Source organism: Chiloscyllium plagiosum, unplaced genomic scaffold (genome assembly GCF_037043375.1).
Source record: "Chiloscyllium plagiosum isolate Xiang-an unplaced genomic scaffold, Cpla_swu_hap1 HiC_scaffold_40, whole genome shotgun sequence".
NCBI classification, from domain to species: Eukaryota; Metazoa; Chordata; class Chondrichthyes; order Orectolobiformes; family Hemiscylliidae; genus Chiloscyllium; species Chiloscyllium plagiosum.
This window is the reverse complement of record NW_028270178.1, coordinates 32,423,577-32,564,958: the sequence shown is the minus strand read 5'-3', so window position 1 is coordinate 32,564,958 and position 141,382 is coordinate 32,423,577. Positions and strand designations below refer to the sequence as shown.

The 141,382-nt window shown below is 53.0% G+C and overlaps 3 protein-coding genes across 10 annotated transcripts; all 3 read left to right on the top strand.

Moving 5' to 3' along the window:
- Positions 1 to 4,402: 4,402 nt before the first annotated feature.
- LOC122547403 (B-lymphocyte antigen CD20-like) lies at positions 4,403 to 23,100 on the top strand. Of its 2 annotated transcripts, none has more exons than XM_087981674.1 (7): positions 4,403 to 4,473; positions 10,734 to 10,811; positions 16,435 to 16,548; positions 17,172 to 17,228; positions 19,055 to 19,156; positions 19,941 to 20,033; positions 22,756 to 23,100. In XM_087981674.1, the coding sequence occupies exons 2-7, from the start codon at positions 10,737 to 10,739 to the stop codon at positions 22,756 to 22,758; spliced, it is 444 nt and encodes a 147-aa protein (XP_087837800.1). In that variant the 5' UTR covers positions 4,403 to 4,473; positions 10,734 to 10,736; the 3' UTR covers positions 22,759 to 23,100. The 2 variants fall into 2 exon arrangements, with proteins under 2 accessions (XP_087837800.1, XP_087837799.1); XM_087981673.1 differs by having other exon boundaries at positions 4,415 to 4,477.
- Positions 23,101 to 27,528: 4,428 nt separating this feature from the next.
- Positions 27,529 to 80,973, top strand: LOC122544064 (uncharacterized). 7 transcript variants are annotated; one of them, XM_087981503.1, is made up of 9 exons: positions 27,529 to 27,600; positions 45,986 to 46,062; positions 48,763 to 48,862; positions 52,367 to 52,459; positions 53,807 to 53,920; positions 54,863 to 54,919; positions 59,565 to 59,678; positions 69,416 to 69,508; positions 78,841 to 80,973. In XM_087981503.1, exons 5-9 carry the CDS (start codon positions 53,810 to 53,812, stop codon positions 78,874 to 78,876), a joined length of 411 nt encoding a protein of 136 aa, XP_087837629.1. In that variant the 5' UTR covers positions 27,529 to 27,600; positions 45,986 to 46,062; positions 48,763 to 48,862; positions 52,367 to 52,459; positions 53,807 to 53,809; the 3' UTR covers positions 78,877 to 80,973. The 7 variants fall into 7 exon arrangements, with proteins under 7 accessions (XP_087837629.1, XP_087837625.1, XP_087837624.1 ...); XM_087981499.1 differs by lacking the exon at positions 52,367 to 52,459 and having other exon boundaries at positions 48,766 to 48,862; XM_087981498.1 differs by lacking the exon at positions 52,367 to 52,459.
- Positions 80,974 to 86,847: 5,874 nt separating this feature from the next.
- On the top strand, positions 86,848 to 129,529 carry LOC148138444 (high affinity immunoglobulin epsilon receptor subunit beta-like). The gene is made up of 6 exons (XM_087981718.1): positions 86,848 to 86,967; positions 91,184 to 91,297; positions 102,513 to 102,569; positions 112,578 to 112,691; positions 127,065 to 127,190; positions 128,256 to 129,529. The coding sequence occupies exons 1-5, from the start codon at positions 86,848 to 86,850 to the stop codon at positions 127,170 to 127,172; spliced, it is 513 nt and encodes a 170-aa protein (XP_087837844.1). The 3' UTR covers positions 127,173 to 127,190; positions 128,256 to 129,529.
- The last annotated feature ends 11,853 nt before the right edge of the window (positions 129,530 to 141,382 follow it).

Below are 141,382 nucleotides of genomic sequence, written 5' to 3'. Positions count from 1 at the left end.
GGCGACTGACTGTGTGGAGTTTGCACGTTCTCCCCGTGTCTGAGTGGGTTTCCTCCGGGTGCTCCGGTTTCCTCCCACAGTCTAAAGATGTGCAGGTCAGGTGAATTGGCCATGCTAAATTGCCCGTAGTGTTAGGTAAGGGGTAAATATAGGGGTATGGGTGGGTTGTGCTTCGGCGGGTCGGTGTGGACTTGTTGGGCCGAAGGGCCTGTTTCCACACTGTAAATAATCTAAAAAAAAAATCTAAATCTAAAAAAACATCTAAAATCTGTAAGTAATCTAAAAATCTAAAGAGTTGGAAGAGATAGGAGAGGTCTTGAATGAGTACTTTTCTTCAGTATTTACAAATGAGAGGGACCGTATTGTTGAAGAGGAGAGTGTGAAACGGACTGGTAGGCTAGAAGAGATACTTGTTAGGAAGGAAGATGTGTTGGGCATTTTGAACAACTTGAGGATAGACAAGTCCCCCTAGGATTATGTGGGAAGCAAGAGAGGAAATTGCAGAGCCGTTGGCAATGATCTTTTCGTCTTCACTGTCAACGGGGGTGGTGCCAGGGGACTGGAGAGTGGCGAATGTTGTGCCCCTGTTCAAAAAAGGGACTGGGATAACCCTAGGAATTACAGGCCAGTTAGTCTTACTTCGGTGGTAGGCAATGTAATGGAAAGGGTACTGAGGGATAGGATTTATGAGTATCTGGAAAGACACTGCTTGATTAGGGACAGCCAGCACGGATTTGTGAAGGGTAGGTCTTGCCTTACAAGTCTTATTGAATTCTTTGAGGAGGTGACCAAGCATGTGGATGAGGGTAGAGCAGTGGATGTAGTGTACATGGATTTTAGTAAGGCATTTGATAAGGTTCCCCATGGTAGGCTTATGCGGAAAGTCAGGAGGCATGGGATAGAGGGAAATTTGGCCAGTTGGATAGAAAACTGGCTAACCGGTCGAAGTCAGAGAGTGGTGGTAGATGGTAAATATTCAGCCTGGAGCCCAGTTACAAGTGGAGTTCCGCAGGGATCAGTTCTGGGTCCTCTGCTGTTTGTAATTTTTATTAATGACTTGGAAGAGGGAGTCGAAGGGTGGGTCAGTAAATTTGCACATGATACGAAGATTGGTGGAGTTGTGGATAGTGAGGAGGGCTGTTGTCGGCTGCAAAAGGGCTTAGATATGACACAGAGCTGGGCTGAGGAGTGGCAGATGGAGTTCAACCCTGTCAAGTGTGAGATTGTCCATTTTGGAAAGACAAATAAGAATGCGGAATACAGGGTTAACGGTAGGGTTCTTAGTGAGGTGGAGAAGCAGAGGGATCTTGGGGTCTATGTTCATAGGTCTTTGAAAGTTGCCACTCAGGTGGATAGAGCTTGTAAGAAGGCCTATGGTGTATTAGTGTTCATTAGCAGAGGGATTGAATTCAAGAGTCGTGAAGTGATGTTGCGCTGTACAGGACCTTGGTTAGGCCACATTTGGAATACTGTGTGCAGTTCTGGTCGCCTCACTTTAGGAAAGATGTGGAAGCTTTGGAGAGGGTGCAGAGAAGATTTACCAGGATGTTGCCTGGAATGGAGAATAGGTCGTACGAGGATAGGTTGAGAGTGCTAGGCCTTTTCTCATTGGAACGGCAAAGGATGAGGGGGGACTTGATAGAGGTTTATAAGATGATCAGAGGAATAGATAGACAGTCAGAAACTTTTTCCCCGGGTAAAACAGAGTGTTACAAGGGGACATAAATTTAAGGTGAAGGGTGGAAGGTATAGGGGAGATGTCAGGGGTGGGTTCTTTACCCAGAGAGTGGTGGGGGCATGGAATGCGCTGCCTGTGGGAGTGGCAGAGTCAGAATCATTGGCGAACTTTAAGCGGCAATTGGATAGGTACATGGATGGGTGCTTAAGCTAGGACAAATGTTCGGCACAACATCGTGGGCCGAAGGGCCTGTTCTGTGCTGTATTGTTCTATGCTCTATGAGTGAGGGAGTGAGTGGGGGAGTGAATGAGAGTGTGTGTATGGGTGTTAATAGGGAATGAGTGAGGGCATGTGTGCGTGTTAATGGGGTGAGAGTGAGGGTATTAATGAGTGATGGAGTGAATGAGGGCATGTGTGTGGGTGTTAATGGGGAGGGAGTGAGGGTGTTAATGGGGAGGGAGTGAGGTGTTAATGAGGGACTGAGGGTGTTAATGAGGCAGTGAGCGAGGTAGGGAGTGAGAGTGTTAATGAGTGAGGAATTGAGTGAGTGAGGGTGTTAATGAGTGAGGAATTCAGTGAGTGAGGGTGTGAATGAGGGAGGATGTTAATGTTAATGAGGGAGGATGTTAATGAAACAGGAAGTTAATGAGGGAGGATGTTAATGAGGGTGTTAATGAGGGGGGATGTTAATGAGGGAGGATGTTAATGAGAGTGTTAATGAGGGAGGATGTTAATGATGGAAGATGTTAATGAGGGTGTTAATGAGGGAGGATGTTAATGAGGGAGGATGTTAATGAGGATGTTAATGAAGCAGGATGTTAATGAGGGAGGATGTTAATGAGGGTGTTAATGAGGGAGGATGTTAATGAGGATGTTAATGAGGGTGTTAATGAAGCAGGACGTTAATGAGGGAGGATGTTAATGAAGGAGGATGTTAATGAGCATGGTAATGAGGTAGGATGTTAATGAGCATGGTAATGAGGGACGATGTTAATGAGCATGGTAATGAGGGAGGATGTTAATGAAGGAGGATGTTAATGAGGGTGTTAATGAAGGAGGATGTTAATGAGCATGGTAATGAGGGACGATGTTAATGAGCATGGTAATGAGGGAGGATGTTAATGAGGGAGGATGTTAATGAAGGAGGATGTTAATGAGGATGTTAATGAAGGAGGATGTTAATGAGCATGGTAATGAGGGACCATGTTAATGAGCATGGTAATGAGGGAGGATGTTAATGAGGGAGGATGTTAATGAAGGAGGATGTTAATGAGGATGTTAATGAAGGAGGATGTTAATGAGCATGGTAATGAGGGACCATGTTAATGAGCATGGTAATGAGGGAGGATGTTAATGAGGGAGGATGTTAATGAAGGAGGATGTTAATGAGGATGTTAATGAAGCAGGATGTTAATGAAGGAGGATGTTAATGAGAATGGTAATGAGGGAGGATGTTAATGAGGGTGTTAATGAGGGAGGATGTTAATGAGGGAGGATGTTAATGAAGGTGGATGTTAATGAGCATGGTAATGAGGGAGGATGTTAATGAGGATGTTAATGAGGGAGGATGTTAATGAGGGAGGATGTTAATGAGGGTGTTAATGAGGGAGGATGTTAATGAAGGTGGATGTTAATGAGCATGGTAATGAGGGAGGATGTTAATGAGGGGGGATGTTAATGAGCATGGTAATGAGGGAGGATGTTAATGAGGGAGGATGTTAATCAGGATGTTAATGAGGGAGGATGTTAATGAGGATGTTAATGAGCATGGTAATGAGGGAGGATGTTAATCAGGATGTTAATGAGGGAGGATGTTAATGAGGATGTTAATGAGGGAGGATGTTAATGAGGGAGGATGTTAATCAGGATGTTAATGAGGGAGGATGTTAATGAGGGAGGATGTTAATGAGCATGGTAATGAGGGAGGATGTTAATGAGGGAGGATGTTAATGAGGATGTTAATGAGGGAGGATGTTAATGAGGGAGGATGTTAATGAGGATGTTAATGAGGGAGGATGTTAATGAGGGAGGATGTTAATGAGGGTGTTAATGAAGGAGGATGTTAATGAGGATATTAATGAAGCAGGATGTTAATGAGGGAGGATGTTAATGAGGATGTTAATGAGGGAGGATGTTAATGAGGGAGGATGTTAATGAGGGTGTTAATGAAGGAGGATGTTAATGAGGATGTTAATGAGGGGGGATGTTAATGAGGGAGGATGTTAATGAGGGAGGATGTTAATGAGGATGTTAATGAGGGGGGATGTTAATGAGGGGGGATGTTAATGAGGGAGGATGTTAATGAGCATGGTAATGAGGGAGGATGTTAATGAGGGAGGATGTTAATGAGGATGTTAATGAGGGAGGATGTTAATGAGGGAGGATGTTAATGAGGGTGTTAATGAAGGAGGATGTTAATGAGGATATTAATGAAGCAGGATGTTAATGAGGGAGGATGTTAATGAGGATGTTAATGAGGGAGGATGTTAATGAGGGAGGATGTTAATGAGGGTGTTAATGAAGGAGGATGTTAATGAGGATGTTAATGAGGGGGGATGTTAATGAGGGAGGATGTTAATGAGGGAGGATGTTAATGAGGGAGGATGTTAATGAGGGTGTTAATGAGGGAGTCAGTGACTGACGGAAGGTTCTCCCTGACGCTCTGCCTCGTGTTGATACTGCGCCTGCGCCGCGCGCCCACGAGCCTGAGGCGGTTTAGAATGTAAGGCGCGAGGCGCGTGTTTGAAAACGGAGCGAGCCCCGTGCAGCGGCAGCGGCGGAGAGACATCCGGGGGGTAGGTAAGGACACACACCCCGCCCCCATCTATAGACATTCATATATTCACAATGTCACACCGGCTGTGGGCAGCGGCTGGGCATCGACCGGGAAACGGAAAGGGCAGGGAGAGGTACGTCACTCACCATCTGGGGGGGCGGGGCTGGATTGGGACAGGGGGAGCTCACCGCTCCCTGGGGGCGGAGCTCACCGCTCCCTGGGGGCGGGGCTCATTCTTGTGATCGTCACCAAAGCCCCGCCCACAAAACCATTACTCGCAGCCCCTCCCGTCCCCCGACTGAAACCCCGCCCCTTCCCCATCACCACGCCCCCTACTGAAACCCCGCCCCTTCCCCATCACCACGCCCCCTACTGAAACCCCGCCCCTTCCCCATCATTCCGCCCCCTACTGAAACCCCGCCCCATTCACATCACCCCGCCCCCTACTGAAACCCCGCCCCATTCCCATCACCCCGCCCCCTACTGAAACCCCGCCCCATTCCCATCACCCCGCCCCCCACTGAAACCCCGCCCCATTCCCATCACCCCGCCCCCTACTGAAACCCCGCCCCATTCCCATCACCCCGCCCCCCACTGAATCCCCGCCCCTTTCCCATCACTCCGCCCCTACTGAAACCCCGCCCCTTTCCCATCACCCCGCCCCCTACTGAAACCCCGCCCCTTTCCCATCACCCCGCCCCTTTCCCATCACCCCGCCCCCACTGAATCCCCGCCCCTTTCCCATCACCCCGCCCCTTTCCCATCACCCCGCCCCCACTGAAACCCCGCCCCTTTCCCATCACCCCGCCCCCTACTGAAACCCCGCCCCCTACTGAAACCCCGCCCCCTACTGAAACCCCGCCCTTTCCCATCACCCCGCCCCCTGCTGAAACCCCGCCCCTTTCCCATCACCCCGCCCCTACTGAATCCCCGCCCCTTTCCCATCACCCCGCCCCCACTGAATCCCCGCCCCTTTCCCATCACCCCGCCCCCACTGAATCCCCGCCCCTTTCCCATCACCCCGCCCCCACTGAATCCCCGCCCCTTTCCCATCACCCCGCCCCCACTGAAACCCCGCCCCGTTCCCATCACCCCGCCCCTTTCCCATCACCCCGCCCCTTCCCATCACCCCGCCCCCACTGAAACACCCACGCCCCTTCACCTCACACTGACCTCCAGACCTGGCCCCGCCCCTTCACCTCACACTGACCTCCAGACCTGACCCATGTCCCTTCACCTCACACTGACCTCCAGACCTGGCCCCGCCCCTTCACCTCACACTGACCTCCAGACCTGACCCACGTCCCTTCACCTCACACTGACCTCCAGACCTGGCCCCGCCCCTTCACCTCACACTGACCTCCAGGCCTAACCCACGCCCCTTCACCTCACACTGACCTCCAGACCTGGCCCACGCCCCTTCACCTCACACTGACCTCCAGACCTGGCCCCACCCCTTCACCTCACACTGACCCCCAGACCTGGCCCCACCCCTTCACCTCACACTGACCCCCAGACCTGGCCCCACCCCTTCACCTCACACTGACCCCCAGGCATGGCCCCACCCCTTCACCTCACACTGACCCCCAGACCTGGCCCCACCCCTTCACCTCACACTGACCCCCAGACCTGGCCCCACCCCTTCACCTCACACTGACCTCCAGGCCTGACCCCCGCCCCTTCACCTCACACTGACCTCCAGGCCTGACCCCCGCCCCTTCACCTCACACTGACCTCCAGACCTGGCCCCACCCCTTCACCTCACACTGACCTCCAGACCTGGTCCCCTCCCTATCACCTCACACTGACCTCCAGACCTGGCCCCGCCCCTTCACCTCACACTGACCACCAGACCTGGCCCCGCCCTTTCACCTCACACTGACCTCCAGACCTGGTTCCCTTCCCCTCACCTCACACTGACTTTCAGACCTGGTCCCACCCCTTCACCTCACACTGACCTCCAGACCTGGTCACGGCCCTTCACCTCACACTGACCTCCAGACCTGGCCCCACCCCTTCACTTCATGCTGACCTCCAAGCCTGACCCTGCCCCTTCACCTCACACTGACCTCCAGACCTGACCCACACCCCCTCACCTCACACTGACCTCCAGAACTGGCCCCGCCCTTTCACCTCACACTGACCTCCAGACCTGGTTCCCTTCCCCTCACCTCACACTGACTTTCAGACCTGGTCCCACCCCTTCACCTCACACTGACCTCCAGACCTGGTCATGGCCCTTCACCTCACACTGACCTCCAGACCTGGCCCCGCCCCTTCACTTCATGCTGACCTCCAAGCCTGACCCTGCCCCTTCACCTCACACTGACCTCCAGACCTGACCCACACCCCCTCACCTCACACTGACCTCCAGAACTGGCCCCGCCCCTTCACCTCACTGACCTCCAGGCCTGACCCCCGCCCCTTCACCTCCTACTAACCTCCAGACCTGGCCCCGCCCCTTCACCTCACACTGACCTCCAGGCCTGACCCCCGCCCCTTCACCTCCTACTAACCTCCAGACCTGGCCCTGCCCCTTCACCTCACACTGACCTCCAGGCCTGACCCCCGCCCCTTCACCTCACACTGACCTCCAGACCTGGCCCTGCCCCTTCACCTCACACTGACCTCCAGGCCTGGTCCCGCCCCTTCACCTCACACTGACTTCCAGACCTGGCCCCCACCAGCCTGGTCTTGCCCCTTCACCTCACAACTGACTCCTGGACCTGGCCCTGCTCCTGCCCTGTACCTCACCTTGCCCTGCCCTTTGTCTGCCCCCTGCCCCTGGGATCCACCCATTCCCTCAGGATTCCCTCCCCCAATCCCAGAGATCAGAGAATACCTTCTGAGAAATCAGAGGGAAGGTGATTTGGGTTGGGAAGTGAGTTTCACACATCTGGGAGAGCTTGGTCAGAGAGATGGTATCAGAGGTCACGGATAGGATGTGAATGCTGAGAGGTCAAGGATAAGGTGTCATAGGTTAGAGATTGATGCTGTGTATCAGAGAGAGGGTGTGGGAGGTGAGAGGTCAGGGATAGGATGTCGGAGGGTCAGAGAGGGGGTGTGGGAGGTGAACGGTCAGGAATAGGATGTGGGAGGGTGTGGGAGGGGAGAGATCAGGGACAGGATGTCGGAGGGTCAGGGAGAGGGTGTGGGAGGTGAGAGGTCAGGGACAGGATGTCGGAGGGTCAGGGAGAGGGTGTGGGAGGTGAGAGGTCAGGGACAGGATGTCGGAGGGTCAGGGAGAGGGTGTGGGAGGTGAGAGGTCAGGGATAGGATGTCGGAGGGTCAGGGAGGGTGTGTGGGAGGTGAGAGGTCAGGGATAGGTGCCTGGGAAGTGGTGCGTGTGGAGTGGGCTTGGGTGAAATTTGTCAGCAAACAGGATGGTGGTGGGGATAGTATACTGGCCGGGCAGGTATGAACCAATGCATGGGGGTTGGGTCAGAGTCAGAGTCATGGAGTCATGTAGCACAAACGGGCCCTTCAGGCCAAGCTGTGTGTGCTGACCAGCTTTGTCAAACCACACTCGTCCCATTTGCCTACATGTGGCCCATAACCCTCTAAACCTTTGCCATTTACATACCTGTCCAAACTACCACTTCCTCTGGCAGTTTATTCCATGTATGCCCCACCCTGTGTGTGAAAAACAGTTGCCCCTTTTAAATCTTTCTCTTCTCAGCTTAAACTTATGCTCTCTAGCTTTGAACTTTCCTACCCTCGGGAAAAATACCTTGGCTGTTCACCTTAACTATGCCTCACAATTTTATAAACCTTGATAAGCTCACCCCTCAACCTCTTACACAGCAGGGGAAAAAAATCCCAGCCTATCCAGCTGTCTCTATAAGTCAAACCATCCAGGCCTGGTAACATCTTTGTAAATTTCTTTCTTTACCCTTTCCAATTGAATAAAATCCTTCCAAACGCAGGGCAACAAGAACTGAACACCGCAATCCACAAGTGGCCCCACCAACTGGGACACTGCCAATCCCACTGTTCAGGTGTGTCGTTGTTAAAGGGAATGGAAAGGAGTTGGCCCATGGGTAATTAGGTAGCTGGGAGATAAAACCACTCAGTTGGGTAGAAGAGCACTTCAGGATATGAGGGGAATAAAGTGTTGGTAGGACCACTTTGTCTTTGATAGGGAGGGGGTGTAGGGGCTGAAGGGGGTTACAGAGACAGGGAGGGGGTGTAGGGGCTGGAGGGGGTTACAGAGATAGGGAGGGGGTGTAGGGGCTGGAGGGGGTTACAGAGATAGGGAGGGGGTGTAGGGGCTGGAGGGGGTTACAGAGACAGGGAGGGCGTGTAGGGGATGGAGGGGGTTACAGAGATAGGGAGGGGGTGTAGGGACTGGAGGGGGGGTTACAGAGATAGGGAGGGGGTGTAGGGGCTGGAGGGGGTTATAGAGATAGGGAGGGGGTGTAGGGGATGGAGGGGGTTACAGAGATAGGGAGGGGGTGTAGGGGCTGGAGGGGGTTATAGAGATAGGGAGGGGGTGTAGGGGATGGAGGGGGTTACAGAGATAGGGAGGGGGTGTAGGAGCTGGAGGGGGTTACAGAGACAGGGAGGGCGTGTAGGGGATGGAGGGGGTTACAGAGATAGGGAGGGGGTGTAGGGACTGGAGGGGGGGTTACAGAGATAGGGAGGGGGTGTAGGGGCTGGAGGGGGTTACAGAGACAGGGAGGGCGTGTAGGGGATGGAGGGGGTTACAGAGATAGGGAGGGGGTGTAGGGACTGGAGGGCGGTTACAGAGATAGGGAGGGGGTGTAGGGGCTGGAGGGGGTTACAGAGATAGGGAGGGGGTGGAGGGGGTGTAGGGGCTGGAGGGCGGTTACAGAGACAGGGAGGGGGGTGTAGGGGCTGGAGGGGGTTACAGAGACAGGGAGGGGGCCGGAGGGGGTTACAGAGATAGGGAGGGGGTGTAGGGGCTGGAGGGGGTTACAGAGATAGGGAGGGGGTGTAGGGGCTGGAGGGGGCTACAGAGATAGGGAGGGGGTGTAGGGGCTGGAGGGGGTTACAGAGATAGGGAGGGTGTGTAGGGGATGGAGGGGGTTACAGAGATAGGGAGGAGGTGAAGGGGATGGAGGGGGTTACAGAGACAGGGAGGAGGTGAAGGGGATGGAGGGGGTTACAGAGACAGGGAGGAGGTGAAGGGGATGGAGGGGGTTACAGAGATAGGGAGGGGGTGTAGGGGCTGGAGGGGGTTACAGAGATAGGGAGGAGGTGAAGGGGATGGAGGGGGTTACAGAGATAGGGAGGAGGTGAAGGGGATGGAGGGGGTTACAGAGACAGGGAGGAGGTGAAGGGGATGGAGGGGGTTACAGAGACAGGGAGGAGGTGAAGGGGATGGAGGGGGTTACAGAGATAGGGAGGGGATGGAGGGGGTTACAGAGATAGGGAGGAGGTGAAGGGGATGGAGGGGGTTACAGAGACAGGGAGGGGGCCGGAGGGGATGGAGGGGGTTACAGAGACAGGGAGGGGGCCGGAGGGGATGGAGGGGGTTACAGAGACAGGGAGGGGGCCGGAGGTGATGGAGGGGGTTACAGAGACAGGGAGGGGGCCGGAGGGGATGGAGGGGGTTACAGAGACAGGGAGGGGGCCGGAGGGGATGGAGGGGGTTACAGAGACAGGGAGGGGGCCGGAGGGGATGGAGGGGGTTACAGAGACAGGGAGGAGGTGAAGGGGATGGAGGGGGTTACAGAGACGGGGAGGGGGCCGGAGGGGATGGAGGGGGTTACAGAGATAGGGAGGGGGCCGGAGGGGATGGAGGGGGTTACAGAGACAGGGAGGGGGCCGGAGGGGGTCACGGAGATAGGGAGGGGGCCGGAGGGGATGGAGGGGGTTACAGAGACAGGGAGGGGGCCGGAGGGGGTCACGGAGATAGGGAGGAGGCTGGAGGAAGTGGCAGAGTTCAGTGATTGTCAGCACTGTATCACAGCACAGGTGTGAAGTGTGCTGTGGGAACCTCAGGAAGCATTGCTTCTTCACCTGAATGTCAGGGACACATTCCTGCTTCGGATCTCCTTTGGAGCTTCAGCTATTATGAAAGGTAATGTCTGCTGACTCTCAGTGTCAGGGCCACGGATGCACAGACATCCGTGACTGCACATGCAACATGAGAGTAGTGAATGTCCTGTGGAACTGCTTGTCCCATTGAAATGTGTCTTGATACTGAAAAGGTTGGGATCTACTGATTGAGCTGACCTTGGTAACGTCCTTTTCTGCTGCCTGAGTACCAGGCAATGATGTACGTTGTCTAACTCGGTGTGCTTGTCCCAACAGGTGATGTCATCTGTACTTGATGCGTGCTCTCCTTCCAATTTACTGCGAAATGATCGACGACGCCTGAGACATTTTGGTGTAAGCCACTTCTCTCCCTGTTTGTGTTTCGTATACTTGCAGCTTTTAATGTACAATCCTGGAGTCAGTCTCCACTGATTGACGACAGGCATACCCAAGGAACCGAGCTCTCACTCAAAGGACTGAAGTCCCAGAATCCAGGCCGGCACTCCTGATGTCAGTCCAAGTGGAGCATTGCCACAATTCTAAAAGGCTTTAACAAAGTCAATGCTCAGAAGCTCTTTCCCGCTTGCTCCCCAAACACCACCTGGAGAGTTTGGAACAGGGTGACAGGGGTCACAGACTCATTGCCAAGGGGTCAGCCATTTTGGAGTGAGGTGAGGAGAAATGTCATCACACTGAGGGTTGTGAATCTCTGGAATTGTGAACCCCAGAGAGCTGTGGGTGCTCAGTCATTTGAGTATATTCAAGATTGAGATTGAGGGATCATTGATCTTGCAGGGAGTCAAAGGATCTGGGCCCAGTGGACATAGAAGATCGGTGATTGTCCTCAAGTAAAGTGACGAGTCTCCAGGGGAAGCCCTACCTTTTCCTCATATAGAGTAATCGAGATGTACAGCACGGAAACAGACCCTTCAGTCCAACTCCTCCATGCTGACCAGATATCCCGACCTAAACTAGTCCCATTTGCTAGCACTTGGCCCATATCCCTCCAAACATCTCCTATTCATATGCCCCTCCAGATACCACCTTAAATGTTGTATTTCTACCAGGCTCCACCACATCCTCTGGCAGCTCATTCCATACACGTACCACCCTCTGCATGAAAACGTTGTCCCTCAGGTCCCTTTTATATCTTTCCCCTCTCACCCTAAACCTATGCCCCTCTAGTTCTGCACTCCCCCACCCCAGGGGAAAAAACCTTGTCTGTTTATCCTAACCATGTCCCTCATGATTTTATAAACCTCTATAAGGTCACCCCTCAGCCTCCAGGGAAAACAGCTCCAGCCTGTTCAGCCTCTCCCTGTAGCTCGGATCCTCCAACCCTGGCAACATCCTTGTAAATCTTTTCTGAACCCTTTCAAGTTTCACAACATCTTTCCGATCGGAAGGAGACCAGAATTGCACACAATATTCCAACAGTGGCCTAACCAATGTCCTGTACAGCCGCAACATGACCTCCCAACTCCTGTACTCAATACTCTGACCAATAAAGGAAAGCATACCAAACGCTGCCTTCACTATCCTATCTACCTGCGACCCCACTTTCAAGGACCTATGAACCTGCACTCCAAGGTCTCTTTGTTCAGCAACACTCCCTCGGACCTTACCATTAAGTGTATAAGTCCTGCTAAGATTTGTTTTCCCAAAATGCAGCACCTCGCACTTATCTGAATTAAACTCCATCTGCCACTCTTCAGCCCATTGGCCCATCTGATCAAGATACCATTGTAATCTGAGGTATCCTTCTTTGCTGTCCACTACACCTCCAATTTTGGTGTCATCTACAAACTTACTAACTGTACCTCTTTTATATAAATGATTTGGATGTGAACAAATGACAAAAAGCAGCGGATCCAGCACCAGATGGCACTCCACTGGTCACAGGCCTCCAGTCTGAAAAGCAACCTTCTACCACCACCTTCTTCTACCTTTGAGCCAGTTCTGTATCCAAATGGCTAGTTCTCCCTGTATTCCGTGAGATCTAACCTTGCTAGCCAGTCTACCATAAGGAACTTTGTTGAACGCCTTACTAAAGTCCATATGGATCACATCTACCGCTCTGCCCTCATCAATCCTCTTCGTTACTTCATCAAAAAACTCAATCAAATTTGTGAGACATGATTTCCCATGCACAAAGCCATGTTGACTATCCCGAATCAGTCCTTGCCTTTCCAAATACATGTACATCCTGTCCCTCAGGATTCCCTCCAACAACTTGCCCACCACCGAGATCAGGCTCACTGGTCTATGGTTCCCTGGCTTGTCTTTACCGCCCTTCTTAAACAGTGGCACCACATTAGCCAACCTCCAGTCTTCCAGCATCTCACCATCAATGATACAAATATCTCAGCAAGGGGCACAGCAATCACTTTCCTGGTTTCCCACAGAGTTTTCGGGCACACCTGATCAGGTCCTGGGGATTTATTCACTTTTGTGTGTTTTAAGACATCCAGCGCTTCCTCCTCTGTAATATAGGCATTTTATTAAGCTGTCACCATCCATTTCTCCACATTCTGTATCTTCTATGTCTTTCTCCACAGTAAATAGTGATGCAAAATACTCGTTTCGTATCTCCCCACCTCCTACAGCTCCACATGTAGGCTGCCTTGCTGATCTTTGAGGGGCCCTATTCTCTTCATAGTTACCCCTTTGTCCTTGAATATATTTATATTTGGATTCTCCATAACTCTACTTGCCAAGGCTATCTCATGTCCTCCTTTTTGTCCTCCTAATTTACCTCTTTAGTATACTCCTACTGTCTTTCTACTCTTACAAACATCGATTCGATCGCTGCTGTCTGTGCCTGACATACGCTTCCTGACAAGTTCTGTAACAGAGAATGTCAGGTATACACATGATAATAGATCAGAACATTGATACCCAGGGAAAACTGCACTGTCAAAGCGGCAGTACTGAGGGAGTGCTGCAGTGTTCAAGGTTCAGCAATGAGGGAGTGTTGGCATTGCATCCCATTGTTTAAAGGTGAGTTTGAGTGAACACTACACTGTCAAAGGTCAGTGCTGAAGGAGCGTCGCACTATCAGAGGGTCAGTGCTGAGGGTCTGCCGCATGGTCGGAGTGTCAGTACAGAGGGGGCGTCGCACTGTCGGACGGTCAGTGCTGAAGGAGCGTTGCACTGTCGGAGGGTCAGTGCTGAGGTAGGGCTGCACTGTGGGATGGTCAGTGCTGAGGGAGGGCCGCACTGTCGGAGGGTCAGTGCTGAGGGAGCGCCGCACTGTGGGACGGTCAGTGCTGAGGGAGCGCCGCACTGTCGGAGGGTCAGTACTGAGGGAGCGCCACACTGTCGGAGGGTCAGTGCTGAGGGAGGGCCACACTGTCGGAGGGTCAGTAACAAGAGATCACCGCACTGTCGGAGGGTCAGTGCTGAGGGAGGGCTGCACTGTCAGAGGGTCGGTGCTGAGGGAGGGCTGCATTGTCAGAGGGTCGGTGCTGAGGGAGCGCCGCACTGTCGGAGGGTCAGTAACGAGAGATCACCGCACTGTCGGAGGGTCAGTGCTGAGGGAGAGCTGCACTGTCAGAGGGTCGGTGCTGAGGGAGCGCCGCACTGTCGGAGGGTCAGTAACGAGAGATAACCGCACTGTCGGAGGGTCAGTGCTGAGGGAGGGCTGCACTGTCGGAGGGTCGGTGCTGAGGAAGGGCCGCACTGTCGGAGGGTCAGTAACGAGAGATCACTGCAGTGTCGGAGGGTCAGTGCTGAGGGAGTGGGCACTGTCGGAGGGTCAGTGCTGAGGGAGTGGGCACTGTCGGAGGGTCAGTGCTGAGGGAGTGGGCACTATCGGAGGGTCAGTGCTGAGGGAGTGACCATTGTCACTGTCTTCATATTTTGCTCTGGCCATGCTTACCATCTACTCCACTTGCTCTTTCCTTTTTGTCACTAGCAAAAAAAAAGTTTCCATCTCTTGTCAGTTCTGAGGAGCAAGTATTGAAGTGTTAACTCTGTTTCTCTCTTACAGGTCTTGTCAGATTTACTGAGATTCTCCAGTACTTCTTATTTTTGTTTCAGACAATTTAGCGTTTGTGTGAGTCTGCCCTGCACACATTTACTGTTCCTTCTCCCTGCACCACTATCAAGAAAATATGTCACTGTGGCACAACCAGGGTGCTTTGATGTGTTGAAAGACCCAGCACAAATTGGTGCTGAACAAACTCAAAGGAATATTTCTTTCAAACTTCAGTTGCATAAATCTTGATCAGCTGGTTTTCTTTTGGAGAAATGAGAAGATCTATGTCATAGAACATAGATCAGTATAGGCCCTTTGGTCCTCAATGTTGTGCCAGTGTTTTATCTGACTCTAACCTACATACCCTTCATTGTACTATCTTCCATGTGCCTATCCAAGAGTCGTTTGAATGTCCCTAATGTACCGGACTCTGCTACGACTGCCAGCAATGCATTCCATGCATCCACCACTCTCTGTTTAAAGAACCTACCTCTGACATCTCCAGTAAACCTTCCTCCAATTACCTTCAAATTGTGCCCCCTCATGATAGACATTTCCCCCATGCGAAAAAGTCTCTGGCTATCCATTCCATTTATCCCTCTCATCATTTTGTACACCTCTATCAAGTCACCTCTCCTCCTTCTTCATTCCAATGAGAAAAGCCGTAGCTCCCCCAATCTTTTTTCACAAGACACGCCCTCGAGTCCAGGCAGCATCCTGGTAAATCTCCTGTGCACCCCTTCTAAAGCATTTTTCCTATAATGAGGTGACCAGAACTGAACACAATATTCCAAGTGTGGTCTAACCAGGGCTCTATCAAGCTGCAGCATAACCTCGCGGCTTTTAAACTCAATCCCCCTGCTAATGAAAGCCAACACAATGAGAGAGGTGGCACAGGACTCAGTGGATAGCACTGCTGCCTCTCAGCACCAAGACCTGGGTTCAGTTCCAGCCTTGGGCAACTGTCTGTGTGGAGTTTGCACCTTCTCCCCTTGTGTGCATGGGTTTTGCTCTAGGTGTTCCAGTTTCCTTCTATGTTCCAAAGATGTGTAGGTTAGGGTCATGGCCATGCAAAATTGTCCATAGTGTTCAGGGGTGTATAGTTAGGGGTAAATATTGGTTAGGAGGAATGGGTCTGGGTGGGTTACTCTTCGGAGGGTCGGTGTGGACCGGTTGAGCCAAAGGGCCTGTTTCCACACTGTAGGAAATCTATACGTCTTCTTAACAACCCTGTCAACTTAGGTGACAACTTTGAGGGATCTATGGATATGGATCCCAAAATCCCCCTGTTCCTCCACACTGCCAAGAATCCTGCCTTTAACCCTGTAATCTGCATTCAAATTCAACCTTCCAAAGTGAATGACTTCATACTTTTCCAAGTTGAACTCCATCTGCCACTTATCAGCCCATTTCTGCATCCTGTCAATGTCTCGGTGGAACCTACAACAGCCTTCCACACTATTCACAACTCCACCAACCTTCGGGTCATCGGTAAACTTACTAACCCACCCTTCCACTTCCTCATCCAAGCCATTTATAAAAATCAAAAAGGGCAGAGGTCCCAGAAGTGATCCTTGCAGAGCACCACTGCTCGTGGAGCTCCAGGTTGAATACTTTCCATCTACTATCACCCTCTGTTTTCTATGGGCCAGCCAATTCTGTGTCCAGACAACCGGATTTCCCTGTACCCCATGCCTCCTTATTTCCTGAATGAGCCTATCATGGGGAACCTTATCAAACGCCTTGCTAAAACACCACATCCACTGCTCTGCCTCCATCGATGTGTTTTGTCAGATCCTCAGAGAATTCAATCAGGTTTGTGAGGCATGACCTGCCCCTCACAAAGCCATGCTGATGATCTCTAATCAAACTATGGTTTTCCAAGTAATCATAAATCCTGTTTCTCAGAATCCTTGCCAATACTTCAGTCTTTCAAGATCAATTTGTCGTTTTACTCATTGCTTCTCTGGTCTAACTGCCTCTCTGCCTCATCCGCAGGTCGTACAGGTCATGGTGGGAATAATTAACTTGACGTTTGGTGTCCCGTTATACTTTGCGGCCCCATTTGTCATTGCCATTCAGCTGTGGGTCCCTTGGTGGACAGGAATTCTGGTTTGTTAACTTCTCAGTTTCATAGGCACAATAGATTGCTGAATATTCTTGTTCACTTCCTCTCATTAAGCTATGAAGAGCATCATTTTGCACGTTATTATATCCTTGCCACATGCACAACTGCCTTTCTCAGGTTTGTTAGTCGATGCAAAATCTGAGCCCCCCCCCCACCCCACTCAACCACTGGAACAATCACTGGAGATCGTTGCAGTCTGGGGATGAGGAGTCAGTTGGTCTGGACTGAGATGAGAATTGCTGATTTCCCCCTCTGCAAGAGCATTTTCTGTCCAGTGATTCCAACTGGCAATAAGTGGGGAATAATGGGCTGAGTAAATCTCCCCAAACAGCACATGGCCCAGGAGTTGCCAAATTAAAAATTACCATGGAAGGGTTTAATTTGCTCACATTCCATTTTCCCTTATTTAGGGGAAATGTCCAAATTGTTAGTCCAGTCCGTCTAAGTTGCTGGTAAAGCAATCTAACCAGCTTGTTACCAAGCAGTAGTGACTATCTTTCCAAAGTGGATTGTATATGGAATTGGATGGAGTGAAATCTGTCAATTGGCCAACAGCAGGAGCCAGAAACAGTCTGACCGTCTCTTTGTTGCTTTGTCCCTGTTACAGTTTGTGATTTCAGGAGCACTGACAATGCTCAATGTCGACTCACCAGAGCCACGTGTGGTAAGTACAGTAGCGAGCACCGGCATGAGGCACCAAGTGGACCCTCTGTTAAACCGCAGCTGTGGGTCAGTGTATAGTATTCAACCTCTCAAGGCCAGCAGAGCTTAAGTTTACACCCCCTTCGAATGGCACCATTAGGTGTCATTATTAATGGTGACGTTCACTCAGGGAGCATATTGCAGGAGCGCTTGAATGTCACAGGGTCAGTGCTGAGAGAGGGCCGCACTGTCGGAGGGTCAGTGCTGAGGGGGTTCTGACTGCTGGGATGTCATTACTGGGGGAGGGAGGTACTGTTAGAGGAGTCACTCCTGAGGGAGTACCACACTGTGGGAGGGTCAGTGCTGAGGGCGGGCCGCACTGTGGGAGGGTCAGTGCTGAGGGCGGGCCGCACTGTGGGAGGGTCAGTGCTGAGGGCGGGCCGCACTGTGGGAGGGTCAGTGCTGAGGGCGGGCCGCACTGTGGGAGGGTCAGTGCTGAGGGCGGGCCGCACTGTGGGAGGGTCAGTGCTGAGGGCGGGCCGCACTGTGGGAGGGTCAGTGCTGAGGGCGGGCCGCACTGTGGGAGGGTCAGTGCTGAGGGCGGGCCGCACTGTGGGAGGGTCAGTGCTGAGGGCGGGCCGCACTGTGGGAGGGTCAGTGCTGAGGGCGGGCCGCACTGTGGGAGGGTCAGTGCTGAGGGCGGGCCGCACTGTGGGAGGGTCAGTGCTGAGGGAGAGCCGCACTGTCGGAGGGTCAGTGCTGAGGGAGGGCCGCACTGTGGGAGGGTCAGTGCTGAGGGAGTGCCGCACTGTGGGAGGGTCAGTGCTGAGGGTGGACCGCACTGTGGGAGGGTCAGTGCTGAGGGAGTGCCGCACTGTGGGAGGGTCAGTGCTGAGGGAGCGCCGCACTGTCGGAGGGTCAGTGCTGAGGGCGGGCCGCACTGTCGGAGGGTCAGTGCTGAGGGAGAGCCGCACTGTCAGAGGGTCAGTGCTGAGGGAGGGCCGCACTGTGGGAGGGTCAGTGCTGAGGGAGTGCCGCACTGTGGGAGGGTCAGTGCTGAGGGAGCGCCGCACTGTGGGAGGGTCAGTGCTGAGGGAGGGCCGCACTGTCGGAGGGTCAGTGCTGAGGGAGTGCTGTGCTGTCTTGAAGGTTGATGCGAAAGTGTATTCTCATAGCTTTCAAAACGGTTTGCTCTCCATGGAACAAAACTGCATCCTGAAGAAGACTCATCAGATCAGATTTCCTTTTGCTCATTTCTTGCAAGGAAGACTACAGAAATGATTGCAGTCAGGCCCTCCCATTGGTGATGAGGTGGCAGGTAACTGCATAAGGCTAACCTTCTGGGAGGCTGGACTACCCCCATGTCATGGACCTAATGAACCCAGTAACTGGGGAAGGTGGTCCACCTTGCAAGCTGGTCCCCAACCCCTGCAACCTCCTGCTTCTTGAACATCCTGTTTTTCAATTACTGTACCTTCACCTGCCTGCTGTCCCTCAACCCTGGATTTCCCTCCCTCAATCTCTTTATCTCCTTCTCCTACTTGGATTTCACTCTTTGATCAGATTTTTTTTGTCACTTGTTGAAATATCACCTTTAGTAGTTCAGGGTCAAGTTTGTGTCTGGCGTACCCTTCTGTGAACCACCCCTTTACAAAGCAAAAGGAGCTGTATGAAGACCTGCTGTTTTGATTGCGTTAAAGGGGCTAAGTGCATCTGGATAGCTGGGTAGTCTTTGCTGTGTTGTAAGCTGCAGTCATGTGGATATTTTGTTTGTGTACTTGCTGATGTAAAATCTATGCGAGAGTGGCCGGATTCGAGTCCTTCACCAGTGCCTTTATTGATTTTCAGAAAAAGTTAGCGATGATCTTTAATTTTGTGAGTGCGATTGCAGCGGCCCTTGGAGCTGTGGCGTACATCCTATCAACCATGATATCTGGATACTACTTATGGGTAAGGGCTGCCTTTGCTTCAGATCTTGCACCACTTGTTAGTGTGTGTGTGTGTGAGAGAGAGCCCCCTAGCATCATTCTCGGCTTCTTGTTACCCTTGTGGCAACATTTCCCACACATGCACAAGCATGATACTGTGGAACCTCCCCCTGCATATCCCTTTCAGAGTCTCCAACACGTTTGGAAGGACTGAGGAAGAGCAAGGAATTCACCCACCCAACGGGTTAATTTGCTAATGGGCAAACCCCAGCACCAACCTGGGAGGCCAATGCCATCTGACTAGATTGCTGAGGTAGTGAGATTGCATCAAAAGGGGACCGAATGGCCTTCCCTTTCTGTTTCAGCAATCCCCCACTCCCTCCCACCCACCCACAAGCCCCATTGGGGTCATTTAGCTCAGTTGGCTAGATGGCTGATTTGTGACGCAGCATGATGCCAACAGCGTGGGTTCAATTCCCATCACCCGAGGCTGAGCTTTCCATGAAGGATCTCCTCGCCTGAGGAATGGTGGCCCTTGGCTTAAATCATCACCAATCATCTCTCTCTGTCTCTCTGTCTGAGGAGAGAGCAGCCCTATGGTCTGGTAAGACTATGGCGACTTGACAAGCCCTATGGCATCACCTGGTTCTGCTAGTATTCACAGGGTGGTGGTTTCTTAAAAATAACTTCCTATTTTCTGTTGTAACTTAATCTGATTTCCATTGTGTATCTCTAGCTAAAACAGAAAGTGGATTACTGTCAGTAGCTTGTGACTGACCAATGTTATTTTCCTTACCCCTCTACAGCGATCACCTATGCTGATATTGATTTTGCTTTTTATGTATTGTGTGGTGGAGCTGTTTATAGCTCTTCTCGTTGGCATCATCCTCTGTAAAAACGTAAGTAATTGATGCGTCTCGGTCACTTGAGCAAGAAGGGTGCACTGCAGCAATATGGAAGGACATTTCAACCTTGGAGGGAGAGCAGTTTATATTCCTCCCTACACTGAGGGTTCGATTACGAGGAGAGATCACACAACTTAGGGTTACATTTTAACGGATTGAGAAGTTTAAGGGATGTTTTGATTTAAGTTTAAAAGACATTAAGGTGAGCAGAGAGAGAAATTATTTCCACTGGTTTTGGTTGGGGGGGAGTTCTGCATATTGGAGCTTTCACTGTCAGAAATGAAATGAGGAAAGCCTTCAACACTCAGGGACAAAGAGGTTGGAAATTCCTCTTTCCCAAACGGCCATCAGTGCCGGAGCAATTGTTAATTTTAAATCTGTGAATGTTAACTTTAAAGAATGATGGGGAAAGTTAAGGAATACGGGGTAAAATCACAGATCAGCCAGGGTCTTGCCAGACAGGGGCTGAATGGCCTCCTCCAGTTCCTGTATCCAGTGGCAGGTCTTTCAGACGTACACAGATTGTAGTGGAAGTTTTGTCACCAGATGGAGCTGACAGAGGTGAATGTGGTTGCACAGACCAATCACCGGAAGGTGGGTGTCACTTATTCAGCACTGTCCATGACATCTGGGAGTGCTGTTCTTAGAAAGGACCTTACCTCCCTCTCTCAGGGGGCCATGAAAGATTCCATTGCACCATTAGAAGAACAGCAAATGGGATTTGGCCCATTATTCTGGGCCCAGTCTTTTCTCTCAGCACAAGGGCAGCACGGTGTCTCAGTGGTTAGCACTGCTGCCTCACGGCACCAGGGAGCTGGGTTCAGTTTCACCCTCGGGCGACTGTCTGTGTGGAGTTTGCACATTCTCCCCGTGTCTGCGTGGGTTTCCTCCGGGTGCTTCGGTTTCCTCCCACAGTCCAAAGATGTGCACATTAGGTGAATTGGCCATGCTAAATTGCCCCATAGGGTCCAAGGATGTGCAGGTTAGGTAGATTAGCCATGGGAAGCGCAGGGTTACAGGGATAGGGTGTTTGGGGGAGGGGGGGACGGGGAGGAGATGAGTCTGGGTGAGATGCTCTTCCGAGAGTCGGTGTGGACTGGTTTGGCCAAATGGCCTGTTTCCACACCAGTGATTCTATGACTAAACACAGACTGTTCAATCATTTTGGAGAAAGTGAGGACTGCTGATGCTGGAGATCAGAGCTTAAAAATGTGTTGCTGGAAAAGCGCAGCAGGTCAGGCAGCATCAAAGGAGCAGGAGAAGAAGGGCTCATGCCTGAAACGTCGATTCTCCTGCTCCTTTGATGCTGCCTGACCTGCTGCGCTTTTCCAGCAACACATTTTAAGTTCTGATCAGTCATTATTGGCTGCTAGTTTCTTCACATTGCAACATTTTATAGCGCTCATCATTGACTGTAACAGAACTTAGCAGTGCCTGGAGTTTGTGAAATGTGGTGTCTGAGAGGAAGTTATTTCCTTATTCATGGGTCAATGGTACAGTTCCGGATGGGAGGTGACAACAGACATTGACATGCAATAAGACTTAGTCCATCTTGTTTTTTTAACAGTTATCTGATGAAAGAGTATACAATGGGTTTAGGGTTAGTGTGGAAATCTTTTTGATTTTCTTAGGGCAAAGGGTAGCTGCATCCATTGGATGTAAAGTTTGCAACGTGTAGTTATACAGAACTGCAGTTAGTTCATTTAAAAAACCAGTTCCGATGCACAGAAATGAGCAGGCCACTGTGGTCGGGCAATTTGCTGTACATTTAATGGATGCCTAGGAACAGGAGCAAGTAGGATGCACCAAATTGTACTTATTCATGTTGCCAGTTTGCAATTCCGAGAGGGCATCCTTATCCTGTGGGGAGAAGACCGAAGACTGGATTGACAGAGGACGTTAAGGTTATGAAAGGATTCTGTATGTTCTGTGACCACATATTGCCCCAGCCCTCTGATTGACAACCAGGCCATTCGGCCCAGCTGCTCCCTGCTGGTGCTTGCACACAGATTCTTCTCCTCTTCAACTCGCCCCCACCATCATATCCTTCTGTTCCTTTCTCCCTTTACCCAGCCTTTCCCTTAAATAAATTGACGATATTCTCCTTGATCACCCTCTCTGGGTAGACACAGAGAAGCCGTTTCCTGTCTCGAGCGAGAGACCAGAACAAGGGGACCATGCATATAAGACAGTCACTAATAAATCCAGTTGGGAATTCAGGAGAAAAGTGGGCAGAACGTGGAACACGCCGCCAGAGAGAGTGATCAAAGAGAATATTGTCAATTTGTTTAAGGGAAAGGCTGGGTAAAGGGAGAAAGGAACAGAGGGATGTGATGGTGGGGGTGAGTTGAAGAGGAGAAGAATCTGTGTGCAAGCACCAGCAGGGAGCAGCTGGGCCGAATGGCCTGGTTGTGAATCCGAGGGCTGGGGCGATGTATGGTCACAGAACAGACAGAACCACACACTGATTGCTGAAGGCCATGCTCATCATTGGACAGTATTGGAGTAAAGAGGAACTGATCACATGGAGTGTATTACAGACACAATCCACATGACCTGTTTCTCCAAATTGTCACCACACCCCAGGTCTGTGCAATTAAAACCTAGACAGGGCCACTTTTCCCAACTGAGTTTGAATCGCAGGCTTGTTGTACTATTGAGGTGCTCTGGCTGTCGTGTTTCTGGTGCTAATTTACAGCTTGTACTTTCTGAACAGTAACAAAGAGGCCTGAGGGACAGAGTGATGCTCAGAGCTTTGAGTTCCAGGCCCCAGGACAAATGCAGAGTTGCTTCCCTCTGGGTGGGAGCTGGACCTTAAACACCCAGGAGCCTCGCTGTGGAGAAAAGCAATGTCCCTCTCAGACACCAAGAGCAGGTTCAACAGAAAATAGCCTTCACTGCAAAAATGGGTGACCTGCCTGCAGCCCTGCTGAGTGAGCAGATGCTCTGTATATATTTAAATATTAAAGTTACATGTATGGAGATATCACAATATGGCTAGTCTGATTGGCAACTGTTTATGAAAGAGCAGAGTTACTGGTCTATAATTATTAAAAGCACTAAGTGCCTGAAACCTTCTTTTATGTACTAAAGATCTGTTGAATTTATCCACATAGAATATATGGTACAGAAATAGTCCATTCTGCGCCTCCATCCCCCTTACTAACATATCCTCCCATTCCTTTCTCCCTCGTGTGTTTATCACTCAACACTCTTCCCCTTGGTCATGCCGTGTGAGAGCGAGTTCCACAATCTCCCATTTCTCTGAATTCTCAACTGGTTTTCTTTCTGAATGTCTAATATTGATAGCCCCCTCGTTCTGGGCTTGTCCGTAAGTAGAAATGGTTTCTCCGTGTCTATCCTATCAAACCCCTTCATAAATTTAAAGACATTCAAATGAAAAAAGGCAATTTGTATACAGTGAGTGGTTAGCATCTATAATGTACTGCCTGAGAGTGCAGGGTCAATCAAGATTTTCAAAAGGGAATTGGATCATTTATCTTCCGCGAAAAGTTTTGTAGGGCAGCAGGGAAAAAGTTACATACTGGGTGAGGTGAGTAATTCTTACAGAGAGCTAGTACAGAGCTGACAAGCTGAATGGCCTCCTGGGCTGAAAGTGTACCATGATTCTATCAGGACAATCCTCCATTTTATCCTGGAGGGATATGGAGAACATAAATATTCAGGGTACGTCAAGTGTGATATGGTGGCCAGAACTTTGCACGGTAACACCAAGTGTGCTAGAGTACTTACAACTTGGAAGGAGATCTATGGATCCACCAAGTCCATGCTGCTTCTCGAGATCAGCTCCTGTTCCCCTTCTGTCACTGTCGTTCTGAAAGTTTATTTCCTTCTGGTGACTGTCCAGTTTCCTTTTGACATAATTGACCGTTTCCAAATCTACCATATTGATAGGCTGTGAGTTCCAGCTGATTGCCATTCATCAGAAATAGCACTTAACTCTTCACAATAGGCTCACATACTCCTTCAAACTTGCTCTGCCATTCAATAAGATCATGGCTTATCTGACTAAAGTCTTAACTCCACCTTCCTGTCCGACCTCCTAACCCTGCACTCGTCAGTTGTTGCAACTGAGGTTGCAGGCCTGTGCTGCCTTTGTCTAGTGCTGCTGGTCATAACATATACTTCTAAAACATCTTTTACTCTGTTACTGTAATGGTCTATATACATATTCCATACTGGCCTATATATGTTCCGTGCTGATCTATCCGTTTCTGAATTAAAAGCAGCCACACAGGATTCTTTAATAATTGGCAAGACTATTATTTATTATAAAACAAGACTTAACAAAGAAGCAATGCTAATTAACAGCATACGGAATATGACAGTATAAAATATATGCTTCTAAGTAAACCTCAAACACAAACAGTCCAGTTAAAGAAACAAAAGGATAAAGCTTTATCTGCTGAGATCAGCTCTACACCTAAAAATACTTTGGCTAAATTGTTAATTTGTCAGAAGATAAAGGTAAGATGAATTTTCCAAATGACTTTTGGTCTCACGGCCTGACACATATAGATGAGTGACACGTGGTCATCACCGGCACCTTTCAGAAGCAGTTCATTCAGAAATCATCTGTTAGAATTCTTCCAGAAGCTGCTCAGAAAAATAGCTGCATGAATTTTCAGCACTGACACCGGATTCACTGAAATATTGTCAAAACTGATGGAAGAGCAGTTGTTGAGCTCAGCACCAAATGAATTCCAACAGTGTCAAATAGCCACAGCTCCTGACAGCCATGAATGTGGCCACATGATCTCCAATAAACAAACTAAAGCAGTTTGCTTAAGATCTGTAACTTCCAGTAAGTGTCTTTAAAAAAAATGTCCTTCTAGTGACCTTCTTAAAATATCACTGTCAATACCTTCTCAGTCTTTTAAGTGAACCAATTCTTTAAATAACATTGCTCAAAAAATAATATTAACAAAGGACATGTCTTCATTTTTACATGCTTTTAAAATATGTTTCTTTACAAAGTGTACAAAGAAAATTAAGACACATTTTCGTTCAGTCTTTATATATAGTAAATGCAATCCTGCCCGATATCATTTTGGTACTCAGATAATAAAAAAGTTGAAATAGATTCATAGAGTTCTACAGCATGGAGATAAGCCCTTTGGCCCAACTGGTCCATTGTTGACCAAAATATCTGTCCACGCTAACCCCATTTCCCCGCATTTGGCCCATAACCTTCTAAACCTTTCCTATCCATGTATTTGGCCAAATGCCTTTTAAATGTTGTCAATGTACCCGCCTCAACCACTTCTGCTGGCAGCTCATTTGATATGCGTATCACCCTCTGTGTAAAAAAAAAAGTTGCCCCTTGGGTTCACTTTTACTCTTTCCCCTCTAACCTTAAACTGATGCCCTCTGGTCCGCAATCATAGGAGCAAGACGGAGTGCATTCACCCTATCCATGCCTCTCATGATCTTAAACATTTCTAGAAGATGCCACCTCAGTCTCCTACGCTCTAAAGAAAAATGTCTTAGCTTGTTCAACTTCTTCCTATACCTCAGACCATTGAGTCCTGGCAACATCCTTGTAAATTTATTTTGCACTCTTTCCAGTTTGGACAAATCATCATCAATTGCATTGTTCTTCTCACAATGCAGATAATCTTTAAATGGAAGGGCTGTAATAGTAAATTCTATTGAAATGCTACAGCATTCTGGTTTTTGAATCATTCCACAGGTTGTGATCAGTATATACTGTATACATTTCTCCCTGTAGTCATGGTAGACATGCATTCCAAAACATTGAACAGCTAGCAGTCGTCCTAAACTTTCTTTTCCAAGCATACAGTATCTCTTTAGATCATTTTAGAAACATATCCCACTGGTTTCCCTATGCCAGCATCTTGTAATAAGACTATAGTACCCCCAGACCATTTGTGTCAATTGCTGCCTTTGTGCAGCCAACACTGGTTCACTCATCAAAATCGCTTTCAACCTCTTAGAAAAATGCTTGGTTTCCCTTGATCTCATTATCTTGGCTTTCATTTGTAGGAAATCAGCCAACAGAGCAGCTAGGAGCATTGAGGTTTGGTTTTGTCTGTGTGGAGTTTGCACATTCTCCCTGTGTCTACGTGGGTTTTCGCTGGGTCCTCCAGTATCCTCCGACAGTCCAAAGGTGTGCAGGCCAGGTGAATTGTCCCATAGTGTTAGGTGCATTAGTCAGAGGGAAATGGATCTGGGTGGGTTACTCTTCGGAGGGTTGGTGTGAACTGGTTGGGCCGAAGGGCCTGATTCCACACTGTAGGAAATCTGACCTAATCTAATCTAATCTAATCAAACTTGGTGTAGAAGCCACACTCCCCCAAATCTTTCCTTACAACCTCATGGTTTCTCATTAGATTTAGAGTCAGGGCACTCTACCAAATGCTTGTACTTCTGTTCTTACCTATTACCTGTCTTAGATAGATTACACGCACTTTTGCAAACAGATGGTGGGTTGTTTTAAAATCATAGAATCCCTACAGTGTGGAAGCAGGCTAGTCAGCCCATTGTATATATGCCAGCCCTCAGAAGAGCATCCCAACCTCTATCCCTGTATTTTCCCACAAATAATCCACCTAGCCTGGATACCATGGGGCAATTCAGTATGGCCAATCCACCTAACCTGCACATCTTTGGACTGCGGGAGGAAGCCAGAGCACCAGAGGGAAATCAAATCAGACACTGGGCAGAACATGCAAGCTCAACAGACAGTTTCCTGAGGATGGAATCGAACCCAGGTCCTAGAGCTGTATAGCAGCAGTGCTACCCACTGAGTCACTGTGCCATCCGAAAGAATCACTTTCCAGAAAGGCTGCCTTTTGATTAAATTACCTACCATATGGAAACAGGCCATTTGGCCCAACAAGTCCACTCTGGCCCATCCAGATCCATGCCCCTATTTACCCTTAATACACCGAATACTACGGGCAATTTAGCATGGCCAATTCGCCTTGCGTGCACATCTTTGGACTGCGGGAGGAAACCAGAGCACCCGGAGGAAACACACGCAGACACGGGGAGAACGTGCAAACTCCTGAGGTTGGAATCGAACCCAGGTCCCTAGCTCTGTGAGGCAGCAGTGCTGACCACTGAGACACTGTGCCTCCTTGGTGTGATGAGGCCAATATCTCTTAAAGTATGGCATTTCAAAGGAACCAGCCTCTGTACATTTAATAAATCTATTTTGAAAAGAATTGCGGCTCTGCCAATGCAGTCTTGGCAGTGAGGAGTTGTCAGGGAGGTTACCTCTGATGCTGCACTGACCACTCTGGAGTCTGTGCAATACACAGTGAGACTGAATGGTCTCTCTGCCTGCACTGCTGGGGTTCTACCATGCCCCTCCCTCCAGCTGGCAGAACAGTACAACGCATGCGCTGGCCGATGCCCCGGCAGCCGGCTGGAGAGGCAAGGCGCATGGCCGTGATGTCATCACGTCGAGGTGCGACGACGTCGGCGCATGCGGCCTGGCGGAGGGAGACGGTTTGGAGCGAGAGCGCACGAGGCGAAATTTTTAAAAAAAGAGGGAAAGAGGGAAAGAGGGAAGGTGAGACCCTGAGAGAGGAGAGAGAGAGGGGGGGGAATGTGGGGGGAGGGGGAGGGGAGAGGGAGGGAATGGGGGGGAGGGGGGGGGAATGTGGGGAGGGGGGAGAATGTGGGGGAGGGGGAATGTGGGGGAGGGGATTGGGAATGGGGGGGAGGGGAGGGGGTTGGGAATGGGGGGGAGGGGAGGGGGTTGGGAATGGGGAGGAGGGGGTTGGGAATGGGGAGGAGGGGGTTGGGAATGGGGAGGAGGGGGTTGGGAATGGGGAGGAGGGGGTTGGGAATGGGGGGGAGGGGAGGGGGTTGGGAATGGGGAGGAGGGGGTTGGGAATGGGGAGGAGGGGGTTGGGAATGGGGGGAGGGGAGGGGGGTTGGGAATGGGGGGAGGGGAGGGGGTTGGGAATGGGGAGGAGGGGGTTGGGAATGGGGGGGAGGGGATTGGGAATGGGGAGGAGGGGGTTGGGAATGGGGGGGAGGGGAGGGGGTTGGGAATGGGGAGGAGGGGGTTGGGAATGGGGAGGAGGGGGTTGGGAATGGGGAGGAGGGGGTTGGGAATGGGGAGGAGGGGGTTGGGAATGGGGGGGAGGGGATTGGGAATGGGGAGGAGGGGGTTGGGAATGGGGAGGAGGGGGTTGGGAATGGGGGGAGGGGAGGGGGTTGGGAATGGGGAGGAGGGGGTTGGGAATGGGGAGGAGGGGGTTGGGAATGGGGGGGAGGGGATTGGGAATGGGGAGGAGGGGGTTGGGAATGGGGAGGAGGGGGTTGGGAATGGGGAGGAGGGGGTTGGGAATGGGTTGGGAATGGGGAGGAGGGGGTTGGGAATGGGGAGGAGGGGGTTGGGAATGGGGGGGAGGGGATTGGGAATGGGGAGGAGGGGGTTGGGAATGGGGAGGAGGTTGGGAATGGGGAGGAGGGGGTTGGGAATGGGGTGGGAATGGGGAGGAGGGGGTTGGGAATGGGGGGGAGGGGAGGGGGTTGGGAATGGGGTGGGAATGGGGGGAGGGGAGGGGGGTGGGAATGGGGGGGAGGGGAGGGGGGTGGGAATGGGGGGGAGGGGAGGGGGTTGGGAATGGGGTGGGAATGGGGGGGAGGGGGAGGGAATGTGGGGAGGGGGGAGAATGTGGGGGAGGGGGAATGTGGGGGAGTGGGGGTGGGAATGGGGGGGAGGGGAGGTGGTTGGGAATGGGGTGGGAATGGGGGGGAGGGGATTGGGAATGGGGAGGAGGGGGTTGGGAATGGGGTGGGAATGGGGAGGAGGGGGTTGGGAATGGGGGGGAGGGGAGGGGGTTGGGAATGGGGGGGAGGGGAGGGGGTTGGGAATGGGGTGGGAATGGGGGGGAGGGGAGGGGGTTGGGAATGGGGTGGGAATGGGGAGGGAGGGGATTGGGAATGGGGAGGAGGGGGTTGGGAATGGGGAGGAGGGGGTTGGGAATGGGGAGGAGGGGGTTGGGAATGGGGGGGAGGGGAGGGGAGGGGGTTGGGAATGGGGGGGAGGGGATTGGGAATGGGGAGGAGGGGGTTGGGAATGGGGAGGAGGGGGTTGGGAATGGGGAGGAGGGGGTTGGGAATGGGGAGGAGGGGGTTGGGAATGGGGGGGAGGGGAGGGGGTTGGGAATGGGGAGGAGGGGGTTGGGAATGGGGGGGAGGGGAGGGGGTTGGGAATGGGGGGGGAGGGGAGGGGGTTGGGAATGGGGGGGGAGGGGAGGGGGTTGGGAATGGGGGGGAGGGGAGGGGGTTGGGAATGGGGGGGAGGGGAGGGAATGTGGGGAGGGGAGGGAATGTGGGGAGGGGGGAGAATGTGGGGGAGGGGGAATGTGGGGGAGTGGGGGTGGGAATGGGGGGGAGGGGAGGTGGTTGGGAATGGGGTGGGAATGGGGGGGAGGGGAGGTGGTTGGGAATGGGGTGGGAATGGGGGGGAGGGGATTGGGAATGGGGAGGAGGGGGTTGGGAATGGGGTGGGAATGGGGGGGAGGGGATTGGGAATGGGGAGGAGGGGGTTGGGAATGGGGGGGAGGGGAGGGGGTTGGGAATGGGGTGGGAATGGGGGGGAGGGGATTGGGAATGGGGGGGAGGGGATTGGGAATGGGGAGGAGGGGGTTGGGAATGGGGAGGAGGGGGTTGGGAATGGGGGGGAGGGGAGGGGGTTGGGAATGGGGGGGAGGGGAGGGGGTTGGGAATGGGGTGGAGGGGAGGGGGTTGGGAATGGGGGGGAGGGGAGGGGGTTGGGAATGGGGGGGAGGGGAGGGGGTTGGGAATGGGGGGGAAGGGGGTTGGGAATGGGGGGTGGGGGTGGGAATGGGGGGGTGGGGGTGGGGGTGAGGGGAGGGGGTTGGGAATGGGGAGGGGAGGGGGTTGGGAATGGGGGGGGGAGGGAGTTGGGAATGGGGGGGGAGGGGGTTGGGAATGGGGGGGGAGGGGGTTGGGAATGGGGGGGGAGGGGGTTGGGAATGGGGGGGGAGGGGGTTGGGAATGGGGGGGAGGGGGTTGGGAATGGGGGGGAGGGGGTTGGGAATGGGGGGGGAGGGGGTTGGGAATGGGGGGGGAGGGGGTTGGGAATGGGGGGGGAGGGGAGGGGGTGGGAATGGGGGGGGAGGGGAGGGGGTTGGGAATGGGGGGGGGGGGGGGAGGGGGTTGGGAATGGGGGGGAGGGGAGGGGGTTGGGAATGGGGGGGAGGGGAGGGGGTTGGGAATGGGGGGGAGGGGAGGGGGTTGGGAATGGGGGGGAGGGGAGGGGGTTGGGAATGGGGGGAGGGGAGGGGGTTGGGAATGGGGGGGAGGGGAGGGGGTTGGGAATGGGGGGAGGGGAGGGGGTTGGGAATGGGGGGGAGGGGAGGGGGTTGGGAATGGGGGGAGGGGAGGGGGTTGGGAATGGGGGGGAGGGGAGGGGGTTGGGAATGGGGGGAGGGGAGGGGGTTGGGAATGGGGGGGAGGGGAGGGGGTTGGGAATGGGGGGGGAAGGGGGTTGGGAATGGGGGGTGGGGGTGGGAATGGGGGGTGGGGGTGGGAATGGGGGGGAGGGGAGGGGGTTGGGAATGGGGGGGAGGGGGTTGGGAATGGGGGGGGAGGGGAGGGGGTTGGGAATGGGGGGGAGGGGAGGGGGTTGGGAATGGGGGGGAGGGGAGGGGGTTGGGAATGGGGGGAGGGGAGGGGGTTGGGAATGGGGGGAGGGGAGGGGGTTGGGAATGGGGGGGGAGGGGGTTGGGAATGGGGGAGGGGGTTGGGAATGGGGGGGGAGGGGAGGGGGTTGGGAATGGGGGGGAGGGGGTTGGGAATGGGGGGGGGAGGGGGTTGGGAATGGGGGGGAGGGGAGGGGGTTGGGAATGGGGGGGAGGGGAGGGGGTTGGGAATGGGGGGGGAGGGGAGGGGGTTGGGAATGGGGGGAGGGTAGGGGGTTGGGAATGGGGGGAGGGTAGGGGGTTGGGAATGGGGGGAGGGTAGGGGGTTGGGAATGGGGGGAGGGGAGGGGGTTGGGAATGGGGGGGAGGTGAGGGGGTTGGGAATGGGGGGAGGGGAGGGGGTTGGGAATGGGGGGGAGGGGAGGGGGTTGGGAATGGGGGGGAGGGGAGGGGGTTGGGAATGGGGGGGAGGGGAGGGGGTTGGGAATGGGGGGGAGGGGAGGGGGTTGGGAATGGGGGGGAGGGGAGGGGGTTGGGAATGGGGGGAGGGGAGGGGGTTGGGAATGGGGGTTGGGGGTGGGAATGGGGGGGGAGGGGTGGGGGTGGGAATGGGGGGTGGGAGTTGGGAATGGGGGTGGTAGTTGGGAATGGGGGGTAGGGGTGGGATTGGGGGGGAGGGGTGGGGGTGGGAATGGGGGGGAGGGGTGGGAATGGGGGGTTGGGAATGGGGGGGAGGGGAGGGGGTTGGGAATGGGGGGGAGGGGAGGGGGTTGGGAATGGGGGAGAGGGGAGGGGGTTGGGAATGGGGGGAGGGGAGGGGGTTGGGAATGGGGGGAGGGGAGGGGGTTGGGAATGGGGGGTGGGGGTGGGAATCGGGGGTGGGGGTGGGAATGGGAATGGGGGGTGGGGGTGGGAATGGGGGGTGGGGGTGGGAATGGGGGGTGGGGGTGGGAATGGGGGGGGAGGGGTGGGGGTGGGAATGGGGGGTGGGAGTTGGGAATGGGGGTGGGAGTTGGGAATGGGGGGGAGGGGTGGGAATGGGGGGGGAGGGGTGGGAATGGGGGGGAGGGGTGGGAATGGGGGGGAGGGGTGGGGGTGGGAATGGGGGGGAGGGGTGGGAATGGGGGGGAGGGGTGGGAATGGGGGGGAGGGGTGGGGGTGGGAATGGGGGGGAGGGGTGGGAATGGGGGGGAGGGGTGGGGGTGGGAATGGGGGGGAGGGGTGGGAATGGGGGTTTGGGAATGGGGGGAGGGGTGGGAATGGGGGGGAGGGGTGGGGGTTGGGAATGGGGGGGAGGGGGTTGGGAATGGGGGGGAGGGGGTTGGGAATGGGGGGGGAGGGGAGGGGGTTGGGAATGGGGGGGGAGGGGAGGGGGTTGGGAATGGGGGGGGAGGGGAGGGGGTTGGGAATGGGGGGGAGGGGAGGGGGTTGGGAATGGGGGGGAGGGGAGGGGGTTGGGAATGGGGGGGGAGGGGAGGGGGTTGGGAATGGGGGGGGAGGGGAGGGGGTTGGGAATGGGGGGGAGGGGAGGGGGTTGGGAATGGGGGGGAGGGGAGGGGGTTGGGAATGGGGGAGGGGAGGGGGTTGGGAATGGGGGGAGGGGAGGGGGTTGGGAATGGGGGGTGGGGGTGGGAATGGGGGGGGAGGGGTGGGGGTGGGAATGGGGGGTGGGAGTTGGGAATGGGGGTAGTAGTTGGGAATGGGGGGTAGGGGTGGGAATGGGGGGTAGGGGTGGGATTGGGGGGGAGGGGTGGGGGTGGGATTGGGGGGGAGGGGTGGGGGTGGGAATGGGGGGGAGGGGTGGGAATGGGGGGGTGGGAATGGGGGGGAGGGGAGGGGGTTGGGAATGGGGGGGAGGGGAGGGGGTTGGGAATGGGGGAGAGGGGAGGGGGTTGGGAATGGGGGGAGGGGAGGGGGTTGGGAATGGGGGGTGGGAATGGGGAATGGGGGATGGGAATGGGGGGTGGGGGGGGGGAATGGGGGGTGGGGGGGGGAATGGGGGGGGGGGGGGGAGTTGGGTATGGGGGGGAGGGGTGGGAATGGGGGGGAGGGGTGGGGGTGGGAATGGGGGGTTGGGAATGGGGGGAGGGGTGGGGGTTTGGAATGGGGGGAGGGAGAGGGGGTTGGGAATGGGGGGGAGGGGAGGGGGTTGGGAACGGGGGGAGGGTAGGGGGTTGGGAACGGGGGGAGGGTAGGGGGTTGGGAATGGGGGGGAGGGGAGGGGGTTGGGAACGGGGGGAGAGTAGTGGGTTGGGAACGGGGGGGAGGGGAGGGGGTTGGGAACGGGGGGGAGGGGAGGGGGTTGGGAACGGGGGGGAGGGGAGGGGGTTGGGAATGGTGGGTGGGGGTGGGAACGGGGGGGAGGGGAGGGGGTTGGGAACGGGGGGAAGGGGAGGGGGTTGGGAACGGGGGGGAGGGGAGGGCGTTGGGAACGGGGGAGGGAGGGGAGGGGGTTGTGAACGGGGGGGAGGGGAGGGGGTTGTGAACGGGGAGGGGAGGGGGTTGGGGGCGGAGGGGAGGGGTTTGGGAACGGGGGGGAGAGGAGGGGGTTGGGAATGGGGGGGTGAGGGGAGGGGGTTTGGAATGGGGGGGAGGGGGTTTGGAATGGGGGGGAAGGGGAGGGGGTTGGGAATGGGGGGGAAGGGGAGGGGGTTGTGAACGGGGGGGAGGGGAGGGGGTTGGGGGCGGAGGGGAGGGGTTTGGGAACGGGGGCGGAGGGGAGGGGTTTGGGAACGGGGGCGGAGGGGAGGGGATTGGGAACGGGGGAGGGGAGGGGGTTGGGAATGGGGGGGGAGGGGAGGGGGTTGGGAATGGGGGGGAGGGGGTTTGGAATGGGGGGGGAAGGGGAGGAAGTTGGGAACGGGGGGGAGGGGAGGGGGTTGGGAACGGGGGGAGGGGAGGGGGTTGGGAACGGGTTGTGGGGAGGGGAGGGGGTTGGGAACGGGAGGGGAGGGGGTTGGGAACGGGTGGGGGTGGGAATGGAGGGGGTGGGGGTGGGAATGGAGGGGGTGGGGGTGGGAATGGAGGGGAGGGGGGTGGAGGTGGGAATGGGAGGAGGGGGTGTGGGGGTGGGAATGGGTGGAGGGGTGCGGGTGGGATGGGGGGGAGGGGTGGGGAGGGGGGGTTGGGAAGGGAGGGGGTGGGAATGGAGGGGGAGGGGTGGGAATGGGGGGGAGGGGGTGGGGGTGGGAATGGGAGGGGGTGGGGGTGGGGGGGAATGGGGTGGGTGGGAATGGGGGGGAGGGCGATGGGGTGGGAATGTGGGGGGGGGGCGGTGGGGTTTGAATGTGGGGGGAGGGGGAGGAGGGTGGGAATGTTGGGGTGGGGGTAGGGGGTGGGAATGTGGGGGGAGGGGAGGGGGTTGGGAGTGGGGGTGGGAATGGGGGGGAGGGGAGGGGGTTGGGGATGGGGGTGGGAACGGGGGGGAGGGGAGGGGGTTGGGAATGGGGGGTGGGGGTGGGAACGGGGGGAGGGTAGGGGGTTGGGAATGGGGGGGAGGGGAGGTGGTTGGGAATGGGGGGGAGGGGAGGGGTTTGGGAACGGGGGGGAGGGGAGGGGGTTGGGAATGGTGGGTGGGGGTGGGAACGGGGGGGAGGGGAGGGGAGGGGGTTGGGAACGGGGGGGAGGGGAAGGGGTTGGGAACGGGGGGGGAGGGGAGGGGGTTGGGAACGGGGGAGGGAGGGGGTTGGGAACGGGGGGTAGGGGAGGGGGTTGGGGGCGGAGGGGAGGGGTTTGGGAACGGGGGCGGAGGGGAGGGGGTTGGGAATGGGGGGGAGGGGAGGGGGTTGGGAATGGGGGGGAGGGGGTTTGGAATGGGGGGGAAGGGGAGGGGGTTGGGAATGGGGGGGGAGGGGAGGGGGTTGGGAATGGGGGGGAGGGGAGGGGGTTGGGAATGGGGGGGAAGGGGAGGGGGTTGGGAATGGGGGGGGAGGGGAGGGGGTTGGGAATGGGGGGGGAGGGGAGGGGGTTGGGAATGGGGGGGGAGGGGAGGGGGTTGGGAATGGGGTGGGAGGGGAGGGGGTTGGGAATGGGGGGGGGAGGGGAGGGGGTTGGGAATGTGGGGGGAGGGGGTTGGGAATGGGGGGAAGGGGAGGGGGTTGGGAATGGGGGGTGGGAATGGGGGGGAGGGAGTGGGGGTGGGAATGGGGGGGGAGGGGGTGGGGGGGAATGGGGGGGAGGGCGGTGGGGTGGGAATGTGGGGGGGGGCGGTGGGGTTTGAATGTGGGGGGAGGGGGAGGAGGGTGGGAATGTTGGGGGTCGGGGTAGGGGGTGGGAATGTGGGGGGAGGGGAGGGGGTTGGGAATGGGGGGTGGGGGTGGGAATGGGGGGGAGGGGAGGGGGTTGGGAATGGTGGGTGGGGGTGGGAACGGGGGGGAGGGGAGGGGGTTGGGAATGGGGGGTGGGGGTGGGAACGGGGTGAGGGTAGGGGGTTGGGAATGGGGGGGGAGGGGAGGGGGTTGGGAATGGGGGGGGGAGGGGAGGGGGTTGGGAATGGGGGGGGGAGGGGAGGGGGTTGGGAACGGGGGGGGAGGGGAGGGGGTTGGGAATGGCGGGGAGGGGAGGGGGTTGGGAACGGGGGGGAGGGGAGGGGGTTGGGAATGGTGGGTGGGGGTGGGAACGGGGGGGAGGGGAGGGGGTTGGGAACGGGGGGGAGGGGAGGGGGTTGGGAACGGGGGAGGGAGGGGAGGGGGTTGTGAGGGGTGTTTGAGGGTAGGGGTGTGTGGGTGAGGGGTGTTTGAGGGGTCGAGGTGTGTGTGAGGGGTAGGATGTTGGGGTGGAGTCGTGTGAGGTCGGAGAGGTGTGGTGGGTGGGAGTGAGTTTGGGGTGGGGTGTGAGGTATGGGGATAAGGGTGTGAGGTTGGATGACTGTGTGGATGAGGGCTGTCGTGGGAGGGAGGGAGGAGAGGTGAGTGGGGAGCGGTGTTTGAGGGGTAGGTGGTGAGGGAGTGAGGTGGTGGGGGGGTGGGGTGTGAGGTTGAAGAGCTGTGTGGGTGAACGGTGTCATGGGAGGGGGTTGATGTGTGTGGGGAGCGGTGTTTGAGGGGTAGGGTGGTGAGGGAGTGAGGTGGTGGGGGGGTGGGGTGTGAGGTTGAAGGGCTGTGTGGGTGAACGGTGTCGTGGGAGGGAGGTGGTGTTTGTGTGGAGCGGTGTTTGAGGGGTAGGGGTGTGAGGTGATGGGGGGGGTAGAAGGGTACACAGATGGGGAGGGTTTTAGGTACTGAAGGAGTTTAGGGATGGAGAGATTTGTATGGTTGGAGTAGATTATATTGTTAAGAGATTTGGTCATAAAGTCAGGGATGCTGATTTCAAATTTTTTTGAACGGGGGGGAGGGGAGGGGGTTGGGGGCGGAGGGGAGGGGTTTGGGAACGGGGGCGGAGGGGAGGGGGTTGGGAACGGGGGGGAGGGGAGGGGGTTGGGAATGGGGGGGGAGGGGGTTGGGAATGGGGGGGAGGGGGTTTGGAATGGGGGGGAGGGGGTTTGGAATGGGGGGGAAGGGGAGGGGGATGGGGAAGGGGAGGGGGTTGGGAATGGGGGGAGGGGAGGGGGTTGGGAATGGGGGGGAGGGGGTTGGGAATGGGGTGGGAGGGGAGGGGGTTGGGAATGGGGGGGGAGGGGAGGGGGTTGGGAATGGGGGGGAAGGGGAGGGGGTTGGGAATGGGGGGTGGGAATGGGGGGGAGGGGAGGGGGTTGGGAATGGGGGGTGGGAATGGGGGGGAGGGGTGGGGGTTGGGAATGGGGGGGAGGGGAGGGGGTTGGGGGCGGAGGGGAGGGGAGGGGAGGGAGTTGGGAACGGGGGGTGGGGAGGGGAGGGGGTTGGGAACGGGTGGGGAGGGGAGGGGGTTGGGAACGGGGGGGAGGGTTGGGGGTTGGGAATGGTGGGTGGGGGTGGGAACGGGGGGGAGGGGAGGGGGTTGGGAACGGGGGAGGGAGGGGAGGGGGTTGTGAACGGGGGGAGGGGAGGGGGTTGGGGGCGGAGGGGAGGGGAGGGGAGGGGGTTGGGAACGGGGGGTGGGGAGGGGAGGGGTTGGGAACGGGTGGGGAGGGGAGGGGGTTGGGAACGGGGGGGAGGGTTGGGGGTGGGAATGGGGGGGTGGGGATGGGAATGGAGGGGAGGGGGGTGGAGGTGGGAATGGGAGGAGGGGGTGTGGGGGTGGGAATGGGTGGAGGGTTGCGGGTGGGATGGGGGGGAGGGGTGGGGTGGGGAGGGGGGGTTGGGAAGGGAGGGGGTGGGAATGGAGGGGGAGGGGGTGGGAATGGGGGGGGTGTGGGCGTGGGAATGGAGGGAGGGGGGTGTGGGAATGGGGGGAGGGGTGTGTGGGGGGGGAGGGGGTGGGGGTGGGATTGGGGGGGAGGGGGAGGGGGTGGGGGTGGGAATGGGGGGGGAGGGGTTGGGGGGGAGTAGGGTGGGTGGGAATGGGGGGGAGGGCAGTGGGGTGGGAATGTGGGGGGGGCGGTGGGGTTTGAATGTGGGGGGAGGGGGAGGAGGGTGGGAATGGTGGGGGTAGGGGGTGGGAATGTGGGGGGAGGGGAGGGGGTTGGGAATGGGGGGTGGGGGTGGGAATGGGGGGGAGGGGAGGGGGTTGGGAATGGGGGGTGGGGGTGGGAACGGGGGGGAGGGGAGGGGGTTGGGAATGGGGGGGAGGGGAGGGGGTTGGGAATGGGGGGGAGGGGGGTGGGAATGGGGGGTGGAGGTGGGAATGGGGGGGCGGGGAGGGGGTTGGGAACGGGGGGTGGGGGTGGGAACGGGGGGTGGGGGTGGGAATGGGGGGAGGGGAGGGGGTTGGGAATGGGGGGGTGGGGGTGGGAATGCGGGGAGGGGGTTGGGAACGGGGGGGAGGGGAGGGGGTTGGGAACGGGGGGGAGGGGAGGGGGTTGGGAACGGGGGGTGCGGAGGGGAGGGGGTTGCGAACGGGGGGGAGGGGTGGGGGTGGGGATGGGAATGGAGGGGAGGGGGGTGGAGGTGGGAATGGGAGGAGGGGGTGTGGGGGTGGGAATGGGTGGAGGGTTGCGGGTGGGATGGGGGGGAGGGGAGGGGTGGGGAGGGGGGGTTGGGAAGGGAGGGGGTGGGAATGGAGGGGGAGGGGATGGGAATGGGGGGGGGTGTGGGCGTGGGAATGGAGGGAGGGGGGTGTGGGCGTGGGAATGGGGGGAGGGGGTGGGGGTGGGAATGGGGGGGAGGGGGTGGGAATGGGGGGGGAGGGGGTGGGTGGGAATGGGGGGGAGGGCGGTGGGGTGGGAATGTGGGGGGGGGCGGTGGGGTTTGAATGTGGGGGGAGGGTGGGAATGGTGGGGGTAGCGGGTGGGAATGTGGGGGGAGGGGAGGGGGTTGGGAACGGGGGGGAGGGGAGGGGGTTGGGAACGGGGGGGAGGGGAGGGGGTTGGGAACGGGGGGGAGGGGAGGGGGTTGGGAATGGTGGGTGGGGGTGGGAACGGGGGGGAGGGGAGGGGGTTGGGAACGGGGGGAAGGGGAGGGGGTTGGGAACGGGGGGAAGGGGAGGGGGTTGGGAACGGTGGGGAGGGGAGGGCGTTGGGAACGCGGGAGGGAGGGGAGGGGGTTGTGAACGGTGGGGAGGGGAGGGGGTTGTGAACGGGGGGGGGAGGGGAGGGGGTTGGGGGCGGAGGGGAGGGGTTTGGGAACGGGGGGGAGAGGAGGGGGTTGGGAATGGGGGGGTGAGGGGAGGGGGTTGGGAATGGGGGGGAGGGGGTTTGGAATGGGGGGGAAGGGGAGGGGGTTGGGAATGGGGGGGAAGGGGAGGGGGTTGTGAACGGGGGGGAGGGGAGGGGGTTGGGGGCGGAGGGGAGGGGTTTGGGAACGGGGGCGGAGGGGAGGGGTTTGGGAACGGGGGCGGAGGGGAGGGGTTTGGGAACGGGGGAGGGGAGGGGGTTGGGAATGGGGGGGGGAGGGGAGGGGGTTGGGAATGGGGGGGAGGGGGTTTGGAATGGGGGGGAAGGGGAGGAGGTTGGGAACGGGGGGGAGGGGAGGGGGTTGGGAACGGGGGGGAGGGGAGGGGGTTGGGAACGGGGGGTGGGGAGGGGAGGGGGTTGGGAACGGGAGGGGAGGGGGTTGGGAACGGGTGGGGGTGGGAATGGAGGGGGTGGGGGTGGGAATGGGGGCGGTGGGGGTGGGAATGGAGGGGAGGGGGGTGGAGGTGGGAATGGGAGGAGGGGGTGTGGGGGTGGGAATGGGTGGAGGGGTGCGGGTGGGATGGGGGGGAGGGGTGGGGAGGGGGGGTTGGGAAGGGAGGGGGTGGGAATGGAGGGGGAGGGGTGGGAATGGGGGGGAGGGGGTGGGGGTGGGAATGGGAGGGGGTGGGGGTGGGGGGGAATGGGGGGGATGGCGATGGGGTGGGAATGTGGGGGGGGGCGGTGGGGTTTGAATGTGGGGGGAGGGGGAGGAGGGTGGGAATGTTGGGGTGGGGGTAGGGGGTGGGAATGTGGGGGGAGGGGAGGGGGTTGGGAGTGGGGCTGGGAATGGGGGGGAGGGGAGGGGGTTGGGGATGGGGGTGGGAACGGGGGGGAGGGGAGGGGGTTGGGAATGGGGGGTGGGGGTGGGAACGGGGGGAGGGTAGGGGGTTGGGAATGGGGGGGAGGGGAGGTGGTTGGGAATGGGGGGGAGGGGAGGGGTTTGGGAATGGGGGGGAGGGGAGGGGTTTGGGAACGGGGGGGAGGGGAGGGGGTTGGGAATGGTGGGTGGGGGTGGGAACGGGGGGGAGGGGAGGGGAGGGGGTTGGGAACGGGGGGGAGGGGAAGGGGTTGGGAACGGGGGGGGAGGGGAGGGGGTTGGGAACGGGGGAGGGAGGGGAGGGGGTTGGGAACGGGGGGTAGGGGAGGGGGTTGGGGGCGGAGGGGAGGGGTTTGGGAACGGGGGCGGAGGGGAGGGGGTTGGGAACGGGGGGGGAGGGGAGGGGGTTGGGAATGGGGGGGAGGGGGTTGGGAATGGGGGGGAAGGGGAGGGGGTTGGGAATGGGGGGGGAGGGGAGGGGGTTGGGAATGGGGGGGGAGGGGAGGGGGTTGGGAATGGGGGGGGAGGGGAGGGGGTTGGGAATGGGGGGGAAGGGGAGGGGGTTGGGAATGGGGGGGAAGGGGAGGGGGTTGGGAATGGGGGGGGAGGGGAGGGGGTTGGGAATGGGGGGGGAGGGGAGGGGGTTGGGATTGGGGGGGGAGGGGAGGGGGTTGGGAATGGGGGGGAGGGGTTTGGGAATGGGGGGAAGGGGAGGGGGTTGGGAATGGGGGGTGGGAATGGGGGGGAGGGGAGGGGGTTGGGAATGGGGGGGAGGGGGTTGGGAATGGGGGGAGGGGAGGGGGTTGGGAATGGGGGGGAGGGGAGGGGGTTGGGAACGGGGGGTGGGGGTGGGAATGGGGGGGTGGGGAGGGGGTTGGGAACGGGGGGTGGGGGTGGGAATGAGGGGGAGGGGAGCGGGTTGGGAATGGGGGGGTGGGGGTGGGAATGGGGGGAGGGGGTTGGGAACGGGGGGGAGGGGAGGGGGTTGGGAACGGGGGGGAGGGGAGGGGGTTGGGAACGGGGGGTGGGGAGGGGTGGGGGTTGGGAACGGGTGGGGAGGGGAGGGGGTTGGGAACGGGGGGGAGGGGTGGGGGTGGGAATGGGAGGAGGGGGTGTGGGGGTGGGAATGGGTGGAGGGGTGCGGGTGGGATGGGGAGGGGGGGTTGGGAAGGGAGGGGGTGGGAATGGAGGGGGTGGGAATGGGGGGGGGGTGTGGACGTGGGAATGGAGGGTGGGGGTGTGGGCGTGGGAATGGAGGGAGGGGGGTGTGGGGGTGGGAATGGGGGGAGGGGTGTGTGGGTGGGAATGGGGGGGTGGGAATGGGGGGGAGGGGGTGGGGGTGGGAATGGGGGGGAGGGGGTGGGAATGGGGGGAGGGGTGTGTGGGTGGGAATGGGGGGGTGGGGGTGGGAATGGGGGGGAGGGGGTGGGGGTGGGAATGGGGGGGAGGGAGTGGGGGTGGGAATGGGGGGGAGGGGGTGGGAATGGGGGGGGAGGGGCTGGGGGTGGGAATGGGGGGGGAGGGGGTGGGGGGGAATGGGGTGGGTGGGAATGGGGGGGAGGGCGGTGGGGTGGGAATGTGGGGGGGGGGGCGGTGGGGTTTGAATGTGGGGGGAGGGGGAGGAGGGTGGGAATGTTGGGGGTGGGGGTAGGGGGTGGGAATGTGGGGGGAGGGGAGGGGGTTGGGAATGGGGGGTGGGGGTGGGAATGGGGGGGAGGGGAGGGGGTTGGGAATGGTGGGTGGGGGTGGGAACGGGGGGGAGGGGAGGGGGTTGGGAATGGGGGATGGGGGTGGGAACGGGGTGAGGGTAGGGGGTTGGGAATGGGGGGGGAGGGGAGGGGGTTGGGAATGGGGGGGGAGGGGAGGGGGTTGGGAATGGGGGGGGAGGGGAGGGGGTTGGGAATGGGGGGGGAGGGGAGGGGGTTGGGAATGGCGGGGAGGGGAGGGGGTTGGGAACGGGGGGGAGGGGAGGGGGTTGGGAATGGTGGGTGGGGGTGGGAACGGGGGGGAGGGGAGGGGGTTGGGAACGGGGGGGAGGGGAGGGGGTTGGGAACGGGGGAGGGAGGGGAGGGGGTTGTGAGGGGTGTTTGAGGGTAGGGGTGTGTGGGTGAGGGGTGTTTGAGGGGTCGAGGTGTGTGTGAGGGGTAGGATGTTGGGGTGGAGTCGTGTGAGGTCGGAGAGGTGTGGTGGGTGGGAGTGAGTTTGGGGTGGGGTGTGAGGTATGGGGATAAGGGTGTGAGGTTGGATGACTGTGTGGATGAGGGCTGTCGTGGGAGGGAGGGAGGAGAGGTGAGTGGGGAGCGGTGTTTGAGGGGTAGGTGGTGAGGGAGTGAGGTGGTGGGGGGGTGGGGTGTGAGGTTGAAGAGCTGTGTGGGTGAACGGTGTCATGGGAGGGGGTTGATGTGTGTGGGGAGCGGTGTTTGAGGGGTAGGGTGGTGAGGGAGTGAGGTGGTGGGGGGGTGGGGTGTGAGGTTGAAGGGCTGTGTGGGTGAACGGTGTCGTGGGAGGGAGGTGGTGTTTGTGTGGAGCGGTGTTTGAGGGGTAGGGGTGTGAGGTGATGGGGGGGGTAGAAGGGTACACAGATGGGGAGGGTTTTAGGTACTGAAGGAGTTTAGGGATGGAGAGATTTGTATGGTTGGAGTAGATTATATTGTTAAGAGATTTGGTCATAAAGTCAGGGATGCTGATTTCAAATTTTTTTGAACGGGGGGGAGGGGAGGGGGTTGGGGGCGGAGGGGAGGGGTTTGGGAACGGGGGCGGAGGGGAGGGGGTTGGGAACGGGGGGGAGGGGAGGGGGTTGGGAATGGGGGGGAGGGGGTTGGGAATGGGGGGGAGGGGGTTTGGAATGGGGGGGAAGGGGAGGGGGATGGGGAAGGGGAGGGGGTTGGGAATGGGGGGAGGGGAGGGGGTTGGGAATGGGGGGGAGGGGGTTGGGAATGGGGGGGAGGGGAGGGGGTTGGGAATGGGGGGGAGGGGAGGGGGTTGGGAATGGGGGGGAGGGGAGGGGGTTGGGAATGGGGGGGGAGGGGAGGGGGTTGGGAATGGGGGGGAAGGGGAGGGGGTTGGGAATGGGGGGTGGGAATGGGGGGGAAGGGGAGGGGGTTGGGAATGGGGGGTGGGAATGGGGGGGAGGGGAGGGGAGGGTGTTGGGAATGGGGGGTGGGAATGGGGGGGAGGGGAGGGGGTTGGGAATGGGGGGGAGGGGAGGGGGTTGGGGGCGGAGGGGAGGGGAGGGGGTTGGGAACAGGGGGTGGGGAGGGGAGGGGGTTGGGAACGGGTGGGGAGGGGAGGGGGTTGGGAACGGGGGGGAGGGTTGGGGGTTGGGAATGGTGGGTGGGGGTGGGAACGGGGGGGAGGGGAGGGGGTTGGGAACGGGGGAGGGAGGGGAGGGGGTTGTGAACGGGGGGAGGGGAGGGGGTTGGGGGCGGAGGGGAGGGGAGGGGGTTGGGAACGGCGGGTGGGGAGGGGAGGGGGTTGGGAACGGGAGGGGAGGGGGTTGGGAACGGGGGGGAGGGTTGGGGGTGGGAATGGGGGGGTGGGGGTGGGAATGGGGGGGTGGGGGTGGGAATGGAGGGGAGGGGGGTGGAGGTGGGAATGGGAGGAGGGGGTGTGGGGGTGGGAATGGGTGGAGGGTTGCGGGTGGGATGGGGGGGAGGGGGGGGAGGGGTGGGGAGGGGGGGTTGGGAAGGGAGGGGGTGGGAATGGAGGGGGAGGGGGTGGGAATGGGGGGGGTGTGGGCGTGGGAATGGAGGGAGGGGGGTGTGGGAATGGGGGGAGGGGTGTGTGGGGGGGGAGGGGGTGGGGGTGGGATTGGGGGGGAGGGGGTGGGGGTGGGAATGGGGGGGGAGGGGGTGGGGGGGAATAGGGTGGGTGGGAATGGGGGGGAGGGCAGTGGGGTGGGAATGTGGGGGGGGCGGTGGGGTTTGAATGTGGGGGGAGGGGGAGGAGGGTGGGAATGGTGGGGGTAGGGGGTGGGAATGTGGGGGGAGGGGAGGGGGTTGGGAATGGGGGGTGGGGGTGGGAATGGGGGGGAGGGGAGGGGGTTGGGAATGGGGGGTGGGGGTGGGAACGGGGGGGAGGGGAGGGGGTTGGGAATGGGGGGGAGGGGGTTGGGAATGGGGGGGAGGGGGTTGGGAATGGGGGGAGGGGAGGGGGTTGGGAATGGGGGGGAGGGGGGTGGGAATGGGGGGGAGGGGGGTGGGGGTGGGAATGGGGGGGCGGGGAGGGGGTTGGGAACGGGGGGTGGGGGTGGGAACGGGGGGTGGGGGTGGGAATGGGGGGGAGGGGAGCGGGTTGGGAATGGGGGGGTGGGGGTGGGAATGGGGGGAGGGGGTTGGGAACGGGGGGGAGGGGAGGGGGTTGGGAACGGGGGGGAGGGGAGGGGGTTGGGAACGGGGGGGGAGGGGTGGGGAGGGGGTTGGGAACGGGGGGGAGGGGTGGGGGTGGGAATGGGGGTTGGGGATGGGAATGGAGGGGAGGGGGGTGGAGGTGGGAATGGGAGGAGGGGGTGTGGGGGTGGGAATGGGTGGAGGGTTGCGGGTGGAGGGTTTGAATGTGGGGGGAGGGGGGGTGGGAATGTTGGGAGTGGGGGGAGGGTGAGGGGGTGTGGGAATGTGGGGTGAGGGGGTGTGGGAATGTGGGAGGGAGGGTGTGGGAATGTGGGGGGAGGGGGGTGGGAATGTTGGGGGTGGGGGAGGAGGGTTGGGAATGTGGGGGCAAGGGGGGGTGGGAATGTGGGGGCAAGGGGGGGTGGGAATGTGGGGGCAAGGGGGGGTGGGAATGTGGGGGCAAGGGGGAGTGGGAATGTGGGGGGAAGGGGGGGTGGGAATGTGGGGGGAAGGGGGGGTGGGAATGTGGGGGGAAGGGGGGGTGGGAATGTAGGGGGAGGGGGATGGGAATGTAGGGGGAGGGGGATGGGAATGTGGGGGGTGGGGGTGTGAATGGGGGGGTGGGGGTGGGAATGGGTGGAGGGGGTGTGTGGGTGGGAATGGGGGGAGGGGGTGTGAATGGGGGGGAGTGGGTGTGGGGGGGGGAATGGGCGGAGGCTTGTGTGGGTGAGGGGTGTCACGGGATGGGCGAGCGGGTGAGGGGTGTCACGGGTGGGGGGTGTGGAGGGGCGAGCGGGTGAGGGGTGTCACGGGTGGGGGGTGTGGAGGGGCGAGCGGGTGAGGGGTGTCACGGGTGGGGGGTGTGGAGGGGCGAGCGGGTGAGGGGTGTCACGGGTGGGGGGTGTGGAGGGGCGAGCGGGTGAGGGGTGTCACGGGAGGGGGGTGTGGAGGGGCGAGCGGGTGAGGGGTGTCACGGGAGGGGGGTGTGGAGGGGCGAGCGGGTGAGGGGTGTCACGGGTGGGGGGTGTGGAGGGGCGAGCGGGTGAGGGGTGTCACGGGTGGGGGGTGTGGAGGGGCGGGCGGGTGAGGGGTGTCACGGGAGAAGGGGGAAGGGAGAGGCGAGTGGGTGAGCGGTGTCACGGGTGGGGAGGGAATGGGCGAGTGGGTGAGGGGTGTCATGCGGGGATGGGCGAGTGGGTGAGGGGTGTCACGAGAGGGGGAGGGGAGGGCGAGTGGGTGAGGGGTGCCACGGGAGGGGCGAGTGGGGGAGGGGTGTCACGGGAGGGGAGGGGTGTCACGGGAGGGGAGGGGCATGTAGGTGAGGGGTGTCACGGGAGGGGGGAGGTTCGTGTGGGTGAGGGGTATCATGGGAGGGGGGAGGGCCGTGTGGGTGAGGTGTGTTTGAGAGGTAGGGGTGAGGGGCGTTTGGGTGAGGGGTGTTTGAGGGTTAGTAGGGAGGGGTGTGTGGGTGAGGGGTGTTTGAGGGTAGGGGTGTGTGGGTGAGGGGTGTTTGAGGGGTCGAGGTGTGTGTGAGGGGTAGGATGTTGGGGTGGAGTCGTGTGAGGTCGGAGAGGTGTGGTGGGTGGGAGTGAGTTTGGGGTGGGGTGTGAGGTATGGGGATAAGGGTGTGAGGTTGGATGACTGTGTGGATGAGGGCTGTCGTGGGAGGGAGGGAGGAGAGGTGAGTGGGGAGCGGTGTTTGAGGGGTAGGTGGTGAGGGAGTGAGGTGGTGGGGGGGTGGGGTGTGAGGTTGAAGAGCTGTGTGGGTGAACGGTGTCATGGGAGGGGGTTGATGTGTGTGGGGAGCGGTGTTTGAGGGGTAGGGTGGTGAGGGAGTGAGGTGGGGGGGTGGGGTGTGAGGTTGAAGGGCTGTGTGGGTGAACGGTGTCGTGGGAGGGAGGTGGTGTTTGTGTGGAGCGGTGTTTGAGGGGTAGGGGTGTGAGGTGATGGGGGGGGTAGAAGGGTACACAGATGGGGAGGGTTTTAGGTACTGAAGGAGTTTAGGGATGGAGAGATTTGTATGGTTGGAGTAGATTATATTGTTAAGAGATTTGGTCATAAAGTCAGGGATGCTGATTTCAAATTTTTTTATATTGTAGCATTGGATGATAGATTGTGGAGGATCTTGCAGTGACCATTTTGGACTGATGAGAATTTTTTTTTCACTCTGGCTTGTGAATGTTTAATTTGACTTCTTTAATGGGATATGGGTGTCACTGTCCTGGCCAGCATTTTTGACCATTCATGAGTATCCCTTGAAGTGACCATTTCAGAGGGCAGTCAAGGGTCAACTCCCTTTCTGTGGGTCTGGAATGCCATGTAACCCAGGTTGGGTCGATAAGTTTCCTCCCCGAAGGGATTGTATTGAGTTAGGTGGGCTTTGACAAGGGTGTTGATGGAAAACAACACCGACCTTGCTGAGCTTTGCCTTTGTGTTTCAGGAATGGTTTGCAACTGTCAGCTCGTGACTGAGGTCCTGTCTCCTCTCTGATTACCACCTCTGACGTTTTTGTGATCGGTAAGGGCTTTTTACTCGACATCTCCTCCTCCTCCTCCTCCTCCTCCTCCTCCAGATGTATCACCATCCACCAAAACGCTGTTCATGACATTAATGTGGCTGTTATAGAGTCACATACATGGCGTGTATACCTGTGTGGGTCTTTGAACCACGTGTCAGATAACAGGTTTATTTAATTCATTCCCTTTTTGAAAGTTGTTACAATCAGTGTACCCAGACACGATGTGGGCCTATGTGTGCCATTCATCAGCCCCACCCCTGACCTCTGGTTTTGGAAGTTGCTGCCCAGCACAGACCTCAGAACTCCACATGGAAGGATAAAGAAAGAGGAAACGAAGGTATGATTCCTATGGGTACCTTCAAACTAAAAGTTTACCAAAAAAAGTAAAACTGTTGGATAAGATTTCACTTCCATACCTTTTGCACAAACGATCAAACCAGATCCAGTGTAAATATGAAATAATGTGTGATTTGATGCCAATATACAATGTTTTTGTACATTACACATTATGTATAGTAGAGAGAACACAGATCTTACAAGATTTAGTGAACAATCTATGTAGTGCATATATACCACTGAGAGACGCCAGCATCTGTGGGTCAAGAGTATGCCAATTGATTAAATATTCCAGTCGATTAAGAGGTCCACATAATCACCATAAGAACACATTCTAAGTAATGAAAACATAATGCAAGGGTATACACATCACTGTTATACTTTATTCACAACATAAATCATTTAAATAATAGTGTAACTTTGCCTTAACTTACTGACAGAGAGCCTTCTCACTTATACCCTCAGCGGAGATTGCAACAATACAGTAAACTTCTGGTATTTCAGGTATATAATTTTTGCCGAGTTTATCAAGAGTGCTGAATCATGAGGTGCCAGTTATAAAATATGCTGTATCTGTCTGTACTATCCTTTAAGGCAGGTCTCTCCCACTTTCTGATGCAAACAGTGTTCCTCAAATGTCAACCTTCGGCTGTTTACCTTAAATCTGCTCACTTCCTAGTTGCCCCCTTCCTGATTATTAACTCCTAGGTGAGGGGAAAAATGTCTCCTATGCTGCTTATGGCTTTGTATATAAATATGATCAGATAGCCATAGGGAGACCTGGCTGCAGGCTGACTAGGATTGAGTCTTGAACGTTGAGAAATGCATGACATTCAAGAATAGGAAGCCGGGTAAAGTGGAGGTGTTGTGCTGTTAATCAAGGTGACATTTGTTAGATATGATTTTAGTTCATGAGATCAGCATATAGATTCAGTTTAAGTGGAGATCAGGTATAGTAGGAGAAATAAGTCAATAGTGGGAGTAGTCCACAGGGCTCCAACAGTAAGTACAATGAGGTACAAGAAGAAATATTGTTTGCTTTTGATATCGAACAGCAATAGTGATGGGTGACTTTAATCTACACAGAAACTGGCAGTAGTAGCAAGGAAGAGGAATTCATAAAATCCTTTTGAGAGAGATTCTTAGAGCAGCTTGTTCTGGAATCACCGAGGGAGCAGGTTGTACTAAACTTGGTATTGCGTAACGTGATGGGATTAGTTAATACCTCCAGCAGCAACCACAAAAGTGATTCAGTTTTATATCCTGTTTAAAAGGGAGAAGAATGGGTGTAAAACAAACTATAAGCTTAAACATGGTGCAAAAACGTAGATATGAGAGCTGAGCTAGGTGAAATGAACTGAAATACTACTAGGCTTAGGGATACATCAAGTGAGATGCAGGGTAAAGTCTTATTTCAGAATAAATATATTCTTACTTTAAATAAAATACTCGGGGAGGACCATCACTAGTTAGTTAAAGAAACCCTTAAACTTTAGGGAAAATCATATAAACTTGCAAGGGTAAGTGACAGGTCACATAATTGGTCAGAATATAAAAAATGGCAGAATGAAAGAAAGGTTAATCAGGAGGATAAAATTAGAATATAAGAGGAAGCTAGCAAGAAATGTGAAAATGGATGATAAGCGTTTTGACAGGTATTTAAAAAGATAAAGAATAAAGTACATTGAGTGTTTATGCTTTGGAGAGTGAGAGTGGGTGTTAATAGACAATTATGTGGTGGATTAGATGAACAAAGGTTGTAGTTATAACAATATGTCAGGAGGTGAAAGGGAGAGATAAACTTTGTGAAGTTGCAATCACACAGATAGCAGACTGAGGGAGTTGCAGCCTACAAATTCATGGGTCCGGTTGGGTCCTAATTTGTGGATCCTAGAGTCTTAAAACAGGTTGCTAATGAGGTATTCAATCTGTTGGTGTTGATTTTCCAAAATTTCCATTGTTTTTATTCTGGAAAGGTTCTGTAGATTGAAAAATGACAAGCATAACCCATCTTTTGGGAAGAGAGGGTGGGTGGGATGCAGAAAACATGAAAGCAAAGTCCAGTTATTTTTTGTTGCACCTGAAACAGATTTTAAAGTTGATCAGTCATGGAATTATAGTTGCACACACAAAAATTAAATGTCTAGGACAATGGAATAGTCTCCAAATATTGGGGTGTTAATGTAAGACCAAGATGAAGAGGTGTTTCTTCTCCCTGAGAGTTGAGTGTCTTTGGCAGACAGCTGTGGGGATCATTTTCTAGGCATGCTCAAAATTGGTTAAGGGTCTTGCTTCAGTTGTAAAGATTGCGGGCTCCTGCTTGTATAAACAGCTGAGCAAATACCTCTTTCTCTCTGTTGCAGCAGAATGGCAACCACGGATAAAACACCCGGATGCTGCACGTTTCTGAAAGGCTGCGCCGCAGACGGTGGATGTCTCCAGGGACACGTGAAGTTTTTAGGTGTAAGGGCCTGCGCCACTTGGGCTGTCCATGAAGGCTATGGTACAGATGCCATGGTACAGACAGTGTTTGAGGGTTGAGGAGGTGGTGGTGCTATGTTACCAAGGAATTGCCACACTGTCGGAGGGTCAGCGCTGAGGGAGCGCCGCACTGTCGGGGGGTCACCGCTGAGGGAACGCCGCGCTGTCGGAGGGTCAGCGCTGAGGGAACGCCGCGCTGTCGGAGGGTCACCGCTGAGGGAGCGCCGCACTGTCGGGGGGTCACCGCTGAGGGAACGCCGCGCTGTCGGACGGTCAGCGCTGAGGGAGCGCCGCGCTGTCGGACGGTCAGCGCTGAGGGAGCGCCGCGCTGTCGGACGGTCAGCGCTGAGGGAGCGCCGCGCTGTCGGACGGTCAGCGCTGAGGGAGCGCCGCGCTGTCGGACGGTCAGCGCTGAGGGAGCGCCGCGCTGTCGGACGGTCAGCGCTGAGGGAGCGCCGCGCTGTCGGACGGTCAGCGCTGAGGGAGGGCCGCACTGTCGGAGGGTCAGCGCTGAGGGAAGGCCGCACTGTCGGAGGATCAGCGCTGAGGGAGGGCCGCACTGTCGGAGGGTCAGCGCTGAGGGAGGGCCGCACTGTCGGAGGGTCAGCGCTGAGGGAGGGCCGCACTGTCGGAGGGTCAGCGCTGAGGGAGGGCCGCACTGTCGGACGGTCAGCGCTGAGGGAGGGCCGCACTGTCGGAGGATCAGCGCTGAGGGAAGGCCGCACTGTCGGAGGATCAGCGCTGAGGGAGGGCCGCACTGGCGGACGATCAGCGCTGAGGGAGCGCCGCGCTGTCCGAGGGTCAGCGCTGAGGGAGGGCCGCACTGTCGGAGGGTCAGCGCTGAGGGAGGGCCGCACTGTCGGAGGGTCAGCGCTGAGGGAGGGCCGCACTGTCGGAGGGTCAGCGCTGAGGGAGGGCCGCACTGTCGGAGGGTCAGCGCTGAGGGAGGGCCGCACTGTCGGAGGGTCAGCGCTGAGGGAAGGCCGCGCTGTCGGAGGGTCAGCGCTGAGGGAGGGCCGCGCTGTCGGAGGATCAGCGCTGAGGGAGGGCCGCGCTGTCCGAGGGTCAGCGCTGAGGGAGGGCCGCACTGTCGGAGGGTCAGCGCTGAGGGAGGGCCGCACTGTCGGAGGGTCAGCGCTGAGGGCGGGCCGCACTGTCGGAGGGTCAGCGCTGAGGGCGGGCCGCACTGTCGGAGGGTCAGCGCTGAGGGCGGGCCGCACTGTCGGAGGGTCAGCGCTGAGGGCGGGCCGCACTGTCGGAGGGTCAGCGCTGAGGGAGGGCCGCACTGTCGGAGGGTCAGCGCTGAGGGCGGGCCGCACTGTCGGAGGGTCAGCGCTGAGCGAGCGCCGCACTGTCGGAGGGTCAGCGCTGAGGGAGCGCCGCACTGTCGGAGGGTCAGCGCTGAGGGAGCGCCGCGCTGTCGGAGGGTCAGCGCTGAGGGAACGCCGCGCTGTCGGAGGGTCAGCGCTGAGGGAAGGCCGCGCTGTCGGAGGGTCAGCGCTGAGGGAAGGCCGCACTGTCGGAGGGTCAGCGCTGAGGGAGCGCCGCACTGTCGGAGGGTCAGCGCTGAGGGAGCGCCGCACTGTCGGAGGGTCAGCGCTGAGGGAGGGCCGCACTGTCGGAGGGTCAGCGCTGAGGGAGGGCCGCACTGTCGGAGGGTCAGCGCTGAGGGAGGGCCGCACTGTCGGAGGGTCAGCGCTGAGGGAGGGCCGCACTGTCGGAGGGTCAGCGCTGAGGGAGGGCCGCACTGTCGGAGGGTCAGCGCTGAGGGAGGGCCGCACTGTCGGAGGGTCAGCGCTGAGGGAGGGCCGCACTGTCGGAGGGTCAGCGCTGAGGGAGGGCCGCACTGTCGGAGGGTCAGCGCTGAGGGAGGGCCGCACTGTCGGAGGGTCAGTGCTGAGGGAGTACTGCGCTGTTTTAGGCTGGCACTGTGGGAGAGTCAGTACTGAGGGTGGGCTATGCTGCTGGCATGTTAATGTTCATCTGTAATCCAATGTTACATCAGGCAAATCTGGAAGCTTGCAGCTATCTTCCTGAAAGCAGGTCAGTGTTTTAGTCCTGCACCCTTTCGTAGATAGGATCACAGATTGACTTTGAGATGGTCTGAAGGAGAAAGTGTGGGTGAAGTGTTGTACAAATCCCACTTCGACTCATCAGCAGACTTGCAGGACTATCTGTGACCTAACTGCTCTTCTTGACACACATGGTCTGCTTTTGCTGATACCCACAAATTCCCTTACAGTATAGAAGGCAGTCATTCAGCATATTGTTCTTGTAGCATCCTTTTGAAACTGTACTATGAATTGTCCCATACTTTTCCTATACTTTGCCAACATGATCTCTGCAAATTGTTTTTTCCCTTCAAGTATTTATCTAACTCCTCCACTGAAAGTCGCGATTGCCTCTGTTCTGTTTCCCTTTTGTCAACACCCTCCAGATGCAAACATTCTCTGCATGTGTCAACTATTCTAAATTAACATAATGCTGGAGCAACTCACAAGGTCCCTCAGTGTCTGTAGAGAGAGAAGCAGAATTAACATTTCAGGTCACGTATGACTGCTCTTCAGAAGTGAAGAGAGTGGAAAAGTGATGGACTTCTTACTGTAAACAGAAGCTTTACATATACCTTTTTATCTGTTCCTTCATCGCTCCCCAAAGCTCCAAATACTGCCCAATGAAACAGTGATTTCACAGTGCCGTCTCCTCAATAAAGTTAAAAATCACAAAACACCACATTGTAGTCCAACAGGTTTATTTGGAAGCACTAGCTTTCGGATTGCTGTTCCTTGGAATCACACTTACCCGATGAAGGAGCAGCGTGCTGAAAGCTAGTGCTTCCAAACTAACCTATTGGACTATAACCTGGCATTGTGTGATTTTTAGCTTTGTCCACCTCAGTCCACCACTGGCACCTCCACATCATCCTCTATAAAGGGCAGAGCAAACTCTAGACTGGGTGACAGTTTGTGGAACACCTCCTCTTTGTCCATAAGCACAATTTTGACCCTCCAGTCACTTATACAATGTTTCGGTAAACATGCTCACAGTTCTGTCGTAGGCTGCTGCAATGTTCCAGTGAAAATAATGCAGCTGCAGCAGCAGCACCTCCTTTGCCATGTCACCACCTGGATTCAGCGTTCAGTTCAACAACTTCAGGCCATCAACTCTGAATGTGTTTTGTTTCCTGCCTTACCACCACCAAGCAGTGTGTCTGATTTTCTTGGTTTTGGTTTCAGCCATTTCTGCCATTAACATTTACCATTAAAGTCCAACTCTTGACCCATCTCTCTTCTCTACAACCATTACTGCATCCTTTTCCATGACATCTGTAATCTCTGATCTCACTCATGCTTTAACTGTTCCTTGTGTCCTATTTGCTGATCCTCACCTTTCTTTACAATGTAAAACCCACCACTTTTCTGCCTCAGCTCTGAAGCATAATCAGATCAGATTCAAAACACACCGTCTATTTCTCTCTCTTCACAGATGCTGCCAGACCTGCTGAGTTTCCTCAACATAGTGTCATAGAGATGTACAGCATGGAAACACCCTTCAGTCCAACTCGTCCATGCTGACCAGGTATCCCAACCTAATCTAGTCCCATTTGCCAGCACTTAGCCCATATCCCTCTAAACCCTTCCTATTCATATACCCATCCAGATGCCTTTAAATGTAGTAATTGTACCAGCCTCCACCACTTCCTCTGGCAGATCATTTCATACATGCACCACCCTTTGCGTGAAAACGTTGCCCCTTAGGTACCTTTTATATCCTCTAGTTCTGGACTCCCCCACCCCAGGGAAAAGACTTTGTCTATTTATCCTATCCATGCCCCTCATGATTTTATAAACCTCTATAAGGTCACCCCTCAGCTTCCGATACTCCAGGGAAAACAGCCCCAGCCTGTTCAGCCTCTCCCTATAGCTTGAATTCTCCAACCCTGTCAACATCCTTGTAAATCTTTTCTGAATCCTTTCAAATTTCACAACATCCTTCCAATAGGAAGGAGACCAGAATTGCACAGAATAATCCAACAGTGGCCTAACCAATGTCCTGTACAGCCGCAACATGACCTCCCAACTCCTGTACTCAATACTCTGACCAATAAAGGAAAGCAAACCAAACGTTGCCTTCACTATCCTATCTACCTGCGACCCCACTTTCAAGGAGCTATGAACCTGCACTCCAAGGCCATGTTCTGTTTTTATGTTGGATTTGCAGTGCTTGTTGTTTTAGTGATTATTTTGAATCTTGTTTAGAAGAATCCTATTTCTGGAGATTTTCCTTCAGTACAGAAGAATACCAAATTCTAACGGTCACAACAATTTTTCGTCCAGGACAGAAGGAATGCTGATTGGTTAGTGAGTGGATGATAACAAAGGGGAATTGTAGACTTAGCCAGTTCCCAAGTAACAGACCTATACTTTTGTTTGCAGAAAATGGGCCCTGCATATTAATATATGTCACTCTCACAAGTGTAAATGAGCCACATTACAAACCCACGTGAATGCATTAACAACCAATTTAAGGCAGCTACTAATGCTGTCAAGATTCCTAAGTGCCATCCCATTGTGGGATCCCATCTAACAGCTGCCCTCTGGCTTTCTCCATGGAGGTGCCTTGACTGGTCAGACGTTGACGTGCCTATAAACAAATCTCTTTCTCCTTCAGTCGAAATGCTTGTGAGCATATATGTAATCATACATTCCTCTGTTTGTCCTGTTGTGTGCACAACAAAAGCTCCTCGACATGTCTCTCTTTCAGTAAGATTCAACCAACCAAGCACCTGCTTATTTGGAACGTGTTGTGCTTTGCTCACTGATTCATCAACCACCTTGGCTGTCCTCAAACTAGTTTGAATGATGTGGGTTCGAGACTGATTTCCTGCAGCCACTGATTTCAGTGTCAATTTTCTTCTCCTTGCAGGTGATGCAGGTCCTTCTGGGCGTGGTCCAGGTACTGGGAGGAATTGTCCTGGCTATCACGGTGCCCTACTCGCCTGCCGTCAAGATTGCCACCCCTTGGTGGTCAGGAGTTATGGTTTGTTCTTTCTACATGCTCGCGGTCTGGTACGATGTTCATTGGCAGTGCTTGGGGAACAGCAGAAGCTAGTCACTTTTCACCAACTGCTGGCAGCAGTAGCTTAGTGAGACAGATGCTGAACTCTGCTGGGACACCGACTCTGTAACCCAGGCTAACAGGATTCCTGGTTCTAGTACTAAGGGAATGCTGCATTAAAAGGTCAGTGCTAGAAGAGTGCAGTGTTATCTGAGGGTCTGTGCCAAATAAGACCTGCACTGTTAGAGGGTCAGTACTGTGGGAGTACTGCACCGTCAGAAGCAATACTGGAGGAGTACTGCTCTGAGGGTCAGGACTGTGAGTTTTGCATTGCCAGAGGGTCATTACTGGGACAGACCTGCACTGTTGCAGGGTTAGAACTGAGGGTGGTATGCAGTTAGGTGTTCAATAGTGAGTTGTGCAGTGTCAGAGGAGCAGTCCTGCATGGTGTACATAGGACTGGAGAAGGCTTCAGAGATAGGGAAGGATAGAGGGGCTGGAGGGAGTAGCGTTTACCGAAATTTTGCTCGGGGTTGGTGGAAGTTACAGAGGTAGAGAGGAGTGTAGAAGCTGTTGGCGATTACACAGGAAGTGTTGTGAGATCTGGAGAAGGTTAGAGATAAGGAGGATTGTCAAGACTGCAACCGGTTATAGAGATACGGTGGGTTGCATGGACTGGAGGAGTTTGAGAAGCGTATTGGTGAGTGATGGTGCCTGTGCAGATATTTGATCAAGTGGCTGACAGTTTGAACAATCTGGTGTTTCTTAGACAATATGGCACTGTAAGTTAGCAAGCTCAGCTTTTGTTTCCCAACATCATTGCTTCTCAAACTGCTCCCAAGTCACTTTGTCTCATTCCACAACTTGTTACCTGCCAAGTAATCATGTGTCTCCCGTGTCCTTTCCATCCCCAATTTTTTGCAGTCTATCATTTCCGGAGTAGTATGTATTCGCTGTGCTGGAGCACCCACTGAGGAGTTTGTAAGTATTGATGGAGTTTTTATATGCTTGGCTGTTTCTCTGGATATGATTGTACAGGCCCAGGCTCTCTACTCTAGGAGGAGAGAGGATGAAGTGGGTGGCTTGATGCAAGTATTTGAAGATAATGAAGGGTTTTTGACAGGGTGGCCTGTGCAAGAGGCAGCACCTTGAAGCAATGGAGACTCCTTGCAGAGGGACAGTGGCCTCAAGACTAGGGCGGGGTCTCAAGCCAGAATACGGCCCTGGAAATAGGTGTTATTGTTTGCTCCTGGAGTGGACTGGGAAAGCAGTTTAACAGAAAAGTACATTGATAAACAATGGCAGACTTACAAAAAAAAGTTCATGGCTCTCAACAAAAATAAGGAGGAAGAATTTTAGGAACCAACCATGGTTAACCAAGGAAATTAAGGATAGGGTCAAATTGGAAGAAAGAGAAACAAAACTATAATGTGGAAAGATTAATGGTCAACTCAAGGAATTGGCAAGTTTTAAAACCGACAAAAAGATGACCATAAATGTAATAAAGGAAAAAAAAGCTTTGAGAGTAAACTAGCAACTAATATAAAAATTGATAGTAAGAGCTTGTTAAGTATGTAAAAATGAAGAGAGTCCAAAGTGAACATAGACCCTTTCGAGAATGGGACTTGGGAAATAACGGGGATCCAGGAAGTGGCAGAATTGTTAAATAAATACCTTGACTGATAGAAGACATAGTTGGGATAAAGGACACATTTTGAGGCTGGTAACCTGCAAGGAGTGCCACAGCGATGAGTGCTAGTTCCGCAATTATTTAAAATACATTAATGACTTGGATGACAAAAGTGAATGTACTAAAGCCAAGTTTACAGGTGACATAAAAATAGGTGGGAAGGAAACTTGTGAAGATAGTCTACAGAGGGATATGGACAAGCTAACCGAGAGAGCAGAAACTCGGCAGATGGAAAGTAATGAGGGAAATTATTATTCCTGCCAAAATGCATAAACGCACAGAGGAGCTGAATATTATTCAAATTAGGAAAGGTTGCAGAAAACTGCCTGATAGAGATTTGGATGTCCTTAAGACATAAGAAATAGGAACAGGAAATAGTGGAAATAATAGTAGAAACAAAAGGAAATAATAGGCCAATTCAACAGAATCATGACCAATCTGACCTTCCTCACACCCTCTTTCCTGCCTTTTCCCTGAACGCCTACCGATCAAGAATTAATTTATCTCAGACTTAAATAATCGCAAGGAACCTACCCCAGCAGCTGTCTTTGGCAAGGAGTTCCAAACATACTCAATCCTCTGAGAGAAGAAATTCCTCCTCAGCTCCGTCTTGAATTGGCACCCCTTTAATCTGAGACAATGCCCTCTGGTCCTAAACTCTCCCATGAGGGGAAACATCCTCTCAGCATTTACCCTGTCAAGCTCCTTAAGAATCCTATCTATTTCAATGAGATCATCTCTCATTCTTTGAAACACCAGTGAGTAGAGTCCTAACCTGTTTAATCTTTGCCAATAAGACAATCCCTCCATACTGAGGATTATCCTCATGAGCCTTCTGTGAACTGCCTACAATGAAATAATATCTTTCCTTAAATAAAGGGGCCAAAATTGCTATCAGTACTCCAAGTGTGGTTTCACTAACAGCTTGCACAGTTGCAGTAAGGCTTCTCTACTCTTGTACTCCAACCCCCTGAAATAAGGGCCACATTCCATTAGTCTTCTTGATTACCTGCTGCTCTGTTTGCTGGATTTCGGTGTGTTGTTGACAAGTACACTCGATTCCCTTTGTGTTGCAGCTTTCTGCAGTTTGTCTACATTTAAATAATACGTGTCTATTTGTTTTCCCTTCCAAAATCAACAATTTCACATTTCCATGCATTATACTCTATTTCCCAACTCTTTGGCCACTTACTTAGCCTAACAATATCTCTCTGTAAACTATTTGTAGCCTCTCGCAACCTACCTTTCCACCTATTTTAGTGTCATCTGCACATTAGGCAACAATACATTCACTTCCTTCCTACAGTTCATTAATATATATTGTAAACGGTTGTGTTCTCAGCAACGATCTCTGTGGGACCCCCACTGGTCAAGATTGGCAACACGAGAAAGAACCCCTTATCCCCACTCGCTTTTTCCTGTCCCTAAACCAATTCTCTGTCTACACCAATGTACTGCCTCCACACTGTGGTCTTTTATGACCTAACCTTTTGTCAGGTACCTTTCAAACACCTTCTGGAATTCAAAATATAACACGTTACTGGTTCCACTCAGATTGAGATGACTTAATTAAATTAAACACAATTTCAGCTTCATTAGATTATGATTTTCCTTAATTGATTCTCATACATTCTATAACATTAAATGTTAATCTGTCTATAGTTACTTGCTTTTTGCCTCTCTCCCTTTTTGAGTAGGGGTTTCACATTGACAGTTCTTCAAACCTCTGGTATTCCTCTAGAATCCAGTGGTTAACAAAGTTAGATAATGTGAAATCCAGGGGAAGCCAGCTGATTGGATACAACATTGGCTCGATGTTCGGAGACAGAGAGTGGTGGTGAAGGGTTGTTTTTCAGACTGGAGGCTTGTGCTGCAATGTTTACTGCTCAGTCCACTACATTTTCTCTTTTATATATAAGTTTGATATGATTTGGATGTGAATATAGGAGATGTGATTAGTATGCTTGCAGATGACACCAAAATTTGTGGTGTAGTGGACAGCGAAGAAGGTTATCTCAGAATACAGTGAGCCAATGGGCTGAGGAGTGACGGATGGAGTTTAATTCAGATATATGTCGGGTGTTACACTCTGGTAAGGCAAGGTAGGGCAAAATTTATACAGTTAATGGTAAGACCCTGGGGAGTGTTGCTGAACAGAGGGATCCAGGGGGTGCAGGTTCATACTTCCTTGAAGGTGGAGTCTCAGGGTGGTGAAGATGTTTGGCACACTTGCCTTCATTGGTCAGCGTATTGACTATAGGAGTTGGGGTGTCATATTGTGGGTGTACAGGACATTGGTTAGGCCACTTTTAGTTTGTGTTCAATTCCGGTCTCCCTGCTATAGGAAAGATGTTGTGAAACTTGAGAGGATTTAGAAAAGATCTACAAGAATGTTGCCAGGACTGGAGGGTTTGAGCTACAGGGAGAGGCTGAATAGGCTGGAGCCTTTTCCTTTAGTGTGTCGGAGGCTGAGGAGTGGCATCATAGAGGATTATAAAATCATGAGGGACATGAATAGGGTAAGCAGACAAGGTCTCTTCCCCAGCATAGCACATTCCAAAACCAGAGGATACAGGTTTAAGGTGAGAGGGGAAAGATTTAAAAGGGACGCAAGAAGGAACTGTTACATGCAGAGGGTGGTGCATGTATGAAATGAGCTGCCAGGCTGGTACAATTATAACATTTAAAAGGCATCTGGATTGGTAGATGAATAGGAAAGGTTTCGAGGGCTATGGGTCAAATGCTGGCAATTGGGATGAGATCAGTTTTGGATACCTGGTCAGCATGGACGAGTTGGACCAAAGGGTCTGTTTCTGTGCTGTATGACTCTAAAAGAGGGCAAGGCAGTTAAATCCAGGTCTTTTTAAAAAAACATTTGGAAGGGCTATCACACAACCAAATGGCCTTTCCCACTATTAAATTACTTGTGATATTTTACATCAATTAATCACCACTATTAAACCATCTATGTTTCCAACTGTTCAAATTACATGCAGAGTCCATTAAAGGCAGTGCAGTAACACCAAAGATATAGTGTTTGATAAACCACCATCAAGTCAACCATGCCACTGGTCAAAATAGAGTTGCAACCCCCCACCCCCCCCTCACCCCCCCCCCCCCCCCCCCCCCTCAAAAAAACACACACACACTAACAATAACAAAGGGGAAGAGTAGGAAGTTTAGTCCTTGCAGTGTCCACTTTTCTCTCAAAGCTTCGAGGGTGATGGTGGATACAACATATTCCCTTCTCTAAGGAAATCTGGACACTCTCATGGCCATGGAAGAAAGGCAGGAAGCTGAACCCAGCTCTTTTTTTTTTGCTGACCTATTCAGATATGCTCTGACACAACTCTGAAGCAGATGGAAAAATAGACATTGCTGGAAAACGTTTGCAGAGTTGATGTTTCAGGTCAAGTGACCTTCCTTAGAGGAAGGTCACTCGAACCGAAATATTAACTCTTATTTCTCTTCACAGATGCTGCTAGACTTGCTGAGCTTTTCCAGCAATTTCTATTTTTGTCTCTGACATACAGCATTCGCAGTTCTTTCAGATCTTGTTCTGAAGCAGATGGGACTTGAACCTGACACAATATTCACTTTGTAGCTGTGTTTGACACGGGGTGTTGGGGCTGGGAGCTTCGTGGTGCAGCAGTACTACTTTATTTCTGAGCCACAAACCCAAGATTCAGGTCCCACCTCAGGTCCGTCTTTTTTTCTAGAGGTGTGTCATACGACATTTGAACAGGTTGATTAGAAAATGTTCTTTGTTCCTGTGTGACAATTAGAGACTGGCATTTTGAACAGGGACAGGCTGGGCCATGCATGCTTGGTTTGGACCTCCAGTCAGGGACAGGTCCCAATGTCAAAGTTAAATTGAGTTGTTGGTTGCTACTTTGACCCTGCTGCCTGCTTTTATCTGATGGCTTGCCTTTGCAGAAAAAGACCACACTCGTGATTAATGCCTTGCAAGTCACGTCCACATTGATCGCCATCTGCATGTATGGCATGTCGACAAGTCTCTCCTTGATGCTTGTCACTGACTTCCTTCCAGTAAGTGATGATCGTGATCGTGTTGGGGCGACGGTGACTTTCATTTCAGGCATGTCCTAACTGCCTGAGGGATTGATTCACATATTGATTATAGTCATGCTGTCAGTACAGCCCCTGCTGTAAGAATGCAGCATTCCTTCATACTCATTCTCCAATGGTTCAGTGCTTCCTCTGACAGTGTGATGCTCCCTCAGCACTGATGCTCCGACAGTGCGGCGCTCCCTCAGCACTGACGCTCCGACAGTGCGGCGCTCCCTCAGCACTGACGCTCCGACAGTGCGGCGCTCCCTCAGCACTGACGCTCCGACAGTGCGGCGCTCCCTCAGCACTGACGCTCCGACAGTGCGGCGCTCCCTCAGCACTGACGCTCCGACAGTGCGGCGCTCCCTCAGCACTGACGCTCCGACAGTGCGGCGCTCCCTCAGCACTGACGCTCCGACAGTGCGGCGCTCCCTCAGCACTGACGCTCCGACAGTGCGGCGTTCCCTCAGCACTGACGCTCCGACAGTGCGGCGCTCCCTCAGCACTGACCCTCCGACAGTGCGGCGCTCCCTCAGCACTGACCCTCCGACCGTGCGGCGCTCCCTCAGCACCGACCCTCCGACAGTGCGGCGCTCCCTCAGCACCGACCCTCCGACAGTGCGGCGCTCCCTCAGCACCGACCCTCCGACAGTGCGGCGCTCCCTCAGCACCGACCCTCCGACAGTGCGGCGCTCCCTCAGCACCGACCCTCCGACAGTGCGGCGCTCCCTCAGCACCGACCCTCCGACAGTGCGGCGCTCCCTCAGCACCGACCCTCCGACAGTGCGGCGCTCCCTCAGCACCGACCCTCCGACAGTGCGGCGCTCCCTCAGCACCGACCCTCCGACAGTGCGGCGCTCCCTCAGCACCGACCCTCCGACAGTGCGGCGCTCCCTCAGCACCGACCCTCCGACAGTGCGGCGCTCCCTCAGCACCGACCCTCCGACAGTGCGGCGCTCCCTCAGCACCGACCCTCCGACAGTGCGGCGCTCCCTCAGCACCGACCCTCCGACAGTGCGGCGCTCCCTCAGCACCGACCCTCCGACAGTGCGGCGCTCCCTCAGCACCGACCCTCCGACAGTGCGGCGCTCCCTCAGCACCGACCCTCCGACAGGGCGGCGCTCCCTCAGCACCGACCCTCCGACAGGGCGGCGCTCCCTCAGCACCGACCCTCCGACAGTGCGGCGCTCCCTCAGCACCGACCCTCCGACAGTGCGGCGCTCCCTCAGCACCGACCCTCCGACAGTGCGGCGCTCCCTCAGCACCGACCCTCCGACAGTGCGGCGCTCCCTCAGCACCGACCCTCCGACAGTGCGGCGCTCCCTCAGCACCGACCCTCCGACAGTGCGGCGCTCCCTCAGCACCGACCCTCCGACAGTGCGGCGCTCCCTCAGCACCGACCCTCCGACAGTGCGGCGCTCCCTCAGCACCGACCCTCCGACAGTGCGGCGCTCCCTCAGCACCGACCCTCCGACAGTGCGGCGCTCCCTCAGCACCGACCCTCCGACAGTGCGGCGCTCCCTCAGCACCGACCCTCCGACAGTGCGGCGCTCCCTCAGCACCGACCCTCCGACAGTGCGGCGCTCCCTCAGCACCGACCCTCCGACAGTGCGGCGCTCCCTCAGCACCGACCCTCCGACAGTGCGGCGCTCCCTCAGCACCGACCCTCCGACAGTGCGGCGCTCCCTCAGCACCGACCCTCCGACAGTGCGGCGCTCCCTCAGCACCGACCCTCCGACAGTGCGGCGCTCCCTCAGCACCGACCCTCCGACAGTGCGGCGCTCCCTCAGCACCGACCCTCCGACAGTGCGGCGCTCCCTCAGCACCGACCCTCCGACAGTGCGGCGCTCCCTCAGCACCGACCCTCCGACAGTGCGGCGCTCCCTCAGCACCGACCCTCCGACAGTGCGGCGCTCCCTCAGCACCGACCCTCCGACAGTGCGGCGCTCCCTCAGCACCGACCCTCCGACAGTGCGGCGCTCCCTCAGCACCGACCCTCCGACAGTGCGGCGCTCCCTCAGCACCGACCCTCCGACAGTGCGGCGCTCCCTCAGCACCGACCCTCCGACAGTGCGGCGCTCCCTCAGCACCGACCCTCCGACAGTGCGGCGCTCCCTCAGCACCGACCCTCCGACAGTGCGGCGCTCCCTCAGCACCGACCCTCCGACAGTGCGGCGCTCCCTCAGCACCGACCCTCCGACAGTGCGGCGCTCCCTCAGCACCGACCCTCCGACAGTGCGGCCCTCCCTCAGCACCGACCCTCCGACAGTGCGGCCCTCCCTCAGCACCGACCCTCCGACAGGGCGGCCCTCCCTCAGCACCGACCCTCCGACAGTGCGGCCCTCCCTCAGCACCGACCCTCCGACAGTGCGGCCCTCCCTCAGCACCGACCCTCCGACAGTGCGGCCCTCCCTCAGCACCGACCCTCCGACAGTGCGGCCCTCCCTCAGCACCGACGCTCCGACAGTGTGACACTCCCTTAGTACTGACCCTCTGTTACGACACAGAGTAAATCGCCTCTGCTAATTTAAACCAGCAACACAGAAATTATTTAACCCATCCTGTAATCAGTTACAATTCGAGAGGCCAAGAACTGTGTCACAGGTCACTAATTAAATTAAAACTTAACAACTTGTTTTTTAAAAGTTTAACAGAGAATAACTAATAATTATTTACAACTCCTTTCTCTAACCTATCTTTTACTTTCCCTTCTATAATACTGGTCCGATAAAACTCCGATTAATATTTACCAAAAAATTCAAATTTCAAAACCAGCCAGCTATCAGATCTTCTCTTTGTATCTTCTTCATTGTCTTCTTAGCGTTTCTGTTTCACAGGTCATTGATAGATAAAGGTACCTTTAAGAGAGCTATTTTGCAGGCATATGTTGGTGGCTTGGCAGTTCTCCTCCAACTGTTCAATTTGTTTAATATTTATACCCCAAAGCATTGGATTGTTTCATTGGTTTTAATATTGTCAGAATACCAAATTCAAACTTGATTGGAGTTTAGTATCCTGGGGCATAATTTAAACTGATTGTCCAAATTTGAATTTGTTTTTGTCTCACAGCCATCTACTGGACCATATGTTACATTGTAAACGTTCCAGTAATTTGTGTGCCTAAGTCCTTGCTAGCTTTCAACTCTCTTAAAAGAGTACCCCTTCCACCTTTATAACACCTCCCTCCTTAAGACAAAATGAACCATCATAATAAAAAGATGGCTTCATTTTGTTTTCTATTCTTTAAACACATTATCATAATATACAAATAACATTAATCTAGGTTCACTTTAACCTCTTCCAATATATATGAAACATTGGATAAATACAAATCTCATCTAAACGTTATCAGTGAAAATCTGCGACAACACATCTGCGATTACATTCTTCTGACCCGCAACATGTATAATTTTAAAATTAAAAGTCTGTAATGTAAGGCTCCAACGAAATAGTCTCATTCTTGTCTTTAAAGTGTTCTAAGAATTTGAGAGGATTGTGCACAACTTTCTCTGACAAATTGTTGTTAGTCCAGTGCCAACTCAGTTCTTTTCCAATCGTGGAGTATTTCCTCTGGTGTATCTTTGAAAAGTAACCAACTGGCAGTTCAATCCCATCCTCATCTTCCTGTAGCAGTGCAGCTCCAACTCCAATGTCACTAGCCTTGATGGTGACTTTAAAAGGTTTTGAACAGTTTGGTGTAGCTAAAACTGGTTTGGTGGTTAATATGGCTTTTAAATGGTTGAATGTCTCCTGGTGTTGTTCTGTCCACCAAAACTTTGTGTTGTTCTTCAGCAAATCGGTTAACAGTGCCATTACACTGCTGAGGTTTGGAACAAACTTCTGATAGAATCCGCTGAGTCCTAAGAATAGAAGCACCTCTTTCTTCAATGGTTGTGGAAATTCCTCGATGGCTTTCGTCTTTGCATTCCGTGGGGTCAATCTTCCAGGACCAACATTATGTCCCAAGCATGTCTCCTCTGCTTTTGCGAATTCAGTTTTGTTTAAGTTTAATATCAGTTTTCCTTCTCGTAGTCATTCAAAGAGCTCTGTCAACTGTACCGTGTGATCTTTCCAGGACTTACTAAAGATCACTATGTTGTCCAAATAGACTGCACAGTTTGTTAATGCAGCCACAACTCTGTTCATGAGTCTTTAGAATGTGGCACGTACGTTCTTCATTCCAAAGGGCATCACTTTAAACTGACATAGCCCATTTGGGGTGACAAATGCAGACATTTCTTTCTCTGTCTCTGATAAAAGTACTTGCTAGTAACCACGCATTAAGTTCAACCTGGTGTTGTAACTAGCTTGTCCAACTTTCTCAATACAGTCCCCCAGTCTAGGAATTGGATATGAGTCCAATTTTGTAACAGTGTTGACCTTCCGATAATCCACACAGAATCGTAGCGTCCTATCCAGTTTGGGAACTGAGACAATTGGCGAACTCCACTCCCTCTGGCTTCGTTCGATGATGTCCTTGGGGAAAAAGTGAGGACTGCAGATGCTGGAGGTCAGAGTCGAGAGTGTGGTGCAGGAAAAGCACAGCCGATCAGGCAGCATCTGAGAAGTAGGAGAATGTGATGAAGGGCTTATGCCTGAAATGTTGATTCTCCTACTCCTCCAATGCAAGCTGACCTGCTGTGCTTTTCCAGCACCACACTCTCGACTCGATGATATCCTTGTCCTCGATGATAGCCTCCACTTCCTTCTGGACCTGTCTGGCTTTGAAAGGATAGAGGTGTTGTTTTATCGGAGCAATATTGCCGATGTCTACTTCATGTACAATAGTATTAGTCCTCCCCAACTGATTCTTACATATGCCCTTATAAAGCAGTAACAACTTCAACTGCGATCTATGCTCATGACGCACATAGTTTCCTAACCTATCCCACTCCTCGAGGACTTCATTTTTTAATCTATTTTGAGGCTCATCAAAATCCACCTCATCTGGATTTGATTCCTCATTCTGTGGAGCAGTAACTAATACCTGTTTCTCCAGTCCTTTCTCTCTCCTAGTTCTCAGGAGGGGGCCTACACAATTAATTATAACCTGTGTGAAAGGTTCTTCAAATGTGGGAATTGGCAACAAAGCTGCTGGTTTTATTACTGCCTGTGGTTTACCTACCATTTGGCATGTATGACACACACAGCAAAAGTTAACCACATCATTGTGCATTACAGACCAATAAAAATGTTTTTGTACCTTAGCCTGAGTCTTTTGTACCCCTAGGTGACCACCTACAGGTAGTTCATGTACTACCCCACAATACCTCCTGTCTGTATGCTACCGGCAATGCAATCTGGTGCACTTTGGCTCATTTCTCCTCTGCACTAACCTGCCATGGTCTCCATTTCTGTCTTCGAATTTTATTTTTCAATTAATAGCCCTCTGGAATATTCTGCCTCCTTTTCGGAGTACGCGTCCGTGTGTATATTATATATATCTTTATCATCTTGTCTCGTTGCAAGTCCCTTAACCTTTCAGGACTAAACCCTTCTATCTGATCCTCTGCCTGTTCAGGTTTTTCCTGCACCATTACATCAAACAGTGTGTCTGCTAACTGAACCTCAACTCCTTATGGGGCGGAACAGTGGCCCAGTGGTTAGTACTGTTGCCTCATGGCGCCCGGGACCTGGGTTCAATTCCAGTCTCCGGCAACTCTGTGTGGAGATTGAAACATTCTCCCCGGGTCTGCGTGGGTTTCCTCTGGGTGTTCCAGTTTCCTCCCACGGTCCAAAGATGTGCAGGTTAGGTGAATTGGCCATGCTAAATTGTCCATTGTGTTCAGGGATGTGTAGGTTAGGTACATTAGTTAGGGGTAAACATAGAGTAATACGGTAGGGGAATGAGTCTGGGTGGGTTACTCTTCAGAGGGTGTGAACGTTTTGGGCCGAAGGGCCTGTTTCCACACTGTAGGGATTCTGTGATTCCTTCACCTTTGTCATTATTTTTCGCTTCATGCTGTGACTTATGATAGTGGGATCTGGTTACTACACGGTCTGGGAAAATAGGATATTTCTATTTTAGCCCCTCAGTTTCTTGGTCTTCCTTGAGCTTCTCCACAACAAGGGCTACCACTCCCACCTTGGATCCTGCCAAATCATTCCCAAGAACAAACTGAATTCCTGGAACTGACACTGTGTCAATCACTCCCACTGTAACTTCCCCAGTCTTGAGTTAGCACACAGTGGCTGGTTAGATCCTGTAACTCTCAAAATTTTAACTTCTTTTCCTTCTCCCCCTGTTCTTTCTGGGTAGACTTTACCCACAGAGGCAAATTCTTTGTAGTGGTCAGGTACTAATTCCATACCCAGCTCCTGCCTAGACTGTGCAGCTCCTCGGCTCTTCATGTGGTGTCTGTTATTATCTTCACTAATGCCACTGGCTTAGCTTTGTTTACCACATTGTTTCCCACAGTGCCTTTCTTTAACAACCAGCGCTGTGCCTTTACGTGTTCCACTTGCTGGCAGTGAAAACACCTTTTCCCAGTGTGCTGCTGAAATCACCGGCACTGTCATTTTGTGTCCATCTCCATTACAGTGAAAACACCTGAGGCTTTTCACCCCCTTTCCACCCTCTTGGGCTTCTTTTTTAATGCTGTGGTAAATTCTTAACTGGAGCTGTCTATTCTTGATTTAGTAGTATAGGATCTCCCTTTCTCTCAACTTCTATCCCTCACAGGACAAAATTCTGGCTGGAAGCTTGTCTTATGCACCAAAATGTATTCATCTGCTAACCTGCTCACTTCCTGAACTTTCTGTTCCTCCACGTGAATTCTTACTATCTCTGGAAGTGAGTTTTTAAACTCCTCCAGCAGAATAATCTCTTGTAGAACCTCAAAGGTGTTATCTATTTTTTAAAAGCACGTACCCATCTATCAAAATGGCTATGTTTCATTCTTTCGAACTCAACAGAAGTCTGACCTGGTTCCTCCTCTGTGTTTCTGAACCGCTGTCTATATGCTTCTGGTACCAATTCATAAGCACACAAAATCGCCTCTTCATAATCTCTTGACCCTTCATTTGACAGTGTTGCAAATTTAGTATGAACTAGTTTAGTATGAACTAGCACTACCCATAAATCCTTGAACCACTTCATCTGCCCAGCCAATTTTTCAAATGAAATAAAGAAGGCTTCAACATCTTTCTCGTCAAAATGTGGCAGAGTTTTGACATATTTGTATATATCGCTACTGTCACAAAGATGGTCCCCTTTTTCTAAAAGCTGTTCCTTTTCTCAAGGTTACTCTGCCCTTGATTTTTTTCAGAATGGTCATAAACTCTCCTGGCTCTGAGGTGGCTAGTTTGGTACAGAGATCAAAAAGGATTTTGAGAGGCCTTTTGCTAATATGTAAAATATGAGACTTCAGGCCAACGTGGTCATGTTTTAGAAGTGAGCTGTATAATGAAAGGGGAGTGGACAGCTCTATAGCTGAGTAGTTCAGTCCAGAACTAGTTAGGAGTTCAGCTGTGGAAATAGGCTGCTAAACTCACTCTTTCCTTCTGCCCTTCTGACTTCAACCTGTAAGCATTTGTTCTATTTTTACTGTTTTTAAGGGCGTTTGCTTACTGGGACTGCTGTGTATATTTGGAACAGCATAATTAAGTCTAGTTTGGATAGACTGAGGTCTGTGGGCGTTAGTTATTCTGTTCTTTGTGTTTCATTGTGTAATTTTGTGAATAAAGTTTTGCCTGTTTTAATATCTGACAGTCAACCTAGCTAACTTACTCTGGGTAATATTCACTGTACGCTTACCGAAACAAATTGCAAAGTTATGGTTTGGCCTAGTCCATAACACTACCTTCTCTTTTTAATCTCCATCCTGTCAACTTGACTTTGACTAAGTCGCAACTTCTCAGGTTCAAGTTCTCTCTTTTCTTTTGCTTGGTTAAAGACTTTCTCTCTTTCTTTTCTCTCTCTCTCTCTCTCTCTCTGTCTCCCTTTCTTCTCTCTCTCTTTGCTCAGCAGAGAACCTTCTCTCTCTCTCTCTCTCTCTTTCTCTCTCTCTCTCTCTCTCCCCCCCCTCTGTTTATCTTCTAACTCCATTTTCCTCACTTGCATTTTAAGTTTATCTACCTTTACTGCACTTGTCTGTTTCTCTGACACACCTAAGTGAGTAACTCCCTGACAATTTCAGCTTTACTTTTGTCCTTGGTTAAACCCAAATCTAACTTACTTGCTAATTCTAAAAGTATGGCCTTTTTCTTTCCTTCTAAGCTTTCTTGACAAATTTGAGGATCATCTTCAAATCCCAGAACTTCTTTAGCAATTTTAAGAGCCATTTCTGTCACCTTAAATTTAATCAACCACGAAATTAAGCAAATTGTTTCACCTACGTTTTATTTAAACATCTAGTACACTAGAAACCCTGCGAGTGTTTAAATCTTCGTATCCCCAAATCTATTCAAACCTGTCTAAGTTCAAATCTCAGATGAAAGCCCCAAATTGTTACAGCATAGATTAAATCCCCGTGCTAATTTAAACCAGCAACACAGAAATTATTTAACCCGTTCTGTAATCTGTTACAATTTGAGAGACCAAGAACTATCCCAAAGGTCACTATTTAAATTAAAACTTAACAAATCTCTTTTTTTAAAATGTCTAACAGAGAATAATTAACTGACAACTATTTACAACTCCTTTCTCTAACCTATCTTTTACTTTTCCCTCTATAATATTGGTGCGATAAAACCCCCAATTAAGATTTACCAAAAAGTTCAAATCTCAAAACCAGCAACTGTCAAATCTTCTTTGTATCTTCTTTTGACCTCAGGGTTTCTGTTTCACAATTTATTGATTGATAAAGTTACCTTTTAAGAGAGCTATTCTGTGGGCTGTCTGCATATGTTAGTGGCTTGGCAATTCTCCTCCACCTGTTCAATTTGTTTAATATTTGTACCCCAAAGCATTGGATCATTTCATCGGTTTTAATATTATAAAAATACCAAATTCAAACTTGATTGGAGTTTAGTATCTTGGGGCATAATTTAAACTGTTTGGCCAAATTTGAATTTGTTTTTGTCTCAGAGCAACCCAGGTACAGCTAGCTGCTGGACCATATGTTACATTGGAAATTTTCCAGGACTGTGTGCCTCTCTAAGTCCTTGCTAACTTTCAACTCTCTTAAAAGGTATAGTATCTCTCTACACCTTCATAACACCTTCTGGCAGTGTGGTGCTCCCTCAGCGCTGGACCCTCCGACAGTGCGGCGCCCCCTCAGCACTGACCCTCCAACAGTGCGGCGTTCCCTCAGTACTGACACTCCGACAGTGCGGCGTTCCCTCAGTACTGACCCTCCGACAGTGAGGCGTTCCCTCAGCACTGACCCTCCGACAGTGAGGCGTTCCCTCAGCACTGACCCTCCGACAGTGAGGCGTTCCCTCAGCACTGACCCTCCGACAGTGCGGCGCTCCCTCAGCACTGACCCTCCGACAGTGCGGCGCTCCCTCAGCACTGACCCTCCGACAGTGCAGCACTCCCTCAGTACTGGCCCTCCGACAGTGTGGCACTCCCTCAGCGCTGCACTGAATTAGCAGCCTAGATTTTTCATCTCAAGTCTGGGAATGAGTTTTAAAACTGTCAGCTTTGACTCTCGAGTCTCCGTGTAATTGATTCACAGTTTACAAAATGATTTCTTCAGAAACATACAACTCTTGTTCACATGATATCACTGTTGAATTTAGTACTGACTTGAGCTTTGATTTTTTTTTCCCAGTTAATACCATGGACGTTAACATGCGTACTTATCGGATTCAGTGTGTGGGATTTAGTTGTCACAATCCCAGTTTGTGTGGCATACTACAAGCATGTGAGTCAGTCTGCCTTCTGCAAAGCACAGTTAGCACTTCATGATTAGGGCAGGAATGTGCATTCATAAACAAGAAACAATTCTCAAATTACAACTTTCTTAGTTTATTGACAGGATTAATAATCCAGGGTAACAGTAGGGTTATGTTAATGAACTAATAATCCAAGGTATGGCAGTGTAGAGTTGTTACTTGGTTAATAACCCAGAGTACAGTATTGTAGGGTTGTGTTGGATTAGATTAGATTCCCTACAGATTAGATTCCCGACAGTGTGGAAACAGGCCCTTTGGCCCAACGGGTCCACACTGACCCACCAAAACGTAACCCACCCAGACCCATTCCCTGACTAACGCACCTAACACTACGGGCAATTTAGCATGGCCAATTCACCTGACCTGCACATCTTTGAATTGTGGGAGGAAACCAGAGCACCTGGAGGAAACTCACGCAGACACGGGGAGAACGTGCAAACTCCACACAGTCAGTCGCCTGAGGCGGGAATTGAACCTGGGTCTCTGGCGCTGTGAGGCAGCAGTGCTAATCACTGAGCCACCATGCTGCCTGTTACTGGATTAATAATCCAGGGTACAGCACTGTAGGGTTATGTTACTGGATTAATAATCCAGGGTGCAGCACTGTAGGGTTATGTTACTGGATTAATAATCCAGGGTGCAGCACTGTAGGGTTATGTTACTGGATTAATAATCCAGGGTGCAGCACTGTAGGGTTGTGTTACTGGGTTAATAATCCAGGGTACAGCAGTGTAGGATTATGTTACTGGATTAATAATCTGGGATAAGCAATGTATGGTTATGTTAATAATCGTGTGTACAGCATTACAGTGCAGTACAGGCCCTTTGGCCCTCGATGTTGCGCCGACCTGTGAAACCAATCTGAAGCCCATCTGACATATACCAGCATCATCCATTGACCAATTAAATGCCCTTGGTAAGTCTACTCCTATTGCATGCCACAAGTTCCACACCTTTAATACTGAGTTAAGAACCTACCTCTGTCCTTTATCTATCACCTCTCAATTTAAAGCTATGTCCCCTTATGTTAACCATCACCATCCGAGAAAAAAGCCTCTCACTGTCCATCCTATCCAATCCTCTGATCATCTTATATGTTTCTATTAAGTCACCTCTCAACCTCCTTTTCTGTAGCGAAAACAGCCTCCACTCCCTCAGCCTTTCCTCATAAAACCTCCATACCAGGCAACATCCTGGTAAATCTCTACTGCTCCCTTTCCAGTGCTTCCACATCCTTCCTATAATGCGGCAACCAGAACTGTACACAATACCCCAAGTGTGGTTACACCAGAGTTTTGTACAGCTGCAGCATGACCTCATGGCTCCGCAACTCAAGCTCTCTACCAATAAAAGCTAACACCGTATGCCTTCTTAACAACCCTATCAACCTGGGTGGCAACTTTCAGAGATATATGTGCATGAACACAGAGATTTCTCTGTTCACTCACACTACCACCAATCTTAGCATTAGCCCAATAGTCTGTATTCCTGTTACTCCTTCCGAAGTGAATCAGCCCACACTTTTCTGCATTAAACTCAATTTGCCACCTCTCAGTCCAGCAGTGCAGCTTATCTATGACCCTCTGTAATGTGCAACATCATCCCACACTGTCCACAGCTCCTTAGTGTCATCCACAAATTTACTAACGCATCCTTCTATGCCCTCATTCAGGTCATTTACAAAAATGACAAACAGCAGTTGCCCCAAAGCCGATCCTTGCGGTGCACCACCAGTAACCGAGCTCCAGGATGGATATTTCCCATCAGCCACCATCCTCTGTCTTCTTTCAGCTAGCCACTGTCTGATCCAAAACGCTAAAACACCCTCAACCCCCTGCTTTTGTATTTTCTACAATAGTCTACTGTGGGGAACTTTATCAAACACTTTACTGAAATCCATTTATTACACCTCAGCCATTTTACCCTCATCCACCGGTTCTCAAAGAACTCAAGGTTTGTGAGGCATGACCTACCCTTCACAAAAACTGTGTTGACTATCCTTTTTCAAATGATTCCTTTCTAAAGGAACATAAATCCTATGTGTTATAATCCTTTTCAACACTTTACCCACAACCAAAGTAAGGCTGACTGGTCTATAATCATCAGGGTTGTGTTTCTGCCTCTTCTTAAACAAGGGAACAACATTTGCTATCCTCCAGTCTTCTGGCACTATTCCTGTAGACAATGATGACATAACCCTTGAATAAATCCCATCCAGCCCAGGGGACTTATCTATTTCACATTTTCCAGAATTGCTAACACTTCCTCCTCATGATCCTCAATCTAGTCTAATAGCTTATATCTCAATATTCTCCTCGACAACATTATCTTTTTCCTGTGTGAATACCGTGTAGGGTTATGTTACTGGGTGTGGAAGAAGGGAAAACCATTTTTCATACAGACCACTTACTTACAGAAACCATGTGTGTCCCTAGCTAAAAGAGGGCCTACCCACAATGCCATTGATGCCTCAAATTAGCTACAAACTAACAGTAAACGAGCCATTAGCTCATCGGAGGACCATGTTATCTAAACAACCTGCTAATGGGATTCCCTAACTCATAATGACACTGCACCTCCAGAAGCCCCGAAGACAGTCTCTGCCTCCCCAGATCCAGCCAACACTATGCCCCCGGCAGACTAGATGTCACCAAGATACTCAATATGGATGCCCACAGCCCCATAGGACTATTGTGGACAGGATACTCCCGATTACTTTGTCAGTGGCTTTAGATTAGCTAACATCCTGTTGCCATTGTTTAACTGAGCGACCCACGCCATTGTTTTGCCCGTTTCAATAATGTCAAACTGTCAACTGTAATCAAAACTGTATCATCTTGCAATTAACATTGGTCTCTTGTAGCCCGATTAAAAATGGAGATACAGGGGCAGCACGGTGGCTCAGTGATTAGCATTGCTGCCTCAAAGCACCAGGGTCCCAGGTTCAATTCCTGCCTTGGGCAATTGTCTGTGTGGAGTTTGCACTTTTTACCCATATCTGCGTGGGTTTCCTCCGGGTGCTCCGGTTTCCTCCCCCAGTCTAAAGATGTGCAGGCCAGGTGAATTTGCCATGCTAAATTGCCCCATTGTGTTAGGTGCATTAGTCAGAGGGAAATGGGTCTTGATGAGTTACTCTTTAGAAGGTCGGTGTGGACTTGTGGGCCGAAGGGCCTGTTTCCACACTGTAGGGAATCTAATCTAATCTAAAAGAAAACTCTGCGCCTGTGCTTCTGGGAAGAGGCTGAGTGACCATTCTGTATGCATGCGGTCAATTTCTCTTCCCACAATATCGTGAAATAAACCAGTGTACATCGATCCTAAGATCTGGGTACAAGCTTTATTCATAATTGGACAATTCTCCAACACTGGATTAATAATCCAGGGTACAGCAGTGTGGGGTTATGTTACTGGATTAATAACCCAGGGGACAGCAGTGTAGGGTTATGTTACTGGGTTAATAATCCAGGGGACAGCAGTGTGGGGTTATGTTACTGGGTTAATAATCCAGGGTACAGCAGTGTAGGGTTATGTTACTGGGTTAATAATCCAGGGGACAGCAGTGTGGGGTTATGTTACTGCGTTAATAATCCAGGGTACAGCAGTGTAGGGTTATGTTACTGGGTTAATAACCCAGGGGACAGCAGTGTGGGGTTATGTTACTGGGTTAATAATCCGGGGTACAGCAGTGTAGGGTTATGTTACTGGGTTAATAACCCAGGGGACAGCAGTGTGGGGTTATGTTACTGGGTTAATAACCCAGGGGACAGCAGTGTGGGGTTATGTTACTGGGTTAATAACCCAGGGGACAGCAGTGTGGGGTTATGTTACTGGGTTAATAACCCAGGGGACAGCAGTGTAGGGTTATGTTACTGGGTTAATAATCCAGGGGACAGCAGTGTGGGGTTATGTTACTGGATTAATAATCCAGGGTACTCAGTGTGGGGTTATGTTACTGGGTTAATAATCCAGGGTACAGCAGTGTAGGGTTATGTTACTGGGTTAATAACCCAGGGGACAGCAGTGTGAGGTTATGTTATTGGGTTAATAATCCAGGGGACAGCAGTGTGGGGTTATATTACTGGGTTAATAATCCAGGGTGCAGCAGTGTGGGGTTATGTTACTGGGTTAATAACCCAGGGTACAGCAGTGTGGGGTTATGTTACTGGATTAATAATCCAGGGTACTCAGTGTAGGGTTATATTACTGGGTTAATAATCCAGGGTGCAGCAGTGTGGGGTTATGTTACTGGGTTAATAACCCAGGGGACAGCAGTGTAGGGTTATGTTACTGGGTTAATAACCCAGGGGACAGCAGTCTGGGGTTATGTTACTGGGTTAATAACCCAGGGGACAGCAGTCTGGGGTTATGTTACTGGGTTAATAACCCAGGGTACAGCAGTGTGGGGTTATGTTACTGGGTTAATAATCCAGGGTGCAGTAGTGTAGGGTTATTTTACTGCGTTAATAATCCAGGGTGCAGTAGTGTAGGGTTATTTTACTGGGTTATTAATCCAGGGTGCAGTAGTGTAGGGTTATGTTACTGCGTTAATAATCCAGGGTGCAGTAGTGTAGTGTTATATTACTGGGTTAATAATCCAGGGTGCAGTAGTGTAGGGTTATGTTACTGCGTTAATAATCCAGGGTGCAGTAGTGTAGTGTTATATTACTGGGTTATTAATCCAGGGTGCAGTAGTGTAGGGTTATGTTACTGCGTTAATAATCCAGGGTGCAGTAGTGTAGGGTTATTTTACTGCGTTAATAATCCAGGGTACAGTAGTGTAGGGTTATGTTACTGGGTTAATAACCCAGGGGACAGCAGTGTGGGGTTATGTTACTGGGTTAATAATCCAGGGTACAGTAGTGTAAGGTGATTGTTATGTGTGTAGCTAGAGGTGCTGTCCGTTTGAGAGCTGGACATAGTGACCCAGTTGTGGACCTGTGAACATCATCAATAAAGTGGGCCTGTTCAGATTTACCATTCATCTTCCTGCTTCCAAAGGAAGCACCAATATTACAACTGGTGGTGAGAATGGAATTCGGCCCATGAACCGTGTGTCCGGAGGAGATGTCAATCTGTACTTCAGAAAAGTCATAAAGAGGTACGGTTGAGGGAAGCGAAAGGACTCTGGGCCGCAGTGGATGCCAGGAAAGGAAGTGCTCACTCAGGAGGTGGGGCTGACAGCAGCAGTTGGTCCAACGGCTGAAGAAGAGAATACACACCCAGGAACTACTGAAGTCATCAAGCTGTGAGTGAAGTCAGCGAGGACCAATATGCTAACACAGCCGGTGAGCTAGCGGCTGATGCCAGATTATCCAGTACAGAGACTCTGGCTGCAAACAGTTACTAAACCCGAGTGGCATGAAAACAAAATGGTGGACCAGTTTGTGGAGATGGGACCATTTGAAGGGTCAGAAAATGGGACTTCATACCCAGAACGCTTTAATTTGTTATTAAAGGCATAGTTGCTGAGAACATCATGGTACCAGTTTTTAAGTACTATTGGGAGCAAGACGTTTGCAATTCTAAAGAGTCTGGTACAATGAGAGAACCTTGCGGATAAGACATTCCAAGAGCTATGCCAGATCTTCGGAAATTATTACGCACACGAGCCACTGATAATTGCAGGACATTGCCGTTTTTTACACACAGGTACAGCACAAAGGAGAATCCATCACCAAACTTGTGGTTGGTTTAGAGGTTAGTGGAACGTTGTGAATTTGGAAAGTTCTTCTAAGTTGATTTGTGGGACCGTTTGGTTTGTGGCCTCTGACATGAAGCCATCCGACAGAAACTATTACAAAGGAGTGACCTGGATTTAAAGGCATCTCAGTGGAGCAACCCAATCGGCTGATGACACTCAGTGTATCAAGTAGTGGAAACTTGGCAGAGTGCTGGACCAACCCTAGAATGCTGCCGATGTGGTAAGAATGGCCACATGGAGTCAACATGTTGGACTGGGCGTGCAGTGCCGCAGGTGTTAGCGACTGGGTCATACTGCCTGAAAGTGCCGGGTACGACCCAAATGAGGGAAGGGGAGTCAGAAAGAAACAATCCTGAGGACAAGGCATAAGGTTCACGCCGTCAGTGAGGGAGTAAACTGGGAGTCACCTGGATATGTGGGAGAAGAAGAAGGCCCAGAGTCAGGAGAGTTTCGGTTAAACATCCTGTTGGTTCGGGGTGAAACTGAGCATGTCTGGGTTCTTCCCAAAAGTAGAAGGGAAGACAGTAAAAATGGAAATGGATATGGCTGCAGCAGTGTCCCAAATGAGTCAATGAGGATGAGGTAAGGGCCCTATCATTGAAGCCTGCCAAGGTTATACTGTGGACATACACGGATGAAGTGATGCCACTCAGGAGCTATGTGCTTCTCCGATGAAGTACAGTTAAGGGACAGCCTGCAGTATGGCCACTTTATGTAAATTAAGATGGAATTGTGGCGCAGTTAGTAGGCTGGGTGATTCAAACATCAGTTTGCAAAAGATCCTGGACAAGTGCCAACATGTCTTCAAAGGAATCTTGTGGGAAGCAAAAGGAGTTGAAATTAAATTACAGCTGAAACAGAGGCTCGTCCTGGGAGTCTGAAGGTGGGTCCGGTACAGTATGCCATCTGCCTAAACTGGAAATTGACCAGCTGTTCCACTTCTATGTGAGAGCATTGGACCCATCAGTGAATGGGCCACTTCCAAAAATAAAAATGCTGGCTCAGTGAGGATTTGTTATGATTTTAAGGTCACAGTTAACCCCACCCCAGAATACAGACCTAATACCCTTCCACTCACAGAAAACTTATTCAGTGGACTGACAGAGGAAACGCATTTTCAAAACTGGGTCTGTCGCATGCCTGCCTACAAATGGAGGTCATGGAGTCTCAGCCACCCCTGAGCATAATGATACATGCGACTTCTCCATTAGGAGGAGTCGTGTTATCTGGGTGATATTTGGATTACTGGCTTTGAAAAACTTCGGAACTCTAAATAGATTGCAGGCACACGGCCTACAAGTGAAAAGGGAGAAACGCTAGTTTTTTTCTCATAAAAGACTCGGGCCATGTACTCTATGGCGAGGGACTACACAAGGCACCCAGGAAGATGGAGGCTGTCATGAAGGCACCTTGATCATATAAATGATCTCAACTGTGATCATGCTTGAGACTTGTCAATTATTATGGCAAGTTCATGTCTGATCTGGCAACTGTGCTAAAACCTGTATCGGTTGCTGGGAAAAGGGTGGTCATAGAACTGGACCCAGGAATGTGAGGAGACTTATTCAGAAGTGAAGCAAGCCTTAAAAAGGTCAGACGTGTTCACATATTTCAACCCAAAATTACCACTTCAGTTCGCGTGTGACACCTCGCCTTCTGGGGTTGGTCCTGTACTGTGATTAGATGATTAGATTACTTACCGTGTGGAAACAGGCCCTTCGGCCCCAACAAGTCCGCACCAAACCTCGGAAGAGCAACCCACTCAGACCCATTCCCCTACATTTACCCCTTCACCTAACACTATGGGCAATTTAGCATGGCCAATTCACCTGACCATCACCTGACCAGCACATCTTTGGACTGTGGGAGGAAACCGGAGCACCCAAAGAAAACCCACGCTGACACGGGGAGAATGTGCAAACTCCACACAGACAGTCACCCGAGGCAGTAATTGAACCCGGGTCTCTGGCGCTGTGAGGCAGCAGTGCTAACCGCTGTGCCACCTCTTAGCTGAATGGAGAGGAAAGGCTCATTGTGTTTGCATCGAGGTCATTGTCTAGATAGGGGAGAATTATGCTGAAGTTGAGAAAGAATGATTGAGCACTGTGTTCAGTGTTGAGAAGTTTACCCATTTCCTTTTCAGCAGGTACTTGGAGCCACTGACCAACCACCAACATGTAGCCTCTATTTATGGCCCATGTACAGGGATCCCGTTAATGGCAGCAGCACGTCTGCATAGTTGGCCACTGGCTCTGTCAGCCTACTCCATCTGAAATCAGGCACCGGCAGGTGGAGGAGCATCACGGTGCAGATACCCTGTCAGGGCTGCCAGTACCAGGGAATGAAGATGTTCCCGACTGGAACCTAGAAATAATTACCTTTTCCTATAGTGATAAGGTGTTGGTCTCAGTGAATCAGGTGTGAAACCTACTTGGAAATGACCTGGTTTTGAGCTGAGAGGGGTGGACCAGCTGTGGAAACAGCCCAAAATTACACCATGACTTGTCCAGGAGGTGGGAGATGTCCATATTGGACAGGTGTTTAATGGGGGAGGGTGAAAGGTGCTGGAACAAATGCACCAAGGGCACCACAGCACAGTGCGAATGAAGGAGATAGCTAGGAGCTACTTTTGGTAACCAAATGTGGACTTCCAGATTGAGAAGAAAGTGGAATTTCTGTGCATTAATAAAGGCACTGCTGTTATTACCCCTTCATCCATGGGAATGGTCTCAAACAAATTCCTCCACAGCTACAGGAACATACCACACAGAACAACCTAGTGCTTGCTGGTATACTTCATGTTCAACAGCCAGCTGAGAACCAGACTTGACTTACTGCAGCTGGAAGAGACCAACGAGGTAGTAGAGTGAAATCAAGCAGTACAGATGGCCAGAGGAGGGGGAACCTCAAGGTTAAGGCTGTTCCAAACAGGAGAGACCATGTTGGCCCAGAACTATACATCTGGGGAAAGAAGGATCCCAGCTATAGCTCCAACAGTCATATTTGGTAAAGACTAGGGATGAAGTGCTCTGGAAGGATCAGCTGGTCCTTGCACTGTACCAATGCAGGGGAATTCTCTGATAACACTGAGCCAGCTCAGTGTCAACTGAGCTCTGTATATCCGGGCCAGGGCTGGCCATACCCAGAGAGAGGAGACAGCAACAGGAGCTGCTGTAAGCAAACCCTGGAAAAGGTTCCTGAGATGAAGAGACAGTCTTCTAGGAACTGCCAATCCCCTGAGTATTGTAGGGGTCATGTCACTGGACTGATAATCCAGAGCACAGGATTGGAGGAACAATTGGATTCCTCAGAACACTCGACCCAAAACATTAACTCTATTTCTCTCCACAGATGCTGCCAGACCTGCTGAGCTTTTCAAGCAATTTCTGTTTTTGTTTCTGATTTACGACAGTGGGTTTTTTTTATTTTTATACAGCATTGTAAACTAATCTATGGTGCTGTACTGGATGGGCTGATAATGCAGACTAGATTAATTTTCAGTCATGTAAGCAGACTAATAATGTTAGTACATTACCGTTTTACTGTGTGTTCTTGTGCTCATGCTTCTGTGACAGCTGACATGTGTCTGTTTGTTTACAGCACCCCAGAGTGAGGAGATACCACCATACCCATTAGCAGCCGCAGTTAAGGAGAGGTTCTCTTTCATCGTGCTGAGTAGCCTGGCCTGCTGTTCTTGGATAATTGGGAGAGGAAGAGAATTGATACATAACGCCCTCGTTCCTGATGTGCCTTTAGTGCAGTAGTAAACACTTCGATGTTGGCCTTGTTCATTTTCTATACCCCTGCTCAGAAATCTTTCCAATCATTTCATCGCTGTTGAACAATAGGTGATGTTACACAGCCCTAATCTCTGCACAGAATTATGTTGGCAGTGTGAGATGGCAGCGCATAAGTGTAATCACCATCCCTCTTGCTTCTTGCTCAAATGCTCTGGATGTGATTTGCATCCTCTTAGCCACAGTAAATTGATATCATCCCTCATTCTGTCCCTCCGTGCTTGCTTACAGCTATGCCCTGGATCTCACTTCCTGCTTCCCTCTACCCTGGAATGTCAGCTCACCCTGCTTGGTCACATTGAGCTGGTGAGGGTGATGTGATTGGGAGCTCAAGGCAGTTTGTTCCACACCATGCTTAGGAATTCATTTCTGGTATTCACTGTCTTTTCATTTCTTATGCCAACCCCCACCTTGATGTCTATGTCTATGTCTCTGTCACTCACTCTGCCTTTTCTATCCACCACCCACCTCCATCTCCCTTTTTGCCTTTGTATCTGCCATGATGTCTCATTCTCTCCTTGCCACTCTTCAAAAGAAAAATATCCACATTGTGTAATCGGACAGATTTCACCTTCAGTGTGAGGCTGCACTGCTGGCACTGCAGGCCCATCGACTCTTAAATAACCACTGCCCAGCACAAAACATCCAATACTCTCCCAGACCTTTTCAATTGGGACAAGATTAGCCCAAAAACAATGACTGCCACAATCTAACATCCAACCAGCAGTGGGCAGGATGTGTGTGAGGAATGTCTAGTTGGCAGAGGGGAGACTGCATACTCAACCCAGTAAGAGAGGTTGGGACTCTGCAGTGACCTCAGTCAGACCAGTGGCAGGGAGAAGAGAACTAAGAAGATAATGCTCCTGTCTCAGAACCTTCCACCCAACTGGGGAGCTCTGAAGAAGTATAGAAGCCTCAACCCCTTGTCTAGGTACCTAGTGTGTGGGGAAAACAAACATTTCAAACACACAACCTCTGAACTCATTCAACACAGGGTCAACCAAGTCACGTTTTTCAAAACTGTTATTTGACAAATTAAGCTAGCACCAATCTCAGTCTCTTGTCAAAGTTGCTTTGAGAGATGTGACTGTGCTTTCCATGGTCTGAACAATTTAAACAATCTGTAACTTATAGACAATAGATATAATTAAAACTGTTCAATATGCTCTCCAACTGAACAATTTGTCAAGAGCTTTTTTTTAAATTAAACAGAACAAAACTTTTCACTGCAGAACAGGGATTAAAGATTTAACCCCAACACATCAGCAGAACCCCCCAGAGACTGCTTGTAAATTCAGATCTATTTCTTGGAACCACCCTGTAAAGTTTAACACATGCCCTAGGGACTCCTCTGTAAATACAGACAGACTCACTCGGGACCCCTGTAAATACAGACAGACTGGGGCTTCGGTGTAATTACAGACTCATGGGAGCCACCAGTAAACACTCTCACACTCATTGGGAACCCCCTATAGATGAGGACACAGGCACTAGGAGGTCTACACATTAGATTTAGATTTTGTACTCAAGTTTGGGGTACAAAAGTACAATGAGAAGTGTACTATAACGCTATCTTATGTACAAAATCTTAGTTATAGAAATACAAAAATAAAGAAGTTCAGCACTTGTGTTCTTAGCCATCCCTTGCCATTGTCTCTGACCACCACCATGCTTGACCACTTCACTACTATCCAGATTTGCGCTGGCCCTAGCAGTAATCAAGTTCTCTCCATGGCCTCCAAAAGCTACGAGAAACACAAAAACTAAACGAACACTGAGAAAAGAAGGAAAGCGGGCGGAATGAATGAAATCCAGGCTAAAGAGTTTGGCCTGTCGCTGTTTACTCCAACGTAATCGTCTTAACGGATGCACTCACTAGATTCTGTAAATACAGTCACAGAACACCCTGTACATTTGGACATATTCTCTGGGACTCCACTGCTCTATATCTTGTGAAGGATACTGAAATAAACCATGTCTATTGGCTCTCCCTTGTCTAACTTGCTCGTTACTTCTAGGAATCCTAACAGATTTATCAGGCATGACTTACCCTTGACGAAGCCGTGCTGACTCAGCCATATTTTAACATGCGCTTCCAGATACTCCACAATCTCATCCTTAATAATGGATTCTCAAATCTTACCAACAACTGACGTCAGGCTAACAGGCCTATAGATGCCTGTCTTCTTACTTCCTCCCTCCCTTCTTAAATAGGGGTGTTACATGATCCATTATCCTACTGGATTCCAGTGATTCCTGAAAGATCACCACCAATGCTTCTACAATCTCTTCAGATATTTCCTTCAGAACCTTGGGGTGTGGTTCACCGGTCTGCATGATATATCCACAGCACTCATCTCTGCCCCTGACTCCCTTGAAGTTCCGGTATGCTGCTGCTCCTGTCTTTCACTGTGAAAACTGATATAAGGTACCTATTCAGTTCCTCTGCCATTTATTTAATCCCCATTACTACTTCAGTCTCATTTTCCTGCGGTCCAATGTCCACTCACTCCTCTTAGCTTTGGATATCTAAAAAAAAACTCTCCTGCCATCTCACAATCTAGTCTACTACATTTGCTGCTCACAATGTAGTCTCCTCTACATCGGGCAAACAAAGCATAGACTGGATGACCGCTTCACAGAACACTGTTCTACCACAAGAAAGACCCTGAACTTCCAGTTACCTGCCACCTCAACACACCACCCTGTTCCCAGTCAAAATATCTCTTAAGCTTGCTGCACTTCTCCATCAAAGCTCAGCACAAACTGGAAGAACACCACCTCATCTTTCACTTGGGGACCCTGCAACCCTCCGGACTCAATATTGAGTTCAATAACTTTACAGCTTGAGCTCTCCTACAACCTTACCCCTACACCACATACCAGGCCTTGTTATCACATAGTCTGCTATTACACACTACCTTTTGTTAGCCACTGAAAGCCTCCATTAACATCTATTCACTCTCCTGGACAGATTGTTATCCAAGGAGCAGGAGAGCCGACATTTCGAGCATAAGCTCTTCATCAGCAATGACATCAGAAACGTCAACCCTCCTGCTCCTCAGATGTTACCTGACCTGCTGTGCTTTTCCAGCAGCATACTTTTTGACTCTGATCTCCAGCATCTTCAGTCCTCACTTCCTCCCAGATTGCTATCCACTCCTTTGTCTGTCTAACTCTTCTTCTGTCTCTTTGGGCTTTATCCCCACCTATCGTTTACTCCTGACTGCCTCACCCCCACCCTATCTTCTGCATATAAACAGACTTATTCCTGGCTACCATCAATTCTGAGGAAGGGTCACTCAAACAAAAACGTTAACTCTGATTCCTCTCCACAAATGCTGACAGATTTGCTGAGATTTTCCAGCAATTTCTGTTTTGTCTCCAACACTTTGGGTTAGAGATCTGTTTAGTGCTAAGGTCAAAGAAGGTGTCGTGACCTGCCTAGTATTAAGGCCAAAGAAGCTGAGAGGCAGAGGCATGGTATACGAATACATATGTTTTAAGGCAAGAGAATGGCATTGATGGTTGCATTCTGAATACTGTAGATGCTTAATTTTGTGCTTAGTGACAGTGGATCTATCACATGTCTGAAAGAAAGGCATGTATTAGTGCGAATTGTTTGTATTAAGGTATTGCAAAAGGTTAGGGTGCACTGTTAGGCTGAAGGACTGTATTAGAGGAATTCAAGCTGCTGGAGAGGCCTATCTGGGAAACTTCTTATTGACCAAAAAAAACTCTTCAATGCCATCCTCTCCTCGCGCCATTTTGATAAGGTCCGGGCATTTCTCCACCGCCTCGCGCCATTTTGATAAGGTCCGGGCATTTCTCCACCGCCTCGCGCCATTTTGATAAGGTCCGGGCATTTCTCCACCGCCTCGCGCCATTTTGATAAGGTCCGGGCATTTCTCCCGCCTCGCGCCATTTTGATAAGGTCCGGGCATTTCTCCACCGCCTCGCGCCATCTTGATAAGGTCCAGCGGTTATCACCTCTCCATTCCCCGCGTCATTTTGATAAGGTCCCAGCGCTCCAAGCCCGCGCCATTTTGACAAAGGTGCGGTGCGCTACCGCGCCGGCAGCACCTCCCACCTCCAAAAACAAAAACCCCGCTTGTGCGCACGCGCAGCGGCTGCGGAGGCGAGCCCCGCCGTTTTTGAAATTCGAATTTCTCCCTCGAGCGCGCTCCAACCGTCGCTGCGGCCCCACCCATCGTCCCAGGGGGAGGTTGGACACGTGCGGCGGTTGGATGGCGGGGGGGGAGGGGGGGCGGGGTTTGTGGATGGGGAGGTAGTGGGCAGGTGGACCTCTGACCCCCGCCCTTCATAGTTGCCAATTGGCCGCATGGATGGGTGGGTTGGTTGGGTTGGATGGATGGGTGGGTTGGATGGATGGTTGGGTTGGATGGGTGGTTGGATGGATGGGTGGGTTGGATGGGTGGGTTGGATGGGTGGGTGGGTTGGATGGGTGGGTGGGATGGATGGGTGGGTTGGATGGATGGGTGGGTTGGATGGGTGGGTTGGATGGGTGGGTGGGTTGGATGGGTGGGTGGGATGGATGGGTGGTTGGATGGATGGGTGGGTTGGATGGGTGGGTTGGATGGGTGGGTGGGTTGGATGGGTGGGTGGGATGGATGGGTGGGTTGGATGGATGGGTGGGTTGGATGGGTGGGTGGGATGGATGGGTGGTTGGATGGATGGGTGGGTTGGATGGGTGGGTTGGATGGGTGGGTGGGTTGGATGGGTGGGTGGGATGGATGGGTGGGTTGGATGGATGGGTGGGTTGGATGGGTGGGTTGGATGGATGGGTGGGTTGGTTGGATGGGTGGGTTGGATGGGTGGGTGGGATGGATGGGTGGTTGGATGGATGGGTGGGTTGGTTGGATGGGTGGGTTGGATGGGTGGGTTGGATGGATGGGTGGGTTGGATGGATGGGAGGGTTGGATGGGTTGGATGGGTGGGTGGGTTGGATGGATGGGTGGGTTGGATGGGTGGGTTGGATGGGTGGGTGGGTTGGATGGGTGGGTTGGATGGATGGGTGGGTTGGATGGGTGGGTGGGATGGATGGGTGGGTTGGATGGATGGTTGGGTTGGATGGGTGGTTGGATGGATGGGTGGGTTGGATGGGTGGGTGGGATGGATGGGTGGGTGGGTTGGATGGGTGGGTTGGATGGGTGGGTTGGATGGGTGGGTTGGATGGATGGGTGGGTTGGATGGGTGGGTTGGATGGGTGGGTTGGATGGATGGGTGGGTTGGATGGGTGGGTTGGATGGATGGGTGGGTTGGATGGGTGGGTTGGATGGATGGGTGGGTTGGATGGGTGGTTGGGTTGGATGGGTGGAAACAAGTCCAAGAGTCACACGTCACCCCCGTTAGGGTTTCAGCTACCACCCCTGTCCCACCCTGTGGTCAAAATCCCCCCCTCCCCCACACCTCTTTCCCTCTCTGGTACCCGCTGAGAGGTCATGGGTGATATTGAAGGTAGCTTACGTCAACGCAATGGCACAGTGGACACTCCCTCCTAGATCCGCGCCCCCTCCCCACCCCCCCCCAACCCAACCCAACTCGCCCTCCTCCTCAAACAAATCTTAGCAGGACTTACCCATTAAAGTGTATAAGGTCCAAGGGAGTGTTGCTGAACAAAGAGACCTTGGACTGCAGGGTCATAGCTCCTCGAAAGTGGACTCGCAGGTAGATAGGATAGTGAAGGCAGCGTTTGGTATGCTTTCCTTTATTGGTCAGAGTATTGAGTACAGGAGTTGGGAGGTCATGTTGCGGCTGTACATGACATTGGTTAGGCCACTGTTGGAATATTGCGTGTAATTCTGGTCTCCTTCCGATCGGAAAGATGTTGTGGAAACTTGAAAGGGTTCAGAAAAGATTTACAAGGATGTTGCCAGGGTTGGAGGGTCTGAGCTACAGGGAGGGGCTGAACAGGCTGGGACTGTTTTCCCTGGAGCGTCGGGGGCTGAGGGGTGACCTTATAGAGGTTTATAAAATCATTAGGGGCATGGATAGGGTAAGTATGCAAAGTCTTTTCCCTGGGGTGGGGAGTGCAGAACTAGAGGGGCATAGGTTTAGGGTGAGAGGGGAAAGATATAAAAGGGACCTAAGGGGCAACTTTTTCACACAGAGGGTGGTACGTGTTTGGAATGAGCTGTCAGAGGATGTGGTGGGGGCTGGTACAATTACAACATTGAAAAGGCATCTGGATGGGTATATGGATAGGAAAGGTTTGGAGGGATATGGGCCAGGTGCTGGCAGGTAGGATTAGATTGGGTTGGGCGGCATGGACAGGTTGGACCGGAGGATCTGTTTCCATGCTGTACATCTCTATGATTCTATCACTCCCTTCCACTGTGGCTAAGTGTGAATGATCCCCACCCAAGAGGCCAACGAGGTCAAAGTGTGACAAACCGCTCCCTCACTTACCCCAACCCTTGACCCCAAACTGCCACTGTCTTGAGATCATGGGCATTAACCAATCAACCCAACTACATCCAGTCTACCCCTCACCCATTGCAAAGTTGTCAAGTGTGAATGTATTTGCCCCCAACCCCCTTCCCTTTAGAGGACAACAGATCCAAGTCTGTCCCTAACCAGGTTCAAATCACAGACCACGGTGAGGACTGCCTTTGATCAGCCCGTATTATTGGAAGCCATTTTGTTTGCCCCAATCTCTTATTTCTATCAAAGTAGGAATGACCTCCAACCAAAGAGGTCGAACAGGCCAAAGATGATAGCTTGTTCCTTCGCTGTCATCAACTCCCAAGCCAACTGGCAAAACCTCTGGTTGCAGATAACCATCAAAGGGTCTTGTTGGTCAATCAGACATCTTAGCAGCCATTTTGACAGTAGTCCTCAAGACTTCCAGAGTCAACATCTTCTGTGTAGGTCAGCAGATTTACAGGTTCCTGAGTAAAGGAATGGAAGGATCGCTTGTGAAAAAAGATTTGGGAGTACAAAGCTAAAGCAAGAATATTGGAAGAAGGATGGATAGAAAAAAGAAGATAAAGAAAATTGGAGAGAAGACATCACTGAGGATGGAAGGATCAGGAGGAGAAATTAAGCAGGGAAAGAAGGAAGCAGAGAAGGATGGGAGGATCAGGAAAACAAGTCCTAGGGACATAGAACAATATAGCGCAGAACAGGCCCTTCAGCCCTCAATGTTGCCCCAAAATAATCTAAGTGTATCACCCTACACTGTCCCATCATCATCCATGTGTTTATCCAAGGATTGTTTAAATCTCCCTAACGTGGCTGAGTTAACTACATTGACAGGCAGGGCATACCACGCCCTTACCACTCTCTGAGTAGAGAACCTGCCTCTGACATCTGTCTTAAATCTATCACCCCTCAACTTGCAGCTATGCCCCCTCGTACAAGCTGATGCCATCATCGAAGGAAAAAAACTCTCACTGTCCACCCTATCTAATCCTCTGATCATCTTGTATGTCTCTTTTAAATCCACTCTTAGCCTTTTCTCCAATGAGAACAGACCCAAGCCCCTCAACCTTCCCTCCAGACCAGGCAACATCCTGGTAAATCTCCTCTGCACCTTTTCCAATCCTTCCACATCCTACCTGTAATGGGGTGACCAGAACTGCACACAACATTCCAAGGGCGGCCGCACTAGCGTTTTGTACAGTTGCATCATGACATTACGGCTCTGGAATTCAATCGCTCCACCAATAAGGAGGAAGAAGGAGATGTGATAAGGGTTGGTGGGAAGACTGGTTGCTGATAGGCTGAAAGCATACCTTATAAAAATCCAGAATTTTTCTTTTTCTGTTTTTTTTTGCAGTAATAGCAGATGGAGCAGTTACCATCCAAAAAGTCGGTTAGCGTACGATCCCAGCCGTCGAAGACTCTCATCTATTTGGCCGAGAATCCGTTTGAGGCCTTCATAGTTAATGAATTGCAAGCCCTTGGTGTAAGAAATGTACATCTTAAGAAGTGTCTGTCCCCTTTTCAGGGTCTGTGCTTGTTTAATACCACAAAGAATATGTTTTCGTTATATGAGAAAGGAAGGGGAGCAAGGGATAGTGGATGTCCCTCAGACTTCACTGGCCCTCCAATCACCCTCATTGCTCACCGACAGGATGTTTAATGCTGACTACATGGAAATCATTGGCAACTTCTTGTGTCTTCAAAGTGTCGTGCGATGTTACGCACAGTAACTGTCGATACAACACATATACTGGGTGGCATGTGGTGTAAGAATAGGAAGCAACCCATTCAGCCTGTTCTCCCACCTGTCCTCCCAGAACAGAAAGAGGCCATTCAGCCCCTTCTCCAGCCTGTCCCACAGGAACAGGAAGAAGCTATTCAGCCCCTTCCCCAGCCTGTCCCACAGGAACAGGAAGAGGCTATTTAGCCCCTTCCCCAGCCTATTCCAACGGAACAGGAGGAGGGCCATCAGCCCCTTCCCCAGCCTGTCCCACAGGGAACAAGAGGAAGGCAATTCAACCCCTTCCCCAGCCTGTCCCACAGGAACAGGAGGAGGGCCATTCAGCCCCTTCTCCAGCCTATTCCACAGAAACAGAAGGAGGGCCATCAGTCCCTTCCCCAGACTGTCCCGCAGGAACAGGAGGAGGGCCATTCAGCCCCTTCTCCAGCCTGTCCCACAGGAACAGGAGGAGGGCCATTCAGCCCCTTCCCCGGCCTGTCCCACAGGAACAGGAGGAGGGCCATTCAGCCCCTTCTCCAGCCTGTCCCACAGGAACAGGAGGAGGGCCATTCAGCCCCTTCCCCGGCCTGTCCCACAGGAACAGGAGGAAGGCAATTCAGCCCCTTTCCCAGCCTGTCCCACAGGTACAAGAGGAGGGCCATTCAGCCCCTTCTCCAGCCTGTCCTACAGGAACAGGAGGAAGCCATTCAGCCCCTTCTCCAGCCTGCCCCACAGGAACAGAAGAAAGCCATTTAGCCCTTCTCCAGTATGTCCCACACGAAGAGCAGAAGGCTGCTCAGACCCTTCTCCAGCCTGTCCCAAAGGAACAGAAGGAGGTCGCTCAGCCCCTTCTCCAGCCTGTCCCAAAGGAACAGAAGGAGGTCGCTCAGCCCCTTCTCCAGCCTGTCCCAAAGGAACAGAAGGAGGTCGCTCAGCCCCTTCTCCAGCCTGTCCCTCAGGATTAGGTCCATTCAGCCCCTTCAAGATGTTCGATTCAGGGATGGAGAGAGGCTCTGTTGAGGCTTTCAAAGGGATGACGATCTGGAAAGCAAACATGAGTTGTTCTGTGTGGAAAAGATAGGGCCACTGACACTTAGTGAATTGCGTCTTCAGACAGCTGCCAGGGATTCACTGGACTGAACGATTGCATTCTGGGATCGGAAGGTTCCAGCTTTTCCATGATGTCGTACAATCTGCTTGGAATGAAGCTTGACAGTTGAATCCTGTCTACTCCTGTCTTGGGAATGCATCTATCTGTCAGCAGTGATAATCATAAATACTGCAGTTCAGATAAGTGCAGTACTCCCCTTGACGATGATTACCAACAGGAACATTCATCAAGCCTGTATTTAACCCTTTAAGCCAGAGGATCTTGAATTTGGAATACCATTACCATGTGGAATTCAAAATCTGCACAAACTATTTCAGTGTCAGTGCTGAGGGATTCCGCACTGTCGGAGAGTCAGTGCTGAGGGAGTGCCGCACTGTCGGAGGGTCAGTGCTGAGAGAGCGCCGCACTGTCAGAGGGTCAGTGCTGAGGGAGGGCCGCACTGTCGGAGGGTCAGTGCTGAGGGAGGGCCGCACTGTCGGAGGGTCAGTGCTGAGGGAGGGCCGCACTGTCAGAAGGTCAGTGCTGAGGGAGCCCCGCACTGTCGGAGGGTCAGTGCTGAGGGAGCACCGCACTGTCGCAGGGTCAGTGCTGAGGGAGGGCCGCACTGTGGGAGGGTCAGTACTGAGGGAGGGCCGCACGGTCAGAGGGTCAGTGCTGAGAGAGCGCCGCACTGTCGGAGGGTCAGCGCTGAGAGAGCGCCGCACTTTCGGAGGGTCAGTGCTGAGGGAGGGCCGCACTGTCGGAGGGTCAGTGCTGAGGGAGGGCCGCACTGTCGGAGGGTCAGTGCTGAGGGAGGGCCGCACTGTCGGAGGGTCAGTGCTGAAGGAGCGCCGCACTGTCGGAGGGTCAGTGCTGAGGGAGGGCCGCACTGTCGGAGGGTCAGTGCTGAGGGAGGGCCACACTGTCGGAGGGTCAGTGCTGAAGGAGCGCCGCACTGTCGGAGGGTCAGTGCTGAGGGAGGGCCGCACTGTCGGAGGGTCAGTGCTGAGGGAGGGCCACACTGTCAGAGGGTGAGTACGGGGGGAGAGCCGCGCTGTCGGAGGGTCAGTACTGAGGGAGTGCCGCACTGTCGGATGAGGTTGTTGGAGACGGTACTTTCTGGATCAGATGTTAAAACCTAATTCTATTCAGCAGTTGCAAACAACCCACTGCTTACACTTCAGCAGGACTGGAGGGTGGTATCCCATTTCTGGTGCAGTATTCAGTCCTCAACCAACTGAATCAAAATAAAATCCCCTGGTTGCTTTCACATGGCTGAGAGCTGGAGTTGGTTATGTTCAAATTAGCTCCTGTTGTACTCACATTCAAACAGTGACTCAGCTTCGGATGCCTGAAAGATGGTCATAAACGCGTTCCAGAATTCTGGAAAAGCTTCTTCCCCAGAGATTTGGAGAATATAGAGTCCATCATCGAGTGTAGTTGTGGGAATTGTGTCAATGTGTTTAAGGCTGCAGCTGGATAACTGAGAAACTGAAAGGGACAGAAGTCTGTTTCAGAGGGAATTGAGATGAAGATTATGTGATGGAAACACAGGGATGGAACAGATGGGCTGAACAGCCTCGTTCTCTGCTGTAGAATCCGTATGACTGTGGCTGTGAAGTCTTTTGCTACATTCTGAGATATTACTGTACTGTGTGTAAAATGCAGTTCAGAAAGTCAGGTTTGTTTTAAAGCTGACGTAAGCTTACTTCTCAATGCCTCACTTTCTCCCATCCCCAACCCACAGACTTTAACCTCTGTCAAAGGTGTAAAATTCTGCACTCTCTTTGCAAAGGTGAGAGTGAGGAACTGCAGATGCTGGAGATCAGAGTCGAGAGTGGGGTGCTGGAAAAGCACAGCAGGTCAGGTCGCATCCAAGGAGCAGGAGAATCGACGTTTCAGGCACAAGCCCTTTATCAGGAGCCATTCCAGATGAAGGGCTTATGGCTGAAATGTTGGTTTTCCTGCTCCTTGGATGCTGCCACACCTGTGCTTTTCCAGCACCACATTCTCAACTCTGTTTGCAAACGCAGGTAATTGGGACTAGTTTTAGTTTGGTAAACTTGGTTGGTGTAGGTGCATTGGAGTGAAGTGTCTGTTTCAGTGCTGCATGCTCTATGTCTATGTCTTTGCTTCTCTCATTCTGGCCTCTCAGTATTCCTGTGCATTGAATTTCTCCACCATTGGTGGCCATGCCTTCAGCTCTGGAATTCACTCCCTAAACTTCCCCACCTCTCGCTTCCTGTAAGACACTCCTTAAAACCTCGCTGTTTGACCAAGTCTTTAGTTCTCTGCCCCGAATATCTTGTTTTGTGGTGAAAGTGAGGAACTGCAGATGCTGGAGATCAGAGTCAAGAATTAGATTAGATTAGATTAGATTACTTACAGTGTGAAAACAAGCCCTTCGGCCCAACAAGTCCACACCGCCCCGCCGAAGCGCAACCCACCCATACCCCTACATTTACTCCTTACCTAACACTACGGGCAATTTAGCATGGCCAATTCACCTGACCTGCACATCTTTGGACTGTGGGAGGAAACCCACGCAGACACGGGGAGAACGTGCAAACTCCACACAGTCAGTCGCCTGAGGCGGGAATTGAACCCGGATCTCTGGCGCTGTGAGGCAGCAGTGCTAACCACCGTGCCGCCCACGGTGCACGGTGGCACAGTGGCTGGAAAAGCACAGCAGGTCAGGCAGCATCCGAGGAGCAGAAGAATCGATGTTTCAGGCAAAAGCCCTTCATCAGGAATCTTGGCATGTGGCTCGGGTGTAAAATGACATGTTTGACAATCAAATTTTGTCCGGCTTAAAGGTTTTTTTTCAGAAGGCAAGTTGTTTTTGTTGTTGTTGCTATCACAACCTCTGCTCTTCTGCCCAACTTACAGGCGACACAGATCGTGAGTGGAATGGTCCAGTTGACATTTGGCATCCCATTGATTTACCCCTCGATATTCTCGGTGGCAGGATCTTTTGGAACAATGTGGTGGAGTGGAGCAATGGTCTGTCTTGCAAGAATTTGGATTTACTGCACCTTTACGGTTTGGCAACTTTCTGTTCCTACCCTCAGGCTCTTTACTCCGAACGGAGATTTGGTCTCCACGTAATCCCTCGGACAGCCACCTTGAGGCTGCCCTCTGGGCCATTCCCCATGCTGGATGAGCTTCAGACCTGTCTTTAACCAAGGGACCTATTTGCCTGTCCATGACAAACATCAAATGCCCCATTTCCCACATTCAGACTCCTGACATTCTAACACTTTCCCAACCAAAAGCTCACCATTTGGGGTTTGACACCTTGAATTTACCAGGACTCTCCGTGGGCAAACCTATTGGTGCCTGGGTCCTTCACTGATTGTACACCAAACACTTTACTAGTACAATTCTCATCGTCATGCTCAGTTCCCTCCATTGCCTTGTGCCACCTCTCCTCCTAAACTTTGTAACATCCTTCTCCAGCAACTTACACCCCCTCCCTATCTCTGTAAAGCCCCTCCAGCACCGACACCCCCTCCCTATCTCTGTAACCCCCTCCAGCCCCTACACCACCTCCCTATCTCTGTAACCTCCTCCTGCACCGACACCCCCTCCCTATCTCTGTAACCCCCTCCAGCCCCTACACCACCTCCCTATCTCTGTAACCTCCTCCTGCACCGACACCCCCTCCCTATCTCTGTAACCTCCTCCAGCCCGTACAACCCCTCCCTATCTCTGTAACGTTCTTCAGCCCCTACACCCCCTCCCTATCTCTGTAACCCCCTCCAGCCCCTACACCCTCTCCCTATCTCTGTAACCCCCTCCATCCACTCCCTATCTCTGTAACCCCCTACAGACCCTCCCTACCTCTGTAACCCCCTACAGACCCTCCCTATCTCTCTAACATCCTCCAGCCCCAACACACACTCCATATCTCTGTAACCCCCTACAGACCCTCCCTATCTCTCTAACATCCTCCAGCCCCTACACACCCTCCCTATCTCTGTAACCCCCTACAGACCTTCCCTATCTCTGTAACCCCCCCTCCAGCCCCTACACACTCTCCCTATCTTTGTAACCCCCTCCTGCCCCTACACACCCTATCTCTGTAACCCCCTCCATCCCCTACACCCCCTCCCTATCTCTGTAACCTCCTCCAGCCCCGACACTCCCTCTCTATCTCGGTAAGCCCGTACAATTCCTCCCTATCTCTGTGACCCACTCCAGCCCCTAAATCCCCTCCCTATCTCTGTAACCCCTCCATCCCCATCACCCCCTCCCTATCTCTGTAACTCCCTCCAGTCCCATCCCCCCTCCCTATCTCTGTAACGTCCTCCAGCCCCGACACCCCCTCTCTATCTCGGTAAGCCCGTACACTGCCTCCCTATCTCTGTAACCCCTCCATCCCCATCACCCCCTCCCTATCTCTGTAAGCCCCTACCCCCTCACTATCTCTGTAACTCCCTCCATCCCCTACACCCCTCTCTATCTCTGTAACCCCCTCCAGCCCCTACACTCCCTCCCTATCTCTGTAACCCCCTCCAGCCCCCTCCCTATCTCTGTAACTCCCTCCAGTCCCATCCCCCCTCCCTATCTCTGTAACCCCCTCCAGCCCCTACACCCCCTCCCTATCTCTGTAACCCCCTCCAGCCCCTACACCACCTCCCTATCTCTGTAACCTCCTACACCCCCTCCCTATCTCTTTAACCCCCTCCACCCCATACCCCCCTCTCCCTATCTCTGTAACCCCCCTCCAGCCCCGACACTCCCTCCCTATCTCTGTAACCCCCTCCAGCCCCTACACCCCCTCCCTATCTCTGTAACCCCCTCCAGCCCCTACACCCCCTCCCTATCTCTGTAACCCCCTCCAGCCCCTACACCCCCTCCCTATCTCTGTAACCCCCTCCAGCCCCTACACCCCCTCCCTAACTCTGTAACCTCCTCCAGCCCCTACACCCCCTCCCTAACTCTGTAACTCCCTCCAGCCCCTACACCCCTTCCTTATGTGTGGGCGGCACGGTGGCACAGTGGTTAGCACTATTGCCTCACAGCGCCAGAGACCCGGGTTCAATTCCCGACTCAGGCGACTGACTGTGTGGAGTTTGCATGTTCTCCCCGTGTCTGTGTGGGTTTCCTCCGGGTGCTCCGGTTTCCTCCCACAGTCCAAAGATGTGCAGGGTCAGGTGAATTGGCCATGCTAAATTGCCCGTAGTGTTAGGTAAGGGGTAACTGTAGGGGTATGGGTGGGTTGCGCTTCGGCGGGTCGGTGTGGACTTGTTGGGCCGAAGGGCCTGTTTCCACATTGTAATGTAATCTAATCTAATTATCTCTGTAACCCCCTCCAGCCCGTACAACCCCTCCCTATCTCTGTAACCACCTCAATCCCCTCCCAATCTCTGTAACCCCCTCCAGCCCCTACACACCCTCCCTATCTCTGTAACCCCCTACAGACCCTCCCTATCTCTCTAACATCCTCCAGCCCCTACACACCCTCCCTATCTCTGTAACCCCCTCCAGCCCCTACACACCCTCCCTATCTCTGTAACCCCCTACAGACCTTCCCTATCTCTGTAACCCCCTCCATCCCCTACATCCCCTCCCTATCTCTGTAACCTCCTCCAGCCCCGACACTCCCTCTCTATCTCGGTAAGCCCGTACAATTCCTCCCTATCTCTGTGACCCCCTCCAGCCCCTAAATCCCCTCCCTATCTCTGTAACCCCTCCATCCCCATCACCCCCTCCCTATCTCTGTAACACCCTCCAGCCCCTACACCCCCCTCACTATCTCTGTAACCCCCTCCAGCTCCTACACCCCCTCCCTATCTCTGTAACCCCCTACACCCCCTCCCTATCTCTGTAACTCCCTCCAGTCCCATCCCCCCTCCCTATCTCTGTAACGTCCTCCAGCCCCGACACACCCTCCCTATCTCTGTAACCTCCTCCAGCCCCGACACCCTTCTCTCTATCTCGGTAAGCCCGTACACTCCCTCCCTATCTCTGTAACCCCTCCATCCCCATCACCCCCTCCCTATCCCTGTAAGCCCCTCCAACCCCTACACACTCTCCCTATCTCTGTAACCCCCTCCATCCCCTACACCCCCTCCCTATCTCTGTAACCTCCTCCAGCCCCGACACCCCCTCTCTATCTCGGTAGGCCCGTACACTTCCTCCCTATCTCTTTAACCCCTCCATCCCCATCACCCCCTCCCTATCTCTGTAACACCCTTCAGCCCCTACACCCCCCTCCCTATCTCTGTAACCCCCGACACCCTCTCCCTATCTCTGTAACCCCCTCCAGCCCCTACACCCCCTCCCTATCTCTGTAAGCCCCTACCCCCTCACTATCTCTGCAACTCCCTCCATCCCCTACACCCCTCTCTATCTCTGTAACCCCCTCCAGCCCCTACACTCCCTCCCTATCTCTGTAACCCCCTACACCCCCTCCCTATCTCTGTAACTCCCTCCAGTCCCATCCCCTCTCCCTATCTCTGTAACCCCCTCCAGCCCCTACACCCCCTCCCTATCTCTGTAACCCCCTCCAGCCCCTACACCCCCTCCCTATCTCTGTAACCCCCTCCAGCCCCTACACCACCTCCCTACCTCTGTAACCTCCTACACCCCCTCCCTATCTCTGTAACCCCCTACACCCCCTCCCTATCTCTTTAACCCCCTCCACCCCATACCCCCCTCTCCCTATCTCTGTAACCCCCATCCAGACCCGACACCCCCTCCCTATCTCTGTAACCCCCTCCAGACCCTACACTCCCTCCCTATCTCTGTAACCCCCTCCAGCCGCTACACCCCCTCCCTATCTCTATAACCCCCTCCAGCCCCTACACCCCCTCCCCATCTCTGTAACCCCCTCCAGCCCCTACACCCCCTCCCTAACTCTGTAACCCCTCCAGCCCCTACACCCCCTCCCTAACTCTGTAACCCCCTCCAGCCCCTACACCCCTTCCTTATCTCTGTAACCCCCTCCAGCCCGTACAACCCCTCCCTATCTCTGTAACCACCTCAATCCCCTCCCAATCTCTGTAACCCCCTCCAGCCCCTACACACCCTCCCTATCTCTGTAACCCCCTACAGACCCTCCCTATCTCTCTAACATCCTCCAGCCCCTACACACCCTCCCTATCTCTGTAACCCCCTACAGACCTTCCCTATTTCTGTAACCCCCTCCAGCCCCTACACACTCTCCCTATCTTTGTAACCCCCTCCTAGCCCTACACACCCTATCTCTGTAACCCAATCCATCCCCTACACCCCCTCCCTATCTCTGTAACCTCCTCCAGCCCCGACACTCCCTCTCTATCTCGGTAAGCCCGTACAATTCCTCCCTATCTCTGTGACCCCCTCCAGCCCCTAAATCCCCTCCCTATCTCTGTAACACCCTCCATTCCCATCACCCCCTCCCTATCTCTGCAACACCCTCCAGCCCCTACACCCCCCTCACTATCTCTGTAACCCCCTCCAGCTCCTACACCCCCTCCCTATCTCTGTAACCCCCTCCAGCCCCTACACCACCTCCCAATCTCTGTAACTCCCTCCAGCCCCTACACCCCCTCCCTATCTCTGTAACTCCCTCCAGTCCCATCCCCCCTCCCTATCTCTGTAACCTCCTCCAGCCCCGACACCCCCTCCCTATCTCGGTAAGCCCGTACACTCCCTCCCTATCTCTGTAACCCCTCCATCCCCATCACCCCCTCCCTATCCCTGTAAGCCCCTCCAACCCCTAAACACTCTCCCTATCTCTGTAACCCCCTCCATCCCCTGCACCCCCTCCCTATCTCTGTAACCTCCTCCAGCCCCGACACCCCCTCTCTATCTCGGTAGGCCCGTACACTTCCTCCCTATCTCTGTAACCCCTCCATCCCCATCACCCCCTCCCTATCTCTGTGACACCCTTCAGCCCCTACACCCCCTCCCTATCTCTGTAACCCCCTACACCGTCTCCCTATCTCTGTAACCCCCTCCAGCCCCTACACCCCCTCCCTATCTCTGTAAGCCCCTTCCCCCTCACTATCTCTGTAACTCCCTCCATCCCCTACACCCCTCTCTATCTCTGTAACCCCCTACACCCCCTCCCTATCTCTGTAACTCCCTCCAGTCCCATCCCCCCTCCCTATCTCTGTAACCCCCCTCCAGCCCCTACACCCCCTCCCTATCTCTGTACCCCCCTCCAGCCCCTACACCACCTCCCTATCTCTGTAACCCCCTACACCCCCTCCCTATCTCTTTAACCCCCTACACCCCATACCCCCCTCTCCCTATCTCTGTAACCCCCCTCCAGCCCCGACACCCCCTCCCTATCTCTGTAACCCCCTCCAGCCCCTACATTCCCTCCCTATCTCTGTAACCCCCTCCAGCCCCTACACCCCCTCCCTATCTCTGTAACCCCCTCCAGCCCCTACACCCCCTCCCTATCTCTGTAACCCCCTCCAGCCCCTACACCCCCTCCCTAACTCTGTAACCCCCTCCAGCCCCTACACCCCCTCCCTAACTCTGTAACCCCCTCCAGCCCCTACACCCCTTCCTTATCTCTGTAACCCCCTCCAGCCCGTACAACCCCTCCCTATCTCTGTAACCACCTCAATCCCCTCCCAATCTCTGTAACCCCCTCCAGCCCCTACACACCCTCCCTATCTCTGTAACCCCCTACAGACCCTCCCTATCTCTCTAACATCCTCCAGCCCCTACACCCCCTCCCTATCTCTGTAACCCCCTACAGACCTTCCCTATTTCTGTAACCCCCTCCAGCCCCTACACACTCTCCCTATCTTTGTAACCCCCTCCTAGCCCTACACACCCTATCTCTGTAACCCCCTCCATCCCCTACACCCCCTCCCTATCTCTGTAACCTCCTCCAGCCCTGACACTCCCTCTCTATCTCGGTAAGCCCGTACAATTCCTCCCTATCTCTGTGATCCCCTCCAGCCCCTAAATCCCCTCCCTATCTCTGTAACACCCTCCATTCCCATCACCCCCTCCCTATCTCTGCAACACCCTCCAGCCCCTACACCCCCCTCACTATCTCTGTAACCCCCTCCAGCTCCTACACCCCCTCCCTATCTCTGTAACCCCCTCCAGCCCCTACACCCCCTCCCTATCTCTGTAACCCCCCTACACCCACTCCCTATCTCTGTAACCCCCCTCCAGCCCCGACACTCCCTCCCTACCTCTGTAACCCCCTCCAGCCCCGACACTCCCTCCCTATCTCTGTAACCCCCTCCAGTCCCTACCCCCACTCCCTATCTCTGTAACCCCCCTCCAGTCCCTACACCCACTCCCTATCTCTGTAACCCCCCTCCAGCCCCTACACCCCCTCCCTATCTCTGTAACCCCCCTACACTCCCTCCCTATCTCTGTAACCCCCCTCCAGCCCCGACACTCCCTCCCTATCTCTTAACCCCCCTACACCCCCTCCCTATCTCTGTAACCCCCTCCAGGCCCTACACTCCCTCCCTATCTCTGTAACCCTCTCCAGCCCCTCCCTATCTCTGTAACCCCCTACACCCCCTCCCTATCTCTGTAACCCCCTCCAGTCCCTACACCCTCACTGTACCCTTGTCCATTCCCGACAACTCTTCACTTGCATTGGCCCTGAAACCTTGGACTTTCCTCCCGGAACCTCGCCAGCACACGTTTTGTTTGTTTCTCTGTCTCTGTCTGTCTGGCTTTCCTTTTTCCTGTATGCTCCTTCTGAAAACCTCCCTCTCTCACTCAGCCTTTTGACGCTGCTGCTGATGTATCCTCCTGTGGCTGAGCCGAATGTTTTGGACGTAGGTTGTGCAGAGCACCTTTCTTTGTGCAGTTTAGGCCAATATTTGAAAAGAGTGCTTATTTTGAGCTCTGTCTACCCGACTGCAAGCCTTGATTTACCCTTCCCGACAGTGCCATGTCTTTCCCAATGCTGCTCACTTTCAGCGGACAGATGATATGTTCTTCCAAGAAAATTAATCGGGATAATAGTGGGTTGTAAATTTGCAGCTTAACATTGGAATTATCTGTTTTTTATGTTAATTGTAGTTACTATTACATAAATTAATATGGACAGATTAGGTCAGTCCTGGTTATTGCAACTGATCAAAGATGTGCCGCAGGGTTCAGCAGTCAGTGAATCTGTGAGTACAGTTTTCCTTTAAAACCATTTTTAAAGTCCTGAGCTCGGATTTTCCCCTTCACTTTGTCCAGGTCACAGTGTCATAAAGCACAAAAACATATCCTCTGGTCTAACTCGTGCACACTGACCAGATATCCTCAACTGACATGGTGCAGCATTTGGCCCATATCCCTTTAAACCCATCCAAATGCCTCTTAAATGTTGTAATTGTACCAGCCTCCACCACTTCATCTGGCAGCTCATTCCACACACGTACCTACCCTCTGTGTGAAAAGATTGCCGCTTAGGTCTCTTTTAAATCTCTCACCCTAAACCTATGCCCTCTAGTTCTGCACTCCCCGACCGCAGGGAAAAGACCTTGTCTATTTATTCTATCCATGCCCCTCATGATTTTATAAACCTCTATAATGTCACCCCTCAGCCTCCTACCTTCCAGGGAAAATATCCCCAGCCTCTCTCTGTAGCTCAAACCCTCCAAACCTGGATATTTGTAAATATTTTATGAACCCTTTCAAGTTTAACAACATCTTTCCTGTAGCAGGGAGACAGGAACTGGGTTGTGAAGGGTGTCTTGAAAGCGAGACGCATTTCCCCGACCTTACCCATTCCGCCTGTGCCACCACCTGCTGAACCCGTCACATCAAGTGCCAATCAGACACAGACATGGTTACCTAGCAGGGCTCCCGGCCAATCCGGTCCCGGGAACATGCAGTTGTGTGTTGCACTCCACCAGCAAAACCCTCTCCCACCCTCTGCACCCAATTCCTACCCCGGTCCGCCCCTCGTCGAATGGTGCCAGCCTCTCAGAAGCTGGCAGCTACTGTGCCATTGTGCAGTCCCAGAATGCTCCCTTCTCTGCAGCAGTGAAGGTCCACGGCATTGTGAAAGGGGTGAGGGTCTGTGGAATTGGGAAAGGGGTGAGGGACAGTGGAATTGGGAAAGGGGTGAGGGAGCGTGGAATTGGGAAAGGGGTGAGGGAGCGTGGAATTGGGAAAGGGGTGAGAGACCGTGGAATTGAGAAAGGGGTGAGGGAGCGTGGAACTGGGAAAGGGGTGAGAGACCGTGGAATTGGGAAAGGAGTGAGGGTCTGTGGAATTGGGAAAGGAGTGAGGGACAGTGGAATTGGGAAAGGGGTGAGCGTCCATAGAATTGGGAAAGGGATGAGGAACTGTGGAATTTGGAAAGGGGTGAGGGACTGTGGAATTGGGAAAGGGGTGAATGACCCTGGAATTGGGAAAGGGGTGAGGGTCCATGGAATTGGGAAAGGGGTGAGAGACCGTGGAATTGAGAAAGGGGTGAGGGAGCGTGGAACTGGGAAAGGGATGAGAGACCGTGGAATTGGGAAAGGGGTGAGGGTCCATGGAATTGGGAAAGGGGTGAGAGACAGTGGAATTGGGAAAGGGGTGAGAGACCGTGGAATTGAGAAAGGGGTGAGGGAGCGTGGAATTGGGAAAGGGGTGAGAGACCGTGGAATTGGGAAAGGGGTGAGAGACCGTGGAATTGGGAAAGGGGTGAGGGTCCATGGAATTGGGAAAGGGGTGAGAGACCGTGGAATTGGGAAAGGGGTGAGAGACCGTGGAATTGGGAAAGGGGTGAGGGTCCATGGAATTGGGAAAGGGGTGAGAGACCGTGGAATTGGGAAAGGGGTGAGGGAGCGTGGAATTGGGAAAGGGGTGAATGACCGTGGAATTGGGAAAGGGGTGAGGGTCCATGGAATAGGGAAAGGGGTGAGAGACCGTGGAATTGGAAAAGGGGTGAGGGTCTGTGGAACTGGGAAAGGAGTGAGGGACAGTGGAATTGGGAAAGGGGTGAGCGTCCATAGAATTAGGAAAGGGATGAGGAATTGTGGAATTTGGAAAGGGGTGAGGGACTGTGGAATTGGGAAAGGGGTGAATGACCGTGGAATTGGGAAAGGGATGAGGGTCCATGGAATTGGGAAAGGGGTGAGAGACTGTGGAATTGGGAAAGGGGTGAATGACCGTGGAATTGGGAAAGGGGTGAGAGACTGTGGAATTGGGAAAGGGGTGAATGACCGTGGAATTGGGAAAGGGGTGAATGACCGTGGAATTGGGAAAGGGGTTAGGGACAGTGGAATTGGGAAAGGGGTGAGGGACAGTGGAATTGGGAAAGGAGTGAGGGACAGTGGAATTGGGAAAGGGGTGAGGGTCCATGGAATTGGGAAAGGGGTGAGGGACCGCAGAATTGGAAAAGGGTTGAGGGATCATGGAATTGGGAAAGGGATGAGAGACCGTGAAATTGGGAAAGGGGTGAGGGACTGTGAAATTGGGAAGTTGGGGGAAGTCCGGAGTTTGATCAATGGCTAAGGCAGGGCTGTGACTTCCAGTGGCCACCCCTTCATCAGGACTCCAGTCACTCGTGATTGGGGCAAATCCAGCCTTTCTCCCACAATTCCACACCCCAGCCCAGCAGGCGCGCCACCCATTTGTAGCATTTGACAAGGCTGCCATGTTTCCTGGACGCCAGGAAACGTAGAAACATCGAAAATAGTGGTCGCAATAGGCCATTCAGCCCTTCGAGCCAGCTCCCCAATGCAGTATCATCATGGCTGGTTCTCCAACTCAGTCTCCTGATCCCATTATCTCCCCCATACCCTTTGATCCCTTTAGCTTTAAGAACTACATCAAACTCTTTCTTGAAAATATTCAATGATTTGGCTTCAACTGCTCCACAGGCTCCCCACTCTCTGGGTGAAGACATTCTCTTCACTTCAGTCCGGAATCGCCCACCCTGCAATCTTTACTCTGAGACCCCTGGTTCTGGACTCCCCCCAGTCATCGGATACATCCTTCCTGTGTTTATCCTGTTTAGTCCTGTGAGAATGTTATAGATTTATATGAAACTACCCCTCGCCGCCTCAAAACTGCAGTGAATACAGTCCGAAATAATCAGGCCTTCATAGGTCAGTCTGCCATCCCAGGAATCAGTCTGAACAGAGTTAATCAGGTCAGTGCATGATGAGGCTCTGAAGTCATATCCGCCTGCCAGCCAGAGCTTAACTCCTGAAGTGGCGTAATTTTTTTTTATTATTAGAGTCATAGAGATGTACAGCATGGAAACAGACCCTTCGATCCAACTCATCCATGCCAACCAGATATCCCAACCCAATCTAGTCCCACCTGCCAGCAGCTGGCCCATATCCCTCCAAACCCTTCCTATTCATATACCCATCCAAATGCCTCTTAAATGTTGTAATTGTACCAGCCCCCACCACATCCTCTGGCAGCTCATTCCATACACGCACCACCCTCTGTGTGAAAAAGTTGCCCCTTAGGTCCCTTTTATATCTTTCCCCTCTCACCCTAAACCTATGCCCCTCAAGTTCTGGACTCTCCAACCCCAGGGAAAAGACTTTGTCTATTTACCCTATCCATGCCCCTCATGATTTTATAAACCTCTGTAAGGTCACCCCTCAGCCTCCGACGCTCCAGGGAAAACAGCCCCAGCCTGTTCAGCCTCTCCCTGTAGCTCAAACCCTCCAAACCTGGCAACCTCCTTGTAAATCTTTTCTGAACCCTTTCAAGTTTCACCACATCTTTCCGATCGGAAGGAGACCAGAATTACACGCAATATTCCAACAGTGGCCTAACAATGTCCTGTACAACCGCAACATGACCTCCCAACTCCTGTACTCAATACTCTGAGTAATAAAGGAAAGCATACCAAACGTTGTCTTCACTATCCTATCTACCTGCGACTCCACTTTCAAGGAGCTATGAACCTGCACTCCAAGGTCTCTTTGTTCAGCAACACAGTGTGAATGTGCCTGATTATTTGCCTTTCCTGCCATCTTTTCCAGAGCAGGGAAATTCAGTCAGCTGTGGCGTCAGCCTGGTCTTCAGCTGCAGAAAGTTCAGTCTGATGTGCAACTCCATTGGGGCCCTGGACTGCCCAGCTGCTTCCCTCTGTGCCCCCCTCCCCTCCAAGACCAAGCAGCGCCCTGCCCTATGCAATGTAATGACCCCACCAACTACATTCCTGAGGCACCAGGACGCGTTGCAGATGACGAAGTTTCTTCTGTGCTTTCATTTCAGACATAACTTGATGGCGTTCTGATGTGACTTTCACCCCTAATGAATATTTCTCCTTTTGATGATTTGACAGTGCTTTCTGACCGGAATAATGAACGTGCTCCTTCACAACATGTCAAGTCGAAACTTTGTAAGCATTCGGAAGCTGACAGCCGAGGCATTCAGGTTCAAGTTGGAGTTGACAGATATTTGTTTTAACGTCAGTCCATTTACATCTGCACTGTTAAGAACCGAGACAGTAGGTCCCTCCCGCCCACTGGTAGGAGACACACACAGTGTGATGAGAGAATGGCGAAGGTATACTAGATTGAATCTTGGATAAGTGAGATCTCCTCAGAGGGGAGACTGAGTGGACAAGGTGTATACTCCTTGAAGTTGGGAAGAATGAGAGGTATTCGGTCAGCAATATAGAGAAATTTTAAGAGATTGACAGGATGTTTGCTGAGAGGATGCTTTGCTGTAACTGGACAACCTCAAACCAGGATCACACTGGAGGGTCAGTATTGAGTGAGAGCCGCACTGTCGGAGGGTCAGTGCTGAGGGAGGGCCGCACTGTCGGAGGGTCAGTATTGAGGGAGTGCCGCACTGTCGGAGGGTCAGTGCTGAGGGAGGGCCGCACTGTCGGAGGGTCAGTATTGAGGGAGTGCCGCACTGTCGGAGGGTCAGTGCTGAGGGAGGGCCGCACTGTCGGAGGGTCAGTGCTGAGGGAGGGCCGCACTGTCGGAGGGTCAGTATTGAGGGAGTGCCGCACTGTCGGAGGGTCAGTGCTGAGGGAGTGCCGCACTGTCAGAGGGTCAGTATTGAGGGAGTGCCGCACTGTCGGAGGGTCAGTGATGAGGGAGTGCCGCACTGTCGGAGGGTCAGTGATGAGGGAGTGCCGCACTGTCGGAGGGTCAGTATTGAGGGAGTGCCGCACTGTCGGAGGGTCAGTGCTGAGGGAGGGCCGCACTGTCGGAGGGTCAGTATTGAGGGAGTGCCGCACTGTCGGAGGGTCAGTGCTGAGGGAGGGCCGCACTGTCGGAGGGTCAGTGCTGAGGGAGGGCCGCACTGTCGGAGGGTCAGTATTGAGGGAGTGCCGCACTGTCGGAGGGTCAGTGCTGAGGGAGTGCCGCACTGTCAGAGGTTCAGTATTGAGGGAGTGCCGCACTGTCGGAGGGTCAGTGATGAGGGAGTGCCGCACTGTCGGAGGGTCAGTGATGAGGGAGTGCCGCACTGTCGGAGGGTCAGTATTGAGGGAGTGCCGCACTGTCGGAGGGTCAGTGATGAGGGAGTGCCGCACTGTCGGAGGGTCAGTATTGAGGGAGTGCCGCACTGTCGGAGGGTCAGTATTGAGGGAGTGCCGCACTGTCGGAGGGTCAGTGATGAGGGAGGGCCGCACTGTCGGAGGGTCAGTGATGAGGGAGTGCCGCACTGTCGGAGGGTCAGTGCTGAGGGAGGGCTGCACTGTCGGAGGATCAGTGATGAGGGAGTGCCGCACTGTCGGAGGGTCAGTGCTGAGGTAGGGCTGCACTGTCGGAGGGTCAGTGATGAGGGAGTGCCGCACTGTCGGAGGGTCAGTATTGAGGGAGGGCCGCACTGTCGGAGGGTCAGTATTGAGGGAGTGCCGCACTGTCGGAGGGTCAGTGATGAGGGAGTGCCGCACTGTCGGTGGGTCAGTGATGAGGGAGCGCCGCACTGTCGGAGGGTCAGTGCTGAGGGAGCCCCACGCTGTCGGAGGGTCAGTGCTGAGGGTGGGCCGCACTGTCAGAGAGTCAGTGCTGAGGGAGCCCCACACTGTCGGAGGGTCAGTGCTGAGGGAGCCCCATGCTGTCGGAGGGTCAGTGCTGAGGGAGGGCCGCACTGTTGGAGGGTCAGTGCTTAGGGAGTGCCGCACTGTCGGAGGGTCAGTGCTGAGGGAGAGCCGCACTGTCGGAGGGTCAGTATTGAGGGAGTGCCGCACTGTCGGAGGGTCAGTGCTGAGGGAGTGCCGCACTGTCGGAGGGTCAGTGATGAGGGAGTGCCGCACTGTCGGAGGGTCAGTGATGAGGGAGTGCCGCACTGTCGGAGGGTCAGTATTGAGGGAGTTTCGCACTGTCGGAGGGTCAGTGATGAGGGAGTGCCGCACTGTCGGAGGGTCAGTATTGAGGGAGTGCCGCACTGTCGGAGGGTCAGTATTGAGGGAGTGCCGCACTGTCGGAGGGTCAGTGATGAGGGAGTGCCGCACTGTCGGAGGGTCAGTGATGAGGGAGTGCCGCACTGTCGGAGGGTCAGTGCTGAGGGAGGGCTGCACTGTCGGAGGGTCAGTGATGAGGGAGTGCCGCACTGTCGGAGGGTCAGTGATGAGGGAGTGCCGCACTGTCGGAGGGTCAGTATTGAGGGAGGGCCGCACTGTCGGAGGGTCAGTATTGAGGGAGTGCCGCACTGTCGGAGGGTCAGTGATGAGGGAGTGCCGCACTGTCGGAGGGTCAGTGATGAGGGAGTGCCGCACTGTCAGAGAGTCAGTGCTGAGGGAGACCCACACTGTCGGAGGGTCAGTGCTGAGGGAGCCCCACGCTGTCGGAGGGTCAGTGCTGAGGGAGCACCGCACTGTCGGAGGGTCAGTGCTGAGGGAGTGCTGCACTGTCGGAGGGTCAGTGCTGAGGAAGGGCCGCACTGTCGGAGGGTCAGTGCTGAGGGAGAGCCGCACTGTCGGAGGGTCAGTATTGAGGGAGTGCCGCACTGTCGGAGGGTCAGTGCTGAGGGAGTGCCGCACTGTCGGAGGGTCAGTATTGAGGGAGTGCCGCACTGTCGGAGGGTCAGTGATGAGGGAGTGCCGCACTGTCGGAGGGTCAGTGATGAGGGAGTGCCGCACTGTCGGAGGGTCAGTATTGAGGGAGTGCCGCACTGTCGGAGGGTCAGTGATGAGGGAGTGCCGCACTGTCGGAGGGTCAGTATTGAGGGAGTGCCGCACTGTCGGAGGGTCAGTATTGAGGGAGTGCCGCACTGTCGGAGGGTCAGTGATGAGGGAGTGCCGCACTGTCAGAGGGTCAGTGATGAGGGAGTGCCGCACTGTTGGAGGGTCAGTGCTGAGGGAGGGCTGCACTGTCGGAGGGTCAGTAATGAGGGAGTGCCGCACTGTCGGAGGGTCAGTGATGAGGGAGTGCCGCACTGTCGGAGGGTCAGTATTGAGGGAGGGCCACACTGTCGGAGGGTCAGTATTGAGGGAGTGCCGCACTGTCGGAGGGTCAGTGATGAGGGAGTGCCGCACTGTCGGAGGGTCAGTGATGAGGGAGTGCCGCACTGTCAGAGAGTCAGTGCTGAGGGAGCCCCACACTGTCGGAGGGTCAGTGCTGAGGGAGCCCCACGCTGTCGGAGGGTCAGTGCTGAGGGAGGGCCGCACTGTCGGAGGGTCAGTGCTGAGGGAGTGCCGCTCTGTCGGAGGGTCAGTGCTGAGGAAGGGCCGCACTGTCGGAGGATCAGTGATGAGGGAGTGCCGCACTGTCGGAGGGTCAGTGATGAGGGTGTGCCGCACTGTCGCAGGGTCAGTACTGACGGAGGGGCGCAATGTCGCAGGGGCCGTGCTGACGGAGTGCCGCACTGTCGGAGGGTCAGTGCTGAGGGAGTGCCGCACTGTCGGAGGGTCAGTGCTGAGGAAGGGCCGCACTGTCGGAGGAGCAGTGATGAGGGAGTGCCGCACTGTCGGAGGGTCAGTGATGAGGGTGTGCCACACTGTTGGAGGGTCAGTGCTGACGGAGGGGCGCAATGTCGCAGGGGCCGTGCTGAGGGAGGGCCGCACTGTCGGAAGGTCAATGCTGAGGGGGTACCGCACTGTCGGAGGGTCAGTGCTGAGGTAGGGGCGCACTGTCGGAGGGTCAGTGCTGAGGGAGGGCCGCACTGTCGGAGGGCCAGTACTGAGGGAGTTCCGTACTGTCGGAGGGTCAGTGCTGATGGAGCGCCGCATTGTCAGAGGGTCAGTGCTCAGGGAGTGCCGCACTGTCGGAGGGTCAGTGCTGAGGGAGCGTCGCACTGTCGAAGGGTCAGTGCTGAGGCGTGTCTCAATGTCGGAGGGTCAGTGCTGAGGGAGCGCCGCACTGTCAGAGGGTCAGTGCTGAGGGAGGGCCGCACTGTCGGAGGGTCAGTGCTGATGCAATGTCGCACTGCCGGAGGGTCAGTACTGAGGGAGCGCCGCACAGTCGGAGGGTCAGTACTGAGGGAGCGCCGAACTGTCGGAGGGTCAGTGCTGAGGGAGCGCTGCACTGTTGGAGGGTCAGTGCTGAGGGAGTGCCGCACTGTCGAAGGGTCAGTGCTGAGGGAGTGCCGCACTGTCGGAGGGTCAGTGCTGAGGGGGTGCCGCATTGTCGGAGGGTCAGCACTGAGGGAATGCCACACTGTCGGAGGGTCAGTGCTGAAGGAGGGCCGCACTGTTGGAGGGTCAGTGCTGAGGGAGTGCCGCATTGTCGAGGGTCAGTGCTGACGGAGAGCCACACTGTCGGAGGGTCAGTGCTGAGGGAGAACCGTACTGTCGGAGGGTCAGTGCTGAGGGAGTGCTGCACTGTCGGAGGGTCAGTGCTGAGGGAGGGCCGCACTGTCGAAGGGTCAGTGCTGAGGGAGGGCCGCACTGTCAGAGGGTCAGTGCTGAGGGAGCGCCGCACTGTCGGAGGGTCAGGGCTGAGGGAGGGCCGCACTGTCGAAGGGTCAGTGCTGAGGCGTGTCGCAATGTCGGAGGGTCAGTGCTGAGGGAGGGCCGCACTGTCGAAGGGTCAGTGCTGAGGGAGGGTCGCACTGTCGGAGGGTCAGTGCTGAGGGAGTACCGCACTGTCGGAGGGTCAGTGCTGAGGGAGCGCCGCACTGTCGAAGGGTCAGTGCTGAGGCGTGTCGCACTGTTGGAGGGTCAGTGCTGAGGGAGCGCCGCACTGTCAGAGGGTCAGTGCTGAGGGAGGGCCGCACTGTGGGAGGGTCAGTACTGAGGGAGCGCCGCATTGTCGGAAGTTCAGTACTGAGGGAGCGCCGCACTGTCGGAGAGTCAGTGCTGAGGGAGAGCTGCACTGTCGGAGGGTCAGTGCTGAGGGAGGGCCGCACTGTCGGAGGGTCAGTACTGAGGGAGCGCCGCATTGTCGGAAGTTCAGTACTGAGGGAGCGCCGCACTGTCGGAGAGTCAGTGCTGAGGGAGAGCTGCACTGTCGGAGGGTCAGTGCTGAGGGAGGGCCGCACTGTCGGAGGGTCAGTGCTGAGGGAGGGCCGCACTGTCGGAGGGTCAGTGCTGAGCGAGCGCTGCACTGTTGGAGGGTCAGTATTGAGGGAGCGTCACACCGTCGGAGGGTCAGTACTGAGGGAGAGCCGCACTGTCGGAGGGGCAGTACTGAGAGAGCGCCACACTGTCGGAAGGTCAGTGCTGAGTGAGGGCCGCACTGTTGGAGGGTCAGTACTGAGGGAGCGCCGCATTGTCGGAAGTTCAGTACTGAGGGAGCGCCGCACTGTCGGAGAGTCAGTGCTGAGGGAGAGCTGCACTGTCGGAGGGTCAGTGCTGAGGGAGGGCCGCACTGTCGGAGGGTCAGTGCTGAGGGAGGGCCGCACTGTCGGAGGGTCAGTGCTGAGCGAGCGCTGCACTGTTGGAGGGTCAGTATTGAGGGAGCGTCACACCGTCGGAGGGTCAGTACTGAGGGAGAGCCGCACTGTCGGAGGGGCAGTACTGAGAGAGCGCCACACTGTCGGAAGGTCAGTGCTGAGTGAGGGCCGCACTGTTGGAGGGTCAGTGCTGAGGAAGCACCGCACTGTCGGAGGGTCAGTGCTGAGGGAGAGCCACACTGTTGGAGGGTCAGTGCTGAGGGTGTGCCGCACTGTCGGAGAGTCAGTGCTGAGGGAGGGCCGCACTGTTGGAGGGTTAGTGCTGAGGGAGTGCCGCACTGTCAGAGGGTCAGTGCTGAGGGAGCGCTGCACTGTCGGAAGGTCAGTGCTGTGGGTGTGCCATACTGTCGGAGGGTCAATGCTGAGGGAGTGCTGCACTGTCGGAGGGTCAGTGCTGAGGGAGTGCCGCACTGTCGGAGGGTCAGTGCTGAGGGAGTGCCGTAGTGTTGGAGGGTCAGTACTGAGGAAGTGTGGCACTGTCGGAGGGTCAGTACTGAGGGAGTGCCGCACTGTCGGAGGGTCAATGCTGAGGGAGTGCTGCACTGTCGGAGGGTCAGTGCTGAGGGAGGGCCGCACTGTCGGAGGGTCAGTGCTGGGGGAGTGCCGCACTATCGGAGGGTCAGTGCTGAGTGAGTCCGCACTGTCGGAGGGTCAGTGCTGAAGGAGTGCCGCACTGTCGGAGGGTCAGTGCTGAGGGAGTGCCGTAGTGTTGGAGGGTCAGTACTGAGGAAGTGTGGCACTGTCGGAGGGTCAATACTGAGGGAGTGCCGCACTGTCGGAGGGTCAATGCTGAGGGAGTGCTGCACTGTCGGAGGGTCAGTGCTGAGGGAGGGCCGCACTGTCGGAGGGTCAGTGCTGGGGGAGTGCCGCACTATCGGAGGGTCAGTGCTGAGTGAGTCCGCACTGTCGGAGGGTCAGTACTCAGGGAGTGTGGCACTGTTGGAGGGGCAGTACTGGGTGAGCGCCGCACTGTCGGAGGGTCAGTGCTGAGGGTGTGCCGCACTGTCCGAGGGTCAATGCTGAAGGATGGCCGCACTGTCAGAGGGTCAGTGCTGAGGGAGTGCTGCACTGTCGGAGGGTCAGTAATGAGGGAGTGCAGCACTGTCGGAGGGTCAGTGCTGAGGGATTGCCGCACTGTCAGTGGGTCAGTGCTGAGGGAGTGCTGCACTGTCAGAGGGTCAGTAATGAGGGACTCAGCACTGTCGGAGGGTCAGTGCTGACGGAGTGCCGCACTGTCGGAGGGTCAGTGCTGAGGGAGTGCTGCACTGTCAGAGGGTCAGTACTGAGGGAGGGCCGCAATATCGGAGGGTCAGTGCTGAGGGAGAGCCGCACTGTCGGAGGGTCAGTGCTGAGGGAGCGCCGCACGGTCAGAGGGTCAGTGCTGAGGGAGTGCCGCACTGTCGGAGGGTCAACACTGAGAGAGCGGTGCACTGTTGGAGGGTCAGTACTGAGGGAGTGCCGCACTGTCGGAAGGTCAGTGCTGAGGGTGTGCCGTACTGTTGGAGGGTCAATGCTGAGGGTGTGCCATACTGTCGGAGGGTCAGTGCTGAGGGAGTGCCGCACTGTCGGAGGGTCAGTGCTGAGGGAGTGCCGCACTGTCGGAGGGTCAGTGCTGAGGGAGGGCCGCACTGTCGGAGTGTCAGTGCTGAGTGAGTACCACACTGTCGGAGGGTCAGTGCTGAGGGAGGGCCGCACTGTCGGAGGGTCAGTGCTGAGGGAGAGCCGCACTGTCGGGGGTCAGTGCTGAGGGAGTGCCGCACTGTCGGAGGGTCAGTGCTGGGGGAAAGCCGCAGTGTCGGAGGGTCAGTACTGAGGTAGTGTGGCACTGTCGGAGGGTCAGTACTGAGGGAGGGCCGCACATTCGGAGGGTCAGTGCTGAGTGAGTGCCGCACTGTCGGAGAGTCAGTGCTAAGTGAGTCCACACTGTCGGAGGGTCAGTACTGAGGGAGTGTGGCACTGTTGGAGGGGCAGTGCTGAGGGAGTGCCGCACTGTCAGAGGGTCAGTGCTGAGGGAGTACCGCACTGTCGGAGGGTCAGTGCTGAGGGAGTGCTGCACTGTCAGAGGGTCAGTAATGAGGGAGAGCCGCACTGTCGGAGGGTCAGTGTTGAAAGAGGGCCGTACTGTCGGAGGGTCAGTGCTGAGGGAGGGCCGCACTGTCGGAGGGTCAGTGCTGAGGGAGTGCTGCAGTGTCGAAGGGTCAGTGATGAGGGAGGGCCGCACTGTCAGAGGGTCAGTGCTGAGGGAGTGTGGCACTGTCGGAGGGTCAGTACTAAGGGAGTGCCGCACTGTCGGAGGGTCAGTACTGAGGGAGTACCGCACTGTCGGAGGGTCAACACTGAGAGCGCGGTGCACTGTTGGAGGGTCAGTACTGAGGGAGTGCCGCACTTTCAGAGGGTCAGTGCTGAGGGAGCGCCGCACTGTCGGAAGGTCAGTGCTGAGGGTGTGCCGTACTGTTGGAGGGTCAATGCTTAGGGTGTGCCATACTGTCGGAGGGTCAGTGCTGAGGGAGTGCCGCACTGTCGGAGGGTCAGTGCTGAGGGAGTGCCGCACTGTCGGAGGGTCAGTGCTGAGGGAGGGCAACACTGTCGGAGGGTCAGTGCTGAGTGAGTGCCGCACTGTCGGAGGGTCAGTGCTGAGGGAGGGCCGCACTGTCGGAGGGTCAGTGCTGAGGGAGAGCCGCACTGACGGAGGGTCAGTGCTGAGGGAGCGCCGCACTGTCGGAGGGTCAGTGCTGAGGGAGTGCCGCACTGTCGGAGGGTCAGTGCTGGGGGAGTGCCGCACTGTCGGAGGGTCAGTGCTGAGTGAGTCCGCACTGTCGGAGGGTCAGTACTGAGGGAGTGCGGCACTGTTGGAGGGGCAGTGCTGAGGGAGTGCCGCACTGTCGGAGGGTCAGTGCTGAGGGAGTACCGCACTGTCGGAGCGTCAGTGTTGAGGGAGTGCCGCACAGTCGGAGGGTCAGTGCTGAGGGAGGGCCGCACTGTCGGAGCGTCAGTGTTGAAGGAGGGCCGTACTGTCGGACGGTCAGTGCTGAGGGAGGGCCGCACTGTCGGAGGGTCAGTGCTGAGGGAGTGCTGCAGTGTCGAAGGGTCAGTGATGAGGGAGTGCTGCACTGTCAGAGGGTCAGTGCTGAGGGAGTGTGGCACTGTTGGAGGGTCAGTGATGAGGGAGTGCCGCACTGTCGGATGGTCAGTACTGAGGGAGTGCCGCACTGTCGGAGGGTCAGTGCTGAGGGAGTGCCGCACTGTCGGATGGTCAGTACTGAGGGAGTGCCGCACTGTTGGAGGGTCAGTGATGAGGGAGTGCCGCACTGTCGGAGGGTCAGTGATGAGGGAGCCACGCCCTGTCGGAGGGTCAGTGATGAGGGAGCCCCGCCCTGTCGGAGGGTCAGTGATGAGGGAGCCCCGCCCTGTCGGAGGGTCAGTGATGAGGGAGCCCCGCCCTGTCGGAGGGTCAGTGCTGAGGGAGGGCCGCACTGTCGGAGGGTCAGTGATGAGGGAGCCCCGCCCTGTCGGAGGGTCAGTGATGAGGGAGCCCCGCCCTGTCGGAGGGTCAGTGATGAGGGAGCGCCGCACTGTCGGAGGGTCAGTGCTGAGGGAGGGCCGCACTGTCGGAGGGTCAGTGATGAGGGAGCGCCGCACTGTCGGAGGGTCAGTGCTGAGGGAGCACTGCCCTGTCGGAGGGTCAGTGCTGAGGGAGTACCGCACTGTCGGAGGGTCAGTGCTGAGGGAGTGCTGCACTGTCAGAGGGTCAGTAATGAGGGAGTGCAGCACTGTCGGAGGATCAGTGCTGAGGGAGTGCCGCACTGTCGGAGCGTCAGTGTTGAAGGAGGGCCGTACTGTCGGAGGGTCAGTGCTGAGGAAGGGCCGCACTGTCGGAGGGTCAGTGCTGAGGGAGGGCTGCCCTGTCGGAGGGTCAGTGATGAGGGAGCCCCGCCCTGTCGGAGGGTCAGTGATGAGGGAGCGCCGCCCTGTCGGAGGGTCCGTGATGAGGCAGTGCTGTAATGTTGGAGAGTTCCTACTGAGAGCTCTGGCCCACTAAGAGTCAGAGATTGGAGGAGGTTTTGGAGAGAGCAAGGCGTGTAGGGAGTGGTGTAGATTACAGACGTGGGAATGGTTGTAGGTGTTTGAGGTTGTGATCGGGAGACTTCATTGATACATACAATCAGAAGATACCCGTCAACTCCCCCATGTTATGTTTCACACGCTCATCCAAGTGCCTTCTAAAGGTTGTGAGGTTTGCTTTGTGAGGAATTTAGATATGGGGCCTGGTGGAGGTGACAGAAATGATTAAGTTTGATGGGGCTGGTGAGGTTCCGAAGGCTGTGGAGGGATAGTAAAACCCAAATGTGGAATTTAATGTCCAGATGCTGCTGAATTTGGAACCAGATTGATCACTGAACATGCAGCAGATGTTAGAATGAACAGCAATTGATGGCAACTACACATCTGGGCGATGTGGCCCATTATTAGGGTTGCTTGTCCACTTTTTGTACACCTTTTTTGGTTGTTCTCTCTTTTTGTTGTGAGCAGTGTGTTCTGTGTTCCATTCTCTCAGGTTCGGGTGACCCTGCTGGTGAACTGCCTGAATAGTTTTGTTTCCGGAGGGGGCATTGTGCTTTACCTGATATCAGTCATTTTCTCACCCACTGATGAAACAGTCTACCAGACGGTAAGTTACCTCGAAAGGTCAGAGCTCCGAAAATACACCCTATCTCTGAAAGCTCCATCCCCGACAAACATCCTCCTCCATCCCTAACAAATCTCCCTATCTCTGTAACCCCCTCCAGCCCCTACATCGCCCCCTCATCTCTGTAACCCCCTCCAGCTCCTACGCCACCTCCCTATCTCTGTAACCCCCTCCAGCCCCTACATCGCCCCCTTATCTCTATAACCCCCTCCAGCCCCTCCCTATCTCTGTTACCTCCTCCAACCCCTGCACCCCCTCCCTATCTCTGTAACCCGCTCCAGCTCCCTCTCCCTATCACTGTAACCCCGTCCAGCCCCGACACACCATTCTTATTTCTGTAACCCCCTCCAGCCCAAACACCCCCTCCCTATCACTGTAAACCCCTCCAGCCACTACACCTCCTCCCTATCTCTGTAACCCCCTGCAGCCATTACATCCCATCCCTATCTCTGTAACCTCCTCCAGCCCCTACACCCCCGCCCTATCTCTGTAACCCCCTCCAGCCCCTACACCCCCTCCCTATCTCTGTAACCTCCTCCAGCCCCTACACCCCCTCCCTATCTCTGTAACCCCCTCCAGCCCCTACCCCTCTTTATCTCTGTAACTCCCTCGCTATCTCTGTAATTCCTTACAGCCCCCACACCCTGTCCCTATCTCTGTGACTCCGTCCAGCCCCTACACCCCCTCCCTATCTCTGTAACCCCCTCCAACCCATACACCCCCTCCCTATCACTGTAAACCCTCCAACTCCTACACCCCCTCCCTATATCTGTAAACCCCTCCAACCCTAACAAATCTCTCTATCTCTGTAACGTCCTTCAGCCCCTACACCCTCTCCCAATCTCTGTAACCCCCTCCCTATCTCTGTAACCACCTCCAGCCCCTACGCACCCTCCCTATCTCTGTAACCCCCCACAGCCACTACACCCCCTCCCTATCTCTGTAACCCCCTCCAACCCTAACAAATCTCTATCTCTGTAATCTCCTTCGGCCCCTACACCCCCTCCCAATCTCTGCAATCCCCTCCCTATCTTTGTAACCCCCTCCAGCACCTATACCCCCTCCCTATCTCTGTAACCCCCTCCAGCCCGTACACCCCCTCCCTATCTCTGTAACCCCCTACAGCCCCTACACCCCTCCCAATCTCTGCAACCCCCTCTCTATCTCTGTAACCCCCTCCAACCCTACACCCCCTCCTGATCTGTGTAACTCCCTCCAACCCCTAAACCCCCTCTCTATCTCTGTAACCCCCTCCAACCCCTACACCCCCTCCCTATCTCTGTAACCCCTTCCAGCCCCTACAGCCCTCAATATCTCTGTAACCCCCTCGTACCCTTACACCCCCTCCCTATCTCTGTAACCTCCTCCAACCCCTACACCCCCTCTCTATCTCTGTAACCCCCTCCCTATCTCTGTAACCCCCATTCAGCCCCTACACCCCCTCCCTATCTCTGTAACCCCCTCCAGCCTCTACACCTCCTCCCTATCTCTGTAACCCCCTCCTGTCCATTGAGTCCACCTGACCCTCCAAGGACTCACCACTGTATCCTGTAACTCTGCATTTTCCGTGGCTAGTCCACCTAACCTGCACGGCTGATGCCCCTAACATGCACTTCTCTGGCCTCTGGGACAAAACCGGAGCACCCAGAGGATACCCAGAGAATATGCAAAATCCTAGTGTGGAATCGAACCTAGGTCCCTGGCTCTGTGAGGCAGCAGCACTAACTACTGAGCCAGCGTACTGTCCAGATAAAGATCTCTTCATAGCCAACTGCTGCCACGACATTAACCGCCTCAACCTGTCCACCCCTCTCACCCACTCCACCCCTCTCACCCACTCCAACCTCTCACCCTCGAAACGTGCAGCCCTCCACTCCCTCCTCTCCAACCCCAACCTCACCATCAAACCTCACCACCATCAGACAAGGGAGGCGCAGTAGTAGTTTGGCGCACCGATCTTTACACCGCTGAAGCTAGACGCCAACTCGCGGACACCTCCTCCTACTGCCCCCTTGACCATGACCCCACCCCCCACCACCAAACCATCATCTCCCAGACCATCCAGAGCCTCATCACCTCAGGGGATCTCCCATCCACCGCCTCCAACCTCATAGTCCCACAACCCCGCACCGCCCGTTTCTACCTCCTGCCCAAAATCCACAAACCTGACTGCCCCGGCCGACCCATTGTCTCCGCCTGCTCCTGCCCAACCGAACTCATCTCCGCCTACCTCGACACGGTCCGGTCCCCCTTAGTCCAAGAACTCCCCACCTACGTTCGGGGCACCACCCACGCCCTCCACCTGCTCCATGATTTTCGCTTCCCCGGTCCCTAACGCCTTATCTTTACCATGGACATCCAGTCCCCTGTACACCTCCATCCCCCATCACGAAGGACTCAAAGCCCTCCGCTTCTTCCTTTCCCGCCGACCCAACCAGTACCCTTCCACTGACACCCTCCTTCGACTGAATGAACTGGTCCTCACTCTGAACAACTTCTCTTTCCAATCCTCCCACTTCCTCCAAACCAAAGGAGTAGCCATGGGCACCCGCATGGGCCCCAGCTATGCCTGCCTCTTCGTCGGATATGTGGAACAGTCCATCTTCTGCAGCTACACTGGCACCACCCCCCACTTTTTCCTCCGCTACATCGATGACTGTATCGGTGCCGCCTCATGCTCCCACGAGGAGGTTGAACAGTTCATCCACTTTACCAACACCTTCCACCCCGACCTCAAATTTACCTGGACCATCTCAGACTCCTCCCTCCCCTTCCTAGACCTCTCCATTTCTATCTCGGGTGACCGACTCAACACGGACATTTACTATAAACCGACCGACTCTCACAACTATCTAGACTACACCTCCTCCCACCCTGCCCCCTGTAAAAACGCCATCCTATATTCCCAATTCCTTTGCTTCCGCCGCATCTGCTCCCAGGAGGACCAATTCCAATACCGAACAACCCAGATGGCCTCCTTCTTCAAAGACCTCAATTTCCCCTCAGACGTGGTTGACAATGCTCTCCACTGCATCTCCTCCACTTCCCGGTCCTCCGCCCTTGAACCCACCCCTCCAATCGCCACCAGGACAGAACCCCACTGGTCCTCACCTACCACCCCACCAACCTCCTGATACATCATATCATTCTTCATCATTTCTGCCACCTCCAAACAGACCTCACCATCAAGGATATATTTCCCTCCCCTCCCCTATCAGCGTTCCGGAAAGACCACTCCCTCCGCGACTCCCTCGTCAGGTCCACACCCCCCACCAACCCAACCTCCACTCCCGGCACCTTCCCCTGCAACCACAGGAAATGCAAAACTGCGCCCACACCTCTCCCCTTACTTCCCTCCAAGGCTCCAAGGGATCCTTCCATATCCGTCACAAATTCACCTACACCTCCACACACATCATTACTGCATCCGCTGCACCCGATGTGGCCTCCTCTACATTGGGGAGACAGGCCACCAACTTGCGGAACCTTTCAGAGAACACCTCTGGGACACCCGGACCAACCAACCCAACCACCCTGTGGCTCAACACTTCAACTCCCCCTCCCACTCCACCAAGGACATACAGGTCCTTGGCCTCCTCCATCGCCAGACCATAGCAACACGCCGCCTGGAGGAAGAGCGCCTCATCTTCCGCCTAGGAACTCTCCAACCACAAGGGATGAATGCAGATTTCTCCAGCTTCCTCATTTCCCCTCCCCCCACCTTATCTCAGTCCCAGCCCTGGAACTCAGCACCACCTTCCTAACCTGCAATCTTCTTCCTGACCTCTCCGCCCCCACCCCCTCTCCAGCCTATCACCATCACCTTCACCTCCTTCCACCTATCGTATTCCCAACACCCCTCCCCCAAGTCCCTCCTCCCTACCTTTTATCTTAGCCTGCTGGACACACCTTCCTTATTCCTGAAGAAGGGCTTATGCCCGAAACGTCGATTCTCCTGTTCCCTGGAAGCTGCCTGACCTGCTGTGCTGTTCCAGCAACACATTTTCAGCTCTGATCTCCAGCATCTGCAGACCTCACTTTCTCCCTGCTGTCCAGATAAAGCCTAGTCTCAGTCATGGCAGCCATGAGAACCATTGCTGGTTATTGTAACAACCCATTTGGTTCACTTAAAGTCCTTGAAGGAAGGAAAACGTAACTGGCCCACGTGGGACTCAAGTTCCTCAGCAATGTAGTTGCTTCCTAACTGCCCCCTGTAATGGCCGAGCAATCACTCAGTTCAGCGGTAAATAGGGAAGGACAGCGATTGCTGGCAATGCCCACATCCCATGAAAGAACAAAGAGAAAAATAAACAAATACTTGGCCTTGCCAGTGATGCTCTGATCCCATGGACAATAGAATAGGAAAGGGCACAATATGATTTCCCGAGGAACAGTACTGGGACCCTGACTTCTCTTGATCTGTGCTAAGGCCCTGGATTTAGAGTGCTGGTGCTACAACCTCAAATGTGTCATGAATTATGAGGGGAATAGTGTGAGACTTCAGGAGAACTCGGGCAGGCCTGCGGAATGCGATTTAACGGGGCATGTTTTGGCAGGAAGGTGGTGGAGAAGCAAAGGGGGTGATTGTGAAAGGGTCACAGGAACAGGGGTCAGGGGTTGGTGGGGGGAGGCACAACGGGATTTGGGGATCGGGATGGAGGTGACGTGGTACCTGTTCACAGTTCCTTGACTGTGGCAGAGCAGGGTGACAGAGTAGGGTAAAATAACAGACAAGATCTCCCGAGGCTTGTAAGTGGCTATCCCTATTATTGTCTCAACATTGTCAGGAGGGAGGACTTACTCAGCAGCAATTCTTAAAGGTAACAGCTTGAAACAATAGATATGACACTGTTGAGAAAAATAAGACTTGTGCGGGGGGTGAGGGGATATTTAAAAATAAATAATTGAGGAAGGCCGCTCAAAAGGGTCAATGCAGTCTCCGTTCCAAATTATAACCTTGTCATGAACTGGGCAAAGAAAATTGTCAAAGCTGTATTTGGAATAGAATTCTAAAAAAAATCCTTTCCCATTGGTGTGGGGTTTGACAGCACCACTCAGGATTAACAATCTCACACACATCTACTGAGTGAGTTTTCCCACCTATTCACTGGCATCCTATTAAGATGTGGGAGCAGAACCTTTGACCAGAACATCCAATTAACCTGAAAGTTAGACAGAAAGGGGCTGGCTTGCCTGGGAAGCAGTTGGAGAAGGTTCACTACAGACTGATTCTTGGTCTGAAGGTTTCTTTCTTAAGCAGAATGGTTGAGTAGGGAATCCAGAACGAGAATCTGGAACTAGGGGACGTTGTTTCAGAATAAGACAGAGAAATTTCTTCATATCATAGAGATACCACAACACCACCATTAAGACAGAGAAGCAGAGGAATACCATTCAGCCCCTTGAGTGTGCTCTGCTATCCAGTGAGGTCATGGCTGATCTGATAATCCTCAACTCCACTTCTCTGCCTTTCCCCTTCACTCCTTTCCTGATTTAAAATCTGTCTCTCTCAACCATGAATTTACTCCACAATCCAGCCCTCTGCAGTAAATAATTCCACAGATTCACTGACATTCCACCTCATCTCTGTCTTAAATGTGCAACCCCTTACTCTGAGATTATGTCCTCTGGTCCTAGACCCTCCCACAAGGGGAAACAACCTCTCCACATCTGAACTGGGGATGCTGGAAATCTTAAACAAAAGCAGAAAGGCCTGGAGAAACTCAGCAGGTCTGGCAGCGTCTGTACAGTCATAAAAACAGTTAAAGAGAGTCCTGAGACCTTCTGTTCATTCTCTCTACAGTTGACGCCAGACCTGCTGACATTCTCCAGCACTTTCTGTGTTTCTCTCCACATTTATCCTGTCAAGCCCCTAAGAATCTTATATAAAAAAAGCGATGATAAGGCTTTATATCAGTCTCATCCAACCTTTTCACAGGGAGTGAGGGAAAACATGTCCATTTTTCACACACACAGGGAGTGTGGTTGAGCAAGTTTCAGAAAGATAAGATTTGCCAAAAGATTAAACATGACATTTGACCTCCCCACTGCCAAAATAAAAGCAATCTCAATCAATAAATTGATCATTTCAATGAGTAATTAATCAAGTTGTCCATTTTACAGAGTGGCAAGCAGCTTGCCTGGCCTTTGATGTCAGCAAGTAGAGCTGGGAAAGAGAGAGACAGACAGGGGAAAGGGAGGGGTCTGAGGCTTAGCCAAGCTTTTGGGTCATACTGTGTTGGCATCTGGGTGAGCACAATGTGAGCTGGCCTCGGTGGAATTTGTCTGAAAGTTGTTATCAGAAGCAGGTTTCCTTCCTACCTTGGCATTTCCCCTTTTCTGGCCTAGTGGATAGGTTTTGGATTGGGAGAGAAGGAGGGGGTTGCAAGGAGAATGAGGGGGAGGATGGGAATGTGTGTCACTCAATCTCAGAGTTTGCACACCCACTGCCTCCCTCTCACACTGCCCCTCCCTCCCCCACCAGCCTCATACTCTCCTTGTCTCCCTCCCTTTGACACGGTCTCCCCTCCCTCCCTCACATTCCCTCAGCCTCCCTCAAGCACATTCTCCACTTCCCTCCCACCCTGCACAGCCCCTCCCCGGCCGTCTCCCTCGCAAAAACTCTCTGCATCGGTCTCACCCCTCTCCCTCTCGTTCCTTCACTCTCTCTTTCCCCTTCCCTCCTGCTTTTCCCTCTGACTCTCTTCCTCACATGCTGTCACTCCTCTGCTACCTCCCTTAGTCTGAAGGACGTGCACATCCCTGTGGCTCGGGACACCCTCACCACCACTCTGATCGTGGTTCTTCGGCGTTCCTTTGCCTGCACGGTTAGGCCAGAGCCGTGTTTTCCACCCAAACCATTCGTTGACCAAGGCCTCACTCTCCGTGACCACTGGCACACACCTGGGGAGAGTGTCTTTCCACAGGCTACCCTGGCAAACATCCCATCTCATGCGCACTCTGCACTGCACAGGCCTGAACCTAAACTAAGTGACTCCTGCCTGCGTCGCTCTCTGTTCCTTTTATCAAAGGCCACGTGTGCCCTTGCATTTGCTGATGGTGGACTAACCAATGTGTTTCTCAGCCGTCAAAGTGGGAGAGAAACGTGCGGTTGATTGGAGCAGTATCTGCTGACAGAATCATCCGATCTTCCTTCCTGGACTTGGAGTCATGGTGACACTCTTTGTAGCCTTTGGTGGGTTCCCTGTCAGTCCACTCTGCTTTAGAGAGAGCACAGAAGAGGTTCGTGAGAATGATTCCAAGGGAATGGTGGTGTGATCGATTTCAGAAACTCAACCAGTTCTCGGGGAAGAGAAGGTAGAGGGGAAGTTCGATCAAGACGTTCAAAATCATGAGGGGTCTGGATAGAGTTGTGAGGGAGTCTCCATTCTGGTTGGTGGGGATTGGTGAAAGGAGCAGCGAGGGACACAAGGAGAAAGCTTTTCACTCAGCGAGGGGTTAGGGTCTGGAAGGTGCTGCCTGAGAGTGAGGGGAGGGAGGGTCACTCAGCGAGGGGTTAGGGTCTGGAAGGTGCTGCCTGAGAGTGAGGGGGGAGGGAGGGAGGGTCACTCAGCGAGGGGTTAGGGTCTGGAAGGTGCTGCCTGAGAGTGAGGGGAGGGAGGTAGGGTCTGGAAAGTGCTGCCTGAGAGTGAGGGGAGGGAGGTAGGATCTGGAAAGTGCTGCCTGAGAGTGAGGGGAGGGAGGTAGGGTCTGGAAGGTGCTGCCTGAGAGTGAGGGGAGGGAGGTAGGGTCTGGAAAGTGCTGCCTGAGAGTGAGGGGAGGGAGGTAGGGTCTGGAAAGTGCTGCCTGAGAGTGAGGGGAGGGAGGTAGGGTCTGGAAGGTGCTGCCTGAGAGTGAGGGGAGGGAGGTAGGGTCTGGAAAGTGCTGCCTGAGAGTGAGGGGAGGGAGGTAGGGTCTGGAAGGTGCTGCCTGAGAGTGAGGGGAGGGAGGGTCACTCAGCGAGGGGTTAGGGTCTGGAAGGTGCTGCCTGAGAATGAGGGGAGGGAGGGTCACTCAGCGAGGGGTTAGGGTCTGGAAGGTGCTGCCTGAGAGTGAGGGGAGGGAGGGTCACTCAGCGAGGGGTTAGGGTCTGGAAGGTGCTGCCTGAGAGTGAGGGGAGGGAGGGTCACTCGAGGTGGTAGGGTCTGGAAGGTGCTGCCTGAGAATGAGGGGAGGGAGGGTCACTCGAGGTGGTAGGGTCTGGAAGGTGCTGCCTGAGAGTGAGGGGAGGGAGGGTCACTCAGCGAGGGGTTTAGGTCTGGAAGGTGCTGCCTGAGAGTGAGGGGAGCGAGGGTCAGTCGAGGTGGTAGGGTCTGGAAGGTGCTGCCTAAGAGTGAAGGGGAGGGAGGGTCACTCGACGGCATAGGGTCTGGAAGATGCTGCCTGAGAGTGAGGGGGAGGGAGGGTCACTCAGCGAGGGGTTTAGGTCTGGAAGGTGCTGCCTGAGAGTGAGGGGAGCGAGGGTCAGTCGAGGTGGTAGGGTCTGGAAGGTGCTGCCTAAGAGTGAAGGGGAGGGAGGGTCACTCGACGGCGTAGGGTCTGGAAGGTGCTGCCTGAGAGTGAGGGGGAGGGAGGGAGGGTCACTCGAGGGTGAAGGGTCTGGAAGGAGCTACCTGAGAGTGAGGGGGAGGGAGGGAGGGTCACTCGAGGGCGTAGGGTCTGGAAGGAGCTGCCTGAGAGAGAGGGGGAGGGAGGGAGGGTCACTCGAGGGGGTAGGGTCTGGAAGGTGTTGCCTGAGAGTGAGGGGGAGGGAGTGTCACTCGAGGGGGTAGGGTCTGGAAGGTGCTGCCTGAGGGGGAGGGAGGGAGTGTCACTCGAGGGGGTAGGGTCTGGAAGGAGCTGCCTGAGAGTGAGGGGGAGGGAGGGAGGGTCACTCGAGGGGGTAGGGTCTGGAAGGTGCTGCCTGAGATTGAGAGGGAGGGAGGGAGGATCACTCGAGGGGGTAGGGTCTGGAAGGTGCTGCCTGAGAGTGAGGGGGAGGGAGGGAGGGTCACTCGAGGTGGTAGGGTCTGGAAGGTGCTGCCTGAGAATGAGGGGGAGGAAGGGTCACTCGAGGTGGTAGGGTCTGGAAGTTGCTGCCTGAGAGTGAGGGGGAGGCAGGGTCACTCGAGGGGTTAGGGTCTGGAAGTTGCTGCCTGAGAGTGAGGGGGAGGCAGGGTCACTCGAGGGGTTAGGGTCTGGAAGTTGCTGCCTGAGAGTGAGGGGGAGGAAGGGTCACTCGAGGTGGTAGGGTCTGGAAGGTGCTGCCTGAGAATGAGGGGGAGGGAGGGAGGGTCACTCGAGGTGGTAAGGTCTGGAAGGTGCTGCCTGAGAGTGAGGGGGAGGCAGGGTCACTTGAGTGGTTAGGCTCTGGAAGTTGCTGCCTGAGAGTGAGGGGGAGGCAGGGTCACTCGAGGGGTTAGGGTCTGGAAGTTGCTGCCTGAGAGTGAGGGGGAGGCAGGGTCACTCGAGGGGTTAGGGTCTGGAAGTTGCTGCCTGAGGGGGAGGAGGGAGGGTCACTCGAGGGGTTAAGGTCTGGAAGTTGCTGCCTGAGAGTGAGGGGGAGGCGGGTTAATCGAGGGGTTAGGGTCTGGAATTTGCTGCCTGAGAGTAAAGGGGAGACAGGGTCAACCGAGGCTTTGAAAAGGGAGTGAAATCATAAACAAACCAGATGAACATGGAAAAGAAGTTGGCCATTAGCTGCTCTTTTCTTCAATAAGATCCGATTCTAACTTCAACTCTCCATTCCTGCATATCCCCGATAATCTTTCATCCCCTTGGCAATTAAGAATCTATCAAACTCTTTCTTAAAATATTTAAGGACTCAGAATCCACTGACCTTTGAGGAAAGGAATTCCAAAGACTCTCAGCCTCTTAAAATAAAGAATCTTCCCTCATCTCCCTCTTAAGTATTTTTAAATTATGAAACTCTAGTTCTAGAATTAGAACTCTCCTAAACTCCAGATACACGCCTAGTCTCTCTAACCTTTACTGATAAGGCAGTCTGCTCATTCCAGGTATCAATCTAGTCAACTTTCTCTGAACTGCTTCCAATGCATTAACATCTTCTCACTTCTGTAAACATATATATTTTTATAGGTATATGTACATCTGTTTATATATGGCTTCATTCAGAGGCTCACTGAAGATGTTACCTTTTATGATGACGAAACGTCTGGAGACGAACCTTCCAGCTCAGCGAGCAAACCTACATCCATATACACACACACACATAGCAAGAGAGAGGTCAAAGTGAACATAGACCCGTTAGAAAGAGAGTCGAGGGAGATAGTAATGGGGAACAAGAACAGTTAATCAGATATATTGCATCAGTGGAAGATATTCAGAACATCCCACTAACCTTATTGAGTTCTTCCAGAAGGTGAGAAAACAGGTGGATGAAGGTAAAGTGGTTGATGTGGTATATATGGATTTCAGTAAGGCATTTGATAAGGTTCCACACAGTAGGCTATCGCACAAAGTACGGAGTTTCGGGGTGAAGGTGATTTAGCGGTTTGGATCAGAAATTGGCTCACTGAAAGAAGACAGGGGGTGGTGGGTGATGGGAAATGTTCATCCTGGAGCTCAGTTACCAGTGGTGTATCACAAGGATCTATTTTGGGGCCACTGCTGTTTGTCATTTTATAGGCAGGGTTGTGGATAGTGCTGAAGGATGTTGTGGATCACAGAGGGACATAGATAAGCTGCAGAGCTGGGCTGAGAAGTGGCAAATGGAGTTTAATGCGGAAAAGTGTGAGGTAGTTCACTTCAGAAGAAATAACAAGAATGCAGAATACTGGACTAATGGTAAAATTCTTGGCAGTGTAGATGAACAGAAAGATGTCCAGGTGCATAAATCCCTGAAAGTTGTCGCCCAGGTTGATAGAGTTGTTAAGAAAGCATATGGTGTGTTGGCAATTATTGGTAGGAGGATTGAGTTTCGGAGCCATGAGGTCATGCTTCAGCTGTACAAGACACAGGTAAGGCTGTACTTGGAGTATTGTGTACAGTTCTGGTCACCGCATTACAGGAAGGATGTGGAGGCTTTGGAAAGGGTTCAGAGGAGATTTACTGGGATGTTGCCTGGTATGGAGGGAAGATCTTACAAGGAAAGGCTGAGGGAACTGAGGCTGTTTTCGTTGGAGAGAAGAAGGTTGAGAGGTGACTTAATCGAGACATATAAGATAATCAGAGAGTTAGATAGGGTGGGCAGGGAGAGCCTTTTTCCTGGGATGGTGATGGCTAACACAAGGGGACACGGCTTTAAATTGAGGGGTGATAGATTTCAGACAGATATCAGGGGTAGTTTCTTCTCTCAGAGGGTAGTAGGGGGGGTGGAACGGCCTGCCTGTAATAGTACTAGACTCGCCCACATTAAGGGCATTGAACAGACATATGTATAATAACGGAATGGTTTAGGTTAGATGGGCATTAGATTATTTTCACAGGTCGGCGCAACATTGAAGGCTGTTCTATATTGTAAAGTAAAGATCATGGGCGAGGAATGATTATTAGAGAAGTAGTCTTATCCAAGCGACTGGGACTAAAGGCAGATTGGCCATGATGGTCTCCATCCTACAATCCAGGAAGAAGTATCTATCGACTTTGTGGATGCACTGGTTGTAAATTTACAAAAAAACCTTGGATCCTGGAGAAGTACCAGAGAATTGGAAACCTGCCGGTGTGAAACATCTCTTCAAAAAGGGAAGGAGGCAAATATTATGTAACCCCAGGCCAATTGGCATGGCATGTACTGTGGGAAAACTGTTAGAATCAATACTCAAGGAAGCCGCACATTTGGAAAATCATAACCCAGTCAAGCAGAACCAGCGTGGCTTTATGAAAAGGAAACCGTGGTCTGACTATTTATTAGAGCTTTTCGAAGTCTCAACCAGAGTGGATAGAGGGGAACCAGTCAATGCATTGTATTTGGCCTTCCAGAAAGTTAAGTCAGAAGAGCCCATGGTATTGGAGGCAGTGTATTGGCGTGGATAGTGACTTGGCTCATGGGCAGCAAACAGTGAGCAGGGAGAATGGGTTGCTTTTCAGACTGGGAACCTGTAACCAATGGGGTTCCACGGGAATCAGGGCTGGGACAGTAACTGTTCATGACACAGATCAACCACTCGGAGGAAGGAAGTGAATATACTGTTGCCTGATTTGCAGATGGCACAAAGGTAAGCAGCAAGACAAGTTTCCAGAGATATTGATAGGTCAGCTAAGTGGGCAGAAAGTTAACCAACAGAGTATAATGTGGGAAAATGTGATGCTGTTCATTTTGGAAAGGCGAAGGATAAAGCAGTTATTATTTAAACGGAGAGAAACTACAGAAAGCTGCAACACAAAGGGACTTGGCGGTTCTAGTGCACAAACCACAGAAAACTAGTACACAGGGGCAACAGGTAACCTGGAACGGTAATGGAATGCTGGCCCTTCTTTCAAGGGGTTGGAGTTATAAGGGTAGAGGAGTCTTACTGCAACTGTACAAGGTGTTAGTGAGACCACATCTGGAATATAATGAGCACCTATGGGTCCCTTATTTAAGGAAAGTTTGTATTGAATTGGAGGCAGTTCAGAGAAGGTTCACTAGGGTGATCCCTGGTACAGGATGATTGTCTTATCAGCAAAGATTAAACAGGTTGGGATTCACTCACTGGAGTTTAGGAGAATGAGAGGTGACCTTATTGAAACCTACCAGGTTCTTATGGGGCCTGACAGGGTCAATGCTGAGAGGGTGTTTCCCCATGTGGGAGAGTCTCAGAATAAAAGGGGCACCAATTTAAGACTGAGATGAGGAGAAATTTCATTTTTCAGAGGTATGGGAGTCTTTGCATTCCCTCCAATGGAGAGCTGACTCACTGTGTATATTTAAGGCTGACCTGGATAGGTTCTTGGCCAGTTGGAGAATCGAGGGTTATGGAGAAAGGGGAGGAAAATAGATGTGAGGAATTTCGGGTCAGCTATGATCCTATTGAATGGTAGAGCGGGCTTGAGGGTTCACGATACCCACTCTTGTTTGTGTTTCTTATGGTCTTCTGTATGTATGGTGATCAGTAGTGCACACAGTACTCCAGATGCAGTCTCTCCAGTCTCCAGTAAAACTGAAGCATAACTTTCCTACTCTTGCATCCAATCCCCTTCCCAATAAGAAGGCATTTAGCACGCTTGTCTTCATTGCTTAGATCTTGGGACGTCATGTTGAGGTTGTATAAGAGGCCAGTTTTGGAGTATTGTATACAGTTCTGGTCACCCTGCTATCGAAACAATATTATTAAATTGGAGGGGGTTCAGAAAAGATTTACCAGGATGTTGCGGGGACTGGAGATTTGAGTAATGGGGAGAGTCTGGGACATGCACTGGAGCGTAGGAGGTTGAGGGGTGATCATATAGAGGTTTATGAAATCATGCAGGGCATAGATGAGGTGAATAGCAAAAGCCTTTACCCTTGGGGTAGGGCAGTTCAAAACTAAGGGCCATATTTTTAAGGGGAGAGGAGGAAGATTTAAAAGGGACTTGAGGGATAGCTTTTTCAGAGGGTGGGTTGTATTAGATTACTTACAGTGTGGAAACAGGCCCTTCTGCCCAACAAGTCCACATCGACCTGCCGAAGCGTAACCCACCCAGACCCATTCCCCTACATTTACCCCTTCATCTAACACTAGCATGGCCAATCCACCTAACCTGCACATTTTTGGACTGTGGGAGGAAACCCACGCAGACACGGGGAGAATGTGCAAACTCCACACAGACAGTCACCTGAGGCGGGAATTGAACCCGGGTCTCTGGCGCTGTGAGGCAGCAGTGCTAACCACTGTACCACCCACAAAGAAAACGTGCAAACTCCACACAGATAGTCACCTGAGGCTGGAATCGAACCCAGGTCCCTGCCACTGTGGAGGCAGTAGTGCTAACCACTGAGCCAACGTGTCACATTGTATGTGACATGAACTACCAGAGGAAGTGGTGGATGCAGGTGCAGTGACATTTAAAAGACATTTGTACAGGTACATGAACAGGAAAGGTTTAGGGGGGATATGGGCCAAATGCAGGCAAGTCTGACTAGGTCAGTTTGGGAAACTTGGTCAGCATGGACGAGTTGAACCTAGGGGTCTGTTTCCATGCTGTATGGCTCTCTGACTTTTTCCTGACACTTGCTGCACCTGCATCCTAACCTTCTATGATTCACGCACTTGGATGACTTATGTTCTGTCACCATTGGCAAGGCAAAGGTCAGAGAGTTGTTGAAAGACTTTATTTTGTGTTATAACTGCTGTCTTATCTAGTCTTGGCACTCACAGTAATACACAATACTCGAGCTGAGGCCTAAGCAGTGATTTACTGAGGTGTTTGATTTATTTCTATATCTTTGTTTTGTAGAACGCAGCAATTGCAATAACATCAATGCTGATGATTTTTGCACTGACTTCAATGGTCATATCTTTTGCGATTTTTGTTCTCCACTGTAAGCATGTCCTTCGATCCTGAGTGGCTCTCAGTTATCTGGTAAGAACAGTTGCTGATCATTCAGTCACTGGAACTCACACAAAAATATCAAGACATTCATTCTCACACATAAGTACATAAGATGTGTGTACATGTGTTCATACATGTACACATTCAAACATGCACATTTACACAGACACATAAAGACACCCACATCTACACATCCTCTCACACACATATGAACCGCAGGAATTCTTCTGGTAGTGTTCACGTCACATTTATACACCAAAAGAAAGTGAGGGCTGCAGATGCTGGAGATCAGGGTGGTGCTGGAAAAGCACAGCAGGTCAGGCAGCATCCGAGGAGCAGGAGAACCAATGTTTCGGGAATAAGCTCTTCATTAGGAACCTGCTGAAGAGTTTATGCCAGAAACATTGATTCTCCTGCTCCTTGGGTGCTTTTCCAGCACCACCCTGTCAACATTTGCACACTGGCATATACATGGGCACACACATGCGTCCACACTCACAAGCACACATATACCCTTGTACACACCCTCACACTCTGATAAATACACTAGCTGGAATTAAAAGGCGGTGATTGTGATGGTGAAACTATCATTGATTGTTATCTGGTTCAGGAATATCCTGTAGAGTAGGAATTCTGCCATCCTCACCTGGTGCGGCCTGTGTGTGGATTCAGACCCACAGCAGTTTGGTCGACTTTTAACTGCCCTCAGAAATGGCCCAGCAAGTCACTCAATTCTACCAAATGGTGGCAGAAAAGGACTGAAACTAGACGGAACACCCAGCATTGGCCGAGACACCGGCACCAGCCGTGGGAAACTCATCCATTCTACACAACCCTTGCTCGGAGTGGAGTCCTGGTCAGATTCAGATAAAGGATATCTAGCCCTCTGGAGCCAACATATCCGTCCTCAATTCCCAGTTCCAGGCTTTGTTACTCCTGACATAATCTATCCGGTGTTCTGTTTTACCAGAACAAGACATCAGCTACTTTATGATCCAGGGCTAACACTCTGTCAGGTTTTTGAATATATTCTGGATCTGTTTTGCTATCATTACAAAAGTAATAACTTATTTTCTTTTGCAAATTAATTTTCAGGTGGCAGACTTCTCTCACGTTAATCCATTAAAAGACAGAAGCTTGTTCCATGCTGCAGAGAGATGTTATGAGATGGTGGAGCTTTAACATTATCATCCTTTACTTTCAGATTATGCCTTGATCCTTGTCCCATCCACCTCCCTTTCTGTAACCTACTTCCTACCTCTCAACCCTCCCTATTTCTGTTCCCTCATCCAGCCCCTACACCCCTCCCTATCTCTGTGACCCCCTCCACACCCAACACATCTCCCTATCTCTGTAACCCCCTCCAGCCCCGACATCCCCTCCCTATCTCGGTAACCTCCTCCAGCCCCCACACCCCCTTCTAATCTCTGTACCCACACCAGCCCCTACACACCCTCCCTATTTCTGTAACATCCTCCAGCCCCTCCCTACCTCTGTAATCCGCTCCAGCTCCTATACCCCCTCCCTATCTCTGTAACCCCCTCCAGCCCCTACATCCCCTCCCTATCTCTGTACCCCCACCAGCCCCTACACCCCCTCCCTGTCTCTGTAACCCACCCCAGCCACTACACCCCCACCCTATCTCTGTCACCCCACTCCAGCCCCTACACCTCCTCCCTATCTCTGTAACCACCTCCAGCCCCTACACTCCCTCCCTATCGCTGTAACCCTCTCCAGCCCCCACACCCCCTCCCCATCTCTGTAAATCCTTACATCCCCTCCCTATCTCTGTAACCCCCTCCAGCCCATATACCCCTCACTATCTCTGTAAACCCCTCCAGCCCCTACACCCCCTCCCTATCTCTGTAACCCCCCCCCAGCCACTACACCCCCACCCTATGTCTGTCACCCCCCTCCAGCCCCTACACCTCCTCCCTATCGCTGTAACCCCCTCCAGCCCCCACACCCTCTCCCTATCTCTGTAAATCCCTCCAGTCCCTCCCTGTCTCTATAATCCCCTCCAGTCCCTACACCCCCTCCCTATCTCTGTAACCCCCTCCAGTCCCTACACCCCCTCCCTATCTCTGTAACTCCATCCAGCCCCTACACACCTCCCTATCTCTGAAAAAGCCCTCCAGTCCCTCCCTGTGTCTATAATCCCCTCCAGCTACTACACCCCCTCCCTATCTCTGTAACCCGCTCCAGCCCCTACACCCCCTCCCTATCTCTGTAACCCCCCTCCAGCCCCTACACCCCCTCCCTGTCTCTGTAACCCCCTCCAGCCCCTACACCCCCTCCCTATCTCTGTAACCCCCCTCCAGCCCCTACACCTCCTCCCTATCTCTGTAACCCCCCTCCAGCCCCTACACCCCCTCCCTATCTCTGTAACCCCCCTCCAGCCCCTACACCCCCTCCCTATCTCTGTAACCCCCCTCCAGCCCCTACACCCCCTCCCTATCTCTGTAACCCCCGTCCAACCCTACACCCCCTCCCTATCTCTGTAACCCCCCTCCAACCCCTACACCCCCTCCCTATCTCTGTAACCCCCCTCCAGCCCCTACACCCCCTCCCTATCTCTGTAACCCCCCTCCAGCCCCTACACCTCCTCCCTATCTCTGTAACCCCCTCCAGCCCCTACACCCCCTCCCTATCTCTGTAACCCCCTCCAGCCCCGACCCCCCCCTCCCTTTCTCTGTAACCCCCTCCAGCCCCTACACCCCCTCCCTATCTCTGTAACCCCCCTCCAGCCCCTACACCCCCTCCCTATCTCTGTAACCCCTTCCAGCCCCTACACCCCCTCCCTATCTCTGTAACCCCCTCCCTATCTCTGTAACCCCCTCCAGCCCCTACACCCCCTCCCTATCTCTGTAACTCCCTCCAGCCCCTACACCCCCTCCCTATCTCTGTAACCCCCTCCAGCCCCTACACCCCCTCCCTATCTCTGTAACCCCCCTCCAGCTCCTACACCCCCTCCCTATCTCTGTAACCCCCTCCAGCCCCTACACCCCCTCCCTATCTCTGTAACCCGCTCCAGCCCCTACACCCCCTCCCTATCTCTGTAACCCGCTCCAGCCCCTACACCCCCTCCCTATCTCTGTAACCCCCCTCCAGCCCCTACACCCCCTCCCTATCTCTGTAACCCCCTCCAGCCCCTACACCCCCTCCCTATCTCTGTAACCCGCTCCAGCCCCTACACCCCCTCCCTATCTCTGTAACCCCCTCCAGCCCCTACACCCCCTCCCTATCTCTGTAACCCGCTCCAGCCCCTACACCCCCTCCCTATCTCTGTAACCCGCTCCAGCCCCTACACCCCCTCCCTATCTCTGTAACCCCCCTCCAGCCCCTACACCCCCTCCCTATCTCTGTAACCCCCTCCAGCCCCTACAACTCTCTCTCTGTCCCGATATATGTTTCCACACCTTTACCTATTTCTGGAACCTCCAGTAACTCCGAGATCTCTGTGCTTCTCCAATTCCTTGAATCTCTCCCGAGTTTAATCACTCCTCCATTGGATGGCCTCCTTCCAGCTGCGGGAGCCTCTAAGGTCTGGCATTCCCTCCCGGAACCTCTCCACCTCCTTCTGCCTTCAAACCCTTCCGCCTTTGACCCTGTTCTTGGTCACCCATTGTAGAATTTCATGTAGCTTAGCGTTAAAATACTCATGTTCATTTATACTCCGGTGAAGCTGTTATTGAATCTTTTAACTGTGTCCGTGTTGTATAAATGCAAACTGTTTTGTAAAATACTTGCTGTTGCTGGAATTTGAAACAGATTAAATGTTTGCCCAGTTGCTGAGGGTGGTCTGTCTCTATTTGAAATATTAAAGTTGCATGTGTGGAGATATGAAATCTGTCACCTAAGTAAGGGTTTGATTAGACACAAAGTTACATCAAAACAAACCGAGCAGCCCAGCATAACCTTCAAGGTATCGAACCCATCCCAAATTTAAATTCTTCTCCCACTGCCTGACTTACCACATCCTGGGGCTCCTCTCTCCTGAGAAAATGAAAGAAACTGGAAAGGGTTCAGAAAAGATTTACAAGGATGTTGCCAGGGTTGGAGGATTTGAGCTACAGGGAGAGGCTGAACAGGCTGGGGCTGTTTTCCCTGGAGCGTCGGAGGCTGAGGGGTGATCTTACAGAGGTTTACAAAATCATGAGGGGCATGGATTGGATAAATAGATAAAGTCTTTTCCCTGGGGTCGGGGAGTCCAGAACTAGAGGGGCATAAGTTTAGGGTGAGAGGGGAAAGATATAAAAGAGACCTAAGGGGCAACTTTTTCACCCAGAGGGTGGTACGTGTATGGAATGAGCTGCCAGAGGATGTGGTGGGGGCTGGTACAATTACAACATTTAAGAGGCATTTGGATGGGTATATGGATAGGAAGGGTTTGGAGGGATATGGGCCGGGTGCTGGCAGGTGGAACTAGATTGGGTTGGGATATCTGGTCGGCATGGACGGGTTCTATAGTTGGTGTTCTTTGTAGTTTTTTGGTAGTAATAGTTGTTTATAGTTATGACAGAGTAGTTGTATATATAGTTTTTCGATTCTATGAATTTTTATTTACTTATGCTCGGCTCTTTGTAAGCAGAGTTCTCCTTCTGAGGGGTTCAAAGGTGTCTGAAAGGGCTAAGTGTCTTATTAAATGGTGCACCTGGAACATTAAGGGAAGTCATTCGCCTATTAAAAGGAAAAAAGTGCTTTCTAGCCTTAAGAGGGAAAGGGTTGATATCGCTTTGTTACAGGAAACCCATCTTGATGATGGGGAACATCTGAAATTACAACAGGGGGGTTATGACCGGGTATACTTTTCAACCTTTACTACTAAAAGTAGGGGAGTGGCAGTACTTATCCAGAAAAATCTTCCGTTCACATTATTAGAGCAGGTGAAAGATGAGCAGGGACGGTTTGTGATACTTAAAGCCCTGATACATGGGGAGGAATATGGCATTTTAAACGTCTACTGCCCTCCGGCGCATCCCCTCACATTTTTGATTAGTGCTTTCTGTAAGTTGAGTGCTTTTGGAACATGGTACATTTTGATAGGGGGGGGGGGATTTTAATTGTCTTTTGAATCCGACAGTGGACAGGATGCCTTGTGGGCCCCCAACTATTTCTTCGCAGGCCAAACAGGTGGTCGACTTATGCGAGGAGTTGGAGTTGGTGGATATTTGGAGATGTCTTCACCCTACAGGCAGGGACTTCACCTTTTTTTTCAAACCTACATAAATGTCACACGAGGATTGACCACTTTCTGGCTCCCTTGGCCCTTATGGGTTGTAAAATTGGGAGTATAGCTATCTCTGATCACGCGGCGGTATATTTGGAGGTTAAGGCCAAGAGTGAGGGGCTAGGTTTGCGGCACTGGTGTTTGAACCACTTTCTCCTTAAGGATTCCAAATTTGTGGAATACTTTTTGAAGGAGTTTCATGAATTCTTGACTATCAACTCAGGCACGGCTAGTAGTCCGTCCATGCTATGGGAGACCACTAAGTCCTTTGCTAGGGGATTAGCTATTTCCTGTTCGTCTAGCTGGAAACGACAGAAGGAGGAACAGCAGCGTCTACTTGAGACGCGGTTGAAAGCTGCGGAGGCAGCACATTTTGCGCGGCCTCCGGTGACTAAGCTACAGCGGATCACGGTCCTTCGGGCTGCCTTGAATTCAATATTGACACAAAATTTGCAAAGAAAGAACTTGCTTTTGCTAGACAGAGGCTGTTCGAACATGGGGATAGGCCAGGGAAGTATTTAGCGTACCTGACAAGGAAAAGACGTTCTCCCCAATCCATTACTGCAATCAGAGACAGCGCCGGGGTCCTTACATACGATGCTAAAAAGATTAATGAGGCTTTTCGGAGCTTTTACTCTGAAGGTTGTGAAGACAGGAGGGCTAAAATGGAGACCTTTTTTAAGAACCTGGGGACAGGCCTCTCTCCTTAATGCCCCCTTGACAGTTCAGGAAATACAGGAGGCAGCTAGGCAACTTCAGAGTGGGAAAGCGCCTGGCCCTGATGGTCTCCCGGGTGAGTTTTATAAGGAGTTTATAGGGATTCTGTCAGGGTCGACGTTGGAGAGGTACAATCACTCCTATATGCATGAACGCCTACCACTATCTTTGAGAGAAGCTAATATTTCCTTAATTCTTAAGAAGGGGAAGGTTCCTGAGCATTGTGCCTCACACAGGCCCATCTCTCTATTAAATTCAGACTTCAAGATTCTGTCCAAGATCCTGGCGCTAAGATTGGAAAGGGTGTTGCCCCATATTATTAAAGTGGACCACACAGGCTTTATAAGGGGCCGTAGATCCTCTAATAATATTAGAAGGTTGCTGAATATGCTCCAAGTTTGTCAGCAACAATCGATTCAGGGGGTTGGTGATTTCCTTAGATGCAGTGAAAGCATTTGACCGGGTGGAATGGCCGTATCTTTTTTATGTCTTAGAACAGTTTGGGTTGGGTGTGGTTTTTGCTCGGAGGGTGGAGGTTTTATATCGCCACCCTCTGGCCACAGTCATCACCAATGGGGTGAAGTTTGTGAATTTTACGATTGGTAGGGGTAGTTGGCAAGGCTGCCCCCTCTCACCGTTGTTGTTTACGTTGGTGATAGACCGCTGGCAGAATGTCCACATAACCGCTCCAGAAGTGGGATCGAGGGGACACAAGGTTACACTGTATGCGGATGATGTCCTTTTGTTTTTATCGATCCCGATCACATCCATACCCCATTCGATACAATCTATCAATTCATTTGGGGCTATTTCAGGATATAAGATTAACTTTACAAAATCGGAGGCTGTGCCTTTGGGGAACCTTAAGGATGTGCCAGAGGTTGAAGGTGGCCCTAAGTTCCCTTTTAGGTGGTCACGGGCAGGGTTCTGATACCTAGGCATTTTTATTACCCCCAAGCCTGATCTGTTATTTCGGACCAACTTTGCTCACTTGCTCAACAATATTAGGCAAGATCTCCAGAGATGGGAGGCTCTTCCAATTTCATGGCTGGGCCGAATATCTCTCATTAAGATGAATGTTCTTCCTCGTTTGCTTTATCCCGTGCGTATTCTCCCTATAATGTTTCCCAGGTCAACGCTGCGGAAGCTTATGGGGTGGTTTGGTTCCTTTGTCTGGCATCGTGGGCGGCTCCTCATCAAACTTACTAAATTGCAGTTGCCTCATGGAGGGGGAGGAGTTGATTTCCCAGATATCAGGAGGTATCAATTGAGTTCCCTGCTGTCCTTTGTCTGTGATTGGGTAGGTAACGATCCAAACTCAATATGGCTGGATATTGAGGCCTCTCAGGCAAAGTGCCCTTTTATTAACCTGTTGCTCATGGATAAGATGAGGACAGTTATGGATCACTGCCGGAACCCCATTGTCATTAGTTTGGCCAAGCCTTGGAAGGCGATGCGTCAGAGTGAAGGTTGTTTATCCAAGACTTCGTCACTTACACCTATAGTTGGCATGCCAGGGTTCCAACCAGGGATGATGGACTCAGGGTTCAAACTATGGGCAGTGAGAGGAGTTTCTAGTTTGGGAGACTTGTTTGAGGGGGAGGTTATGATGTCTTTTGAGCAACTGAGCTGCAAATATGAGTTGCCCAGCAGAGATCTTTTCCGTTCTTTTCAGGTTAGGGATTTCATCCAGAAGAAGACTACGCTTCTCGCTAAGCCCTATAAGCCTGATACAGAGAGGTTGTTGCTACGTTCCACAGCACCCTTTCGGTTAGTGCCCTCTATCGCCTGCTGGGTGGCAGGGCCTGGCAGGATATTAATCGGTTATGTGAGGTCTGGGAGCAAGAGCTGGGAGTGGAGATCTCTCCTGAAACATGGGAGAACATATGGGAGAATACTCGAAAGATCTCAGTCTGTAACAGGACACACGCGACGCAGTGAAAGATTCTGCACTGGGCTCATCTGGCACCAGACCGTCTGGTGAAGTTTAAAAAAGGGGCATCTTCAGTCTGCCCCAAATGTAAAATAAGTGAAGGTACTCTTACCCATTGCTCCGGACATGCCACAGGCTCCGTGTTTACTGGAGCGCTATGGCGGGAGAGACAGGGAGGGTATTGAGGACTGAAGTCAAAGTAGACCAGATATCTCTCCTCTTAGCTCTACCGAATTTACCATCTTTAGACGGGCATGGGAAGAAATTATTTAATATTCTTGCATACTGTGCACGGTAGAATATTCTGATGAACTGGGTGTCTGAGAACCCGCCAGGCTGGCTGGGATGGCAGAAATTAATTATGGAGCACATTCCCTTGGACTTTTTCACAAACATGGTGCACCACACAACAGACAATTGTTATAAGACATGGCAGCCCTACTTGAGTTATTTGGATATAGATTTATCAGTTATCCTAACTAGGGCGTTTGGTTAACCAGGATGATTAGATTTGTCAAGCCCCTGGAGGGGGTCTCCCGAGTTAATACGGGGATGTATACAATGCTCCCATTCCTTTGTTTGGGAGCTTTGCGCTGAGCATAGCTGTTCTGTATTTTGTGTTTTGTTGGTTTTTTTTTGCTTTTCTTTCTTTTTTTGGTGTTGCTTTGCACAGTGTTAGGGTTTGCTTTGTATTATAGAGTAGGTTAGTAGTTAGTAGTAGTGGTATTGTAATTTGTGGGTTTTTTTTCTTTTTATTATACTGATATTTGTGATTGATTGTTATTTTCAATAATTTTATATGTTTGCAAAATTTTTTAAAATTGCTAATAAATATATTTACAAAAAAAATCACATAACACCAGGTTATAGTCCAACAGGTGTATTTGGAAGCTCTAGCTTTTGGAGCGCTGCTCCTTCATCGGGTGGTTGTGGCCGAGCAGAGGCTGATTGCTAAGTTCCGTACCATAGGGAGGGCCTCAACAGGGACGTTGGGTTCATGTCACACTACAGGTGACCACATTACACTATACACACACACACACACAGACGGACACACACACAAAGACACATACACACACACAGATGGGGACACACACACAGACGGACACACACACAGAGACACATATACACACACAGATGGGGACACACAGACACAGACAGATACACACACAGAGACACATATACACACACAGACGGGGACACACACACACAGGCGGACACACACACACACACATCCAGACACACACACAGAGACACACACACACACAGACGGGGACACACACAGATGGGAACACAGATACAGACAGGTTCACACAGACACACACACACAGACACAGACGGGGACACACAGACACACACACACAGACGCACACACAGACACACAGAGACACACACATACGCAGATGGGAACACAGACAGGGACACACAGAGACACACACACACAGACACACACACACATACACAGACACACACAGACGCACACACAGACACACACATACACACACGGGGACACACAGACACACACACACAGACGCACACACAGACACACAGAGACACACACATACACAGATGGGAACACAGACAGGGACACACAGAGACACACACACACAGACACACACACACATACACAGACACACACATACACAGACACACACAGACGCACACACAGACACACACATACACACATGGGGACACACAGACATACACACACACACACATATACACACACACACATACACACACAGATGGGGACACACAGACAGGGACATACAGAGACACACACACACAGACACACACATACACAGACACACACATACACAGACACACACACACAGACACAGACATACGCAGACACACACACACAGACACACACATACACAGACACACACACATAGGCACCACAACCGCCTGATGGAGTAGCAGTACTTCGAAAGCTAGTGCTTCCAAATAAACCTGTTGGACTATAGCCTGGTGTTGTGTGATTTTTAACTTTGTCCACCCCAGTCCAACACCAGCATCTCAAAATCATGGCTTCTTTGTTAGAGAGAGACAGATGACTGGTGGTGGTTTAAGTTGAAGGTCACCATTGCCTTGGGAGGGGAGAGGTTGAGAAGCCTTCAGGCCTCGATATCAGGGCATGACTACCTCCTTCTATATGAATTACCCAGCCCCTGACCCCAAAGTACTGCCATGCTTTCAGCACATCAACTCATTTTCACCCATGCCCAACACCCTGACCCCCCGATCAAGTGTCTTCCCTGGTTTACTCTCAACAATTCCTATGTCTGCTCAGGGTTCAGAAGAGATTGATCAGGATCTTGCCGGGTACGGAAGCCTTGCGTTATAAAGTCAGGCTGGATAGGCTGCGATGATTTTCAGTGGAGCGTCGGAGGTTGAGAGGTGATCTGATAGAAGTTTATAAAATAATGAGAGGTATAGATAGAGTTAGCGGTAGGTGTCTTCGCCCTCGGATGGGGGATTTCAAAACTAGGGGGCACCTTCTTAAGGTGAGAGGAGGGATTTAAAAAAGACGTAAGATACAAATGTTTTACACAGAGGGTGGTCCGCATGTGGAATGGCTCCTTGAAAGTGGAGTCGCAGGTAGATAGGATAGTGAAGAAGGCGTTTGGTATGCTTTCCTTTATTGGTCAGAGTATTGAGTACGGAGTTGGGAGCTCATGTTGGGGCTGTACAGGACATTGGTTAGGCCACTGTTGGAATATTGTGTGCAATTCTGGTCTCCTTCCTATCGGAAAGATGTTGTGAAACTTGAAAGGGTTCAGAAAAGATTTACAAGGATGTTGCCAGGGTTGGAGGGTCTGAGCTACAGGGAGAGGCTGAACAGGCTGGGGCTGTTTTCCCTGGAGTGTCAGAGGCTGAGGGGTGACCTTATAGAGGTTTACAAAATTATGAGGGGCATGGATAGGAGTGGGGGAGTCCAGAACTAGAGGGCATAGATTTATGTGCGAGGGGAAAGATATAAAAGAGACCTAAGGGGCAACTTTTCACACAGAGGGTGGTACGTGTTTGGATTGAGCTGCCAGAGGAAGTGGTGGAGGCTGGTATAATTGCAATATTTAAGAGGCATTTGGATGGGTATATGGATAGGAAGGGTTTGGAGGGATATGGGCCGGGTGCTGGCAGGTGGGACTAGATTGGGTTGGGATTTCTAGTCGGCATGAATGGGTTGGACCAATGGGTTTCCGTGCTGTACATCTCTATGACTCTATGACTCCTGAGAAGGTGGTGGATGTGCGTCCAATTACAATGTATGAAAGACATAAATAGAAAAGGTTAAGAGGGATATTGGCCAGGAGCAGGCAGATGGGACTAGTTTAGTTTGGGATTATGTTCAGCATGGACTGGTTGGGCTAAAGGGTCTGTTTCCACGCTGTATGATTCAATGACTCTGTGCTCTGTCTCCACCCACCTGCTCACTCCTTATCTCCCCCTCCCCCTCCCAACCAACCCCCTGTCATCAGCCGAGATGCCACGTTTCCCTCACTATCAATTCTGAACAAGGGGCACTGGATTCGAAACAGTTACCTCTGTTTTCCCTTCGCAGATGCTGCCAGACTTGCTGAGGTTCTCCAGCAGTTTTTGATTTTTGTTTTACTTACCTTAAGACAGTGCCTGGTTCTCGATCCGTTAGAGTCATAGAGTCATAGAGTCATAGAGTCATAGAGTCATACAGTCATACAGTCATAGAGTCATAGAGTCATAGAGTCATACAGTCATACAGTCATACAGTCATAGAGTCATAGAGTCATAGAGTCATAGAGTCATAGAGTCATACAGTCATACAGTCATACAGTCATACAGTCATACAGTCATAGAGTCATAGAGTCATAGAGTCATACAGTCATACAGTCATAGAGTCATAGAGTCATACAGTCATACAGTCACAGAGTCATAGAGTCATAGAGTCATAGAGTCATACAGTCATACAGTCATACAGTCACAGAGGCATAGAGTCATACAGTCATAGAGTCATACAGTCACAGAGTCATAGAGTCATACAGTCATACAGTCATACAGTCATACAGTCATAGAGTCACACAGTCATACAGTCATACAGTCATAGAGTCATACAGTCATACAGTCATACAGTCACAGAGTCACAGAGTCATACAGTCATACAGTCATACAGTCATAGAGTCATACAGTCATACAGTCATAGAGTCATACAGTCATACAGTCATACAGTCATACAGTCATACAGTCATAGAGTCATAGAGTCATAGAGTCATACAGTCATACAGTCATACAGTCATACAGTCATACAGTCATAGAGTCATAGAGTCATAGAGTCATACAGTCATAGAGTCATACAGTCATACAGTCATACAGTCATAGAGATGTACAGCAGGGAAACAGACCCTTCGGTCCAACCCGTCCATGCCGACCCAGATGTCCCAACCCAATCTAGTCCCACCTGCCAGCACCCGGCCCATATCCCTCCAAACCCTTCCTATCCATATCCCCATCCAAATGCCTCTTAAATGCTGTCATTGTACCAGCCCCCACCACATCCTCTGGCAGCTCATTCCACACACGTACCACCCTCTGGGTGAAAAGGTTGCCCCTTAGGTCCCTTTTATATCTTTCCCCTCTCACCCTAAACCTATGCCCCTCTAGTTCTGGACTCCCTGGCCCCAGGGAAAAGACTTTGCATGTTTACCCTATCCATGCCCCTCATAATTTTATAAAACTCTATAAGGTCACCCCTCAGCCTCCGATGCTCGAGGGAAAACAGCCCCAGCCTGTTCAGCCTCTCCCTGTAGCTCAAATCCTCCAACCCTGGCAACATCCTTGTAAATCTTTTCTGAACCCTTTCAAGTTTCACAACATCTCTCCGATAGGAAGGAGACCAGAATTGCACGCAATATTCCAACAGTGGCCTAACCAATGTCCTGTACAGCCGCAACATGACCTCCCAACTCCTGTACTCAATACTCTGACCAATAAAAGAAAGCATACCAAACGCCTTCTTCACTATCCTATCTACCTGTGACTCCACTTTCAAGGAGCTATGAACCTGCACTCCAAGGTCTCTTTGTTCAGCAACACTCCCTAGGACCTTACCATTAAGTGTATAAGTCCTGCTAAGATTTGCTTTCTCAAAATGCAGCCCCTGACATTTATCTGAATTAAACTCCATCTGCCACTTCTCAGCCCATTGGCCCATCTGATCAAGATCCTGTTGTAATCTGAGGTAACCCTCTTCGCTGTCCACTACACCTCCAATTTTGTTGTCATCTGCAAACTTACTAACTGTACCTCTTATGCTCGCACCCGTATCATTTATGTAAATGACAAAACGTGGAGGACCCAGCACCGATCCTTGTGGCACTCCACTGGTCACAGGCCTCCAGTCTGAAAAACAACCCTCCACCACCACACTCTGTCTTCTACCTTTGAGCCAGTTCTGTATCCAAATGGCTAGTTCTCCCTGTATTCCATGAGATCTAACCTTGCTAATCAGTCTCCCATGGGGAACCTTGTCGAACGCCCTACTGAAGTCCATATAGATCACATCTACCGCTCTGCCCTCATCAATCTTCTTTGTTACTTCCTCAAAAAACTCAATCAAATTTGTGAGACATGATTCCCCATGCACAAAGCCATGTTGACTATCCCTAATCAGTCCTTGCCTTTCCAAATACATGTACATCCTGTCCTTCAGGATTCCCTCCAACAACTTGCCCACCACCGAGGTCAGGCTCACTCGTCTATAGTTCCCTGGCTTATCCTTACCGCCCTTCTTAAAGAGTGGCACCACGTTTGCCAACCTCCAGTCTTCCTGCACCTCACCTGTGACTATCGATGATACAAATATCTCAGCAAGAGGCCAGCAATCACTTCTCTAGCTTCCCACAGAGTTCTCGGGTACACCTGATCAGGTCCTGGGCATTTATCCACTTTTAACCGTTTCAAGACATCCAGCACTTCCTCGTCTGTAATATGGACATTTTGTAAGATGTCACCATCTATTTCCCTACGGTCTATGTCTTCCATATCCTTTTCCACAGTAAATACTGATGCAAAATATTCATTTAGTATCGCCCCCATTTTCTGAGGCTCCACACAAAGGCCGCCTTGCTGATCGTTGAGGGGCCCTATTCTCTCCCTAGTCATCCTTTTGTCCTTAATATATTTGTAAAAACTCTTTGGATTCTCCTTAATTCTATTTGCCAAAGCTATCTCATGTCCCCTTTTTGACCTCCTGATTTCCCTCTTAAGTATACTCCTCCTGCCTTTATACTCTTCTAAGGATTCACTCGATCTATCCTGTCTATACCTGACATATGCTTCCTTCTTTTTCTTAACCAAATCTTCAAT

Excerpts from the sequence above, each read along its gene's own strand:
- LOC148138444 (XM_087981718.1), top strand. The coding sequence starts at position 86,848 with ATGGAGCAGTTACCATCCAAAAAGTCGGTTAGCGTACGATCCCAGCCG. Across the intron at positions 86,968-91,183 it reads ATGAATTGCAAGCCCTTGGT|GCGACACAGATCGTGAGTGG; the intron begins GTAAGAAATGTA and ends CCCAACTTACAG. Across the intron at positions 112,692-127,064 it reads ATGAAACAGTCTACCAGACG|AACGCAGCAATTGCAATAAC; the intron begins GTAAGTTACCTC and ends TTTGTTTTGTAG.
- LOC122544064 (XM_087981499.1), top strand. The coding sequence starts at position 48,767 with ATGGCAACCACGGATAAAACACCCGGATGCTGCACGTTTCTGAAAGGC. Across the intron at positions 48,863-53,806 it reads GACACGTGAAGTTTTTAGGT|GTGATGCAGGTCCTTCTGGG; the intron begins GTAAGGGCCTGC and ends TTCTCCTTGCAG. Across the intron at positions 54,920-59,564 it reads GAGCACCCACTGAGGAGTTT|AAAAAGACCACACTCGTGAT; the intron begins GTAAGTATTGAT and ends TTGCCTTTGCAG.
- LOC122547403 (XM_087981674.1), top strand. The coding sequence starts at position 10,737 with ATGTCATCTGTACTTGATGCGTGCTCTCCTTCCAATTTACTGCGAAAT. Across the intron at positions 10,812-16,434 it reads GACGCCTGAGACATTTTGGT|GTCGTACAGGTCATGGTGGG; the intron begins GTAAGCCACTTC and ends CCTCATCCGCAG. Across the intron at positions 16,549-17,171 it reads CTTGGTGGACAGGAATTCTG|TTTGTGATTTCAGGAGCACT; the intron begins GTTTGTTAACTT and ends TCCCTGTTACAG.